Source organism: Schistocerca nitens, chromosome 3, assembly GCF_023898315.1.
Source record: "Schistocerca nitens isolate TAMUIC-IGC-003100 chromosome 3, iqSchNite1.1, whole genome shotgun sequence".
NCBI classification, from domain to species: domain Eukaryota; kingdom Metazoa; phylum Arthropoda; class Insecta; order Orthoptera; family Acrididae; genus Schistocerca; species Schistocerca nitens.
The window spans coordinates 184316063-184460241 of record NC_064616.1 but is presented as its reverse complement, the minus strand read 5'-3'; the positions used below and the strand labels follow the sequence as shown (position 1 = coordinate 184460241).

The 144179-nt window shown below is 43.2% G+C and overlaps 1 protein-coding gene across 1 annotated transcript; it reads right to left on the bottom strand.

The window, feature by feature from the left end:
- Positions 1 to 53793: 53793 nt before the first annotated feature.
- LOC126249138 (uncharacterized) lies at positions 53794 to 110969 on the bottom strand. Its single transcript, XM_049950792.1, has 5 exons — positions 110874 to 110969; positions 75533 to 75575; positions 65457 to 65506; positions 58748 to 58971; positions 53794 to 54197 (listed from the first exon to the last, which is right to left on the bottom strand). The coding sequence occupies exons 1-5, from the start codon at positions 110967 to 110969 to the stop codon at positions 54119 to 54121; spliced, it is 492 nt and encodes a 163-aa protein (XP_049806749.1). The 3' UTR covers positions 53794 to 54118.
- Between the last annotated feature and the right edge of the window lie 33210 nt (positions 110970 to 144179).

The following is a 144179-nucleotide window of genomic DNA, read 5'->3' as shown; positions in this document are numbered from 1 at the left end:
ATCCTGTTACAAATGTGCATAATAACAACTTCTAAATCATTTTCTTGAAAGAAAAGCACCTGGCAACACTATTTATTTTTTCCTTTTTGTGAGAGGTAGAGGGGGCCGTAGCTCCCCTCAACATTGCAGCCAGGTATGAGCGCCTCTGATATATGGCTTTGGTGCCATCTTTATCTGACCAGAAGCACATTAAGTTTGAGGTAGAAACGGGTGCTAAACAGACCTGTATGACCTATAGGAAATCTAAGACAACAGATTGGGACTCATATGGGAAATACCTAAATCACGCCTATCTGAAGTCGGAACTTCAGTATATTTGGTTGTGTATAAATTCGTAGCGTTTTTCCATAAGTTTAATAAATACGACAGATACACGTAACACCAATAATACAGGGTGAGTCAAAAGTCCTTGGATACCTTCATAAGCTGGAAGATTAAAGGGAAAATTGAAACGTGATGTGGGAACATAGGTTTGATGTGGGGCCGCAACTTTTGGAGTGAATGTCATTCATGGCCACCATCTTGAAATCCGCCATTTTGGATTCAAGTCATTTTTTTTAAAAATGGGAAGGTGGTAGTATGACACATCAAATAACACTCGCTTGAGCTCTAGAATTTAGTGGTGTAATTTGTTTTTGTCTATCTTGTACAATTTAGAGGTTATTAATGTTCAAAGTTGGGAAATTACCTTTATGCTGACTGCTACAACACATGTTCTACGTGTTGTCCATCCTGAGACATGAGTCAGTATTAAGGTAACTTCGAACATTAATAACTTCTAAACTGTACAAGATAGACAAAAACAAATTACACCTCTCAATTCCAGAGCTCAAGCGAGAGTTATTTGATGTGTCATACACTCCCCTTCCCATTAAAAAAAAAAAAGGACTTGAATCCAAAATGGCGGATTTCAAGATGGTGGCCATGAATGACATTCACCCCAAAAGTTGCGGCCCCACATCAAACCTATGTTCCCATCATCACATTTCAATTTTCCCTTTAATCTTCCAACTTATGGAGGTGTCCAAGGACTTTTGACTCGCCCTGTATATTCTCCTTCACTATTTACAACAGTCTGCCAACGCTGGGTTAACTTCTCGATTCCGCGATTGTAGAAATCACGTGGTTTTGAGATGAGGAACTCGTCGATTCGATAGACAGCGGCAAAGGTGAAAATCTGAGGGCGCAATATCAAGTGAATAAGGTGGGTGTGAAATGACTTTCAACTCAACTCCTGTATAGCGTCTTTTGTCAGTCTAGTCTAGGTGATTGTACAGAGTACCATCACATCACGCAGTCCTCCTGGTTGCTGTTCTTGGATTTTGCCTACAAGAAACTCAGTTGTCGACAACAAATGTCAGCAGTGAGGGTTACACTTCGGGCAAGCATTTCGTAGTACACCAGACCGTATCTGTTCCAACAGATGCATAACATTATATCTTGTGGGTGTGTGCAGGTCTTTCTACGTCGAGTTGTTTCTTTATTTGGGCTCAACCATTCCATTCTTTTCCATATGTCTGCGTAAAGAAATCATTTCTCGATACAGGATAGGAATGGGCGGTGTTATTCACGAGCCAGTTGGTGACGAGCAAGCGGAGACGCATTTATGGACACCCGCTGATTTTTGTGATTTTTGATTAGAGCGATTTTTGAACCTTCTCTGTTGCACGGATCTGTCGCACAATTTTGGAATGATCACAGTTCATGACATATGCCAGTTCTCGAGTACACTGACGTGGATAATTGTGGATTAATGCGTTTAAACTATCTTCATCGAACCCCGAAGCTTTTCCTGCTCGTGGAGAGTCATTAATGTCAAAATGATACTCTTTAACACGAGAGAACCGTTTTCTTGGCGTGCTCTGTCGAATGTCGTTATCCACATACACGGCGCAAATATTTCTGGTTGCCTCCGCTGCTTGTCACCGCTCTATTGAACTCAAACAGAAGAACATGTCAGAAATGTTCCGATTTCTCCACCTGCCACTCCATTTTCTAACGTCCATAGCGCCATTCACTATCCCCAAATGACAAATGGCAAAATGTAAATAAATTAGTAACAGTGACAAAATGCCGGTCGGAGTGGCCGAGCGGTTCTAGGCGATACAGTCTGGAACCGCGTGACCGCTACGTCGCAGGTTCGAATCCTGCCTCGGGCATGGATGTGTGTGATATCCTTAGGTTAGTTAGGTTTAAGTAGATCTAAGTTCTAGGGGACTGATGACCTCAGAAGTTAAGTCCCATAGTTCTCAGAGTCATTTGACCATTTTTTTTGACAAAATGACAATCGATAAATAAACTCATGGCAACCGTAATATTAACATGCATACCAAAAAGGTTACGAACTTACGCACCAACCTAATAGAATCTAGCAGATCTTGAGCAAATAGCAGACCAAGTGATGTTTGCCGTTATGACCTCGCACTTAGGAAACTGTCCAATTACCAAGATGTGCACAAACAGTAATGTACCTTGTTAAAGCAATAACATGTAATTGCAAAGGAAGCAGGTAAGAAGACTGTTCAACAGAGCAAGAAGTATAGGACAGTAGACAAAGTACTGGAGAACCTTGCCAAATACAACCTTGCGATTAAGCTAGCGAAACTATCACCCTGGAAGGCACTCTGTGAAGAGGTGAAAGGTACAGCTACATATGAGAGACTTCATAAAATCCTCGGTAGAATACCAACCAATCCTGTAGGCACTCTAAGGAAGAAGGATGGTGAGTATACAAGGACAGCATGTGAGATGCTGGATGTGATCCTCAAGACTCACTTTGCTCAATGCAATCTTGCAGATAACGCTTCGATTTACTGGAGGCTAGTTTACCCCAGGGAAGTACTCAGAACTGACCGTGGGAGGAATTGGTTTACAGTAAACCCTGGGAGGAATTGGTTTACAGTAAAATAAAGGGGGAACTGGGATCTGCGGCATAATATGTGAATTTCAAAAAAATCTAGTGAGCTGTGGGAACATTTCAATTGTACAAGTCACCAGGCCCTGATGGTGTCTTTCTGCCTATACTACAACAAGAAAGAGAGGGACAAAACACATTCCTATATATACTGTTGCAAGATGGCAAGAACTATGCCCCTTACATGAAGTCATTAAAGATCACCTAACTCACGTTGAGCGAACAGTAGGGCTGAACAAAAATGACTGACAAGGCACAATGCATCTTGTAGAGGGTATAGTATGGACGTATTGGAATAATTAATGTCGGGTGATGGTTTTAAAGTAATTCACACGACATGAAAACTTTGTGGAAACGCTTCGATTTACTGGAGGCTAGTTTACCCCAGGGAAGTACTCAGAATTGACTGTGACTGCCAGGGGAGCGGTTAAGGGAAGCGACAATAGGCAGCTTAGGGCGGCTCAAGCTCTGAGAAAGCGGTAACGGGGCGCGGGCTCCAGCCGCCTTAAGATGAGTGACAGTGAGTGGGTGGTTGACCCCGACTCCATGCTGGTGTACCGGGAAACACACAGAGAACTTGTACGCCTGTTGATAAATGTCTGTCGTCCCGTTTTCTGTGAAACATGCCAGAAAGCTGCGCAAAGCTACGGTGGAGCGGTCAACAGAGGTCAAAATATGCATGTTCGTGACTATAGCAACTTCATGCAGAATTCACGGTCCTCAGAGTCTGAAGCAAATCAGGTGAAGAGCGACAGAATGAAATACGCCGGCCTCCGATGGGAGCGTAGGACCAAGGAATTTGAAGTACTCTCCTGGGAGTCAGAATTCCGGAAAACTTGGTGTTGTGCAGACGCTAACCTTGATGGGTGGCCTGGGAGGAGATAAGTAACCGAAGTTGAGAGGAAGGGAAATTTTGTGGGAATTTGTTCACTTCCCAGAGCAGGCATTGGTCAGTGCTGGGAAGCGACGCATAATTAACACGACTTGCGCTACAATTGGCGTAAGTGATTTTGCTGGAGGGGAAACCGAGGCGAAGAGTGGACTGTGAGAAGTCTCCGTAGAGGTCTTCTGTTCCCAGCTTGCCTAGAGTGCAGACGTGGCGTTCTTTACTCAGCTTGCCTGAGAAAGAGTGAGCATCTCTGCAGTTTAGGACTTAGCAAATGGAACGATTGAGCTTGGAGATAGGAAGTTTTGGTTCAGCTATGTACTGAGCAAGATAGCTAGGAGTGAATAGACGAGTGCAGCCTCACAGCACCACGAGGCGGGCTGACGTCCGCACAACGACTCCGCTCCGCCATGCTGAATTCGGTGATATTGCGCCCGCTCCGGTCACTGATTAATTTGCTGGATCACGTCGGCAAAGTTTCCACGAGGGTTTCATGGGCCGTGTATTGTAGAATTCTTCTCGCACTTCGCATTACGCTTGGGTCAGTCGATAGGAATTACTTTTGATTTATCGCGCTTTACTCCACACAAACGCAATTTATTACCACTGCCTGTTAGGAGAGTCATGTAATGTGATGATTGAAGATCGTGAGTTAAAATAAATCTGTGCTAATCGACTGCATCTGTTTTCAATCAAGTAGTTGAAATCCCAAATCACTTTCTTAATTAATTTTATGTTCAACACTTGCATCTGGTGTTCAATAGCTGAATATAACATCAATGTGCACCCCTTTTTAATTAAAATGGATCAATTCTGAACCAAGTATGTCAACACTGCCACCGCAGTTCAATCAGGAGTCACAGGGCCTTATTACTTTCTTTGCGTTATCCGACATTGCGGCAGTTTTGCACTCTCTGTTGATCCGTTAGTCAATTACCTGGGGTGAACACACACCAAAACCAGATAAGTGACGAGTGGGGTGTTACACTGTTTAAAGTCGGCCTAGCAGCGGGAGTGATTCCTAATGCTGGAGTACAGCGATGGTTGTTTTTATTTCTCAGTGTCACCTGGCATGGAATGACTGCTATTCAGACACACGCGAATATAGTACATGACTGAGGGCTTACAATATCTGTCGACTTCTGTCAAATAAGGACTGTTGTGAAACTTTTTAACATTTAATAGAATAAAAAGTGAAATAGATCTCACATATAACACCCCATTTCGTCTCACTTTAATTTCCTCTTAGGAACGCCTAAAATGAGAGGTCTTTATCTTATGTAGCAGATTTTGCTGTGAAACATCAGTGCAGCTGAGCTTGTTAACGAAATAGCATCACATCTGCTTTAACTATCTGAAGAATTTCCTTATCACACACTGTATTACCCTATCCCACTTTGTGTTTATAACCTTGTACTGACATGACCATCTAAAAAGTCCGATTCGCATAGTCCAATAAACACAATGATAAATAAGAACGAAATTAGTTTTTTGACATTTGCGTTGGAAATAACAGACATAGAAATGTGCAGAATTACAATTTGGGAACCAGAGTTGCAGACAGGCAGCGCCTATGTTGTTTGTTGCAATAAGCAAGTAAAAAAAATATTCATTTTGAATTCTCGTTGTAGATTTTGTTTCGGCTCGTCATTCTCTAAAAATTCGTGGTGTGATCTCTGCAGAGGCCCAGGTCTTGATCTGTTTCAGAACAAAACTTTTTCCTGGTAACGTTGTTTCGTCATAACGTATTCATGAAACCAGTTCAGTGAGTAACGAGGCTTTGTTTAACTACATAAAAATGAGTTTTGATTAAACTGTAAACTTTTGAAATAAGCCCTTCGTAAGATCCACTTTTCGTTTATTTCACCATGAGCACATACAAAACAATTCTTGAATATAAACGACTTTACACATCGTCGAATTTCAGTAAGCACTTTTTACGCAGTTACAAGTAACACAAGTCCGTGACATGGCTTTCCACGCTAATTACCTCTATAACTTCACACAGTCTCCCTCCAAATCTCTTCCAGAAATTATAAAATAAACAAAGGCGTTACATACTTCATATAGGAAATATTATTCGGAATACAAACATATTTTGTAAAGAATGAATGGCTAGATATTCTCAGATATAATTTCTATAATGGATTTAATAATTTGTGTATTGCCAAAAGTAAGTTTCTTTGCCGATAACTCCTAAAGGAAACATACTGACTTCATTGGACTATTAATGTTTTAGAAGATAAAGCGAAAACATAGAGAGACAGATTTTCAAAATGTGATGGTAAAAACAGTATGATAAATGAAATTTCAAATTATGACCTCCAAACATCATAATAGTCCCGAAAACACTCATAACGAAAATAAGTTTTGCAATTACAAAGAGACATAGTTAGAATAAGATTTGTATCGAATGGTTCATTTGACACAGCTGTATCGTCATCTGCTACTGAACAGACGTAAAAAAAAAGACGGATTCGTTTCAACGCGAAGTCCTGCCTCCTGCTGCGCTTCACTAAATCTAACTTAAAACGAGCCATTTCCCTTTTTAAGTTCGGTAACCTAGTTACCCAATTAAGGAATCCAGCGTTACATGTTCCAGTCTGGACAACGCCAAGGCACTACACTTGTACATCCCGTTCTGGAGCACTGCTGCGCGATGTGGGACCCGAATCAGATAGGACTGACGGACATCGAAGAAATTCGAAGGATGGCAGCTCGTTTTGTGTTATCACGAAATAGGGGAGAGAGTGTTATGGATATGTTATGCGAGTTGGGGTGGCAATCATTAGAACAAAGGCGTCTTCCTTTGCAGCTACATCTTTTCTCCAATTTTCAATCGACAAGTTTCTCCTCCGAATGTGAAAATATTTTGCTCGAACAGTCCACGAGTGTACTACCGGTTCATAGTGTCCAACGGGCACAATATTTCGGCGATCAGACATGTCGCTATCGTCAGGTGCGCTGAGGAACTGAGCTGCTGAGGGCGGGCGGCTGATTTAAATCCCTTCCCCCCGCGGGCTGCTTTCTTCGCCGTCCGCGCCCGCGCGCCGGCGGTCGCGAAGACGTGGGCGTCGGAATCTGTCGTAGCGTCCATGTGCTTGCTACGTCCGCCCTGGTCGCCAGTTCCTACTTCTTGCCCGCCATCAAGAGCTAACTTCGTCAGCGCACCTGACGATGGCGACATGTCTGATTGCCGAAATACTGTGCCCGATGGACACTATGAACCGGCAGTATACCCGTGGACTTTCGAGCAACAAAATGGCTTTGAGCACTATGGGAAAACTTCTAAGGTCATCAGTCCCCTAGAACTTAGAACTACTTAAACCTAACTAACCTAAGATCATCACACACATCCATGCCCGAGGCAGAATTCGAACCTGCAACCGTAGCGGTCGCGCGGTTCCAGACTGTAGCGACTAGAACCGCTCGGCCACCTCGGCCGGCGTTCGAGCAACAAATACGCCGGGAGAAACTGAAGAATCACGTGAAAATATTTTGTTTGCGCTCTCATACATAGGAAGAAGTGATAATCGTAATAAAACAAGAGAACTCATAGCTCGCACGGAAAGATTTAAGTATTCGTTTTTTCAAAGCACTGTTCGAGAGTGGAACTGTAGCTAAATAGCTTGAAGGTGGTGGTTGGATGAACCCTCTTCCAGGCACTTAAGTGTAAATTACAGAATAGTCATCTAGTAGTGGCTGTAGGTGTAGAGTAGTCTTTGTCCAAAGAGCCGAATTGGGTACTATTTTACCTGTCGAATATTTTATCTGAGAGGATGCCATCATCATTTAACCACACAGTAGAGCAACATGCCCTCAGACAAAAAGTCACGGCTGCAGTTTCCCCTACTTTCAACCGGTCGCAGCACCAGCGGAACAAGACCACGTTGGCTAATGTTTCAAGGCGACATAAGTCAATTACAGGGGTGGCTTCCGAGGCAGTGCCGCTGTGTCGTGGCACCACTTGTATGAAAAAGAAAGAAAGCGAGATCTATGCGGATTACGCATAAAACATTGTTTAGGAGTATGTATTCTCTGATTGGGAGAGGCGCATTTCGCCACTCTCGCTCTCGCGGTAGTTTTCTAAAGCTTGGAGCCAACTGCAGTTTGGCGCCGTCTGCCCTCTTTAAGTACCGTGTGAAAGACTCGGCCGTTGGTTTCTGCCAGGATTGCCAACCATAGAACTTCTTTCCTCGTAAATAAACAACTGAAAATCTCGTACTTTGGCTTTCCAACACCGTACATTTATCAAGCAATTAAAGTGTTATAAAACCAAAACTAAGACATATTAAATGAGTGTGAATTTAGCAGGCATTTGTTAATTTAAAAATTTTGAATTAAACAAATATATTGTTACTGTGACCATATTTTCTAGACCCAAATTCTGGATACATTACTCGTCTTGTCTGTTTGCGCGGGGGAGTGTACAGGCGGAGAGATTAGATGTACTGGAATGCGTGAATGCTTAATATCGATTAACAACTATTCTATTATTTTATTTCACTCTCAGAAGTAACAAGGATTCGCTAAAGCGCATTATACATTGAGGTAACGTATGAGTGGCCAAGTAAGTGGTCCTGACAGTCGGGATACCAGTTACTTTGGAATAAGGCTGGGCATCTCGGACATATTCTGAGTCGTGATCACCTTTGTGCTCGGACGGCAAAGACTACCAAATCCACCGGATAGTCCCTCAACCGTTAGGGGTAAAATTCAATGGGACCCGGGGCAAGTAAGGCTAGCAACCTGCTTCCCTGGTACTTTAAATATGATGCTGGCAACAATTAGAGTAAAATGCCTCCGACCTTTGGAGGTGACGGAGTCCCATCTCTAATTGACAAACCAGGGGCCCCTAAGATACGACTCGGTAAACGAATGGTAACGAGATGGGGAGCTATTAATATCAATGGGGGCTACTCTGGGAAGAAGGTAGAGCTGGCAGAGGCTTCAAGTAAGATGGGGTTGGACATTTTAGCTGTTAGTGACATTCAGGTAAGGGGTGAGAAAGAAGAGGAAGTGGGAGAATACAAGGTCTACCTGTCAGGAGTCAAAGCAGGAATAGCACAATGGGGTGTAGGGCTTTACATCAGGAAAGAAATGGAACCCACCGTAGTTACAATAAGGTATGTAAACGAACGACTGATGTGGATAGATTTGACAGTGTCTAGCAAGAAAATTAGGATTGTGTCAGTACATTCGCATTGTGAAGCGACAGATCAAGATAAGATGGATAGTTTTTATGACGCACTCAGTGATGTAGTTGTTAGAGTAAAGGACAAGGACAGTGTTCTGCTCGTGGGTGATTTTAATGCCAGGATTGGAAATCGAACAGAAGAGTATGAAAAGATTATGGGTAAATTTGGAGAGGATATGGAGGCCAACAGGAACGGGAAACAGCTTTTGGATTTCTGTGCCAGTATGGGCTTAGTAATCACAAACTCCTTTTTTAAACATAAGAACATTCACCGGTATACTTGGGAAGGCAGGGGAACCAGATCTGTCATTGACTATATAATAACAGTTCAGGAATTCAGAAAGGCTGTGAGGGACACATGGGTATTCAGGGGATTCTTTGATGACACTGATCACTATTTAATCTGCAGTGAAATTGCTATTGTGAGGCCGAAAGTGCAGGAGGTCAGGTCCATATGTAGGAGGATAAGAGTGCAGAAACTTCAGGATAAGGAATTCAGGCACAAGTACATAATAGTGATCTCAGAAAGGTACCAGTTGGTTGAATGTAGTCAATTACAGTCATTAGAAAAGTGCATGGGGGCTTAATTAAAATAAAATGAAAATAATTTTTAAATTTTTTCAGTCGCTGTATGTCCGATTACGAAGTCTCGTAAACGGTTGGCCCAGACTAGTATTGTTACGCAATCTGACTGCATAGAACAACAACAAAGAATGAAATGAAAATTTTCGTTAATACAATTAATTAATTAAGTCCCCAGCAACTATAAAACCTACGAAACCAAAGCACAAGTGTCACTGTTCTGTGTGTGGAAGTATGACTCAACGTACGCATCTGGCACGGTTCTTCTTCAACAACACAAGAAATTTTAAATATCATTTATACTGAATTAATTAAAGGAAATAGAAATACCATAATTACTCAAGAAAACCAGAATTACACTCTAATACAAGAACACAAGCCAGATGCTTTGTTGACTGAACCTGTAATGACGCATTATTTAAAACATGGAAATAATGAAAAAACACGCAATATTTTACCTTCATATATATTGACGAAAAGCACTCTGATCATTACAGTATTTCCATTCGAACCATCTGCTGTCTATCCCATCAAACAACTGCATAAAACATGGAACAAGCACTCCTTACTACAACATCTCGACAAGCCTTGCCCACTAGCACATCTCAACACGAACTGACTACTACGAGTCCTCGACAAGCACTGCCCACTACGACATCTCAATAATCACTGCCAGTGGAGGCGGCGGAACAATACTCTCTAGCGCCATCTCTGGCGCTGTGGCTCAGTGTAGCCACCTTTCAAAAGGAATGGACAAGGTACAGGGACACAGTACTAGAAGTGGCTAAAGAATGTCTTGGAACAATAGTGTGTAAAGGTAGGATGAAGCAAACAGCTTGGTGGAATGACACAGTCAAGGCAGCCTGCAAAAGGAAAAAGAAGGCGTATCAAAAATGGCTACATACTAGAACTCAGGTAGACAGAGAAAGTTAGATTGAAGAAAGAAACAAAGCCAAACAGATAATTGCAGCATCCAAGAAGAAATCTTGGGAAGACTTTAGAAACAGGTTGGAGACTTTGGGTCAAGCTGCTGGAAAACCATTCTGGAGCGTAATTAGCAGTGTTCGAAAGGGAGGTAAGAAGGAAATGACAAGTATTTTGGACAGGTCAGGAAAACTGCTGGTGAATCCTGTTGATCCCTTGGGCAGATGGAGGGAATATTTTGAAGAATTGCTCAATGTAGGTGAAAATACGATCAGTAATGTTTCAGATTTCTATGTACAATGGGATAGGAATGATGATGGAAATAGGATCACATTTGAGGAAGTGGAGAAAATGGTCAATAGATTGCAGTGCAATAAAGCGGCTGGGGTGGATGAAATTAAGTCGTAACTCATCAAATACAGTGGAATGTCAGGTCTTAAATGGCTACACAGGATAACTGAAATGGCGTGGGAGTCGCGACAGGTTCCATCAGACTGGACGAAAGCAGTAATCACACCCATCTTTAAACATGGAAACAGAAAAGATTGTAACAACTACAGAGGTATCTCTTTAATCAGCGTTGTGGGTAAAATCTTCTCAGGTATTGTTGAAAGGAAACTGCGAGTATTAGTTGAGGACAAATTGGATGAAAATCAGTGTGGGTTTAGGCCTCTTAGAGGTTGTCAGGACCAGATCTTTAGCTTACGGTAAATAATGGAGAAGTGTTACGAGTGGAAAAGGGAATTGTATCTATGCTATATAGATCTAGAAAAGGCATATGACCGGGTTCCTAGGAGGAAGTTATTGTCTGTTCTACGAGATTATAGAATAGGAGGCAAACTTTTGCAAGCAATTAAAGGTCTTTACATAGATAGTCAGGTAGCAGTTAGTTGACGGTAAATTAAGTTCATGGTTCAGAGTAGTTTCAGGGGTAAGACAAGGCTGCAACCTGTCTCCACTGCTGTTCATATTATTTATGGATCATATGTTAAAAACACCAGACTGGCTGGGTGATATTAGGATATGTGAACAGAAAATAAGCAGTCTCGCACATGCGGTTGACTTAGTTGTGGTGGCAGATTCGATTGAAAGTTTGCAAAGTAATATTTCAGAGCTAGATCAGAAATGTAAGGACTATGGTATGAAGATTAGCATCTCCAAAACTAAAGTAATGTCAGTGGGAAAGAGATATAAACGGATTGAGTGCCAAACAGGAGGAACAAAGTTAGAACAGGTGGACGGTTTCAAGTACTTAAGATGCATATTCTCACAGGATGGCAACATAGTGAAAGAACTGGAAGCGAGGTGTAGCAAAGCTAATGCAGTGAGCGCTCAGCTACGATCTACTCTCTTCTGCAAGAAGGAAGTCAGTACCAAGACTAAGTTATCTGTGCACCGTTCAATCTTTCGACCAACTTTGTTGTATGGAAGCGAAAGCTGGGTGCATTCAGATTACTTTATCAGTAAGGTTGAGGTTCCGCATATGAAAGTAGCTAGGATGATTGCAGATGGAAACAATGGCAGTAGGGTGTCCACAACGAGGAAATCAAAGAAAAGCTGGGAATGAACTCTATAGATGTAGCAGTCAGGGCGAACAGGCTTAGATGGTGGGGTCATGTTACACGCATGGGAGAAGCAAGGTTACCCAAGAGACTCATGGGTTTAGCAGTAGAGGGTAGGAGGAGTCGGGGTAGACCAAGGAGAAAGTACCTGGATTCGGTTAAGAATGATTTTGAAGTAACAGGCTTAACATCAGAAGAGGCACCAATGTTAGCACTGAATAGGGGATCATGGAGGAATTTTATAAGGGGGCTATGCGCCAGACTGAACGCTGAAAGGCATAATCAGTCTTAAATGATGATGATGATGATGATGATTCAGCACGGGGTATTACAATTAGGTGATAATTTATTAGTTTATAAAATGACACAGGTACATGATACATTATTATTATTTAGATGATCTTTAAGGCACTTTAGTTAACTGTGTTGTTAACTGACTGGAATATGTCCCCCTCTCATTGGCGGGAAAAACCTCTTCCTTGCTTTGGCAAATCTTTGATGACGTTGAAGCGATTTTCGTTCCCGGTCTGACATTAGAGGTGCGACGTAGGCCGCGACACCGCCACAGATCTCTGAACTGTGGCGCCATCTAACCTACATTTGCATACAACTATGAAATTTTTTGTGGTATTTTCTAGTCTTAGTTTATGTCTCCAAATATAATATAATGTACATCCTCAGCCTCACTGACATCGTTCTTATTTATGTAACCAGATAATTTTTCCCTAGTCATACGGCTATACATGTCTTTTGTCGGTTCAAAATTGACGCAGTTTCCAGTATGTGTCGGGCCTTTTACGCTCTCTGCAGCAAGAAGTGTCCCGTTCACACTTTTCACAGTTAGCCGGTTTCTTATGTCTGTTTTTATCAAATTAACCTTACTGAAAACTCCCTCGCAGTCAGCATTTGCACGAGGTAGGGACAATGGAGTTAGTGCAGAAAGAGCCAGCTCGGAAAAATTTACAGTTTTCAGTAAAAGATCCGAAAACTTATCTGGCTCACTAATTTCATTCAGTCCTTCAGGATACCGAGCTTGTGCGTTTGGCAGCCGTCTCCGTTGATCAATTATTATTTGTTTTTTTGCGTGATCATCTGGTGCAAATATAAGCGGAACCACATCATAAGAGGCATTAGTGTTGGGAAACGTCTCCTGAAATTGTGAGAGAGCGCTGATTCTGGTTTGAAAACTTATCACTTTCCCCAGGGTCCTCCATGTTCTATCGTTTTATTTATTCCTGTGGAAGCAACTTTGTAGAAATTTTTGCAACATGAGAAGAATTGCTCAATATCTGCATGACGTCTGATCACATCTGGATGTTTTAAGAGATCGTACATTTCGACGCCAAGATACAGTTCAGTGTTATGGAGTTGATGTCGCTGATTTTCAGGGTCTATTTCACCTCCGTTTGGCCTCATGGCATATTCGCGTTGTAAATAATACAATAGGATTTCCTGGTAGAGTTCATGTATTTTCTCATGTACGTTTTGAATAACTACTTTCTCGCTTTGAAATTCCAGACTGAATTTATTAAACAAAGGGAGCAATCATTCTAAAAAAAAAGGCTCTCAGCACTATGGGACTTAACATCTGAGGTCATTAGTCACCTAGAACTTAGAACTACTTAAACCTAACTAACCTAAGGACATCACAGACATCCAAGCCCGAGGCAGGATTCGAACCTGCGACCGTAGCAGTCGCTCGGTTCCAGACTGAAGCGCCTAGAACAGCTCGGTCACCGCGGCCGACCCGCAACCAATCAAGGAAACAAAAATAAAGTTTATAGAATGGCTTGCTGAATTTTTCAGAAATAAATTCTGCCCGATTTCGCACATCGACTTTGGCTTTATGTGCACGATTTGTTGTTAAATCGATAAAAAATCGATGTAGGGCTTCCCACTGTTCTAATATTCTTTCAGCCACTGCTGGAAATGAAAGCCATCTTGTCTGAAATGGCTTAAAAATTTTGTAGGGCTCCATTTCAATAAATGACTGGAAGTTACGAAAATAAAACTGGCGTTTATCACTGTGTTTAAAAACGTTATAAATATCACGAGCTAGATGCTCTACACTTTCAGGTAACTGTTTACATGCCTCGCTGGCACACAAATGGACTGAGTGACAAACAAGTAATGGCCACTATCGACAGGGGATCTCAAGCTGATTCCGTATTTCTAGATTTCCGGAAAGGTTTTGACACCGTTCCTCACAAGCGACTTCTAATCAAGCTGCGGGTCTATGGGGTATCGTCTCAGTTGTGCGACTGGATTCGTGATTTCCTGTCAGGAAGGTCGCAGTTCGTATTAATAGACGGCAAATCATCGAGTAAAACTGAAGTGATATCAGGTGTTCTCCAGGGAAGCGTCCTGGGACCTCTGCTGTTCCTGATGTATATAAATGACCTGGGTGACAATCTGAGCAGTTCTCTTAGGTTGTTCGCAGATGATGCTGTAATTTACCGTCTAGTAAGGTCATCCGAAGACCAGTATCAGTTGCAAAGCGATTTAGAAAAGATTGCTGTATGGTGTGGCAGGTGGCAGTTGACGCTAAATAACGAAAAGTGTGAGGTGATCCACATGAGTTCCAAAGGAAATCCTTTGGAATTCGATTACTCGATAAATAGTACAATTCTCAAGTCTGTCAATTCAATTAAGTACCTGGGTGTTAGAATTACGAACAACTTCAGTTGGAAAGACCACATGGATAATATTGTGGGGAAGGCGAGCCAAAGGTTGCGTTTAATTGGCAGAACACTTAGAAGATGCAACAAGTCCACTAAAGAGACAGCTTACGCTACACTCGTTCGTCCTCTGTTAGAATATTGCTGCGCGGTGTGGGATCCTTACCAGGTGGGATTGACGGAGGACATCGAAAGGGTGCAAAAAAGGGCAGCTCGTTTTGTATTATCACGTAATAGGGGAGAGAGTGTGGCAGATATGATACGCGAATTGGGATGGAAGTCATTACAGCAAAGACGTTTTTCGTCGCGGCGAGATCTATTTACGAAATTTCAGTCACCAACTTTCTCTTCCGAATGCGAAAATATTTTGTTGAGCCCAACCTACATAGGTAGGAATGATAATCTAAATAAAATAAGAGAAATCAGAGCTCGAACAGAAAGGTTTAGGTGTTCGTTTTTCCCGCGCGCTGTTCAGGAGTGGAATGGTAGAGAGATAGTATGATTGTGGTTCGATGAACCCTCTGCCAAGCACTTAAATATTAATTGCAGAGTAATCATGTAGATGTAGATGTAGATTATGATTGCTTTAAAATCACGCAGTAATCTAGTTTTTACGGAGTCGTTTTTACCCAACATGATTTAACATCCATCTGAGCCAAAGCCTGTAACATTTTTCAGTGGGACATTATAGCTGATGAATGAATCGATAAAAGATCTATACAAAATCTCGGCACTGGCTGTGGGATTATTATTAGCATCGGTTCTTTCCTTAAAAACTTTGTGCAGTTCCCAAAATGTGCTACATATTTTTTGAGCTTCTTGATCAAAATAGCGTATCACAACGCAAACAGTTTTGACCGTTGAAATGTCGGTTGCCTCGTCCGTCATTACCGAGAATTTATTTTTTCGTAGTTTTTGGGCTAATTCTGCTTTATGACCTTCTCCAAGAACGTTCTTTACCACTGCTGTTACTTAAGTTCGTTTGAGCTCTATTTCCTTCATTAATTTAGAATCCGTCACAGCTTCTTTTAATAAGGGTATCAAATGGTCAGCAACCGAAAATGCAATGTTATGCTCTGCAAAAAAAGCAGCAAGTTTAATTTGTGTGTGTGTGAAATCTTATGGGACTTAACTGCTAAGGCCATCAATCCCTAAGCTTACACACTACTTAACCTAAATCATCCTAAGGACAAACACACACACCCATGCCTGAGGGAGGACTCGAACCTCCGCCGGGACCAGCCGCACAGTCCATGACTGCAGCGCCTTAGATCGCTCGGCTAATCCCGCGCGGCAAGTTTAATTTCTGCACGTGCTCTTTCTTTATTTTGTGGAGTTACACTTTTCTGGTATCCAAGCGATGTTAATATTTGAGTTTTTACACTAGAACCAGGTTTGTTATTTGTATGTTTTTTGGCAATGACGTGAGTTCTCAAATTAGATATTTCAGCTACCATCGATGTTCCTGGGTAAAATGCACTCTTAGCTTTAGATGAATCATTGGTGTCTGGCAAAAGCCAATCCTTAAAATCCGGATCCTTTCACCACTGATGATGTCTAAAATTTTGTGAGCGATGTTGCGAGGATGTGTTACCTTCCCTTTTTCTTGTCCAGCCGCCTTTTTTGGATATTTTTCTTGGTGGAGTAAGAGTACATAAATGGTCACTGTCATCCTCACAATCACTCATAATTATAGGTAAATAGGTAACACAAACAACTACACAAGAGCCGGAATACTGCACGTATGGAACAGAAAAGTAGCTACTACATACGGCGAGGCGGGCTATTTGTCAGTGCCGGAAACGCACCTGCGCTGAACTACTAATGCACTGTGAGTTCAGAGCGCCGTAATATGAATAGGTGAATATGGATTGAGGGTAAGGAATGAAAGAGGAAGCCGCCTGGTAGAATTTTGCACAGAGCATAACTTAATCATAGCTAAGACTTGGTTCAAGAATTGTAAAAGAAGGTTGTATACATGGAAGGAACCTGGAGATACTGACAGGTTTCAGATAGATTATATAATGGTAAGACAGAGATTTAGGAACCAGGTTTTAAATTGTAAGACATTTACAGGGGCGGATGTGGACTCTGACCACAATATATTGGTTATGAACTGTAGATTAAAACTGAAGAAACTGCAAAAAGGTGGGAATTTAAGGAGATGGGACCTAGATAAACTGACTAAACCAGAGGTTGTACGGAGTTTCAGGGAGAGCATAAGGGAACAATTGACAAGAATGGGGGAAAGAAATACAGTAGAAGAAGAATGGGTAGCTTTGAGGGATGAAGTAGTGAAGGCAGCGGAGGATCAAGTAGGTAAAAAGACGAGGGCTAACAGAATCCTTGGGTAACAGAAGAAATATTGAATTTAATTGATGAAAGGAGAAAATATAAAAATGCAGTAAATGAAGCAGGCAAAAAGGAATACAAACGTCTCAAAAATAAGATTGACAGAAAGTGCAAAATGGCTAAGCAGGGATGGGTAGAGGATAAATGTAGGGATGTAGAGGCTTATCTCACTAGGGGTAAGATAGATACTGCCTACAGGAAAATTAAAGAGACGTTTGGAGAAAAGAGAACCACTTGTATGGATATCAAGAGCTCAGATGGAAATCCAGTTCTAAGCAAAGAAGGGAAAGCAGAAAGGTGGAAGGAGTATATAGAGGATCTATACAAGGGCGATATTCTTGAGGGCAATATTATGGAAATGGAAGAGGATGTAGATGAAGATGAAATGGGAGATATGATACTGCGTGAAGAGTTTGACAGAGCACTGAAAGACCTAAGTCGAAACAAGGCCCCGGGAGTAGACAACATCCCATTATAACTACTGACAGCCTTGGGAGAGCCAGTCCTGACAAAACTCTACCATCTGGTGAGCAAAATGTATGAGACAGGCGAAGTACCCTCAGACTTCAAGAAGATTATAATAATTATAATCCCAAAGAAAGCAGGTGTTGACAGATGTGAAAATTACCGAACTATCAGTTTAATAAGTCACGGCTGCAAAATACTGATGATGCTTTTCAGTGAGTAATATATGTCCGTATGTGGTTCAAGTGGTTCAAATGGCTCTGAGCACTATGGGACTTAACATCTATGGTCATCAGTCCCCTAGAACTTAGAACTACTTAAACCTAACTATCCTAAGGACAGCACACAACACCCAGCCATCACGAGGCAGAGAAAATCCCTGACCCCGCCGGGAATCGAACCCGGGAACCCGGGCGTGGGAAGCGAGAACGCTACCGCACGACCACGAGATGCGGGCGTATGTGGTTCAATTTATAGGTTCTGAAGAAGATTCCATTACTGGAATCGAAACCTAGGTAAACGAGTAAAAATTACCTTGCAACTGAAGGCTGAAAAAAATTATTTTCTTAACTATGTTGTCCAAGCTTTCCCGGTGCCATTAGAAACAGCCAGAAGAATTTTGTCCGCGATAGGAACCTTTGTAAGCCAAGGCAACATTTTCAAAGTGACGTTCAATACACTAACACTCCCAACAAGGAAAGGAGGTTAAAACCTCGTTGATGTCAGTTACAGGTCACGAGCGTTATATGTGCGTCGAATGTGCAAGCAATGGAAAACAGATGCCCGACAGCTTAACGGCCCACTTGCTGAATGAAACTACTCCAGCAAGCATGCAGCCGCCAATAGATGTGTAGCATATACCAGCTGGTCTTTGTCACCTAAAAACTTTTCTCGTTGAATACAGTTATATCTCATCGAGGCTCTCAGAACAACAGTTGACGAAAGTAAAGGACATCTATACGTATTTGAGGGAAGCTAAGGAAGGAAATATTATTGAAAGAAAATACCGCAACAACGACTGGTCTGCAATTTGGAAAAATATCCACGATCGGACCTTACTCTCTAAGGTGAAAGCAACTTGGTACAATGCAGTCAACAGGAAAATATCAACTAATTCCAAATTGCATGCTATACATCTCACAAATTCGACCTTGTGCGCGTCATGCAACCTTCTTGACTCTGAAGAACACCGATTCGTGTGTGAAAGAGTAAGAGACATATGGCATATAGTTAAGCAGAAATTAGCGACCGCTAACAGAACATCTCCAACCGTTTTCACCGCCGCAGATTTTCTGGCTCCAGACGCAGAGCCATGTCTTAATACGAGAAGAAATGTTGTTAACTGGCTAAAAGGGCACACGCTGCACTGTATCTTGAAGGCAGAAAATAAAAGCAAAGAAGATTACTGGGTGTATCTAACGACTCAGCACCATCATCTCATGCGGACGAAAGACTACAAAAAAAAAGTTACGCATGCATCCTAAATAGAATCATGGAATAAAATTATACAGAGAACAATAACAGATTAAGATTGGTACGGAATTCAGAGATGTCAGCCTTGCACGATTACAGATAACTGGAACCGGAATGTATTCGATCCTTTCACGAGACACTATAGAAAAGAAATCAAGTCCGTGGCAAGACGCACCGGACTACATCCTCGTGAAGAAATTAAACATCAAATTTTATGTATTTTATTTTTTTAATCATCTTATGCCATACGCAGAGAAGTTTTAAGTTCTAAAAAAACGTTTTACAAGGGGATACAAGATTTTATGTTTTCCTTATGAAGATGAGAGACTTCACGTTTCAGTTTATTTTAATATACTTGTCTTTCCATTAGCAAGAGGAAGTTTCATTTCCTTTAATTAATATTAAGAAGAAATATTTATTCTCGTTTATGTTAGCAAAGGTAATTTAGGCATCCAGCTTACAGAAAAAAGATAGGAAGCCAAAAAAAAAAACAGGTGGCCAAGCACTCGCAAAGAAGTAAGAAAAATGAGGATTTGGCATCAAAAACATAAAAAGTACGTAAAATAAAAAAGTAAAAAAAGTTGGTAGAAGGATGGACTCTTAATAATAATAATAATAATAATAACGACAAAAGCATAGAAGCTAGCCGAAGAAGGCAAAACAAGGTGCGCGTTTGGAAGGGCTGTGAGGGGAGAAGGGAGGCCCTAAAAATAAAAATAAAAAATAAAAAAATAAAAAAGTGGTCAGCGCGACAGAATGTCAATCCTAAGGGCACGGGTTCGATTCCCGGCTGGATCGGAGATTTTCTCCGCTCAGGAACTGGGTGTTGTGTTGTCCTAATCATCATCATTTCATCCCCATCGACGCACAAGTCGCCGAAGTGGCGTCAAATCGAAAGACTTGCACCCGGCGAACGGTGTACGCGACTGGAGGCCATAGCCGCACGACATTATTATTCACACCCACAAATCCATTTATTCTTTCGCTAAATTTGAGGATTGACCTTATAGCATCGACTTTTTGTGTACTACTGCAGATTCAGATCTGGAGTTGCCTACCTAGTGCTTTTATCTGAACTTTTTCACAGAGAGTCCTATTGCTAAACGGCGTTTTTAATGTTGTTGTTGTTGTTGTCGTTGTTGTGGTCTTCAGTCCTGAGACTGGTTTGATGCAGCTCTCCATGCTACTCTATCCTGTGCAAGCTGCTTCATCTCCCAGTACGTACTGTAACCTACATCCTTCTGAATCTGCTTAGTGTATTCATCTCTTGGTCTCCCTCTACGATTTTTACCCTCCACGCTGCCCTCCAATACTAAATTTGTGATCCCTTGATGCCTCAGAACATGTCCTACCAACCGATCCTTTCTTCTAGTCAAGTTGTGCCACAAACTCCTCCCCAATTCTATTCAATACTTCCTCATTAGTTATGTGATCTACCCATCTAATCTTCAGCATTTTTCTGTAGCACCACATTTCAAAAGCTTCTATTCTCTTCTTGTCCAAACTATTTATCGTCCATGTTTCACTTCCATACGGGGCTACACTCCATACAAATACTTTCAGAAACGACTTCCTGACACTTAAATCTATACTCGATGTTAACAAATTTCTCTTCTTCAGAAACGCTTTCCTTGCCATTGCCAGTCTACAATTTATATCCTCTCTACTTCGACCATCATCAATTATTTTACTCCCCAAATAGCAAAACTCCTTTACTACTTTAAGTATCTCATTTCCTAATCTAATTCCCTCAGCATCACCCGACTTAATTCGACTACATTCCATTATCCCCGTTTTGCTTTTGTTGATGTTCATCTTATACTCTCCTTTCAGGACACTGTCCATTCCGTTCAACTGCTCTTCCAAGTCCTTTGCTGTCTCTGACAGAATTACAATGTCATCGGCAAACCTCAAAGTTTTTATTTCTTCTCAATGGATTTTAATACCTAATTCGAACTTTCCTTTTGTTTCCTTTACTGCTTGCTTAATATACAGATTGAATAACATCGGGGAGAGGTTACAACCCTGTCTCACTCCCTTCCCAACCACTGCTTCTCTTTCATGTCCCTCGACTCTTATAATTGCCATCTGGTTTCTGTACAAATTGTAAATAGCCTTTCGCTCCCTGTATTTTACCCCTGCCACCTTCAGAATTTGAAAGAGAGTATTCCAGTCAACATTGTCAAAAGCTTTCACTAAGTCTACAAATGCTAGAAACGTAGGTTTGCCTTTTCTTAACCTAGCTTCTAAGATAAGCCGTAGGGTTAGTATTGCCTCACGTGTTCCAACATTTCTACGGAATCCAGTATAGTGAGACAGGTGTTCAACAAAAAAACACGAAAGAAGACTACCACCCTTTCCAGTTCAGGTACCCACAATCAACACCAGGCAACGTAATACATATCAGTTCCCTTTATAGGTAACATATCCTATAAGGTAGGTCGTTTATTAAAAAACCTAGGGTGTAAAGTTTCATACTCTACCACCAACAACCTCAAAAAGAATTCAGTACATTCTCTGGATAAAGGTACTGATAAATCATCGCTGTCAGGTGTATATAAGATCAGGTGTGCTGAATGTCCTTCTTATTACATTGGCCAGACAGGAAGGGCCCTGTCTGTTAGGTTTAAAGAGCATCTGCCGAAAAAAGCGGTGATGGAACACGAGGATGTACATTTGCTGAACATCTGGTCCAAAAGGCACATGCTCCCAAGCCTCTAAAAGACGCAGAGCTTTTGCATAATGAAGTCAAGGGATGCAGGCTAGACACCCTCGAAGAATTGCAAATTTTTAAACATTTCATTATTGACAGAGACAACTTACTTAATGATCAGTTGCAACTAAAAATAGAAGTTATTTCGAAGGATTTCAACCTTTACTCCAGTGGAGTTGACCCACAGTCCGCTTCGAATGGCCGATGCAGTTTCCCTATCTGCTTTGTCCCTTTATTATAGTGCGGTTGTACATGTGTGTCTTTGTATTTCGTAATATGCTTGGTAATGACACATAGTTGCTAAGGCGTTTTTATGTTAGACATTTATGCTTAGCACGCATGGTTTCGACACTAATTTTGTAGTTACTGTAGCGGGGCTTTGCCCTCTTACTAATATATTTAAATATAAAAAAATTTTATACCTTGGCTTTGTAGTTTGTTCTCAGGTAAATTGTTTAGTGTTGCCATACCAATAGATAGGTTTGTCCATTTGTAAGACGGCTTTCAGTCACATTTGTTTATATGTATATTTGCTCTAGCGCCTGCGCTTGCGCTCGCGCATGCGCTTGGCCGCGGCCGAGCCTTGCCGCGGAACTGCTAGCGACGCCTAGTTTCCGTGCCGCTCACATGTGGTCCTTATTTCTGGCCGGCGTAGCTTCGTCTACGTTCGCCTTAATGGTTTTAATTTTGACAGACATAATCTTATGATTATGCGTCTTTATTGTTTTAATTTTTAATCTGTGACACGGCCAGTGTTTGGCTCTCAAAATAATTTAATTTTTTGTAAGTATCACGATTTCTTTATTATTCAATCATTAGACTGATGATGCATTTCAGTGAGTAATATATGTCCGTATGTGGTTCAATTTATAGGTTCTGAAGAAGATTCCATTACTGGAATCGAAACCTAGGTAAACGAGTAAAAATTACCTTGCAACTGAAGGCTGAAAAAAATTGTTTATTTTCTATACATATACGGTTGCTGACGCGCTGCATAATGTTAAAGATTTGCAACATAGTTAAGTTTGGATGTTATATACACATTTACTAGTGTGGTTTTCTGTATCTCGTCCAGTTGCCTCATACTGTTTCCTTGTACAGATGCTCGTATGCTTGCAAGTAGATTTTTATAATTGACGGCAATAGTGTATTGGATGTTGCTCCTAAATTCAATACCCAAACATTTCAATGTGGATACTTCCGTCAATTGACCCCGATTTTGCATGCATATTCCTCTGCCTAGGTTCATGATGCCTGACTTCCTTTTAATTAGTTTGGCGCCAGAAGCAAGTTCATATGTGTGTGCAATCTGAAGAGCTTTCGCCACTTCATTTATGACCAGGACGCCCACGTCATCTGCGTAGGCGTTGCACACTATTTTCTTGCCGTTTATACACAAACCTTGCAGGTGATGCGTGAGTGTCGCGAGGAGAGGTTCTATTGCTATTGCGAAAAAGGCCATTGACATTGGGCAACCTTGACGTACGGATCCAGTCAATTCAATCTCTCTACTTAGTTGTCCGTTTATCATTATTAGTGCTCCACTGTTTTTCAAAATTTGTTGAATAATCCTCACGAATCGTGGTGGGAATCCCATTACTTCCATGATTCCGAGGAGATATTTATGATCTACTCTGTCAAACGCCTTCTAGAAGTCTAATGACACTAAAGCACATTTTATTCGGCATAAATTTGCGGTTGATATTATATCCCTATATTCGCATATATTCTGATAGATGTTTCTGCCTTTGCCTACACATGTTTGGTACAGGCCAGTTACAGAGCTAATAACCATTTTTACTCTTCTTGCTAATACTCGGGCCATAATTTTGTAATCACTGTTGAGTAGTGTTACTGGGTGAAGGTTTTCAATTGCTTTGCTAAGTGAGTTTTTAGGAATTAAAACTATGATCCCTTCAGGAAATTCTTTGAGAGCGTCAACATTTCCATTCATGAGTTCGTTGTACATGCATAGCAACTTGCTTTTCATTTGTGGCCAGAACACTTGGTAGAATTCCACGGGGATACCATCAGGTCCTGGAGACTTATTTTTAGGACTCTGTGCTATTGCGTCTTTCAATTCGTCCTCTTCTATTTCAGCCGTGAGATTTTCTACTTGCTCTGTACTAATTCGTCCTGATACGTTTCTAACAAGATCACGCCGCGCCTCGTCGACGGCAGGTTTGGTGGACATCATATCTGAGATATATTTATGAACAGCGTTTCGAATTTCATGCTGTTTTGTGTGCCTGGTCCCATCAGGTAACTTAACTTCTGTCAGTATTTTTCTGTTTCCTCTCTTATTCTCACGCATTACATGGTACATAGCTGTTTCTTCTCCTTCTACAATGTTTTGTATTCTCGCTCTGACTTCAAAACCTTCTGACTGTCGCCGCTTCAGTGCTAAAAGTTTTGCTTTAACTTTCTGGATCCGGCTCAAGTTCTTCATTAATCGTGTGTCCAGGGTGTACAGGTCTCTAAGGAAGCTAAAAAAAAATTCAGTCGTCTTTTTAATCCAGAAACTTTTCTGTCGTGAGTAATCGATCAGCATTCTTCTTATTTTAGGCTTAGCACATTGTAACCATCAAGCTATGGCAGAATTGTATAGCGGGAATTGTTTCTCGCATTGTTGCCAGACAGTAGTAAATGCTACGCGACATTCCTCATCTTGTAGATGTGTAATGTTGAGTTTCCATATGCCCCTCGCTCGGTAAGTCTCTTGTTTTTCCAAATTTACTGTGGTGATGTACGCGGCGTGGTCAGAAAACATAGTGGGCCAGACCTCAGACTGGAGTACATGGTTCTTAGGGTTGGACGAGACGTAAATCCTGTCTAGCCTGTTTGCTGAGTGACAGGTAAAATATGTGAAACCGGGCTGTGCGCCGTGGGTATGTTCCCAGGTATCGGTTAACTGCATCTGATGGACTATTCTTTCCAGTTCTAAGGACTTGTTGAAATTCGGTGTCTGGTCTTTCGGGTTAAGTACAGAATTAAAATCTCCGGCTAGGATTATATAATCTTGACGTGTACCGAAGAGATGAACGATTTCACTTTTTAAAAAATGCGCTCTAGCACGCCTGTTATTGTTGCGTGACGGTGCATAAACGTTGATGATGCGGGCGATATTAACAGTCACTGCAACTCCTCTACTGTTTTCAAGTTTTGCTACTTGTGTGACACGGTTGCCTTCTTTCGTGAGAATTGCGGTTCCCAGCTCTTTACCGATACCGGGGTTTATTATGGCGTTGTACCCAGGCATCTTTTCTAGTTTAATATCTGTTACTTCCTGTAACAGTAGTATATCAACGTCAGCTGCGTATAGAAAGTCTTGCAGATGTTGTAAATGCAGGGAGGAGCGTATCTTATTAATGTTCAACATGGCGATTTTGTAGGCTTGTGCTGCGTTCATATTGTCCTATTCATTACCGAAGTCAATATTCGTCATACGAAGTGCTGTCGGACGAAAATCCTTCTTCACATGTATGTTTCGGCAATGATGTATCCATCGTGTTCAGTTGATCGCTTGGGGCAGGAGTCTGTTCCGTTCCTCCAGTTTCATTCAATTCTTCATCTTGATTCATTTCATCCGATTCATCAGCCCAGGTTTTCTGTTAATTAGCTTTCGATGTCTCTTTTTCTGCATTTCTAGTATCAGGGAAAACCTTGTCTGCATCGAAATTTGATAGCAGCTTCAATCTCTCGTGTGACGAATGGTCCGTTGACATGGGGCATGGTGTATTTGGTTTGGCTTGCAAGGGGTCAGGTGCCTGCATACTCAGAACCGGATTACTATGTTGTTCTTCATGCAGTTTGTTGCTAATCTGCTTTGCTTTTTCTCGCAAAGGCGGTGCCAGTTGTTCAGCGCCCTTGTGAGCTAGTCTCCTCTTTTTATGTTTCCTTGGAGGACTGACTCATGGAGAGGTTGCATCGTTTTCCATTACCTCTTGGGTTTCTTGCGCTCGGTCCTGTTCGCTGGCCAGTGATGGGTCGGTTTCCTTGTGGTTTTCTGGAGACTGCTCAATCTGAAGGACTATAACCGGTTCAGGAGTTTGTTCTATTTGAACAGAGATATTTGGTTCTTTTTCTTGACTCTTTGGTTGTGTTGTGACCGTCGAGTCGCTAACTTCCATTATCACTTCATTGTCGCGAGCTGCACCATCCTGAGTAGCGTCCCGAGTAGCGTCAGGAGCGTCGCGCGTGTGGAGTTGTCCAGCGGCTGCCGCTACGTAAGTTAAAGGCAACGTTGACATGGCTGGGGGTCTCACTGCTTCGCCCGCAGGTAGCTGGGCCACTCGGCGTTGCATACACTGCGAGCGGACATGGCCTGTACCGCCGCAAGACGCGCAGGTTCTTGGCTGCCCATCATATATTGCTATAGCCCGATAACCACAAACATTTATACACGAGGGTATGTGCTTGTGTAAATCAACTCGCAGTTGCCTGATACCATTCAAGAAAAAAAAAATGGTTCAAATGGCTCTGAGCAGTATGGGACTTAACATCTATGGTCATCAGTCCCCTAGAACTTAGAACTACTTAAACCTAACTAATCTAAGAACATCACAACAACACTCAGTCATCACGAGGCAGAGAAAATCCCTGACCCCGCCGGGAATCGAACCCGGGAAACCGGGCGTGGGAAGCGAGAACGCTACAGCACGACCACGAGCTGCGGACACTATTCAAGACCGGTAACTTGTGAGTAGCAGACCACTTTTCTGCAAAATTGCTAATTATTCTCCCATAAGGAACTATCACCGAATTGATCTGCTCAGCAGTGATTTCAAATGGTAGCTCAAAGATACGGACAGTCCTTAATCGAAAGCCAGCATGCGTAACACGAACTTCACTAATATTGCCATCGTGATGTTTGAACTTAAATGTTCCGCCACTAGATTCAACAATTTTGTCACACAATTCCATGTTTTTAAGCATGACATATACTATGCTACTCACAATTGAAAGGTGAATACCTATAATATCCCAAACGAAATTTTCACAACTTCCTCTAGCCACGTCTCAATTTCGAACGAATTCGGTCTCTGCCCTTTCTGGTCAAAAACAAATTTCGACGTGTCTCTTCTATTAGGCTGATCCATCTCTCCTTCTAATATGAATCCATCAAGAGTCTGAAATAACGCAGCTAACTACTGCAACAGGCGCTTGACTTACCGAACGGAGCGCAGCAGACCGCAGCGCACAGCACACGCCGGAGGTCCGCACACCACGGCTGCCAAAAGCCGACTGCCCCACTCAGCTACGGGGGGCGGACGTGGGTGTGAAGAAAACAACGCTGTTTTTTGTTTTCCAAGAACTGATATTGGGCATGTATGGTCTAAAATGAAAGTACATGAAATGTTTAAGCGATGCATGAATAATGTACTTAGTCTTTCATCTCTAGGCAAAACCAGCGTTCACCAGAAATTAGATTCGCTATAGAGAGAAACAACTGACAGCCACAACAAACGTGTGGAAAAGAATAGATATATACTGCATTTAATTGTAAACTGTATTCTGTTCTGTGGCGCTTTGGATCCAGCTCTCGGGGTCCACGATGAATCTGATGCCTCTCAAAATAAGGAGGTTTTTTCGTGAGCTAATTCAGTCCAGTGCAGAACTGGATAAAGATCTTCAAGTTCATTTCAGTCAAACATCAGTGTTCAAAGGCACTTCTAAGATTCTTGAGAACGAACTACCGCAACGTATATTGGAAGTGTACCATGATGACGTTCGTAAATAAATAAAACGTGCCGATTATGTTGCAATAATCGCGGATGAAACCACAGACGTGTCTTGCGAATTTCAGTTGGTTATTGTTCTGCAGTAGGTTGTTGAGGGAAAATCTGTTGAATGATTATCGAACTTTGTCAATCCAGAAAGTCAGAATGAAAGTATTGAGTGTTCTGAAAGAAATTTGAGCCATTAATCGAAGGTGACAGAGCAAAACTGATAGCTCAGAGTTGGGACGGTGCAAACGTTATGAATGGCAAGTCGAATCGCATTCAGAAATTAATTAAAGACAAATACGTAAATGCAAACTACATCCATTGTGACACGCATCAGTCCAACCTTATTATATCCACGGCGCCCTCTGTTAATCGCAAAGCTCGCATCTTTTTTGCACATCTTTCAGGTATTTCCTCTTTCTTTCCTAATTTGCCATAGAGATCAAAACTGTTGTATGGTATTATTCAGAAAAGCTTGCCCCGAGTGTGTGTTACGAGATCACGAGATGGAATTGCCATACCCGAGTAGTAAAAGATGTTTATGTAAATAGGGAAGATATAAATCCTGCCGAGAAGCCATGGATTCTTGTTGAATATAAAAAAGGGATGCTTTGAAAGTGTGCGACGCCATCAGTTCTGAAATAAAATTACGTTTTCAGTTCACTGGACACCTCCTTGGAGCCAACTTATTTGACGTAAATCAGTTTGACAAATACGTAAGAAATTTTCCATATAAATACCTTGAAACTGCCGACACATATACATTTCTGGAAAAAAAAGTTGAAGGGTAAGCTTCAAGTCTTCTATGCTAAGCCTGAGAACAGTTTCTGGCGCAGTTCCGTTTTTTTCCTTGTTCTAGAGGAGGCTGTTAAAGTTTTGAAACTGCTAATCTCCATTCCTGTCTCGATATCAGAAGCTGAGTGGTGCTTTTCAATGTTCAAGAGAATTAAAATGTGTCTACAAAACACCATGAAAGAAGAACGACTGAGTGCCTTAGGAGTACTATCCTGTGAAAAGTCATTCGTGTGTAAAATTGAAGATTTCAATTCAAGATTCAATTCAATTCAGATCAATAGATTTATTTGCCAACAAGAAGGAGCGATGAATTTCTTGCTAATTATTTTAAAGCTGTTTTTCAAAAGTCATGGAGTTGCTGCTTTTGCTGTCAAGGGAACCTCCCCATCGCACCCCCCTCAGATTTAGTTATAAGTTGGCACAGTGGATAGGCCTTGAAAAACTGAACACAGATCAATCGAGAAAACAGGACGAAGTTGTGTGGAACTATGAAAAAAATAAGCAAAATATACAAACTGAGTAGTCCATGTGCAGGATATGCAACTTCACGGGACCTGTCTGGTCAGCAGAGCCGTGGTCCTGTGCATAGCGTGAGCAGTTGTGGAACGAGAGGTCCTTGGTTCAAGTCTTCCCTCGAGTGAAATTTTTAATTTTTTGTTTTCAGACAATTATTATCTGTCCGTCCGATGCGATCACTTTTTTGGGAGTGATAATCACATCCACAAGGAAACCTAAATCGGGCAAGGTAGAAGAATCTTTTTACCCATTCGCCAAGTGTACAAGTTAGGTGGGTCGACAACATATTCCTGTCATGTGACGCACATGCTGTCACCAGCATCGTATAGAATACATCACACGTGTTTTCCTGTGGAGGAATCGGTTGACCTATGACCTTGCGATCAAATGTTTTCGGTTCCCACTGGAAAGGCACGTCCTTTCGTCTACTAATCGCACGGTTTTGCGGTGCGGTCGCAAAACACCGACACAGACACAGAGACGTCAATGAACGAACGGACAGATCATAACATTGCGAAAATAAAGAAAGTAAATTTTTCACTCGAGGGTTGACTTGAACCAAGGATCTCTCGTTTCGGAGCTGCTCACGCTAACCACGGGACCACGTCGCCCCTGAACTCCCATTCGTCTAGTTGTTGCCTATGTTACGCAAGGACTACTCAGTTTGTATATTTTGCTTATTTTTTTAGTAGTTCCACACAACTTCTTCCTGTTTTCTCGATTGATCTGTGTTCAGTTTTTCAAGGCCTATCCACTGTTCCAACTTATAGCTAAATCTGAGGGGGGTGTGACAGGGAGGTTCCCTTGTGAGTAGAAAGCTTTTAGTTTTCAATGTTGGTAATTTGATTAAATTTGCTTCCCGAAATCCATGCATACTTTATTATTTCTATTACTGGCACTCATGTTGTACCGGACACTTTTCTGGCAGTCAGCCGCTAACGTAAACAAACGAGGAGTTCTGACTGTCCGGTGGAGAAGAGCGGAGTGGGGGACAAACCACGCCTCCCTCTCACAGGGCTGGCGGCCAACGTCCGTGTTCTGTGCTCCTGGGAGGGCAGAACCGACGTAATAATGGACATATGGATAGCTGGTTCGATCTGATGTTACGAGAGTCGTATTCAAACCCTGTGACAGAGCAATACCGCTCTCTGCACTCATTTCTAAATAAGAAAAGGATACAAACAGCAAGCGCAACTCAATGCAAAGCGGAGTTCACAAATCATTCTGTAATGGCTAGAGCGCAATTGTTTGCTGAAGTTGGCAGTGTCGTTAACGTGGTAGTTCGCACCTGAACTTTACCGGTATATTACGTAACCATTTCGAAACACCCTCTACTTACGACTGCCACGTAGAAGCGTCCGCTCGCACCGTGTGAGCAGTAAAGATGTGTACTGTTGATATGTGTGCGCGAACGTACGTTTGTATGTACGAGAGAGATTTTTGGATTTACGTCTCATGCAGACATGCGAAAAAAACAGCTAAAGCAACCACTTTCTCTCTCTCTCTCTCTCTCTCTCTCTCTATACTGCTTACTATTACATTCTCCAGGAATATATCAAACTCTTAATGTGCGTAAGAAGGGTGCTGTTGTAGTTAGTGTTTATTTCTGTTTCCGTATATGTTTTGTTTGATATAATATCTTGTGAAATATATGAATTATTGACAAAATTTTGTAATACGTTTGATGCTACCAGACAAAGTTGCCTTTTTTTTGGCACCACAAGTGGAATCTCTTAGCGCCCGCCGCTGGCCAATTATGTAAACTGTTCTCCCTGAAACTACTGGAAAGGCTGCAGCCCTAGTTCAGGAACCACGGATTAGTCTGATCTCTTCACATATACTCCGCCGTTGTGGCTGCACCTACGATACGGTTATCTGCAAAGTTTCGTCTGTTAGGCCGTTAGCGAACGGACCGTGCTTTTGAACGTCAACGTTGAGCATGTCGAATTCAACGTGCTGCTGAACGCTCAGAAACGATGCGATATGTGCCTACGGGACGTCTGCCTCAACGTCGTATACACTATCACAGAGCGCTCTCAGCGGCAGTTGTTGGCTATATCTGGCTCGCAAATCACACCGTTTACGAAGTGGACGGGCGTAAAATTCCTATGTTAGCTGTATTAAAACGCACATTTCCTCTCTTGTCCATATGCTAGTCGTTTTATTCTGTCAGTAGTATACATAAATAATATCTTCAATTTCCGTGAACATGTTATAAGGCAAAAAGGAAAGTACAGTACCATGTTCAGTTCAAATGGTTCTGACAAGGGAACCTCCCCATCGCACCCCCCTCAGATTTAGTTATAACTTGGCACATTGGATAGGCCTTGAAAAACTGAACACAGATCAATCGAGAAAACAGGAAGAAGTTGTGTGGAACTATGAAAAAAATAATCAAAATATACAAACCGAGTAGTCCATCCACAAGATACGCAACATCAAGAAGACTGTGTGCTCAGGAGCGCAGTGGTCCCGTGGTTAGCGTGAGCAGCTGCGGAAGAAGAGGGTCTTGGTTCAAGTCTTCACTTAAGCGAAAATTTTACTGTCTTTGTTTTCACAAAGTTATGATCTGTTCGTTTGTTCATTGACGTCTCTGTTCACTGTAATAAGTTTAGTGTCTGTGTTTTGCGACCGCACCGCAGAACCGTGCGATTATTATTGAAGTCGCGAGCTATATTTGCTGGATTCATATTGCCCACGGAATACACCTCACGTATTTAATGCACTCTCGTCCAAAGTAGCGAACAGTTAACTGCCAGCCAGGGAGCCTCGTTAGCAGGAATACTGTCTCTTCCGTGCGCTGTAGTCGAGTGACGTCGTGTGTTTCGATGTTTGTTAAGGTGTAGCGCCCCATACTACGGCGGAGTTATCTCGCATCGCACGGACGGATAATAATTGTCTGAAAATAAAAATTTAAACTTTTCACACTCGAGGAGACTTTTTTTTCTTCATTTTGCTCGTTATATTTCGTTGTATTTCGTCGTAGCGGACGTCACATGACATCCGTTGAACCTCGTTGTCGATCGTTTCACTCAGTTTTTTTTATTACAGAGGCCAGCCAGCTCTCTGACCGAACACGCTGAGCTACCGTGCCGGCATAATATTAAACTTTTCACTCGATGGAAGAGACTTGAACCAAGGACCTCTCGTTCCGTAGTTGCGCACGCTAACCACGGGACCACGGTGCGCCTGGGCTCACGTTTTCCTCGATGTTGCATATCTTTCGCGTGGACTACTCAATTTGTATATTTTGCTTATTTTCTGCAGTTCCACATAACTTCTTCCTGTTTTCTCGATTGATCTGTGTTCAGTTTTTCAAGTCCTATCCACTGTGTCAACTTATAACTAAATCTGAGGGGGGTGCGATGGGGAGGTTCCCTTGTGAGCACTATGCGACTTAACTTCTGTGGTCATCAGTCGCCTAGAACTTAGAACTAATTAAACCTAACTAACCTAAGGACATCACACACATCCATGCCCGAGGCAGGATTCGAACCTGCGACCGTAGCAGTCCCGCGGTTCCGGACTGAGCGCATAGAACCACTAGACCACGGCGGCCGGCACCATGTTCAGTCAGTAGGTACATTGCGTTATGAAAGTTCCATTATAAATAGGGCGATATAAATTTACAACAGTTCTCCTCGTAAGATAGAAATTATTTGATCATTCTCACTTTTTTTGTAGAACTCTAAGGTCATTCTTACTTGATCACTGTTCCTATTCGGTAGCAGGATTTTCACAACATATGAAATACCAAACTTGAAACAAGAGGGTGCGAAGTATCTTATTGCCAAGTAGTCCAAGCTGTCTTATAGGTCAAACCAATAGAACAAACTCATTCCTCAAAAACAGTGCACTTATATTTACATTATACCGAGTACTATAGAATATACTTTTATTAAATTAATAAGAAAGTATCAGAACCTAATAGGAAACGCACATCCAGTGGGACGCGAACAAGCGACACATCAACTGTTACTCCACAGTTCTATGACACTACTATTTGGACTACAACCGAGCGAGGTGCCGCAATGGTTAGCACACTGGACTCGCATTCGGGAGGACTACGGTTAGAACTTGTGTCCGGCTATCCTCATTTAGGTTTTCCGTGATTTCCCTATATCTCTTCAGGTAAATGCCGAGATGGTTCCGTGGAAAGGGCACGGCCGACTTATTTCCGCATCCTTCCCTAATCTGATGGGGTCGATGACCTCGCCGTTTGCCGGCCTCTGTGGCCAAGTGGTTCTAGACGCTTCAATCCGGAACCGCGCGACTCCTACGGTCGCAGGTTCGAATCCTGCCTCGGGAATGGATGTGTGTGATGTCCTTAGGTTAGTTAGGTTTAAGTAGTTCTACGTTCTAGGGGACTGATGACCTCAGATGTTAAGTCCCATAGTGATCAGAGCCATTTGAACCATTTTGCACCTTGTGTGTTGCAGGCTGTGTAATTGACGCAGCGTATTGTAAGCTGCAGAATGATTCAGTATCCCTATCGGAAACAAGCCGAGATGGTGTTTGTGTACGGCCAGCAAATGGAAACGATTGAGAGGCAGCATAGCTACACCAAAACAAGTACCCTCACAGACACCAACCACATCACGCATTTCCAGCCACTTGTGGGCCTTTGTGTGATCATGAGTCCTTTCAGACAGACGAACATGGAGAGCAGCGGCGGAATGCGCGTGCACCAGATTTGGACGGTCGTGCTGCCTCTCAGCCGTTCCATTTACTTGGCCATTCACAAACACTGTCTCGGCTTGTTGCCGACATGAATACCGGACCATTCTGCTGCTTACAGTACGTTGCGTCAATCACACAGTCTGCAGCACAGAAGGAGCACACGGTACGTGTTCAGAGAAACTTCCATTCGTCAACTCCATCTACCTAGGCAACGAAGCATTTCCGGACACATGTTCATAGGACTTTTATTCCTCCATTTTCAATCAGGAATCCGTCTCTATAGTCTGTCGGTTTTATTAATGTTCACCCTGTATAATGTACTTACTTAATCAAGTAATAAAAGTGAACTATATAATCAAAAGTATTCGGACACCAGCCTGAAAATGACTTAAAAGTTCGTGGCGCCCTCCATCGATAATGCTGGAATTCAACATGGTGTTCGCCCACCCTTAGCCTTGAGAACAGCTTCCACTCTCGCAGGCATACGTTCAATCAGGTGTTGGAAGTAATGCACTGGGGAGAGGTATCGATGTCGGACGGTGAGGCCTGGCACAAAATCGGCGTTCCAAAGCATTCCAAAGGTGTTCTATAGGATTCAGGTTAGGACTCCGTGCAGGCCAGTCCATTACAGGGATGTTATTGTTGTGTAACCACTCGCCACAGGCTGTGCATTATGAACAGGTGCTCGATCGTCTTGAAAGATACTATCGCCATCCCCGAATTGCTCTTCAGCAGTGGGAAGAAAGAAAGTGCTTAAAAGATCAATGTAGGTCTGTGCTGCGACAGTACCACGTAAAACAACAAGGGGTGCAAGGCCCCTCCATGGAAAACACGGCCGCGCGGAATTAGCCGAGCGGTCTGGCCGCTGCAGTCATGGACTGTGCGGCTGGTCCCGGCGGAGGTTCGAGTCCTCCCTCCTGCATGGGTGTGTGTGGTTGTCCTTAGGATAATTTAGGTTAAGTAGTGTGTAAGATTAGGGACTGATGACCTTAGCAGTTAAGTCCCATGAGATTTCACACACATTTGAACATTTTTTGGAAAACACGACCATACACTAACAACACCGCCTCCGAATTTTACTTTTGGCACTACACACGCTGGTTGATGACGTTAACCGGGAATTCGCCATACCTACATCCTGCCATCGGATCGCCACATTGTTTACCGTGAGCCGGCCGATGTGGCCGAGCGGTTCTAGGCGCTTCAGTCCAGAACCGCGCTGTTCTTACGGTCACAGGTTAGAATCCTGCCTCGGGCATGGATGTGTGTGATGTCTTTAGGTTAGTTAGGGTTACGTAGTCCTAAGTCCAGGGAACTGATGATATCAGATGTTAAGTCCCATAGTGCTTAGAGCCATTTTAACAATTTGGTTACCCTGATTCGTCAGTTCGCACAACGTTTTTCCACTGTTCAATCGTCCAATGTTTACGCTCTTTACACCAAGAGAGGTGACGTTTGGCATTTACCGGCTTGATGTGTGGCTTATGAGCAGCCGCTCGACCATGAAAGCGAAGTTTTGTCACTTCCCCCCTAAGTGTCACAGTACTTGCAGTGGATCCTGATGCAGTTTGGAATTCCTGTGTGATGGTGTGTATAGATGTCTACCTATTAGACAACTGTTGGCGATCTCTGTCAGTTTACAGACGAGGTCGGCCTGTACGCTTTTGTGCTGTACGTGTCCTTCACTTTTCCACTTCACTATCACATCGGAAACAGTGGACCAAGGGGTGTTTGCAAGTGTGGCAATGTCGCGTACAGACGTCTGATACAAGTGACACCCAAACATCTGACCACATTCGAAATCCTTGAGTTCCGCGGAGCGCCCTATTCTGCTCTCTCACGATGTCTAATGACTATTGAGGTCTCTGTTATGAATTACCTGGAAGTAGGTGGCAGCACAATGCACCTAATATGAAAAACGTATGTTTTTGGAGGTGTCCGGATATATTTGATCACATAGTGTAAATGCTCTGGAGAAAAATGGATGTTGGAAATAGACACCTATGATGGAGGCCTGGATATACAAATATGCTGCCATATTCATCTCTTCGAAGTAGCTGCACTGTGTTGCAAACAAGTCTTTCTGAGTTTCCAGTGCGTGTAGCTTTCAGCATAGGCTATAGCCATTTCGTAACTGCTCGGAAGAGCGTATCTGGGGAGGGAAGAAGAAGCGCTCAGCAGACTTGACCGCGGATTGCTTTATTAGAATTACAGGGAGGGAAAGTGCATAATAAACTCAGTTTTGTTGCTTCTATCAGAGTGCTAAAGAAATTTTGTTTTGCCTCCTGCATAAATCAATTAATCACATGAATCAAACTCCACTCTGCCACTCCTCACTTCAAGCATAGAGAACAACTGCGACTAATATCGGATATGTGGACATACAAAGACCGCTTATTTTATAACTAACTTAATGGTTCTGTGTGGTAACCGAAAAATCTGTTGGAATGTATAATTCTAGCAGTAGTTACAAGGGCACACCAAACAGTAGAGGCAATGCATCGTAGTAAAGTAGAAGGTTCAGAAATATGCTAACTTTCATATGAATGCTTCTTCAAGTTGCAAAACTGGCTGCGCTGTTGCCAGTTTTAAATTGCGAAGCGCTAATATCTGCAGAAAACATAAATAGTCATCTGTATGAATAGTCATGTATACAGGGTGAGGCAGCTAATTCATTACACCCCTTGTATCTCCACAACCGTAATAGAGACAAAGATGCCATTTGGACAGTGAATTGTGGGGACAGGGGCTACTTAAATACATCACATTTCATGTTTGTGCTCTTTTTTTTATTACAGAGATATGAGGTCATCTTTGGTCTTTTTTAAATGGAACCCTATGTTAAATTTTAGCGTAACATGAAGGGCTTAAAAAGACGGTTTCAAATATGTGTGTATCATAATATTTAGGCGAACAGTTTTTGAGACACAAATACGTACCCGTATTCGTCCTTAGAAGCGGCGTTGCCCAATGCGACCTTTCCTGTTGACCACTGAGGAACTTAACAGGGAAGGCGATGTTTTATTGCTTCTCTATAACGCCGCAAGGTGACGCACGAGGTAGCTGGAGAGAAGCGTATGAACGTGCTGCTGGGGTAATGAGACAGTATAAAATAAAAGGTGAAATACGTATGTAAGAAGAAATGCCACTGAGGATGCCACAGATGTGGTGAAACATGTTTGGGTATTAAAGACAAACAATAATTGTATACATTCAAAATGACGGACGCATCGTTAATTCATTGTTATTTTCTGTAATCACAGGAAATGAGCTCAAAATTCCAATATGACGAGTTAAATATGAATTAAACATACGTCTCCCAGATTTACTTGATCGCTATTTTGCGTTGTAGACTCCGTTCCATTCGTTCCTTTAGCTGTCTTTGTAGCTTTTTCGTTACTACCCGCTCAGGAATATACACACTATTGTATCCCTATGTGCGCTGTTCTGTGTGGCTCTAGTGGCGTTCCCCTTGCGGGTGTCTTGAGTCCTGATGGCCACCGCCGAACGTCTACCTCGGTTTATTCCCAGCAGTATCAATAGCTCTATACTGCACATTGCCACTTGTGGCCACTTTTCTCTTAGGCTTTCCTTTGGCTTTGTCGCCGGCTAAGCTACGAGAATATTTCCTCCGCTGACCCTCTTCCCACCTTCACAACTCGCGCGCTGTAATTTCGTTGCATTAGAACTTTCTCCATCGGACTGAGCTCTAGTTCTGGTTCTACCAGTATAACACCTTGTTCAGCAGTCTGTCATATCATCTGTTCTCAATAACAGTTCATCTGCACACTTCCTGAAACAATGAGTCATTGAATGTAACACGCACTCCTCTACTTCCTTCCGAGAAGATTAAACGTTCAGAATTGAGCTGCATGCATGTCTGGAGCTACTACTCTAAAGGAACCATCTAAAAGAGACTCGTGCAATGTATTTTTATGCAGCATTAAAGTGTTGTGAACGTCTGAAGTTTATAACATGCATTATACAGTCTATGGCAGCCACATTCTGAGTCAGCTTTCGATGATGTAAGGGAACTTGAAGTTGACGATTATGAGTTACTATGCCAGTGCGTAAGTGCGTGTAAATGTGCAACTACTGTTATAGGTGTTAATGTCGTAAAAGCTGAAATTTTAGCAGAAGAAACAGTTACTTAAACCTTATTGTGGGATGTAAAGGATAGATGTAAAATGGAAACAAGCAAAAATACCTAATGTTATGGCCTGACAAAACTACAGTCATATGGTCAAAACTGTGGATTCTTTGATTGCTCTGACAGATGGCTGATCGGAACTACAACATATGAAACATTAGTTCACTTCATTACAAGAATGATATAAAGATCACTTGATGCACACTATTACAAACTCTTCTCTTGAAGTATAACTTCAAGTGCAAATTTCATCTGAGACTTGAATAGCACTAGTGTCCTAACTAGATGATGTTTACTGCTTCATTGAAGGGCCAAACTGGGCTGAGAGAGTCCACGCTCGGCTCTATATCGACGTCCATGCGATGGGACTGCGATTCTGAGACAGAGAGCGTGTGTTCAGGAGCGCCTCCCATTCGCCGCTGTGGATTACAGCGAGATATCGCGTGTTCCTATGGTATCGATGCGCGTTGCTGACTTTGGTGTGGCACCAAGATCTTTGAAAGATACCACATTACTCCCCCCAAACCTCCGCATCGCCGGCCACGGTGGTCTAGCGGTTCTAGGCGCTCAGTCCGGAGCCGCGTGACTGCTACGGTCGCAGGTTCGAATCCTGCCTCGGGCATGGATGTGTGTGATGTCTTTAGGTTAGTTAGGTTTAAGTAGTTCTAAGTTCTAGGGGACTGATGACCATAGATGTAAAGTCCCATAGTGCTCAGAGCCATTTGAACCATCTGAGCCTCCGCATCGTCGTCGTGTAGGGCGCACGTGACAAGGGCGGGGCGGGGGGGGAGGGGGGAGGAGGACTGAAACTGGATACAGAAGAGGAGGCAGGGAGGGTAACTAAGGGCACTGGAGCCTCCCTTCTCACACTCCAGTATCCACCACCGGGGAGACCGGGAACGCTGGCCGAAAAATCAGTTGCAGGGTGCACAGGGAAGTCGTACAAACATACCGTCATTTGACCATCACACAGACTCCCATATGGACGACATAGTAATAAGCATCCCTGGCGTAGAGAAACAACGAAAGTTTTGAAAGTATATAAATTACCAGGTCCGAATGGTATCCCAGATCGGTTTTACGAAGAGTACTCTACGGCGCTGGCCCCTTACCTAGCTTGTATTTATCATGAATCTCTCGCCCATCACGAAGCTCCAAGCGACGGGAAAAAGGCGCACGTGACTTCATTATATAAGTAGGGTAAAAGAACAGACCCGCAAAATTATAGGCCAATATCCTTAACTTCTGTTTGCTGCAGAGTCCTTGAAAATATTCTCAGTTCGATTATAATAAACTTTCTTGAGACTGAGATGCTTACGTCCACGAATCAGCAAGGTTTTAGGAAGCATCGTTCGTGCGAAGCTCAGCTTTTCCTTTTGACACATGATATACTGTGAACTATGGACGAAGGGCAACAGGTAAATACCATATTTCTAGATTTCCGGAAAACATTTGACATGGGGCCTCATTGAAGGTTGTTAACGAAGGTACGAGGATATGGAGTAAGTTCACAGATATGTTACTGGCTTGAAGACTTCTTAAATAATAGAACCCAATATGTTGTACTCGACGGCGAGTGTTCATCAGAGACAAGGGTATCGTCAGGAGTGCCCCAGGGAAGTTTGATAGGACCGCTATTGTTCTCTATATACATAAATGATTTGGCGGACAGGATGGACAGGAACCTGCGGCTGTTTGTTGGTGATGTCTCGGTGTACGGTAAGGTGTCGAATTTGAGTGACTGTTGGAAGATACAAGACAACTTAGGCAAAATTTCCAGTCGTTCTGATGAATGGCAGACAACGCTAAACGTGGAAAAATGTAAGTTAATGCGAATGAGTTGAAAGACCAAACCTGTAAATTTCGGATACAGTATTACTAGTGTCCTGCTTGACACAGTCATTTAAATATCTGGGCGTAATGTAGCAAAGAGATGAGATGGAACGAGCATGTGAGAACTGTGGTGAGAAGGCGAATGGTCGACTTCGGTTTATTGGGAGAATTATAGGAAAGAGTGGTTCACCTGTAAAGGAGACTGCATATAGGACGCTGGTGCGATCTACTCTAGAGTACTGCTTGAGTGCTTGGGATCCGTACCAGTTCGGACTGAAGGAAGACATCAAAGCAATTCAGAGGCGGGCTGCTGGTTTTGTTACCGGTATGTTCGAACAACACGTGTTACGGAGATGCTTCAGGAACTTAAATGGAAATCACTGGATGGAAGGTGGCGTTCTTTTGGAGAAACACTATTGAGAAAATTTAAAGAACCAGAATTTGAAGTTGACTGCCTAACCATTCAACTGCCGCCAACATACATTGCGCGGAAGAACAACGAAGATAAGATACGAGAAATTAGGACTCATATCGAGGCATAAAGACAGTGTTTTCCCTAGCGCTGTTTGCGAGTGGAACAGGAAAAAAAAATTGGAAATTTGTGGTGAGGACTATGGGACCAAACTGCTGAGACCATGGGTCCCTAGGCTTACGCACTACTTGTTGTTGTTGTGGTCTTCAGTCCTGAGACTGGTTTGATGCAGCTCTCCATGCTACTCTATCCTGCGCAAGCTTCTTCATCTCCCAGTACCTACTGCAACCTACATCATTCTGAATCTGCTTAGTGTATTCATCTCTTGGTCTCCCTCTACGATTTTTACTCTCCACGCTGCCCTCCAATGCTAAATTAGTGATCCCTTGATGCCTCAAAACATGTCCTACCAACCGATCCCTTCTTCTAGTCAAGTTGTGCCACAAACTTCTCTTCTCCCCAATCCTATTCAATACCTCCTCATTAGTTACGTGATCTACCCACCTTATCTTCAGCATTCTTCTGTAGCACCACATATCGAAAGCTTATATTCTCTTCTTGTCCAAACTATTTATCGTCCATGTTTCACTTCCATACATGGCTACACTCCATACAAATACTTTCAGAAACGACTTCCTGACACTTAAATCTATACTCGATGTTAACAAATTTCTCTTCTTCAGAAACGATTTCCTTGCCATTGCCAGTCAACATTTTATATCCTCTCTACTTCGACCATCATCAGTTATTTTACTCCCTAAATAGCAAAACTCCTTTACTACTTTAAGTGTCTCATTTCCTAATCTAATCCCCTCAGCATCACCCGATTTAATTTGACTACATTCCATTATCCTCGTTTTGCTTTTGTTGATGTTCATCTTATACTCTCCTTTCAGGACACTGTCCATTCCGTTCAACTGCTCTTCCAAGTCCTTTGCTGTCTCTGACAGAATTACAATGTCATCGGCAAACCTCAAAGTTTTTATTTCTTCTCAATGGATTTTAATACCTAATTCGAACTTTTCTTTTGTTTCCTTTACTGCTTGCTCAATATACAGATTGAATAACATCGGGGAGAGGCTACAACCCTGTCTCACTCCTTTCCCAACCACTGCTTCCCTTTCATGCCCCTCGACTCTTATAACTGCCATCTGGTTTCTGTGCAAATCGTAAATAGCCTTTCGCTCCTTGTATTTTACCCCTGCCACCTTCAGAATTTGAAAGAGAGTATTCCAGCTAACGTTGTCAAAAGCTTTCTCTAAGTCTACAAATGCTAGAAACGTAGGTTTGCCTTTTCTTAATCTTTCTTCTAAGATAAGTTGTAATGTTAGTATTGCCTCACGTGTTCCAACATTTCTACGGAATCGAAACTGATCTTCCCCGAGGTCCGCTTCTACCAGCTTTTCCATTCGTCTGTAAAGAATTCGCGTTAGTATTTTGCAGCTGTGACTTATTAAACTGATAGTTCGGTAATTTTCACATCTGTCAACACCTGCTTTCTTTGGGATTGGAATTATTATATTTTTCTTGAAGTCTGTGGGTATTTCGCCTGTCTCATACATCTTGCTCACCAGATGGTAGAGTTTTGTCATGACTGGCTCTCCCAAGGCCATCAGTAGTTCTAATGGAATGTTGTCTACTCCCGTGGCCTTGTTTCGACTCAGGTCTTTCAGTGCTTTGTCAAGCTCTTCACCCAGTATCTTATCTCCCATTTCATCTTCATCTACATCCTCTTCCATTTCCATAATGTTGTCCTCAAGTACTTCGCCCTTGTATAAACCCTCTATATACTCCTTCCACCTTTCTGCCTTCCCTTCTTTGCTTAGAACTGGGTTGCCATCTGAGCTCTTGATATTCATACAAGTGGTTCTCTTCTCTCCAAAGGTCTCTTTAATTTTCCTGTAGGCAGTATCTATCTTACCCCTAGTGAGACAAGCCTCTACATCCTTACATTTGTCCTCTAGCCATCCCTGCTTAGCCATTTTGCACTTCCTGTCGATCTCATTTTTGAGACGTTTGTATTCCTTTTTGCCTGCTTCATTCACTGCATTTTTATAATTTCTCCTTTCATCAATTGAATTCAATATTTCTTCTGTTACCCAAGGATTTCTATTAGCCCTCGTCTTTTTACCTACTTGATCCTCTGCTGCCTTCACTACTTCATCCCTCAAAGCTACCCATTCTTCTTCTACTGTATTTCTTTCCCCCATTCCTGTCAATTGTTCCCTTATGCTCTTCCCGAAACTCTCTACAACCTCTGGTTCTTTCAGTTTATCCAGGTCCCATCTCCTTAAATTCCCACCTTTTTGCAGTTTTTTCAGTTTCAATCTGCAGTTTATAACCAATAGATTGTGGTCAGAATCCACATCTGCCCCTGTAAATGTCTTACAATTTAAAACCTGGTTCCTAAATCTCTGTCTTACCATTATATAATCTATCTGATACCTTTTAGTATCTCCAGGATTCTTCCAGGTATACAACCTTCTTTTATGATTGTTGAACCAAGTGTTAACGCACTACTTAATGTAACTTAAACTAACTTACGCTAAGGACAACACACACACCCATGCCCGAGGGAGGATTTGAACCTCTGACGGGTGGAGCCGCACGAACCGTGACAAGACGCCGTAGACCGCACGGCTACCCCTGGAACAGGAAAGGAAATGACTAGTAGTGGTGCAGGGTACCGGCCGCCAAGCACCGTACGGTTTTGCGGATTATCTATATAGATGTAGATGCCCATATCCAGAGATGCAGACGTTGTGGTCGGGTGGACGGCAAAAGGATCCTCTGGAGCGGCGTAATAACTTGAGGGGCGCGTATCGACGGACATCGGTTGCGGCTGGTGTGTGAGTGCTGGCGCCGGTGACGTCAACGGCGGCGGGGGGCGTCGACCTCCATGCTCACCACAGTGGAAGGTGCCGACCTCGACTGGTGGGGAGAGGGGCGACTGAAGGTGAGGACGCCAATGTCGTGTTGGGTCTGTGGACAAACATTCTGTGGCAGAATCACTGACATACTGGAATGCGCGGCGCAGCTAATTTTGTTGGCGCTCCGGTAGCCCAGCGGAACCCTGGACGACATAAAACGAACGTCTGATTGCTTCGGTAATAGCTCCATGCTCCTCTGTTTCTTTACAGAGACTTTGTAAAAGACGTCATCTTGCGGCTGAAACTTTGTCTGATCTTGCGGAACGAATTGCTCCCACGGTTACCATCGATGATTCAATAGGATGCCGGCGATCTCTCGTCACGTGGCAAGGAGCAATAAGAGAACAGAAAAATTTTCAGTGTCTGCTCCTATGTGTGGGAGGAATGGAGTTTTTCCATGCGGCTCTTGAACTTTTCAACGAATCGTACAGCTTCACCTTTAGACTGTGGGTGAAAAAGGGCAGTGGTCATATGGTGTGTGCCGTTGGCGGCACAAAACTGTTGGAAATCGGCTGACGTGAATTTTGAGCCATTGTCCGAGACAATGACCTCTGCCTGACCTTCAACGCAGGATAGAAGGCAAAGACGTAATTGTACATGCATGTCATGAGAACGGCAAAAGGAAACTAACAGCCGATTAGAAGTGCCGTAGCGCTCGCTGTGCATGGAAAGCGTGTTTGTCTTTGTGTGAATTGCAAAGCGACAGAGGATAGACAGGTCATAGTATGAAGACGAAACGAAAGAAAATTCGGGGTATCTGTAGTTGCTAGTACACCGTACCAGAGCACGTCCCTGGAGGATTGGGGAGTACTCGACAATACCCTACTCACTTCTTGCGTAAGTGATTCATCGAAAGTAGTATCGCTCGTTATCCGTTACTGGAGCTGTAACAACTGAGTGGGCCACTCGGTTCTACTCGAAATAAAAATGGCTGATGGGAAAACAGAGATGTGTGACAAACATTCATGTGTAACTGTGAAGGTCAGAAGATAAAGTAACAGGAGCAGCATCGGCAGGGAGTAAGTGCAGGCAGCCCGCCCGGCTAGCCGCGTGGTCTAAAGCCATCGGCACACGGACCTGCTGTCGAACGTTAACGTTGAGCGTGCGAAGTTCAACTTGCTGCTGAACGCTCAGGAACGATGCGACTTGTGCATACGGTACGTGGGCCCCAACGTGGTATACGCGATCGCAACGCACTCCAGCGGCAGTTGTTTCTAGTAGTTCGTAAATCACACTATTTACTCAACGGGCGTGGGTAAAATTCCCATGTTAGTTCTATTAATACGCACATTTTCTCTATCGTCCACGAAAAGGAAAGTACCATGTCCAATCAATATGGACACAGGCTTATAACAGTTCCATTACAAACAGCGAGGTACAAGTTGGAATACTTCTCTGCATACGATAAACATTATTTAATCATTTCCACATTTTAGTAAAACTCCAGGGTCAGGCTTACTTGATCTCTGTTCCTACCCAGTAGCAGAATCCTTGCAACATGTGAATTACGAAGCGTAAAAGAAAAAGGAACAAAATAACTTTATACAAGCAAGCTGTCCTGTAGATTAAGCCAATCGAACAAAGTCACCCCTCAAAAAAAGGTGAACTTATATTTACATAACATCAAATATTGTAGCGTATACTTATATTAAACTAATAATAAAGTATCAGAACCTAATAATGCGAATGTTAGGAAAAAAAAAATTTGTAGTGTTAAGACGCGAACCACCGCCCCAACAAAAAGGAGCTTCTTAGATAGAGACGCTAGCCATTAAGCTTTCTTTTTTTTTTAATCTCATTTTGTTAGTTATAGTTGTTCATGGCGGACGTCCCCTGAGGGCCGTTGAAGTTCATTATCGATCGAGTCACTCAGTTTTTTTATTACAGAGGGCAGTTAACCCTCTGACCTAAAACGCTGAGCTACCATGGCGGCTATCCTAAACCCCTAACTCCCTTGGCGTACTTAATCATATTGTATTACGGCTTGCTAAAACCGTTAATCGTAGATAATTATGTTAGTAATTGAAATTTAATTATAACAAATTGTACCAAGAACAATGCGTTTTTGGTGGATCTTCAGTGTGTCGCTGCCTTCAAATAGCCTACTCTCTTAAAACGCAGGTTACAATAATTATTTTGCCACGAATACGATGTTCCTCACAATTTTATTGGAACGAATCACACAACTAACAACGGGTTTTTCAGTGATTCTCAATTTGCTGGTGCTAAGAAACGGCATATATACATATAGGTTTGAAAGGAACGCCAATATGGCGCCTCACAACTCTGTACTGATGGGAGACGGCGTGCGTGTGACGTAGGTGGCGCTGTGCCATCTCATTGGTCAACGCTCAGACGCACGCTCAGAATATCTGACATGCCAGATATTGCTCTGCACGTTCGGAAAGACTCCCGAACGTGCTATTCCACGCCATGACGTCAGAAACTCGGCACGCTCAACGCTCAACGTTCGGATGCACGGTCCGTGTGCCGACGGCTTAACGGGCTGCTTCCCGAGCGGGAAGGCACGCCGATCCCCAGCACGAATCCGCCCGGCGGATTAGTGTCGATGTCCGGTGTGTCGGCCAGCCTGTGGATGGTTTTTAAGGCGGTTTTCCATCTGCCTCGGCGAATGTGGGCTGTTTTCCCTTATTCAGCCTCAGTTCCACTATGTCGGCGATTGCTGGGCAAACACTGTCTCCACGTACGCGTACACCATAATTACTCTACCACGCAAACATTTGGGGCTACACTCGTCTGGTATGAGGCGTTCCCGGGAGGGGGGTCCACTGGGGGCCGAACCGCACAATAACCCTGGGTTCGGTGTGGGGCGGCGGTGGGGTGACTGGGCTGCTGTAGCCTGTTGTGGGGTTGTGAACCACTGAGTGCTACGGCGGGGACGAAGCCTCTCCGTCGTTTCTAGGTCCCTGGTTCAATACACACAAGTGCAGGCAAGCGAAAGATGTGTCAGAGGGCTAGGTGGGCCACAATGAAAGGTGTTTTCTCCTTAGAATTACCCAAACACTTACTGATTGATCATCGATACGTTGTTTCGTCCTTCAAAACATCAGTCGTCTACTTGGTTGAGAGACCGAGACGTCGCCCATGCCTCACGGTAAACCAGGGTGAAACTAAGTATGGAATACTGCGGTAAGGGAGGAGCAGTGCCTCGTTGTTTTTGGATAGAAAAGATGAGATAGTTTTGGTACTGTCGGAGTGACTCAGTCCAGATTATCCTGAGCTGCCCCCTCCTCGAGAGAAGAATGAAGTACAGAACGGCGTTGGTAATGTGGCGGCAGGGCTATAAATACAGAGGGAGGACTCAAAAAATGACTGCGGCAGCATCCGGTTACGGATATCCACTTTCATTTGCAGACTGGATACGAGCACAGCGTGCCTCGACAGTAGCGCATAGAACCACGTTGTCAAAAGTTCATTCCACTTCACCTTATGCACTGTAGGAACAAACGAATGTTTCCTGGCATGTCAACGAGCAAGCGCCGCGTCACTGACATTGACAATTCCCTCAGTATCATGCGTTATTATCACTCAGTGATGTTACAGTAGGCTGATGGTCCCAGATGGTGCCTCTAGAGCACTAACGTTATTGAAGGGATTACTCATCGTGCACTTCCCTTGTTACAGTTAACTACTGCCAGTTCTTACAGAAGTAATCTACTCTAACTCGTGCTCGATTAGAAATGTTACCGTAACCCAAATCAGAGAGCAGTGTGGCAATTCGCCTTGGGCTGCTCGTGTTCACTTCAATTCCAACACTCTAACAAGATATGCACTTTGAAAAGGGGGAATAGTAAACCACTGATCCAGTCAGGGGAAGTGATATTGAAGTTAAGGTGAGACTTTTTACCTAACAATGTTATTTATAAACGAACAAATAAGAATTGAAACACTCCTCCTTCTTCTGTCAACACACGTTCTCTCGTATTGAGCAGTAACTAGCTGCATTAAGACAGCTCCTTTCTTTATTTACCAATATACACATGACAAAAAATGCACGTACGTCCATGGCCAAGCTCAAGGGAAGGAGAAAACCGTCACTCTTTACAGAACAAAATCATAAAATCTAACAATACAAATGCAAAAATAGCAAGGCGGAGCTCAGTAACCTTACGCTGATCACAATACACATTATTAGTAGCTAGAGCAGCAGTGGGTGTAGTCTATTCGTGCCATTATTACTTCTGATGTAACTTCCTCGTATCTTTTATTTCTCAAACTCTCGAACTTGTGAAAGTACTTCGAGCATATCTGCCTCATATGAGAGTATTGCTTGACATTATTACATCTCATGTTACTATTGCTTCTTGGGTCTTGTTAGTGAAAAAGAACTGTTTCCTTGTATCTCGTTAGACTGCTACTAGCTCTCTCATATGCTTCACCTCCTATCGTCGTCAATGTTACTGAGCCATGGTGCCTCTTTTCCAAATGTGAATCCTCCTGTGTTTTTGCACTTCAGTTAGTTGCGCTCAGCCCGCCTGCAACTACACTCCTGGAAATGGAAAAAAGAACACATTGACACCGGTGTGTCAGACCCACCATACTTGCTCCGGACACTGCGAGAGGGCTGTACAAGCAATGATCACACGCACGGCACAGCGGACACACCAGGAACCGCGGTGTTGGCCGTCGAATGGCGCTAGCTGCGCAGCATTTGTGCACCGCCGCCATCAGTGTCAGCCAGTTTGCCGTGGCATACGGAGCTCCATCGCAGTCTTTAACACTGGTAGCATGCCGCGACAGCGTGGACGTGAACCGTATGTGCAGTTGACGGACTTTGAGCGAGGGCGTATAGTGGGCATGCGGGAGGCCGGGTGGACGTACCGCCGAATTGCTCAACACGTGGGGCGTGAGGACTCCACAGTACATCGATGTTGTCGCCAGTGGTGCACGTGCACGTCGACCTGGGACCGGACCGCAGCGACGCACGGATGCACGCCAAGACCGTAGGATCCTACGCAGTGCCGTAGGGGACCGCACCGCCACTTCCCAGCAAATTAGGGACACTGTTGCTCCTGGGGTATCGGCGAGGACCATTCGCAACCGTCTCCATGAAGCTGGGCTACGGTCCCGCACACCGTTAGGCCGTCTTCCGCTCACGCCCCAACATCGTGCAGCCCGCCTCCAGTGGTGTCGCGACAGGCGTGAATGGAGGGACGAATGGAGACGTGTCGTCTTCAGCGATGAGAGTCGCTTCTGCCTTGGTGCCAACGATGGTCGTATGCGTGTTTGGCGCCGTGCAGGTGAGCGCCACAATCAGGACTGCATACGACCGAGGCACACAGGGCCAACACCCGGCATCATGGTGTGGGGAGCGATCTCCTACACTGGCCGTACACCACTGGTGATCGTCGAGGGGACACTGAATAGTGCACGGTACATCCAAACCGTCATCGAACCCATCGTTCTACCATTCCTAGACCGGCAAGGGAACTTGCTGTTCCAACAGGACAATGCACGTCCGCATGTATCCCGTGCCACCCAACGTGCTCTAGAAGGTGTAAGTCAACTACCCTGGCCAGCAAGATCTCCGGATCTGTCCCCCATTGAGCATGTTTGGGACTGGATGAAGCGTCGTCTCACGCGGTCTGCACGTCCAGCACGAACGCTGGTCCAACTGAGGCGCCAGGTGGAAATGGCATGGCAAGCCGTTCCACAGGACTACATCCAGCATCTCTACGATTGTCTCCATGGGAGAATAGCAGCCTGCATTGCTGCGAAAGGTGGATATATACTGTACTAGTGCCGACATTGTGCATGCTCTGTTGCCTGTGTCTATGTGCCTGTGGTTCTGTCAGTGTGATCATGTGATGTATCTGACCCCAGGAATGTGTCAATAAAGTTTCCCCTTCCTGGGACAATGAATTCACGGTGTTCTTATTTCAATTTCCAGGAGTGTATAACAATCGGTGCGCTCGATTGACGACTCTAGTAAGCCGCTTCGGCAGTTCTTTTGTGACGAACTTACCTGTGTAGATCGGAATTTTCATACCGATGCGATGAATGATGGGAGCTCAGTAATAAACGTAATGTGCAATGTAGCTTCTTAAAGTAGCACTGGCTTGGTGCGAAATATGTAAGTTGAGTCTGTCTTTAGGCGAATAAATCAAAATAACTTCTCATTCAAGTGTAGAGTGTATCATGGTACCAATAATAAAACTGCATTCAGTTTTTCACTATTGGATTTACGTGTTTTGTTGCAACACGTGATTCACCCTTAGTGCTTGCAGTAGTTACGTAAGCCTTCCGATGTCAAATTGTGCTTTGTAGTAGGACAGAATGTGCAATTGCAGAGAGTTCATCCAGTGTGGTGGATACAGTAGTAATTATCAAAGATTTGTAACAGCTTTGTTACTGTGTTTGATCGCTAATTGTCGAGTTCGTCTGCAAATACGTTATTCCAGTGTGTTGTGCTAGTATTTTTTTGTTTATAAAGTTCGATTTAATTGGGTCACTAGTGCCCTCTACAGCGCAGTTTGTTAGTTATCGGCTCTTGGTATGTGCCATCTCGGCAGGGTTGGGTTGCGCATCTGCCTAGGCGGCTTGCGGCTGTGTGCCGCTGCGGTGTGACAAGCGGCTGCTTCGAAGAATATTCACGGATAGTAGGCGTCAATATTCAATTTTTTTAGGCGGCATCAACACAAATATATTCGCGGTAGACGCAGTTCCTTTGATGCTAATATTGAAAGATATTTAACCAATATTCAGTAATTTCGAAGTTGAGAATCGACAGCCTCAATGACTTCATAGGCCGAATACTCAAAATCTCTTCTGGAAGCTCATAGTTTTAGTATAGGACTAATAAATAAGCAATATATTTTACCTCGATCTGATCGCAAAATAATGGATGGTGGTCGGGAATAAGTATTGTTCGGACTGTAGCTTGAATAAGATTTCATTATAATCGTAATTTTATTTGCAATGCTGGTAAGGGTCAACTGTTTCATACACGGTTCGCGAATTCGTTTGTCTTCCTCGTAGCAGATGAATCAAGAAGATGCACAGAGCAGCAGGGCCCTTGCTAATATCAAAAAATGGTTCAAATGGCTCTGAGCACTATGGGACTTAACATCTATGGTCATCAGTCCCCTAGAACTTACAACTACTTAAACCTAACTAACCTAAGGACAGCACACAACACCCACCCATCACGAGGCAGAGAAAATCCCTGACCCCGCCGGGAATCGAACCCGGGAACCCGGGCGTGGGAAGCGAGAACGCTACCGCACGACCACGGGATGCGGGCCCTTGCTAATATCCTGACCTCCATTAATCACCTAACCCCCTTGACAGATAAGACAGTACAAACCAATTGGGGAAAGGCAATCAGGTGTCTTAGCAGGGCGGACAAAATTATGTTTAGTCAACAACTAAACTGACCACAGTACTAGTTCCTGGGAATTAAACGGTGAAGTCAAATTACATGTGGAAACCAATAAAAGCTTTTCAAAGATCCACAATTAGCGAACATTATTAAGCAAAAAGCTTACAAAAAAGTATCGAAATGAGCCAGGAATAGTTTATTCGGTATATGACGGTGGTAGAAGAAATTAATTTAATGCCAATCTGTCGGCCATTACTCTAAATGTGTGACCAGTTCACCATTATATTTTCGTATTTTACTGTTTCTTTTCCATTATTTTAGATGAAGCACATGTTCCGGTATAACGATAAGTGACGGCACGAAGATGAAGAACGCAAGATCAAAGAAGGCTGTGAGACGACGTCAGCCAATAGCCCACTGACAAGGATCACACCACGACAGGAGCGCCCTATAGCTGAAGAGAATACGAGTATAAGCGCCGCTCTGTCTGCCTCGGCCACACAGAACCAGGCCGGGACTCGCGACCAGCACAGTATTCGCACAGTACTAGACGGCCTAGCGGAGAGCACTGCGATAGCAAATACGTGTGATCAATATCAATTGCTTTCATGGACCTTGTATACAGCAAAGGACTTTGTTTGCATGTCACCCATCGCTTGCGACACCGTTAGAAATTCAAAGTTAAGTATTGTCAGTCTGCTTTATTGAAATAAAAACTATTAATGTAATTTGCTTGAACTGTACACAGCGTCCTTTAGGCACCCTATACGCGACGAGTGGGCAGAACCCCACAGGACATTACTGTACTTGTGCTTTTCAATATGGGTAAAGGGTAGAAATGGCTCCAACTGTGGTTCAAAATTTAACGCAAAACTTTCAGTTTGACTCCACTTCGATGGCTAGCGTGTCTACTTCACGGTTTATTTATTCAAGTAGTTTCTTACTTGGTTTCACGAGACAACGTGGACTCCATTGTAGAACTTCTCATCTTGACGAAATTAGAGTTGGTCTCTTGGAATCAAATGCAGGATCTCGGCATCAGCAGCCACGGAGACTGACCACTTGTCTATAGCGGCAGGGAGCATGGTGCGTCAAATTTGAGAACTTATTTCACAGAATTACTACTGTCGTTACTATAAAAACTTTTAATATCCTTCGAAACGCATTTTTTGTAGAGATGGGGAGTGTGTATGTATGTTAGTGTGTGTGTGTGTGTGTGTGTGTGTGTGTGTGTGTGTGTGTGAGAGAGAGAGAGAGAGAGAGAGAGAGAGAGAGAGGCATGCTCATGAATATTTACAACAACCACATTTACAGTTATTACTTCACAAGTTTGCTGGGTGTTTGGTGTCTGATGACATTCCCTTTGCACTTAATTTTTGTACTCAGTTTTTATTTATTTCGTATCCAGTGATGCAGTCTGCTGTAATAACTTTCCTGTACCATTGCCCCTTACATCCCAGATCTACTTGATAACATCCGAATGTCGCTGGTAGTCCTTCTCGTTTTGTTTTGTAGATCTCTTAGCACGTCGAAAGATAACTCAAGGTGATACCTTCAGTTTACGCTGATTGAGTCAGTTATTTATTTTATCCATGGTTTCACTGAATTTCCGTCCCATATTTGTCTTGAGTTACATTACGTCTGCAGAGTCATTACGAGGTCGTCTTGATACACAACGACAATTCCTGTAGCCTTGTTATCTTGCTGTACTTCTACACCTGGTTATGCAGTCACTTAAGTGTCCTTGCCTAGGACCTTTTACTTTATTTCTTGTTCATTTTATATTATTATGTTTGTTATTATGCATGAGTTGCAGATATTGCATCCCGAAACTATCATGTCAGTAACTCAGGCAAGCACGGAAGGATTACGTGTACTGTCAGAAGTGTCAGTTCTATCAGTTATAACAATTCAGCACGTCGCTGATTATTTACGTCGTGTAATGTGAAACCATATTGCTTTTGTTACCATTACTAAAACCTCCCTACGAATCATTAATCAGCAGTAAAAGAGAGGCTGTTTTACTTTAACAAAACCATAGGCTGATCCGACTTCAGTCCTATTGAGTCTCACCATCTCCTCTCTCAGCTACTGGGTTGTTATAATTAAAGTGCAGCTACACAGAGAGGCCCACTGTGGGCTACAACTGTCGTATGGCAACGAAACTTGGTAGGCGTTCTAAAGCGTTAATGCGAAACTGATTTACGCTGGAAAAAAATTAATTCCAATTTTCGCCACTAGGTGTAAATCTGGCATTATGAATGCAAGAATGGTATATAGGAATAATTCCATGTGTAATGCATTAGGATTGGGACATGGGGAAAAAGGTCAAAGAAGTGAGAAAGGCATAATTTTATTTTTAACCACCGTTTACACAATTTGTTCAGTATGACTAGTCAGAAACGTCTACGAGATGCTGTAAAGTACCAGATTTGCAGTGGGTGGGCAAAATCGGAACTAATTTTTTTCCAGCGTATATCGGTTCTGCATTAAGTTTCGCTACCGTGCAATAACTACGGCCCATACTCGACCTCAGTGAGTAGCTGTACTTTAAGTTCAACCACCCAGTATAACAGCGTCCGTGTCCTTTTATACGGGCAGAACTGTGCCCTTTATGACGTTTCAGAACGGTCCTGAACCAACTGTACCGTGTATTTATATCTCAGGCCTCAGCCCTTTTTAATGAGTCCCAAAGAGTATGACACGAGATCGAACGAGACTGCGTGGTGTGCACTGAAGTAACTTTGACACTGGCTTCAGAATCCTTATACCTATAACATTTTGCAAGAATACACATCAGTGGTTCTAAGAAGCCACTTCCCTTGTACATTTCTCACACTAAAACAAGTTGGGCAGGAGAAAAGAATCGAGCTTGTACACCGGAGGAACAGATCTGAAGTGACTGTAACACATGGTTTCGCTAAACCGCTCGAGATTGTGACGGGTTGGTTACCTCAATAAAGACATGAGTAATTCTTTCTCGTAGTCTTGTCCTGGCAAACTGGTGCACTATCACAAAGGATCGTTGCTGCTCTGCAATTCACACTGGAGAGCCGCAGAGTTCCTGCCCTCTCAGAAGCTCGTTATTGTCCCTGTTGTTGTTGAAAACTAAAGAACAAAAATTAATGACAGTACCCTGAACAATTTGTATACGAGAAGGCTACGACTTGTATTTTCGTTTTGTGTTTAACTCGTTACAGTAATCGTTCGATGTTCCAAATACGTTATTAATTTTTCCCATCGGCGGCAAATGTATTTCCTCATGAAATAAACCCGTAAAATTTCCTTCTTAGCCTCAATATTTCCTTTTACTAAGTTATCTTAATCCAGTTATTAATTTAGTGGCAGATTTAAGTACCATGGCACCAAAGAGACGACTAGACTTTACTAACATATGTAAAGAAAATCATTTCTCCCTATTGAGTATCATACTACGTCCGTCTTATTCTCCTGTTGGATCTATCTTCGGATAGGTACAACAAAAGGCAAATGGAAAATAAAATGGATGGATAACGTAATGTGAAACAAGATACACTCTAGAGTATAAAACACTTACATTTATTAAAATACAGGCAAACATGAATTTATATATAAAAACAGGTATATCACGACATGCTTAAAAATATTTTGAACATGTTTTCTTGATGGCACACAAATTTCATGCTAATATGAGTAAAATTAACACATCTGTCAGCCTTTTGTTGATATTGAACTAAATGCAGAACATTCATTTTAATGCGTTCGTATCTCAGGATAAGTCGTGAAGATGAGATTTTTAGTAGACCTTTGGATTCATAATGTTCTCTGTTTGAGTAATATATACTTTACACAGCTGTTTAGCTCATAAAAATGATAGTTTTTAACACTTTTGTTGCTGACACTTGCGACAATTATGGCTCAGTTAAACAAGCCTTTGGGTGTTCCACTCCTATTGTCCTGCGTTTATGGGCCTTGCGTTCTTGGGCTTTGGTGGATCAGTGACGTATGTCAGTTCGTTAAGATAGTACCTGAAAAATAAGAAAAACAGTCATTAAAATAACTACCTTACTCATTAATTAAATTATAATATACGAATAAAGCTGATACAGCGCATGAATTAATTCGGTGAAATGTGACGGAAGTCCAAAAACTAAGTTATCAGATGTGAACATAACACTTTCATCATAAGCACGACCAAAGTGTGAACGTCTGTTTAAAAAACTTTGGCTAAAATGCAAGAAAGGCGAATCGAATTAACTGGGAGAAACCTTAAAAAGGAACACAGCATATGAAAAGGAAAGCCTAAAAAACCCTGTGGTATAGTTAGCTAAGCCACTGGACATACGTACTAGAGGAACGGTGCTCAAATGTTCGTTCGTCCATTCTGATTCGGATACACATTGTTTCTCGAAATAACTTGACGTGAATGTCACGATGGTTATTCCTTCCCCATAAATCTATCGCTAAGAGCCTATTTTGATCTCATGATCTCGGCATCGTGTTTTCATAGTAACGGGATTACGAATTAAAGCGGGTACTCTATCTCACAAAGCAATATGTTTAATGTGCGTGCAATGTCTGGACGTAAAGGAAGTAGTCGTCTTCAGTAAAAAGGAAAATGGAATTCACTGTTTCCGTTGTAACTGCCAAAGTTTGTGTCGTATTAGTGTTTCGCAACATCAGCGGGACGTATTCGTGAATTCTTTATTTAATTTTACTAGTTGTATAGTAAAGTCACTATCTTCTAAAAATTAATTTCATTGAAAGTTATTCACGGCGTATGGATCTACATTTTAAGACAGTTTTCCTGTTTTAATTAGGCCTTCAAGTACATGTAAATCTTATTAAAGTGTTTTTCTTTTTTTCTTCGGTTTTATCGAGCCCTTATAACGAAGTCGTTAGAGAGAGATTCTCGCAGACCATAGGTAATCCATAGTTACGTTATTAGGAAATATACGCAGCAACATGGGCGTACCCAGCGAGGGGCAACTGCCCCCACCCCCAGAAGATATTCGCAGTTTTTCACTAGTTTACGGTTTTATTTAATAAGAAATGCTGCATGTTTTCTCGGATTGTACAAGTGCATTCTTGTATGTAAAATGTTTATTAAAAGCAGTTTTTCACTGGTTTACTGTTTTATTTAATAAGAAGTGCTGTATTTTGTCTCGAGTCCTTGTTTTCTGAGACTAGTATGACCTGCCCCCCCACCCTAGTTCAGATCCTGGGTACGCCCCTGCGCAGCAATGTTTTCCCTCGGCGCTGGATGTGGCATGGAACACATAACGGACAGTATTTGTTTGGAATCATTCCTCCTATACAGTGTGAAACAAAATTACGAATATCCTTCCAAACAACAAAGTCTGTGATCCTTCGCCGTTCTTTCTGGTTGGACGGTTGTGAGGTAAGGTAATAGACAGCGAGGCAATCAGTCCCTCAGTTGACAGACAGCTCATCAAGAGTTAGTGACATCAGCCAAAAAATTAGATCGAATTATGAAAGTACGAATATGTAGGTGTGGTAAAATCGAGGTCTTCAAGGAAATATTGATGCAATAGCTGTGAAATAACATAACGAGAAGCAGAAGTATAAGGATCGGGCTGGTATGATGGTCAGAACAGAGGAAGGAGTGGTCTCCCAGGCCTCATCTGTGGCGAAAATAAGCCCACCAGAATCTGACTCTTCTCCCTCCCCGACAACCCAATTAAAGGTGCAGACGGTTACAGAATAAAGGATTCCTTAGAGTCGGAAGTAATAGTGAAAATGAGAAGGCTATAAACATGATGGACATCAGTTGGACCGACGATAATAAAATAAGATGACAAAAATGATCAGGTCAGTAGGTGGGTGGGGTCGTGAGAGTTCCCCAGGGCTCTGCAAGCAACGGGACCGTATCTCCCACAGCCGTCCCACACCTGATCCGTTATAGTCAATGTGTTAAAAGGGGAAGTAGCACCCACTATTCATCGGAGTGCTGTCCCTAAATCGGAAAGCAGGGTGCAGCAGAAAAGTAGTTAAAACACAGTTACAGAGATAAGGAACAAGGCAGCTAGCAAAGAAGGTAGGGTCGAAGGTCCCCAGACCCAGCATGTGGCAGTAGAGGCCACAACGCCAGCCACCCTGCCCAAGCTCCGAAAGTATTTTAAAATGTCATATCTGAACATAAAAAGCACTTTCACGGAGTAAAAGGGGAACCAGTTCAACTGCCCGTGAGACGTCCGGCAATATTAGTCCGCAGTCACAACGTGAAATAAAGCTATTGGTTAATCTGGTATGACCGATGCCGAGGCGACATAGGACGGCTGATTCCTTCTGGGAGCAACGAAGGGAGGAGTGCCATGCAGTACTAGTCTCCTTGATAGCGCGGAATTTACTAGAAGGGGTAGTAGTCCAACAGATAGGCCGTGCTGTTTGTTAGCTGCCGCCATGCAATAGTGTTACACAGTATCTGCAGGAGTACTAGTTATTCTTCGTGCTTCACTGTCCCATTTAACATTTATCGTTGAAGTGAATATCGCACTAGACTAGCGTTGAACCGCTCATCCAATGAGCACATACAATTACAGATTTTAAAATGTTTGTCAAGGTACATAAACCGACACTTTCTGCGATTCTGAGCGTCACATGAAACACTTGATGAGAAGTATTGTTTGATGTGAATCCATCTAAAATCGTAGCAACTAAATTTCATATATCGACGGAAACACAACAGAAAACGCGGCGACGCTCAAAAGAGACATCCGGTATACAAAAATGTATTATATCGCTACAAAATTACTCGATATTGTTAAAATTTTAGTCTGCCATTTCAGCTATTTAAAAGTAAAAATAGTGATCCAATGACGAGCTCCGATAGTGTTACAGAACGGACTGAAGGTCTTGATGAACGAACCTTAGAAATCAATCACGCCGCATGTGTACCCTCAAGCTTCAGAGGAAGATCATAAAACCTATAAGGAGCAGTCAAATGAAAACGAGACAGATGGAAAAAGAAAGTAAATCGTTTATTATTTCAAAAGTAATCACCATAACTGTAAACACGTAGGACCCAATGTGATACAAGATGATCAATGCCGAATGAGATTTTCACTCTGCAGCGGAGCGTGCGCTGATATGCAACTTCCTGGCAGGTTAAAACTGTGTACAAGATCGAGACTCGAACTCGGGACCTTTGTCTTTCGCGGGCAAGTGCTCTACCATCTGAGCTACCCATCCACGACTCACACAGCTTCCTCACAGCTTCACTTCTGCCAGTACCTCGTCTCCTATCTTCCAAACTTTACAGAAGCTCTCCTGCGAACATTGCAGAACTAGCACTCCTCAAAGAAAGGATATCGCAGAGACATGGCTTAGCCACAGCCTGGGGATTCGCAGGAGAGCTTCTGTAAAGTTTGGAAGTTAGGAGACGAGGTACTGGCAGAAGTGAAGCTGTGAGGAGGGTGCGTGAGTCGTGCTTGGGTAGCTCAGAACACTTGCCAACTAAAGGCAAAGGTCCAGATTTCGAGTCTCGGTATGGCATACAGTTTTAATCTGCCAGGAAATTTCAAGACGGTCAGTGTTTTCTTGGAAAATTTTTTCCACTTGCCTAGAGAACCACGACTGTACCCAGGCGTGCGCCTACGAAGTAAATCGAAGGTCACGAATGTCTTTCTTCAATGCTCCAAAAATATGGAAATCGCATGGGGGGAAATTGGGGCTGTATGGAGGGTGTGCAAGGGGTTCCCCGGGAAACTTCTGCAATGTTGAAAAGGTTGTTTGGAATACGCTGCAGAAGTTTTGCTGGGAAGCCTTTACACATCCTTTATACAGTCCAGTCTCTCTCCGTGTGATTTCCGTATTTTTGGAGTCCTGAAGAAAGACGCTCGTAGGTGTCGACTTCTTCGGATGAAGAGGTTCACGTCCGCGTACAATCACTGTTCCATAGGAAAACGCAAAAAAATTCAACGATGGCACTGACCATCTTTTCTTGCAGTGTGATAAGTGTATTAACAGTTATGGCAAATACTTTTGAAATAATAAACAGTATACGAAATCTTCCCCATCTGTGTCGTTTTCATTGAACCGCCCTTACACAAGACAGATAGTTAGGTAAATGATCTCTGACTATGTGCACTTAAACGAGAATAATTACAACCAATAATCAGGTAGTGGAAACATGGGCCACCTGAGTAATGGTCAAGAGAAACGAGGCACTAAACAGACATGTGAAGACATGTGAGGACAACAAATGGAAGGTCAAACAAATGAAGTGAACAGTTATATTATTTCGATTATATTTGGTATATCACGTTCGTTTACTGAAACAACACATTTTTAAAACTTATGTCCACCTGTAATTAAATGTAAATTTGTTATAGAATTGCTAGGCTATAAAGATATTATTTTTCTCTATTGAATAAACTCAAAGAACTGAAATATATTTACAATTTTTACTGAGTTTAAGTTGTGTTTCAAAGAGGCAGCAGAGAAAACTTTTCTGACAGTTCTGAAACTGAATCGCAAGTAACAACACGTACACTGTATATATTCGTCATTAATGGAAGGGAGAGAGAAAGACAGAAATGCAACGTGTGCTGCTCACCAGTCCTGTGACTTCTGGCAATCGAAGTTGTACTCCCAGTCGCAGACACGGTACTCCTGGTTGAAGGAAGTGTCGTTGGCGCAGAGGTAGGGGATGCGTCTGCCGTCCTCATCGCACATGTGGAAGATCTGGCAGTGATGCTCCATGTCGGCATAGAAGCCCACGGCGCGGTCCGAGCAGTCAAACGTGAATGTCACGTTCGGAAACTCTTCCCACCTTTTAGCCTGCAATGAGGAGAAAACGAAGTCAGATAGCACCATGTGTCACTTTGTCGCTTCCCCTGTCTCTACCTGTCCAAGAAGCCCACTGTGCTCTCAAGTGTGTCATATGCAGCGTTTTTTTTTTTTTTTTTTTCATGAAACGGTATCAAGATATAGTCTTGATTCAGCCTGAGGTACAGTGCTCAACCGAATATTGAAACTGAGGTCAGAAAAATAAGTATAAAGCTTGGGCGGAGGGCAAGTACCGGAAACGTTATCACCAGTCGGAATAGTCTTACGCAAAAAGTTGTCTACAGAGCAGCATGCAAATCAGTAGTTATTTTACATTGCACTGATGATAAGTGTGTTTTGAGTGCAACTGTACCATATTCTAAGATATTAAAGGCAAAGACGATACTCTATAAAAGTTAGCGAATATTTTAAAGACGGCCACTGTAGTGGAAAACAAGCGAACTGCTTCAAGTAAAATTAAGGGCCGTTTCATTTAACATCGTAGTGATACTAAAGAAAGTTGTGAGAAGTATGCTTCACTGTAACACATATTATAACTTATTTGAAAACACAGTTGCAAACGATATAAAACGAGTCTCTGGTTTTATAAAACATGTTTGGAAAACACGTTGTTTAAATTGCTGCCAATCGTTGGCTTTATAAACCTTGTAAGGGTCGTCAGACGCATTTTCTCTGGTGTTTTTGTAATGTGTAGCTCGAGTCAGCCCAAACAAATACTGCTCGTAACGTATTTCATGCGACGCCCAGTGTCGACGGAAAGCGACAGCTGATTTCCGGTTTTAAAAAGAAAAGTAAAAAAAAATTACAGTGTAACTTTTACATGCTCATTCCGTAGAGCGGTCCCACACTAGTCTAGTGTGATAGTAGGTTTATCGACATGTACACACATCAAAAAAAGTTTTGCGTCACCCCGGTTCCCAGAACTCCTGAAGATAGATGTCGACTGTGGATATTGTATCACAGACACTGTCCCTTTGACTGTTCAGAGATGTCACTAAACCCACCCAAAGATGTAAACAACCATTCACCATGCGGCTATTAGACGGAGGGAGTCCGACAGCCGATCACTTCGAGTCATTCCACCAGGAAGGAGAAACACGGCTGGTGTTGTCTGTAGTTCAACCATGCCTAGACGGTCGATACCGCGGTTCGATCGTGACCGCATTGCTACTTTGTGCCAGGAAGGGCTCTCAACAAGGGAAATGTCCAGGCGTATCGGAGTGAATCAAAGCGATGTTGTTCGGACATGGAGGAGACACAGAGAGACAGAAACTGTCGATGACACGCCTCGCTCAGGCCGCCCAAGGGCTACTGCTGCAGTGGATGACCGCTACCTACGGAGTATGAACTCGGAGGAATCCTGACAGCAACGCACCATGTTGAATAACGCTTTTCGTGCAGCCACAGGAAGTCGTGTTACGATTCAGACTATGCGCAATAGGCTGTATGATGCGCAACTTCACTCCCGACGCCCATGGCGAGGGCCATCTTTGCAACCACGACATCATGCAGCGCAGTACAGATGGGCCCAACAACATGCCGAATGGACTGCTCAGAGGAAGATCAAAAGATTGCAAAGTCATCCACAAACAAAGAGGACAGAGCCTTGGGGGACCCCATTCTCTTGAACATAGCAGTCAGACAAGGCATCGCCACGAGACATCGAAAACTCCGGTCCTCGTGAAAGGGTTGGACAAGAAGTGGCAGGCGTCCACGTAGTCCCCACTCATGAAGTTGGCGAGAGATGTTGTACCTCCAAGAAGTGTCATACGCTTTTTCGAGGTCAAAATACAAAACAAATGGTTCCGACGTAAGAAGAACTCCTGTATCGTTGTCTACGGTAGAATTAAGTTGTTAAGGATGGAACGGTAGCGCATGAAACCGCACTGGGAGCGGCTCAGGTGACCTCGGGATTCGAGTAGCCAGACGAGGCGGCGGTTGACCATACGTTCATGAGTCTTAACCATACAACTGGTAAGGGCTACACTACGGTGTTATGGGTGCGACGGTCCTTACTTGGTTTCCAGAATGGAATTAATATTGCCTCAAGCATGAAGGGATGCAGGTGGTTCTCCAGCTGTCAGCATGTCTTCGATTACAAGCACAGCTCTCAGGGAAGCGCAGGAGAATGTCTCTCATAGCATAATACTGCCCCCACAAGCCTGCGTCCTTGGCGCGCTGCACGTTTCGAGCCACCGTTCACATCGTTGACGGATTTTGTAGAGATGACGATCGACCTAGCGTAGCAGAAATGTGATTCATTCGAAGAGCAGACAGGTTTCCATTGATCGGCGGTCAAATCCCGATGGTCTCGTGTCCGCTGCAATCGTAACTGAGGATGTCGTTGGGTCGACATGTGAACATGTAGGGGTGGTCTGCTGCGGAGCTCCTTGTTCAACAATGCACGATGAACGGTGTGCTCCGAGACACTTGTACATGCACTGGCATTGTGCTCTGTCGGAAGAGATGCCGCAGATCACCATATATCCTACTTTACAGAGCATACGTTCCTCCGAACCTCACGTTCTACGAAGAGTCGTGGACATCCAACCATTTAGCGCTTAGTGGGAGTTCCACTGTCCTTCGCCTTTTCCGAGCTACTCGTTCAAAGACTCTGCATACTAATAATCTGCCCTTTGTCAGACTCGCTTATCTCAATGGATTTCCCCATTTGCATCCCACATCTTCGCTAGGCTGATCCCCCGTCAGTTACTTCTCCGCTTACACACTTTTGTTACCGCGTTACTTGCCCGCAGCTCCACCAGGCGATCAGTGTTTTGGCTTATCAGTGTAGCTCCTGAACAATGTGTCGCACAGTGATATAATTTTGCTGTTACATCTCCTTCTCCTCCCTCTCTCTGCCCATCTCCATTTCTTGCCTACAACATGTAGTAAAGAAGTAATAAATTAAAACGTCATGCTACATGCGGAAGTTTAACTGCATGGACAGCAAAAACTTAGTCAGCGATAAACTCTTTTCCTTTTATCATTTTTTGGAGGTTGTCAGCGAGAAAAAGTTTCTTAAAAGTTTGAAGTTATATGTAAAGTTTACTGCAAGTCAGTAAGTGCCTTCATTTTTAAATATTTTCTGTTTAAAGTAAGAGTATGCGGTATTCACGCGTCGTGGGTAACGCTGTGTTTTGACCTGCACCCCTTCATAGATTGATGGTTCTTACGCCCACAGAGATTCTTTCCAAACAGTAAGTAAAATGTGTACTAAGTTTAGTTGAAATCGGTGCAGTGGTTTAAGAGGAGGTGTGGAATCATATGTGATCCAAAGTATCCGGACACCTGGCTGAAAATGACTTACAAGTTCATGGCCCCCTCCAACGGTAATGCTGGAATTCAGTACGGCGTTGGCCCACTCTTAGCCTCGATGACAGCTTCCACTCCCGCAGGCATACGTTCAGTCAGGTGCTGGAAGCTTTCCTGGGGAATGGCAGCCCATTCTTCACGGAGAGCTGCACTGAGGAGAGGCGTCGATGTCGGTCGGTGAGGCCTGCCACGAAGTCGGCGTTACAAAACATCCCAAAAGCTGTTCTATTGGATTCAGGTCAGGACTCTCTGCAAGCCAGTCCATTACAAGGGTCTTATTGTCGTGTAACCACTCCGCCACAGGGTGTGCATTATGAACAGGTGCTCGATCGTGTTGAAAGATGCAATCGCCATCCTCGAATTGCTGATCAACAGTGGGAAGCAAGAAGGTGCTTAAAACATCAATGTAGGCCTGAGCTGTGATAGTGCCATGCAAAACAACAAGGGGCGCAACAGACGGGGTCGGCGTGTACACTTTTGTGCTGTACGTGTCCGTTCACGTTTCCACTTCACTATGGCATCGGAAACAGTCGACCTAGGGATGTTTAGGAAATCTAGCGTACAGACGTATGACACAAGTGACACCCAATCACCTGACCACGTTCGAAATCCGTGAGTTCCGAAGAGAGCCCCATTCTGCTTTCTCACCATGTCTGATGACTACTGAGGTCGCTGATATGGAGTACCTGGCAGTAGGTCACAGCACAATGCACCTAATAAGAAGAACATATGTTTTTGGGGGTGTCCGGCTACTTTCGATCACATAGTGTACATACATACATACATACATACATACTGTACGTAAATACGTACGTCTATTTTTGTAATATGTATGGATTACGCAGTGTTGAATACATTTACCCGCAGCTAGAGTAACATGATTGTAAGAGAATCCCTTAGAACTAACTATTAGCATTAGGTTTTATGAGTGTATGTGTGCCCGAAATGTTGGAAGCAAAGAATTAGATCACATACGCAGTTAGTGCACTATTTTTAATTTATCGTAACATTGGAAACTTTATGTGGGACGCAGAGGGCGATGTCAGAGGCAGGGAATTATGCCATCCCTTAACATCTCGATGACCTCAACAAAGCTTAAATGGCTCTAATGTTTCTGTCCTATTATTTCCGGACACTACAAACACAGGTTCTCTCAAGCGTTTTATGGGAGTAACAGCAATTAGGGAGCAGGTTCTACAGATCGGGGATTGGTACTACTTATAGGAACACTGAAATCAAAGAAATTATTGAAATTACTTCCTCAACTCAGTCGCACGATACTATATGATGCTGCTCCAACACGTCCTATGAGAGAGCCTTCGGTCAAAGTCTTAGTAAATGAAGGAAATGATCAGCGACGTATGAAGTCCAGGCAGATCCTGAATCTGTTCTCGGATGGCGTAATTGTTTAAAGCGAGTGATTGTGACAAACTGCAGATAATTATAGTATGGCACCAATTTTCGAACTTCCATATAAAAGAATTTAATGGACTGGTTTCTTATTGTTATTGTATTTCGTATAATGTCTCTTCCGATTACAAAAACCACGTTGGCTACATACTGTTAATCGAATCTACCGCTTCAGATATCATAGATTCTACTCGCATAAGCCTTTGGATTATTATCAGATAGAAAATAATCATGATCGGCATGGCTCTGAGCACTATGGGACTCAACTTCTGAGGTCATTAGTTCCCTAGAACTTACAACTACTTAAACCTAACTAACCTAAGGACATCACACACATCCATGCCCGAGGCAGGATTCGAACCTACGACCGTAGCGGTCTCGCGGTTCCAGACTGCAGCGCCTAGAACCGCACGGCCACTTCGGCCGGCCATGATCGGCATCCTAACTCTGTCAAAGTCATAACCAACCGTATAATTAGATAGCAATCGTTGGCCACAACGCAGGAGTGCCACATTGTACTCTTATACAGGATCCAAGTGCATGTAGTATGCTGTCTTCTGTCTTCCTATCTATTATGAAACGTAAAGTGTTTATCTGTATTATGTGGCTGACTATTATGGTTTCTTTTGTAGTGTCGGATCCTATTTATTATGTTATCGATGAAAGGACGGGAGATATGCTGTAATCCGATATGGAGACAGCTGCCTACTTTCGTCGGATAGCACGTAGGGAACCGCATAACTTAGTGTCCCTATAGTACAGACTGACCACCACCAACAGCGTCACATTTCTTACTCAGTGAAACACTTGCAATTTAACACAAAACAATGGAGCCGAATCTGATGATAAAGAACCACCTCTCTTTACCTTCACGGCCAAATAGTGATGAAAATTGTGCGTCCGCTGGGTGAAGGAGCCACAGAGATTCACTGTGTCTCTGACAAAAGTTACAAATATATTCAGCTAACTAATGTAGTAACAATGCACAGTGCCTCTGGTAAGCTACACTAGAAACGGAAAGCATTCACATGTCACATTACACGCCCGGTAACTTATTTCTTTAATAATCAGAATCCCCTTCTTCATAAAAAAATTAGCTAGCATACGGAATTCTTACCACAATAGTTAGTTGGCAATAATTACAGCGAAGTATCCCTCTTTCATCCACTAGACGAAGTACACGTATTATTATTTGTTCCAACAGAATGCAAATAGTACGTCTCTAACGATGTTTTACTATTCACACGACTGTCTTCTCAGACGCTCAACATGTCCTGGTAGTTTCTAAGTGGAATTTGAAAGCTCCATGTAAACACAGACAATCTAGTTTATACTGATCTAGAGAGGCGGTGCAGTGGCTAGCACAGTGAAATCGCATTCAGGACGACTTACGGTTCAGATCCCCATTAGGCAATCCAAATTTTAGTTTTCCATAATTTCCCTAAACCGCTTAAGGCAAACCCCGTGTTGATTCCTTTGAAAGAGCATGACCGATTTCGTTCCCCATTATTCACAAATCCGAGCTTGTGCTTCGTCTCTAATGACCTCGTTGTCGATGGGACATTAAACACTAACCTTCCTACCTTCCTTTCTCTTCGTACTGATTTTTATGAGTTTCACATTTGCGTTTTCTAAAGCCATCTACATTATAAATATGCGTTTATGTGTAAACGCTGAGAATAACTGTTTTAATTTCCAATATTCATATTTTGTAATTATAAAAACAATGAAATAGCTTTGCTGTAACTTACCCGGTGCAGAGGTCGAAGGGAGGCCGGCTTGCAGTGCACGTAAGCCAGCGCTGCAACAGAAATGACGATGTTTAGTTATCGACTTCGTTAACTGACCTAGTTTTTGTTCTGAGAGCACAAACAGCACAGCACAGGGAATTTATGGCTATCAACTATTCGACGATTGCATTCTCTTTGATACTGATTTCCTACTTTTTATCCCTCAGAGCAGAGAATTTAATTTTGTGTAGAAATTAACGCGTTCTGTTAAACTCGAGTCAATATCACACGTAAGTGTTACGAACAACTTCCCACCTTGTTTCCTTCCAAATGTACGTCGCACAAAGAAATAATGACTGCAACCTTGATTCACTCTCTATGTCCATGAGGCTACAATTTCACGAAGATGCCATCAGAAGAGGACACAAAATATGAGGATAAACATAGCACTGAAATCGATACCTATGTCTACAGCAGAATTCTAATACATAATATTATCGCTACTGTGAAGTTCACAAGAGCTCTGTTAACATTCTTCTGGCCTCACCTGATAGGCAGTGATACATACATCGGAAGTTGTCATGTTTTAATTTTTCTCTCCATCTACGATGTCATACCCGTCACCGTAGTCTAATTCGCTAACGCACGCTTGTGCGATGACGTTCGACTCGGAGGTAAGTTGGTTCGAATCCCATTGGTGAAAAATTTTCAGTGTCAGTATTTGGATAGCAAGGAGATGAGAGGTGGTGGCGTAAAGTTCCCGATCATCAGTCTTGGAGTCAATTTTCTGGATTTAATTCCAAATCCTTCCGCAGTGTCTCATTAACTGACGACACGGTGGTTCATCTGTCGAATGGGATGTTAAACTCTGCTGCCAACTTGGTCCTATTCGCGAGGAATGGGCTATGTGTAGGCACCGAGGATTAACCTACTCCCTTCTCTCATCATCATCATTACCATCATCATCATAAATGTACAAATAACACTACGCTATACACGCATACATTACACTTACCTACGCTCCACGAGTGCACATGTGACTTCGCTTTCACATATGACAAGAAAAGGGACTAATGTGCGCGAACATTAGGCAGCGTTGTACCGAAAGAGGGGGAAAGAAGATAAACAGGTACGTTTGAGCGATGGAATAGGGAATGCAACAGAGGATCACATTGGTAAAAAGACAATGCCTCATAGAAATCACTGGATAACACCGAAGATATTAAATGGGATTGACGAAAGGAGAAAATATAAATATACAGAAAGTGAAGCGGGCGAAAGGGAGTAAAAAAATTTAAAAACGAGACCGACAGAAAGTGAAGAATGGCTACGCAAGCATGGCTCGAGAGCAAATGCAACGCTGTAGAGGGGTGCATGCTTAGGTAAGACGCTACCTGCAGGAAAATTAAAGACTCATTTGGAGAAAAAAGAAGCAGCTATATGAATATCAAGAACTCATATTGCTAAGTCAATACTAAGCAAATAAGGGAAGGTTGAAACGTGTAAGGAATATACAGAGGCTCTACCGGGTGATTTTGCCAAGTGGGGCCAAACTGTAGGAAACGATCCCTGGAGGATAATGAGCAAAAAAGGCCATACGGACATATGGCCGAAAATGCGTTCCAGGGGAGTTACACCCATTTGAAGGTGGAGATCTTTGACAGTGTATGTTTTAATGATTGAAAGCACACATGAGAACACACCAGACTAGTAGGAATGTTCTCTTTCTACAACTGTTTTGGCCCCACACTCAAGAGGACAGTGAGCTGCAGCACCATCATGAAATAGCCACTTTACCCTTCGTACCGCCAAAGGCACATCTCCGAGCAAGGGAGGCATGTTCAGCCGCAGGAAGTGCAGATAACTGCTGTGAGGCATTGTGGAAGGGTAACTGGTCCCACGAGGCGGTCGCCAATAATCCCCGCCCAGACACTGAGGTTAAATCGATGCTGGTAGTTCGCTGCCGCCATACCATAGGGATTCCCCGCAGCCCGAGGTGAGTACTGTGACAATTGACTATACGTCCCTCCTAAAGGTAGCTTCATCTGTGAAAAGGATGGATGACAGAACCCTGGTAGACTGTGCGACGAACCACCGCAGATGAAAATCCGAAGGTAATAAGTGCTGCAGGTATTGTAAGTGATCCGGAAGCGGCAGTTCTCGTGGAGAATGGACCACGCAGTCGTCTGGCTTACACCATACTGGCTGGCCTCTTGCCTGGTGCTGATATCGGAATCACTATCAAAGATCTTTTATCTGCGCCTTCAAGCGGGTGTACCTCCCTTGAAACGCCTTTCCGAATAGATGTTCGTATGAACTTTTTTTGTTCTGCATCCTCTCAGGAATCGTTTCCTGCACCTTGACACCGTTCACCAAAATCACCCTGTATATAAGGGAAACGAAGTAGAGGACAATTTTATGGAAAGAGAATTCGAAGTACACTGCTGGCCACCGTAAATGCAACACCAAGAAATACAAGAGGTAGCACAACACAATTTACTTTGTAGATAACATGTTGACCAAGTATCAAATGATTACGTTTACAGACGTCTGTGACATGTGGTTCCTGCCAGAATCAGTAGCCAGAGTAGCCGCCATTGTTGGAGATCACCGCTGCCACACGTCTCGGCATTGAGTCAAAGAGACGTTGGATGTGTTCCTGGGGTACAGCAGCCCAAGCAGCTTCCACACGTTGCCAAAGATCATCTGGTGTGGCAGCTGGGGATGTAATCTGGGTCACTCGTTGACCAACCATGGACCACATGTTTTCTATCGGCGAAAGATCCGGAGAGCGAGCCGGCCAGGGAAGCAATTCAATCTGGTTATTGACGAAGAACCTTTGGACAATGCGTGCCACGTGTGGTCGCGCATTATCCTGTTGAAATATGGCTGTGGCCGAGTCCTGAAGGTAAGGAAGGACAACTGGCTCCAGCACCTCAGATATGTAGCGCCGGCTATTTAAAGTACCGGCAATGCGTACTAGAGGCGTGCGAGAGTAATATCCAATACCGCCCCATACCATAATACCCGGTGCAAGACCAGTGTGGCGGGGCATAATGCAGCTGTCCAGCATCCTCTCTCCACGGTGTCTCCACACTCGAATCCGACCATCGTGGTGCTGCAGACAGAGGCGTGCCTCGTCAGTAAAGACAACGTCATTCCATTCTCCGTCTGTCATCACACCATTGGCGACGGAGATGTCTGTGGTTCTGCGTCAATGGTAGACGAAGCAATGGACGTCTTGCGGACAGACCACTCTGCTGTAAACGGCGTCGAATGGTACGCGCAGACACTGGATGATGCGTTACAGACGCAATGTGCTGTGCTATGGTTCGGGATGTCACTGAGCGATCCGTCACTGCCATGCGCACAATTTGCCTATCAGCACGTGCAGTGGTGCACCGATGTGAATGCGATCGACCACGTCGGTCCGTCGTACCCTCCTGCATCCAACGGTCACATATCCGCATTACAGTTGTTTGGTTTCGTCCAACACGACTAGCGATTTCTCTGTATGATAATCCACAATCTCGGTAAGCCACTATCCTTCCCCTGTCGAACTCGGATACTTGATCAAAAGATGTTTGCTGTTGTCTACGAGGCATAACTGATCGTCTTGTGAAACAACCACAAGGTAAACACACGTGCCGAACGTACACTCGTCGAAATCGCCAAGCCTTAAATGGCGCTATGAGGTGGCGCCACAGGCGCGCGTGATGTGCGTCTGCGCTGAAATTCTAATCAGTTGCATATCTCATCGCTGCAAACTCATGGTGTAAATTTCACTTGATTCGGATGCTTCCTTCAGGGTGTTGCATTTACGGTGGCCAGCAGTGTAGATGAAGATGATACGGAAGATATGATACTGCGAGAAAAAGTTTACAGAGTCTGAAAGACTTAGTGAAAAAAAAAAACCCCTAGGGTAGACAATATTCCCTCAGAAATATTTAGATCTTTGGGAGAGACATCGATGGCAAAATTATTCCATATGTTGTGCACGATATACGAGACAGGCGAAATATCCTCAGACATCAAGAAGAATGAGGTAATTCCAATTCCAAAATAGGCGGTTGCTGATAAGTGTGAATAATACTGAACTATCAGTTTAATAAATCATGGCTGCAGAATAGTGACACGAATTATTTACGATGAATGGAAAAGCTGGTAGAAGCCGGCTTCAGGGAAAATCAGTTTCGGCTCCCGGCACTGGTCCCTAGGGCACCTCCCATTTAACCCTGTCCACTCGGACCCCGCCATTCTCAGTACTGTGGAGAATGACCTTTTGCTGTCTGTTATTACAGAAAGAGGCGAACCAATTTTGAGCTACTCCCCGTATTCCATAATGGTCCAACTTCTGGAGCAATATTTTGTGATCAACACAATCAAACGCCTTAGTTAAATCAAAAAATTGCCTAGCATTCGAAACATTGTGTTTAATCCTTGCACTACCTCACAGAGAAAAGAGTATATAGCATTTTTAGTTGCTAGATCACTTCTAAATCCAAATTGAACATTTGACAGCAAATTGTGTGAAATGAAATAATCAGTTATCCTTATATACACAAGCTTTTCAATAGTTCAGCAAACACTGGTGGTATGGGAATAGATCTAAAATTGTTTACATTATCCCTTTCTCCCTTTTTATAAAGCGGCTTTACTACTGTGTACTTTAATCGTTCAGGAAACTGATCATCCCTAAAGGAAAAATTACAAATATGGCTAAGTATAGTGCTAACAAGTGCAGCGCAGTACTTTAGAATTCTGCTAGATACTCCATCATATTCATGGGAGCCCTTAGTTTCCAGTGATTTAATTATTGAGTGAGTCTCCCCCTTGTCAATATCACAGAGGAGTATTTCAGATGTCAGTCTCGGAAAACCATTTTCCAAGAGAGTTATATGATTCCCTGTAAAAGTTTTTATTTAATTCCCCACCTATGTTCAGAAAGTGACTGTTAAATACTAACAGAAATGTTTTTACTACGTACTGACTTTATATCCTCGATCTTGTGCTGCTGACCAGAAACTTCCTTCACGACTGATCATATAGTTTTAATTTTATTCTGTGAATTAACTAGTCTATTTGCATACCACATACTCTTTGCTTACCTAATAAAATTTTTGAGCACCTTACAGCAGTGTTTGCAAAGAGTTGCTGTAGCTCGATTGTGACTACTTCTAACATTCTGATATAATTCGCACCTTCTTTTACAGGATATCCTTATCCCACTAGTCAGCCACCAAGGCTGCCTTTTACTGCTGTATCCTGTTTAGAACGTTCTAATGGAAATCAACTTGCAAATAGCATAAGAAATGTGCTAAGGCAAGCAATATATTTGTCATTTATGTTATCAGAACTATAAACATCCTGCCACTCTTGTTCCTTAACGAGGTTTGAAAAATTCTCTATCGTCGTTGGATTAGCTTTTCTACCTATTTTGTAATTATATACAACATTAGTTGGATTACAGAAACCTTCTAGTGTTAAAATTTGTGCATTATGGTCTGAAAGGCCATTCACCCTCTAAAACACCCGCCCCCGTAGACTCAGAGGTAAGCCGGCTCGCCTTGTGCGATTGAGGGCTGTAACTGTTTAACGTCCGAACACAGGCAGCTGCCCAGCTGCCCTCTAGATGAGCAACATGTCGAAACGATGGAGCAGTCGATACGCCGCCCTCACGGTGTCGCCTGTTGTAGGTTCTGATGCCGGTATCTCAAATCGTGCCGGTGTCGGTGGCGCACATCGCGACACACCTCTCCCATGAATTGACATTCATTTTCCAATACAGTTATGTGATCTCGGAATTTCCCGAAACACACCCACTGAAGGCAAAAGATGTTTATACCATCCTTCTGCGCGCGACTCCACGTAACCTGATGGAAACCAAGTACCCCCCTGTCCATTGGCCGAGAGTGTGGGAAACAATACACCAACATTTTCTGCCCATCACCAAGCGCGCGACGTGGTATCGATTCACCAACAACAAATATGTGACGAGACACCGGCTCCATGCTATCGGATTATCGGACTTCCCCCTTTTCCCTGACTGCCACCTCCTGGACACCGATGAACATCGCTTAACGTGAGTGTCGTCGTCGGGTGTTTGGTGACTGAGACAGAAGATCTTAGCTTGTCAACTCGGCGTCACACCTTACGTGATTGAACCTTGGGCCCTCGTCTTTCCGAATGTCCGGATGACTATTACTTTCAGATGGTTCAGATGGCTCTGAGCACTATGGGACTTCTGAGATCATCAGTCCCCTAGAACTTAGAACTACTTAAACCTAACTAACCTAAGGACATGACACACATCCATGCCCGAGGCAGGATTCGATCCTGAGACCGTAGTGGTCGCGCGGTTCCAGACTGTAGTGCCTAGAACCACTCGGCCACCAGGGCCGGCGACTATTACTTTCCCTCTGCAAAATACTGTGCGTTCGAGGGAATGGCCATCGAATATGTTTTCGGCGAAGGAAGGAAAGTGGACTTTGATTACTGATAGTACCTGCCAAACTATCACAGCGCCTTCGAACGCACGTCGAGGTACGTACCCTCTCAGTAAGTTATTTACGCAGTTGTTTCGTTAACTCCCTCTTTAGCTGGAGAGTGCCAGGCACAGTCTGACGTTCCGAGCAACATCATATTGAAAACAGAAAGTCTTGAATTGTATGCAGTGAGAAGGAAAAGAGATTGCCTGGTTCGTGGAAGGCTGCATTACCAAGCGAGGTGGCGCAGTGGTTGGAACTCTGGACTTGCATTCCGGAGGATGACAGTTCAAACCCGCGCCCGGTCATCCTGATTTAGATTTCCCTAGATCGCTTCAGGAAAATGTTGGGGTGATTCCTTTGAAAGAGCATTGCCGGCTTCCTTCCCCATCCTTCCATAATACGATGGGACCGATTACCTCGCTGTTTGGTCCCTTCTCCCCAGCCAACCAACCACAGCTGCATTCATAGAGGCATTAGCAAAGCTGAATGAGTCAGTTTTTACACGGCATTGTTGGAGATAAAAACGCCATTGGTAGTGGACAAGAAATATCCAGCTACACAATTTCTTGAAGAAAGATTCTTTTAGCTGAAGTTGCACAAGCAATCTACAACTTTTTTCCTATTGAATAACATTTTTATAGTTTGTGTTCTATAGGATTTTCTTTTGTACATGTTCACTGATTATAATCATGTAAAAAGATCGTGGTGATGGATGAAATTTTCACTGCCAGTATTTGGCCGACAAGGGGAAGAGAGGTGATGGCATGAACTTCCAGTCTTTTCGCCAATGTCTTGGATCAGACTCCAAACCTTTCTGCAGCGTCTCATGAAATGAGGGCATATGACATCGTTGATGGAGATCTGTCCGTCGGGTGGGGACAAACTCGGTGGTCCCCTAGTGCTATTCTAGAGGAGTAGGCTATGCGATGGCACTGCTTTTCATCTTCTCACTTCCCTTCACATATAACAACACATACTGACACTGCACTGTGCAACCACTAACCACGTCATCCATACGACACAAATACGCCCTTGACACTTCATAACAGGTTAGAGGAAGGCAATGGCAATGGCAATGGCATATAACATCCGCTACATCGTTGCCAATAGTGGCGATACAGGATTCCTGAATTTGCTTCCCTATACTCATTCCCTGAGTACAGGACCACTCTGATACGGTATCACACACGCCGTACGCCAGCAAGCGTCACTTGTACAATGCCACCACGAAGTGGCCCAACAGAGGCTCTCTTTCTTGCAGCGTTTGTGCCATCTTTGGCAGGATTATTCATATATTTTACTCAGTTTTATTACCCTATAGCGTTCCAGTCGCTACAAACGTCAATCACCCTACGAGAAGAAATTCGTGAGTGCCATCTGTTCACGACTAGTGTAAACTTTATTTTTATTTATTGATACTTACTTAGTTCGTGTTTTGTGTACCTGAGTCCAAGACGGACCTGTGTAAAGCCTTACCCTGTGCGTAAATGAATTGCGATTTCGTTAAAAGAAAATGAAAACATAATTGTCTAGATTTCTGTGCAGATGTATTTCAAGCAAACGAATCAATAAACTGGCGAACGTTTCTCGCATCAATAGGTGTTTATTATATCTACATAGATTCTGACTTTTTTTTCAAATTTAGGTTCCAGAAAGAAATAATAATGAATCCAGGGGAGAGCTATTTTCTACATCAAAACTTACCGAGCGAGGTGGCGCAGTGGTTAGCACATTGGACTCGCATTCGGGAGGACGACGGTTCAATCCCGTCTCCAGCCATCCTGATTTAGGTTTTCCGTGATTTCCCTAAATCGTTTCAGGCAAATGCCGGGATGGTACCTTTAAAAGGGCACGGCCGATTTCCTTCCCAATCCTTCCCTAACCCGAGCCTGCGCTCCGTCTCTAATGACCTCATTGTCGACGGGACGTTAAACACTAACCACCACCACCACCTACATCAAAACTTAATTTGCAAGATCTGGAACAAAGGTGAGTGAAATCACCAGCATATGGTCTCATGATTTTTTAAAGATATTTCAGTAACATCTTGATGCATATGACTTCACCCGAACTTTACAAATTCGGTTTAAACATTAGCGAAACATAGGAAATCACATGATAAAAATAACATTCGAGAAGACATTCGACAATAAAAATAGCTTCCAGTAAGCAATTCGGAAACGGGTTGGTCACGATCCAGGTTGCTGTTAATACTTTTATGTGGCACTAACTTAAGTTTAAAAGAGCGCATACCTTTCATTTTCTCAAATGTCTGGCAGCTTCATAAATACACTACTGGCCATTAATAAATTTACCCGACAGGAAGAAGAGGCTGTGATATGCAAATGATTAGCTTTTCAGAGCATTCACACAAGGTGGACGCCGGTGGCCACACCTACAACGTGCTGACATGAAGTAAGTTTCCCACCGATTTCTCATACACAAACAGCAGTTGACCGACGTTACCTGGTGAAACGTTGTTTTGATGCCTCGTGTAAGGAGGAGAAATGCATACCATCAAGTTTCCGACTTTGATAAAGGTCGAATTGTAGCGTATCGCGATTGAGGTTTATCGTATCGCGACATTGCTGCTCCCGTTGGTCGAGATCCAATGACTGTTAGCAGAATATGGAATCGGTGGGTTCAGGAGGGTAATACAGAACGCCGTGCTGGATCCCAACGACCTCGTATCACTAGCAGTCGAGATGACAGGCATCTTATCCGCATGGCTGTAACGGATCGTGCAGCCACGTCTCGATTCCTGAGTCAACAGATGGGGACTTTTGCGAGACAACAACCATCTGCACGAACAGTTCGACGACGTTTGCAGCAGCATGGACTATCAGCTCGGAGACCATGACTGCGGTTACCCTTCCTTGACGCTGCATCACAGACAGAAGCGCCTGTGATGGTGTATTCAACGACGAACCTGGGTGCACGAATGGCAAAGCGTCATTTTTTCGGATGAATCCAGGTTCTGTTTACAGCATCATGATGGTCGCATCCGTGTTTGGCGACATCGCGGTGAACGCACTTTGGAAGCGTGTATTCGTGATCGCCATACTGGCGCATCACCTGGCGTGATGGTATGGGGTGCCATTTGTTACACGTCTCAGTCACCTCTTGTCCGCATTGACGGCCTTTTGAACAGTGGACGTTACATTTCAGATGTGTTCCGACCCGTGGCTCTACTCTTCATTCGATCCCTGGGAAACCGTAAATTTCAGCAGGATAATGCAACTGGCTCGTCACAATACGCCAGTCACTACTCTTGATGAACTGTGGTATCGTGTTGAAGCTGCATGGGTAGCTGTACCTGTACACGCCATCCCAGCTCTGTTTGACTCATTTCCCAGGCGTATCAAGGCCGTTATTACGGCCAGAGGTGGTTGTTCTGGGTACTGATTTCTCAGGATCTATGCACCCAAATTGCTTGAAAATGAAATCACATGTCAGTTCTTGTATAATATATTTGCCCAATGAATACTCGTTTATCATCTGCATTTCTTCTTGGTGTAGCATTTTTAATGGCCAGTAGTTTATACTTCATGCTTTACGTATTGTAACATAGGAAAATTCAGTAGTTAAAATGTGATTTTTGTAACTTACCGACAAACAGCACGACGAGAAACACGTGTCGAAGCATGGTAACCTGAAACAAATTCCAAATATTAGTTACGTTTTAAGTAAGACAAATACTGAGTTGGTGCATAAGTTCGTAGCCAGATACACATGACAGGGAATTTAGTCATTAATAATATATTCTCCTTCACTGTCTTCCTCAACATGGGGAGTCACTAATGTCAAAACGATCCTCCTTACAAGGAGAAAACCATTTTCTTGCCGTGCTCTGTCCAATGACATTATACCCATACACGGTGCAAGTATTTATGGCTGCCTCGGCTGCTGTCACGCCTCTATTGAACTCGAACAGAAGATTAAGCCGGAAATGTTCCGATTTCTCCATTTGGCTCTCCATTTCTAGCGTCCAAAGCTCCACTTAATATCTCCACATGACAAAATAACAATATGTAGACTCAAATGGCAACAGTGAACTACAAATAAAAAATGACAATTGATAAAGTAACCCATAACAACTTGAATACCAACACGAAAAGCAAAAGCGCTACGTACTTATGCACCAACCTAATAGATAATTGTGGATCAGACTAATCAGTAAACTGTACTAATGAGCAATTATCATGTTAAGAAACAATGTGGATAAAGTTAGAAATAAGGTGAGCAACACCGTTGAAATATTCATCTCACTTCCTGCATTGGCAGACTCATGTTGAAAATGCCACACTCTGCTGTACCACGAGTGAGCCAAAATGATCAGTTTCCACAAACGAATGTGATTTCTTCCAGAAGCATGCCAGATAATTAGTGGAGTGTAAGCTATCTTTTTTATGTTTGCAGGTTTAACTATATCTTTTTTATATGTTCGGCAAAATTATGGGCTGTTCTTAATATAAGCGTGTAAAATTTTCTTGCACAGCACTGCACAGAATTAGCCCTTAGCTTATTGTCGCTTCTTCTTAATTAAGACATACAGGGCGTCCGAGGAGGAATGGTCAGTATTTAGGGACATGAAAAGAACGATGATTCGAAGCGAAAGAGTCTACTGAGCATGGGCTTTAAAATACATAGCTTAACAGCTATGAATGCTTCTTCATCTTCGATACTGTGAAAAAATTCTCTCCTGCTTTCCATACTTTGAGAGGTGATAGTGCGGACCAAAGCAAGAAAAATATCCAGTAAACACGCACCCTAAAGGGCATACCTTAAGGGCTACGAGGGCTTGCTCATTTTCCGTCTGTGAAAAACATCTCTTCTATAGAACAGTTGCTCACAGCTCTTAAGGTATGGGCTTTAGAGCATATGTTTAGCAGAACTTTTTGCATCGAATGTTCGTTTCTGTCATACCCCTGAATACTGACCACTGCTCCTGGGATATCCTGCATAGCGTAATATTTCCATGTGGCAATGCGTCTGATATATTTATAGGTGTCTAAAACCTTTAGCGCCTTTGAGAGTGGAAAACAGAAACCGTGTATAGATTCTGCAGAGACTGATAAAATGGTCTGCAGGATAGAAACGATTAGTCTGCTTTTATTTCTTCCCTATTTCGAGAGCATATCCCTAGAGAGTCAGTGCTTCGCTAATGATGAAAAGTTTGACTATGTGCAGATCTTTAATAGCTGTTCATGACTTTCAATTCTCTCGTTGTCCGTCAGCAACGGAGTGATACACTTGCACTCTTGCTGAGTTTGGGAACACGAAACTAAACAACAGTAGTTCAGTGTTCAACGCGGTTTGTCAGAGCTTTCTTGAGTTGTCCGCTCTGTACTCATTTTGGGGCTAGTAAGAAGACGCTCATGTATTTGTTCTACGCCATATTATAAGCTGACTACAAAAAATACTTAAATAAAAATTTTCTTCCAGGAGAACACGTCGATCGTAAATTGTAATAAATTGTAAAGGGATGCTATTACCTAGAAGAAAGAGCCGAAATTTTCGAAATAATAATGGAAATACAATACCCTGTAACTAATGCACTACTAACTATCCGTCTGATTTGATACCGTAATCGACTTGGACGTCGTATCAACCGTTTCTCATTTCAGAAGTTTTTTCCTTAAATTGCTGATTACCTTATAAGCTGTGTCTTTGATCCACTGCTTTTAGAGGTCCCGGGTAACGCCTCTTGATATCTGAGATGCTTCTCTCTGCCTGTGAAATATTATACCACGTACACTGCCCTTTATCCCTTCCCTTTGAGGGGTATAGTTGTATTATCATCTGAGCTGATAACTTCTGATTTTATTCGACAAACAGCTTTCAAAATTTTTGTTTTCTTGCTGTAGTCTTTGCAATAATTCACTGTTACATGAATATGGAGATTTATGAGTTTTATATATTAATTTTTATATTAATGTGCTGAAAACTTATACTTTCTTTTTCGTCCACGATGGCGTACAAGGAACCATGACATGCTGACAACGCTGAAGCACCTTAATGAAGGGTGGTCAGAAACAGTCTGAAAAGCATGTAAGGGCGTTGCAGCGTAGGTTGTGCTGAGAAATAATTGTTACGAAAAAAACTGTTACATGCGCCTATTCCGAGTCAATTAGCATTATAGCCAATCAAGCCGTTTCGCACGGATTAATGTGGCCCATAAGATACAATTAATGTATTTTATTCTCATAGTGTAGATGACAGCACGCGAGACTCTTCAACTGTCCCATGTCCAATTTTTGTATCGCTCTCTTGTTCCGTTTTATGAAACCAAACGAAGAACACGTTTGGCAACACTGTCCCTGACGAGCGGCTTGAATTTGCGTGCGAAACTGCCTGATTCGCTAATTTAAGTTCTAATTAACTTGGAAACGACACAACGATCGAATTTTTCTCTTAACAGCTATTTCTTAGAACAATCTACCCTGAAACACCCTTACAAGCTTTCCTGATTGTTTCTGACCATCCTTTATAGGCTACAGTAGAAATTATTTAAGCAAGCACTACTATATTTGGCTGCTACGTTATGTTAGTTCAAGTATTGCTTGGGAATAAAAAATGTCATGGTATTCGACAAACCAAATTCTAAAGTAGGTTGAAAAATAAAATATTCTGAGACGGACTGGATGGTACATCTACATCTACATCTATACTCCGCGAGCCACCTTACGGTGTGTGGCGGAGGGTACTTATTGTACCACTATCTGATCCCCCCTTCCCTGTTCCATTCACGAATTGTGCGTGGGAAGAACGACTGCTTGTAAGTCTCCGTATTTGCTCTAATTTCTCGGATCTTTTCGTTGTGATCATTACGCGAGATATATGTGGGCGGTAGTAATATGTTGCCCATCTCTTCCCGGAATGTGCTCTCTCGTAATTTCGATAATAAACCTCTCCGTATTGCGTAACGCCTTTCTTGAAGTGTCCGCCACTGGAGCTTGTTCAGCATCTCCGTAACGCTCTCGCGCTGACTAAATGTCCCCATGACGAATCGCGCTGCTTTTCGCTGGATCATGTCTATCTCTTCTATTAATCCAACCTGGTAAGGGTCCCATACTGATGAGCAATACTCAAGAATCGGACGAACAAGCGTTTTGTAAGCTACTTCTTTCGTCGATGAGTCACATTTTCTTAGAATTCTTCCTATGAATCTCAACCTGGCGCCTGCTTTTCCCACTATTTGTTTTATGTGATCATTCCACTTCAGATCGCTCCGGATAGTAACTCCTAAGTATTTTACGGTCGTTACCGCTTCCAATGATTTACCACCTATGGCATAATCGTACTGGAATGGATTTCTGCCCCTATGTATGCGCATTATATTACATTTATCTACGTTTAGGGAAAGCTGCCAGCTGTCGCACCATTCATTAATCCTCTGCAGGTCTTCCTGGAGTACGTACGAGTCTTCTGATGTTGCTACTTTCTTGTAGACAACCGTGTCATCTGCAAATAGCCTCACGGAGCTACCGATGTTGTCAACTAAGTCATTTATGTATATTGTAAACAATAAAGGTCCTATCACGCTTCCTTGCGGTACTCCCGAAATTACCTCTACATCTGCAGATTTTGAACCGTTAAGAATGACATGTTGTGTTCTTTCTTCTAGGAAATCCTGAATCCAATCACAAACCTGGTCCGATATTCCGTAAGCACGTATTTTTTTCACTAAACGTAAGTGCGGAACCGTATCAAATGCCTTCCTGAAGTCCAGGAATACGGCATCAATCTGCTCGCCAGTGTCTACGGCACTGTGAATTTCTTGGGCAAATAGGGCGAGCTGGGTTTCACATGATCTCTGTTTGCGGAATCCATGTTGGTTATGATGAAGGAGATTTGTATTATCTAAGAACGTCATAATACGAGAACACAAAACATGTTCCATTATTCTACAACAGATTGACGTAAGTGAAATAGGCCTATAATTATTCGCATCTGATTTATGACCCTTCTTGAAAATGGGAACGACCTGTGCTTTCTTCCAGTCGCTAGGTACTTTACGTTCTTCCAGAGATCTACGATAAATTGCTGATAGAAAGGGGGCAAGTTCTTTAGCATAATCACTGTAGAATCTTAAGGGTATCTCGTCTGGTCCGGATGCTTTTCCGCTACTAAGTGATAGCAGTTGTTTTTCAATTCCGATATCGTTTATTTCAATATTTTCCATTTTGGCGTCCGTGCGACGGCTGAAGTCAGGGACCGTGTTACGATTTTCCGCAGTGAAACAGTTTCGGAACACTGAATTCAGTATTTCTGCCTTTCTTCGGTCGTCCTCTGTTTCGGTGCCATCGTGGTCAACGAGTGACTGAATAGGGGATTTAGATCCGCTTACCGATTTTACATATGACCAAAACTTTTTAGGGTTCTTGTTTAGATTGTTTGCCAATGTTTTATGTTCGAATTCGTTGAATGCTTCTCTCATTGCTCTCTTTACGCTCTTTTTCGCTTCGTTCAGCTTTTCCTTATCAGCTATGATTCGACTACTCTTAAACCTATGGTGAAGCTTTCTTTGTTTCCGTAGTACCTTTCGTACATGATTGTTATACCACGGTGGATCTTTCCCCTCGCTTTGGACCTTAGTCGGTACGAACTTATCTAAGGCGTACTGGACGATGTTTCTGAATTTTTTCCATTTTTGTTCCACATCCTCTTCCTCAGAAATGAACGTTTGATGGTGGTCACTCAGATATTCTGCGATTTGTGCCCTATCACTCTTGTTAAGCAAATAGATTTTCCTTCCTTTCTTGGCATTTCTTATTACACTTGTAGTCATTGATGCAACCACTGACTTATGATCACTGATACCCTCTTCTACATTCACGGAGTCGAAAAGTTCCGGTCTATTTGTTGCTATGAGGTCTAAAACGTTAGCTTCACGAGTTGGTTCTCTAACTATCTGCTCGAAGTAATTCTCGGACAAGGCAGTCAGGATAATGTCACAAGAGTCTCTGTCCCTGGCTCCAGTTCTGATTGTGTGACTATCCCATTCTATACCTGGTAGATTGAAGTCTCCCCCTATTACAATAGTATGATCACGAAACTTCTTCACGACGTTCTGCAGGTTCTCTCTGAGGCGCTCAACTACTACGGTTGCTGATGCAGGTGGCCTATAGAAGCATCCGACTATCATATCTGACCCACCTTTGATACTTAACTTAACCCAGATTATTTCACATTCGCATTCGCTAATAACTTCACTGGATATTATTGAATTCTTTACTGCTATAAATACTCCTCCACCATTGGCGTTTATCCTATCCTTGCGGTACATATTCCATTCTGTGTCTAGGATTTCGTAACTGTTCACTTCCGGTTTTAACCAACTTTCCGTTCCTAATACTATATGCGCACTATTTCCTTCAATAAGAGATACTAATTCAGGAACCTTGCCCTGGATACTCCTGCAGTTTACCAATATTACGTTAACTTTTCCTGTTTTTGGTCTCTGAGGACGGACGTTCTTTATCAACGATGATAATGTTCTCTCTGGTAAGCCGTCAGGTATTTTATCGTTTCGCCCAAGGGGGGGTCCCTCTAACCTAAAAAACCCCCGTGTGCACGCCACACGTACTCTGCTACCCTAGTAGCTGCTTCCGGTGTGTAGTGCACGCCTGACCTGTCTAGGGGGGCCCTACAGTTCTCCACCCAATAACGGAGGTCGATGAATTTGCAACCATTATAGTCGCAGAGTCGTCTGAGCCTCTGGTTTAGACCCTCCACACGGCTCCAAACCAGAGGACCGCGATCGACTCTGGGCACTATGCTGCAGATATTAAGCTCAGCTTGCACTCCGCGTGCGATGCTGGTTGTCTTCACCAAATCAGCCAGCCGCCGGAAGGAACCAAGGATGGCCTCAGAACCCAAGCGGCAGGCGTCATTCGTTCCGACATGTGCTACTATCTGCAGCCGGTCACACCCAGTGCGTTCAATAGCTGCCGGAAGGGCCTCCTCCACATTACGGACGAGACCCCCCGGCAAGCACACCGAGTGCACACTGGCATTCTTCCCCGACCTACCCGCTATTTTCCTGAGGGGCTCCATAACCCGCCTAACGTTGGAGCTCCCTATAACTAATAGGCCCGCCCTCTGTGACTGTCGGGACCTTGCCGGAGAATCGGCCACTGGCCCAACAGGCGAGGCATCCTGTGGTGGCTCGGAAACGATGTCATCACCACTAGGAAGCACCCCGTACCTGTTGGAAAGGGGTAAGGCAGCCGCCACGCGGCCAGATCCCACCTTCGCCTTTCTGCCAGGCACGCGCGAGCCCACCACTGTCCGCCATTCACCCTGGAGTGATGGCTGACCGGTAAGATGCTCACTGCCGGAAGACGCAGCGACATCAGGGGTTCCATGTGATTCCAAGGCCACCGAAGTAGGCATAGGTCTCACCACAGTTGCCCCAACGCCACTACGAGCCGACGCCTGCGCCTCGAGCTCGATGAGCCTAACAGACAAAGCCTCCACCTGTCCCCGAAGAGTGGCCAATTCTCCTTGCGTCCGCTCACAACAACCACAGTCCCTACACATGACTATGTTTACCCTACTCTATACGGTGACAAATTCCCAAGATAATCTTCTGATGAGCTACTCTGATAATCAAGAAACACTCACTGAAATACGAGACGCGAAAACTACGCTAGGTTTTCCCAGAAAAACTATTTAAAAGCTAAGCGCAGCAAATAAGTACAAAAACACTGTTATTGAAATAAAAGGTTCTACCTAGTAAGCACTCGAACACGCAAGAAATTACAAAAATAAACTAGTAATTACACAGATAACTGAAAATAAGTCGCTGCTGTTTGTAAAATATGTAAGAAGCAAACGGTGTACTCGCCTTAGTAGTAGCAGGAGCTAGCGATGCGCTCTCGCTGACGGTCTAACTGACACTCATCCATTACTAAACTTAACTATCGTGTCCCCATTGCCCAGTAAATGTACTAGTTATTTTCAAAGACGAAAATTATGGATCAGAATTTCTCGGTTTCGTTAGGGCTAAGAACAAATCTTTAGCTGAAGAATGATCTCATTTCTATAGATGCGTTTTCTGATAAAATGGATACGTGCAATCTACACTCCTGGAAATGGAAAAAAGAACACATTGACACCGGTGTGTCAGACCCACCATACTTGCTCCGGACACTGCGAGAGGGCTGTACAAGCAATGATCACACGCACGGCACAGCGGACACACCAGGAACCGCGGTGTTGGCCGTCGAATGGCGCTAGCTGCGCAGCATTTGTGCACCGCCGCCGTCAGTGTCAGCCAGTTTGCCGTGGCATACGGAGCTCCATCGCAGTCTTTAACACTGGTAGCATGCCGCGACAGCGTGGACGTGAACCGTATGTGCAGTTGACGGACTTTGAGCGAGGGCGTATAGTGGGCATGCGGGAGGCCGGGTGGACGTACCGCCGAATTGCTCAACACGTGGGGCGTGAGGTCTCCACAGTACATCGATGTTGTCGCCAGTGGTCGGCGGAAGGTGCACGTGCCCGTCGACCTGGGACCGGACCGCAGCGACGCACGGATGCACGCCAAGACCGTAGGATCCTACGCAGTGCCGTAGGGGACCGCACCGCCACTTCCCAGCAAATTAGGGACACTGTTGCTCCTGGGGTATCGGCGAGGACCATTCGCAACCGTCTCCATGAAGCTGGGCTACGGTCCCGCACACCGTTAGGCCGTCTTCCGCTCTCGCCCCAACATCGTGCAGCCCGCCTCCAGTGGTGTCGCGACAGGCGTGAATGGAGGGACGAATGGAGACGTGTCGTCTTCAGCGATGAGAGTCGCTTCTGCCTTGGTGCCAATGATGGTCGTATGCGTGTTTGGCGCCGTGCAGGTGAGCGCCACAATCAGGACTGCATACGACCGAGGCACACAGGGCCAACACCCGGCATCATGGTGTGGGGAGCGATCTCCTACACTGGCCGTACACCACTGGTGATCGTCGAGGGGACACTGAATAGTGCACGGTACATCCAAACCGTCATCGGACCCATCGTTCTACCATTCCTAGACCGGCAAGGGAACTTGCTGTTCCAACAGGACAATGCACGTCCGCATGTATCCCGTGCCACCCAACGTGCTCTAGAAGGTGTAAGTCAACTACCCTGGCCAGCAAGATCTCCGGATCTGTCCCCCATTGAGCATGTTTGGGACTGGATGAAGCGTCGTCTCACGCAGTCTGCACGTCCAGCACGAACGCTGGTCCAACTGAGGCGCCAGGTGGAAATGGCATGGCAAGCCGTTCCACAGGACTACATCCAGCATCTCTACGATCGTCTCCATGGGAGAATAGCAGCCTGCATTGCTGCGAAAGGTGGATATACACTGTACTAGTGCCGACATTGTGCATGCTCTGTTGCCTGTGTCTATGTGCCTGTGGTTCTGTCAGTGTGATCATGTGATGTATCTGACCCCAGGAATGTGTCAATAAAGTTCCCCCTTCCTGGGACAATGAATTCACGGTGTTCTTATTTCAATTTCCAGGAGTGTAGAAACAAATGCACTGGCTACCGTACACTGCACCTACACACAGCTGAATTCTGTTTGAAGCAATTTTTTGCTCGACAAACGAACAAGTGGGCAACACATCTGCAAGTTGGGCACATATACCACAATGTAAGTGATATACTGTGTACGATAGTCGCACGTACTTAAATGCGTCTATGTATGGATATTATTACAAATAATCTGTAGTATTTCGCGCCCGTCTCAAGCAGAATGCCTCTACATTTTTTATAATTTTTTGTGAATTAACATAGTTCAGCGAAAAATAAGAAGTAAAGTAGACGGGTAGGCAAGATGTCTACGGATTATACCGCATTAGGACTGAACATTCCAGCGTCGATCATACCCTAATGAATGCAGTAAAACAATTAACTCATGGGAGCTTCAGTTCAACCCTCTCTAGCAGCGGTCGCGTCTTCTTCGTGAAGAAATCTCCAAACCTGCGGTGCACTCTTTTAGTTTACGCCATTACGTGACCTAGTACGGAAGGAGGCGACTTCCTATCTCATAAAAAACTTGCAGTAACAAAGAAAAGCCAATTGCAGTATTACCTTTTGAAGAATATGACGGGGAACAATGACAATATAACTGAAACGAGAAGCATTTATTAAAAAGCCAACCGTCTGTGCGAAGAACATAGATGTTCAAGAGGATGAAGAAATTGAAGTAATGTGTAGCTCCTTGCTTCGCGTTGGCCTATCGCCAATTCTACGCCTTGCTTGTGAGTTATGCTATTGACGTTTTACTCATACATTTTTTTCATTCATTGGCGAATTTCTACACCAACGAGGCCAGAGATTTGTAAAAAATAACGGTATTGCCATTTGCACAGGATCTCGAACCTATCTTCCATCCCCTTCGTCACTACCCATTAATCGCCTTAAATTTAGCTGCGTGGTAACGTGCTTGCCTCCCATGCAGCGCGCCCGGGTTCGATTCCCAGCCGGGTTGGAGACTTTCCCCCCTCGTGGACTGGGTGATGTTTTGTCCTTATCATCATCATTTCATCCTCATCACCAGCACGCAAGTCGCCCAGTGTGCCGTCGACTGAAATATGACTTTCACGGCGGTCGAATTTCCCCGATTGGGGCCTCCCGGCCGACAATGCCACACGCTCATTTCATTTTTTCACCTTAAATTATCTCACGAAATATTGGTGAGAAAGGGACATTTCTCTTGCAAATTTTAAATCAAAGTCAGTCTTAACTCTGCGGGCAGTCCTCAGACTTCATAATCAACAGAACAAACTATAGGCACACAGCAAGGCTCAAGTTCCAAGTAGTGCGGGTTCTTAGCTGCAGTGCAAAAAGGAATGTGATCCGGAACATGAAATCATGGACAGGTGCGACGGATTGTTAATAACGTCGTGAATTTACTGATGATGAGAAGAGGGCAAAGAGTGGCAGCGCTTGCTAAATGTTGACATTCAGGGCTGGACTTCAAGGTTATCAAAGAAACTATGAAGAATTATTCTTTCTAAAAGGAGAGGGAAGATTGGAGAACAACGTCTCTTCGATGTTGACAGTGGAGTCGGCATCTGTATTGAGTTAGGGACGCACAGAGAAGAAATTCATCGGTTTTATTTGTGAATGAAATCGACCCACAATTTCCTTAAAGTGATTTAGGGAAACGATTGATGGCGGCTCGGTTAACGCAATCCAGGTTTTGCGAATGTGAATGCAGTGTCTTAAACTAAGTACCACCTCGTTGTGTTTATCCTTTAAAGGAGATTCAGATTTTAAAATGTTCGAGCGGTAAAACACAGTTGCAAAGTGAGTAAACCGCATTACATTTTTATGAAAAGTGATATTTTGGAATCCAAATATCTGTTGGTATGTTTATAGGAAATTTGAATTTACACACAAATTACACACCGAATAAATGTGATTAAGCTGATAGTGTGAAAGGATTATTTTTGAACAAAATAGCCGATCAATCCTTTACTGCTGGTAGACGTTTAGTACATGACGCATATATATGTCTCACAAATTCTTGGGCGTGGAAACGACGGTGTTCTCTCTCTGGTTCGGACAACAGTTTAGGTTGTTAAGTAATACCTTTGTAAGGCTTGGCGTTCTAAAGAAATAAACAGTGAAAAATTTCCACTCTGGAGTCAGTCAACGACTTGCTAACCCGAAGATTGAAATGTTTCTGGCAAGACATCAGAAGAAAGCATAATGACCTGGTCCCATACGGGAGAGCTGATGTAACACACCTTTGTATGAAATTATGGAACAGAAACTTCATAAAATGAAGCAACAGACGCTTCACTTATTTACAACTAGCTGAAAAGCGAGTCACTTTTACAATATGTCGGGTTAAGAGATCACTCCAGGGTCCAGGTCAGAACAAACGTGGAAACCACACCCAGAGATCTGAGACCGGACGTCAGAGCTACAACGGCACGCTAAAAAGTTCTTGGACATGAAGTGAAAGACTGTGCTTTTCAGGCCCGTAATGCGCTTATTTTCTGATGGAGACCCTTTCAGGTCAATGCATCTTGCCCATAAATTTTCCACTGAGTGTACTGCATCCCTCAAGTGCTATACCGAGAAGTCTACAAAATACCAACCTACGGATGTCACTATTTTCAGTGCACTAGAAACGTTTTCCAACCTCAAATATCTCCTGTGTTTATGGGTGGAAATCTGACGTAAGCAGTCTGATGAATACGGTGCATGCTACAACGATTCTGATTCCACATAACTCGTCCGTTACCAAATATTTTTTTTGTTTCTTTTCGAATACTACTCCTCCTCTTCACAGCTGACCAATCGAGTTTACGTATTCGTAAGACACTGGACTCGCATTCGGGAGGACGGCGGTTCAGATCCCGTCCGGCCATCCAGATTTAAGTTTTTCGTGGTTTTCCTAAATCGGTTAAGGTGAATGCTGGGATGATTCCTTTGGAAAGGCACGACCGATTTCATTGCCAATCTGAGCTGGTGTTTCGTCTCTAAGGCACTCGTTGCCGACGGGCCTTTAAACCCTAATGTTCCGTCCTTCTTTGCTCTCCACTCCTTTGGTACACACGAACTACTACGTATTATTTGCCCGTTACAAGGAAATATACAAGTAAATTCACAATTTTTTCACAGAACACTGTCCATAATCTTTCCGAGAGACAAAGTACTGTCGCACCAGATTATAATCAATGCTTTGTTTGCCGTTTTTTCCCTTCGTGAAATTTCTCATCCACAGTAATAAAATGACGAAAAAACAATTAGGTACTTATTAATATCGTCCTAACACTGCTAAGAAATCTCTTTTCGCAATCATTTTTAAGAACTTTCAAAAAATGGGGCACAGATCTTTAACTTTTTTAATTTCTCCCGTAAAATAAACCTTAGTCAATTTTCCGACTTGCTCAGAGTGTTACGTATTTCATAAATTAATCACCAATTGCCTAATTCCATATGTTAGAAAAAATTAGGGTAAATATCTCCTCGGAGATGATGGCATCAAAGACTGAGCACAAACTCGGATTGAGAAAGTATGCGGCAGCAAATTGTTTACGTCCTCTTCAAAGGAACTCTTGTGGAGTTTTCTTTTCATCGATTTAGTGGAACCACGGAAAACCAAAATCTGTATGATTTGGTGGAGAACTGAGTTTCAGCCCTCTCGAAAGTGGCTGCAGCGTCTCATCCATTGCACCCCCTCGCCCGGTAATGGCAATGCCATAGTGTATCCCATACTGTGGACTTCGACGCCGATTTCGAATGTAATTGTAGCTTAGGAAAGCCATTGATATTAATGTTATTTAGGTAAGATTAGAGAAATGTGAATTCAGCCGCACAATGTATAGCTGATGAAACTGAATGAGCAGACTGCTTATAAAATTTCAAAAACTTTGGACCAACCACCGTTGGCGATAATCAGCCCAGAACAAATAATTCTGTGACGTCGAAGTATTTCTGTTTATCCATTTGAACGAAACAAGCGCAACGCGACTACCTTAAGATATCACTCTTACGCTTGATTGATATAATTGCGTGGCACATAAAATCGTAACAACATAAAAATTCCCTTAACGTCGAACTCATTTCTGAGCCACTGTGAGATATTTTCATCTTGCCCTGAGTATATCCACCTGGGGATACTCCGACATGAAGTTCCACTTGCGGCGGTGTAGGCACGTGCGTGGGATGTGGCGTCAGCGTGACGAGCGAACTGGCGCTCTGGAGTGGAGGCGTTGGCCAGTGTGTAAGCGCGCGGCTCGATGGTAAGTTAAAGTGTGTCGAGCCGGCAGGCGCATGGCGCATCCGCCTGGGTCAGCCGCATTCCTCATGCTGGACCAAAGGTCGGCACGCTTTCACCCACACTTACGTAAAAGCGCCGCACGCCTTTATGTAAAGGACCGCCGTAAGTTATGGCAGACGCTTTCTACGGGGTTCCTCGTATGACGAATCGCAAACACCGGTCGGCCTGCAACATCGCACGTCGTCAGGAATTTGTCGCCTGTGTAATTTGGCTCAATTATATTGTCGCCGTCTTCCACGAGCCGCTTTCGCAATGAACAGGTTCGACAGCGAAGAGAGTTATTAGCCAGCTGTACACAATGACAGAATGAAGACTGTAAATCTTCCCCACGCGCGCAACTGTTTTCGAACTGCCGTAACAGCGAAACCTGTTCTGTGCTTTCTGCCATAGGCGTGCGGGCAGACTTCACTGTAGAGCAAACCAAAATACTCCATATTTTTAATAACTGCGTGTTTTATTTAAGCCAGATACTACGATCCAATTAAAAAAAATTCCTTGTAGCTCAGTTCTGTTAAAACTTTATCAGGAGATGAACTTCAAATCGTTCTACAAGTAACGCACACAAACCGAATGGATTTATTCTTACTGAGCTCACCAATCCGGTACCAAGCGATACAGGGTCATATCCCCATTTCACTTGAATTTTCAGTGTTTTACCTGAATGCAGGGTAATTATAAGATGCCAGCCTCTGTGGAAATTGGAAGTCGCAAATTCCAGTCGCTATTTTGGTATGCTTATGGACTTTAAATGTGTCGCATGTATATTAGTCTCTTAACACTAATTATTCAGACAATTGTAGACAATGCATTGTGACATGCGTACTTGTTGCTTGTTGACAATTAATGCATCTGCAAAAACATGTTGATCTAGCGGAGTACCTGTTTCCTCTTCTTTTGCGTGTGCCTTTGTCCCTCATCGGCCCAGGTTCGGCATTGTTATTTATGGATTTGGCATGGTTAGTTTAAGGGTTGTCCAGATGCATTTCCTGTAGCCAGCAGGCTTCCCCTGGGACCCCAACTGTGTGCGTGTAGTTTTATCCGTGCGAAAGTGACCGAAAGTTTTCGAAAAGTTTGCGAATCGTTTAACTGAGGCAGGACTGGGGTGCCAGCCTGGTATTCAATTAGTGAGATGTGGGAAACCGCCCAAAACCCTCATCCAGGTTGGCCGGCGGAGCAACCATAAGCGGCACATTAACACGCACGACTGGAATTTTTGCTTAATCGAGCCAATTAAAAATGTCGGTAATTCCGTTCACAAGGTTACTGCCGGTTTCCTTCCCCGTTCTTATCCAAGTGAGCTAGTGTTCGTCGTTACCAGGGGGATGTTCAACTCTAACCTTCCGTCTTCCCTATCATCCTTAGGTATCAGGTGTTTCCAAAATATTCCATGTAACATGGTCTATTCTGATTTTTCTCAAAGGATTCGAGATATCTCAACTATGTTTCCAGCAAATGACACGACATAATGAGTGAAGCAGTTTAACTTATGATAGCAAAATCTTCTAAGTTGTTAGGCTGTGTTATATTTCTCTTCAAACTTCTGGAATACTCTACGTTTCGACCCTCTGATTCTCCATGATTCTTCTGGTGTCCCTGGGTTCCTAAGAACGACCCACCAGAAGGGTCGTAACGTACAGCTTTGTAGAAGACTGACGAGAAATATCACGCGGTAAGAGAACCTGCAGACTTATATATTTCACTGTGTAGTTAATTTTTCTTATCTACTAAGATTTACATATATACATAATTAAAGTAACAATGTAATTTTCTAAACGGCTTCATATAATCCTAAGAAAACAAAATGCATTACTATAACAAACGCCAACGGTTGTAGGAACGTTTCCTGAAAGTAGTTGAGATATTATGCTAAATACGAGGCTGGTTTATTTCACCGAGCACAGTGGCTCTGTATTTATAGTATTATAAAGACGCTGCGTTCAGATCTCCGTCCACCCGTCTAGATTTTGGTTTCCTCCGGTTTCCCTAAGTCATTAAATGAGAATGCTGAAATCTACATTTGAAAATATATCTACCGATTTACTTTTACATCCTCGTCCAGTCCGAGTCTGTGCCCATCATATAAAACCGAGCGAGGTGATGAAGCTGTGAAGATATTGGACTTGCATCCGGGAGAACGGCGGTTCAAATCCCCGTCTAGCCATCCAGATTTAGGTTAACGAGAATACCGGGATGTTGCCCTCTACATGGCACTGTCAATTCCCTTCCCCATCCTTCCCTAGTCGGAGTTAGTGCTCCATCTCTAAATATCTCGTCATCGACGGGACGTTAAACTCTAATCTTCCTTTTTCCCTCTCAGCTTCTAATGATTTAATCGCCGACTAGACGTTAAACACTTATCTGCCTTTTCCAAAATCTGTCGATACAGCTCAATTCTGACTTCATCCCGTAATCAAGAATGGGAGAACAGATTTTAAATTGCAGTGTGCCGACTAATTTTGGCACAGTTTTGCTAATACTGACAAAAGGGCATCGTTTCTGTAAAAAATACTTTTAACATCTCTGTAGACACAAAATTGCGGGCACTGCTCATACGGTAAAATATATTACCCTCTGTCTACGATCCTTGTTGTAAAGTGTAAAAATGGTTCAAATGGCTCTGAGCACTATGGGACTTAACATCTTAGGTCATCAGTCCCCTAGAACTTAGAACTAATTAAACCTAACTAACCTAAGCACATCACACACATCCATGCCCGAGGCAGGATTCGAACCTGCGACCGTAGCAGTCACGCGGTTCCGGACTGAAGCGCCTAGAACCGCACGGCCACCGCGGCCGGCTGTAAAGTGTATAAATATATCATTACGACTGCAAATGAACCTCATCTCATGACGCTTCCAAAGTACCATTAAAAGTCAAATGAGTATCTGAGACAAAGGAACAATCTCACACTGCAGTCCAGCGCCAGGTATTAGTGTCAGGTCTTAGCCGCCGTGTTTCCCGTTACCTTCCTACGACTTTTTACAAAGTGACCTTGTAGATAACATCGGAAGTTCACTGAGGCTTTTTGCGGATGATGCTGTCGTATATCGAGAGGTTGTAACAATGGAAAATTGTACTGAAATGCAGGAGGATCTGCAACAAAATGACGCATGGTGCAGGGAATGGCAATTGAATATCAATGTAGACAAGCGTAATAAGCTGCGAATACACAGAAAGAAAGATCCTTTATCATTTAGCTACAATATAGAAGGTCAGCGTCTGGCAGCAGTTAATTCCATAAATTATCTGGGAGTAGGCATTAGGAGTGATTTAAAATGGAATGATCATATAAAGTTGATCGTCGGTAAAGCAGATGGAAGACTGAGATTAATTGGAAGAATCCTAAGGAAGTAGCTTATAGTACACTTGTTCGCCCACTGCTTGAATATTGCTCACCGGTGTGGGATCCGCACCAGATAGGGTTGATAGAAAAGATAGAGAAGATCCAACGGGGAGCAGCGCGCTTCGTTACAGGATCATTTAGTAATCGCGAAAGCGTTACGGAGATGATAGATAAACTCCAGTGGAAGACTCTGCAGGAGAGACGCTCAGTAGCTCGGTACGGGCTTTTGTTGAAGTTTCGAGAACATACCTTCACCGAGGAGTCAAGCAGTATATTGCTCCCTCCTACGTGTATCTCGCAAAGAGACCATGAGGATAAAATCAGAGAGATTAGAGCCCACACAGAGGCATACCGACAATCTTTCTTTCCACGAACAATACGAGACTGGAATAGAAGGGACAACCGATAGAGGTACTCAAAGTACCCTCTGCCACACACCGTCAGGTGGCTTGCGGAGTATGGATGTAGATGTAGATTCTGTATGAAGTGGATGTCTGTCATGAGGATTTGTACAGTGCAGCTTTGGTTAAAGCTGTTATGGAGAGGCAGGGAATAAAAGGAGAAAGGGGATAAAACTCGATGCCGACATGCAGCTTACTCCTCCCCTTTAGCAAGAAGAGCGTAGCCCAACTTAATGATATCATCACCGCGCAACCGCTACGGTTGCAGGTTCGAATCCTGCCTCGGGCATGGATGTGTGTGGTGTCCTTAGGTTAGTTAGGTTTAAGTAGTTCTACGTTGTAGGGACTGATGACCTCAGAAGTTAAGTTTCATAGTGCTCAGAGCCATTTGAACCATTTTTTTGATATCATCATAGAGACGGATCATCATCAACAGTGACATGTGAATTCTTTGCACGAGAGAGTACCGAGAGCTTCGAGACTGAAACATAAACATTGCTGCTAGGTCCGTTGGTTAGGGATTTCCTTTCCCTCTCTTCTTCACTCGCCAGTAAAATAATGGTAACGGAAATATCTGCCACTATTACTATCAGACAGCTCTCGGCGTTGCGAATGATGCCGCAGATTTGTGCGTTATCGATCTTGGATACGGGGGCAGATGCTACCAACTTAACAGAATAGAAATCCAGCAGACTAGATTGGCTGCGCACTGTACTCAAAAAAATCTGTAGACGAGGTACGAATTTATGGTCATTCTGGATACAGGGCTTGAGATACTGCGGGGAAAGGTTACGTTACTTCTTAAACAAATCAAAAATGAAAGAGTTTCTTCTTATGTGATATTACAAAAAGTCGCAAAGAAAACATTGATGAAAGGTGGTTTCATGGAGTCGCTGTTTTACGGATGATGTTTCCAGTTATTCATGAAGTGGTTCTGATCTGTACCTTTGAAGCCGCTGACTCGTTATTCAGTTTTCGTTGTATGGAATGTTTTCAAAAAATGGCACACAACTGAATTTGGCTGGATGGAAAGGTCAAGTTACGTAAAGCTGTCGTGTCCTCCACTCTGCTCAACATGAGAAACTGACGGACGGGAGATATTTGCGCAGCACTTGACAGTGCGTGGATGTCATGCTGAGGAAATGAGAGAAAGTCAGCTGCCGCTGCTAACGAGCAGGACCAATATCTGATCAGCGGGGATGCAAATGAAGAATCCCGCGCCACAAGCCCACTGAATGCCAGCTAGGAGCTCTGCGTAGGCTCTGGCGGTGGATTACGAGAAAACTATGTGGTAACAAGCGAGAGATAGTGCGAGAGATAGTGATAGTCCGGTTATTAAAAGTTTTTTTAGCTAAAGCGTGAGTTACAAACGGGCGCTGAATTAATTTTCGAAGCGGTTCACGAATGGTGTTTCAGTACGCTCCTCAATTAAATTTCAGTTCCATTGTACAACGTGGTGCTGTATATCTACATCTACATCTACATCTACATACATACTCCGCAATCCACCATACGGTGCGTGGCGGAGGGTTCCTCGTACCACAACTAGCATCTTCTCTCCCTGTTCCACTCCCAAACAGAACGAGCGAAAAATGACTGCCTACATGCCTCTGTACGAGCCCTAATCTCTCTTATCTTATCTTTGTGGTCTTTCCGCGAAATGTAAGTTGGCGGCAGTAAAATGGTACTGCAGTCAGCCTCAAATGCTGGTTCTCTAAATTTCCTCAGTAGCGATTCACGAAAAGAACGCCATCTTTCCTCTAGAGACTTCCTCCCGAGTTCCTGAAGCATTTCCGCAACATTCGCGTGATGATCAAACCTGCCAGTAACAAATCTAGCAGCCCGCCTCTGAATTGCTTCTATGTCCTCCCTCAATCCGACCTGATAGGGATCCCAAACGCTCGAGCAGTACTCAAGAATAGGTCGTATTAGTGTTTTATAAGCGGTCTCCTTTACAGATGAACCACATCTTCCCAAAATTCTATCAATGAACCGAAGACGACTATCCGCCTTCCCCACAACTGCCATTATGTGCTTGTCCCACTTCATATCGCTCTGCAATGTTACGCCCAAATATTTAATCGACGTGACTGTGTCAAGCGCTACACTACTAATGGAGTATTCAGACATTACAGGATTCTTTTCCCTATTCATCTGCATTAATTTACATTTATCTATATTTAGTGTTAGTTGCCATTCTTCACACCAATCACAAATCCTGTCCAAGTCATCTTGTATCCTCCTACAGTCACTCAACGACGACACCTTCCCGTACACCACAGTATCAGCAGCAAACAGCCGCACATTGCTATCCACCCTATCCAAAGGATCATTTATGTAGATAGAAAACAACAGCGGACCTACCACACTTCCCTGGGGCACTCCAGATGATACCCTCACCTCCGATGAACACTCACCATCGAGGACAACGTACTGGGTTCTATTACTTAAGAAGTATTCGAGCCACTCACATACTTGGGAACCAATCCCATATGCTCGTACCTTAGTTAGGAGTCTACAGTGGGGCACCGAGTCAAACGCTTTCCGGAAGTCAAGGAATATGGTATCCGTATGATACCCTTCATCCATGGTTCGCAAGATATCGTGTGAAAAAAGGGCGAGTTGCGTTTCGCAGGAGCGATGCTTTCTGAAGCCGTGCTGATGCATGGACAGCAACTTCTCTGTCTCAAGGTATACAAGGTGTGTCTAGAAAGTCCATTGGATGGACTGAAATATAACCGACAATATCAGTTAAAAATGGATGCATGTAGGTGGAGGAACACTTATGCGAATGCTGTGTACCACATAACACACTTCACTGCAGCGGTTTTGTCTGCTTGGTCAGTCGAACATACAGTGTGTCAAGACTAATGACGTAGTACAATATATCAAAGTAAAGCTTTGTTACATACAGCAACAAACAGTGACGAGACGCATGAGACATGATCCACGTGTACGAGTGTAAGGAGCAGAAGTCATGAGCGTAAAATCTCGTTACGACTAGGTCACATTGTTGATGCGTCGCGTTCAGGTTGAGCGTCGAAGAGCATAACAACAGGCAGCCTCGATCAATTACGACAGTTGATGCCACAAAATCGGTAACAGTCTCTGAGACTGATTCGGAGAAATGGAGAATTAGCACGGACAGCGTTACAGACGTCCTTAACAAATTGCAGAACGATGCACTTTTCACCCAAGAATCGTGATGAGAAGATAAAAGAAATTATAGCTCGTACACGGTAGTTTTCCCCTCGGCCATTTGCCAATGGAATAGGATACATACAGTGGCTTGCGGAATATGTAAGTAGATTGAGATGAAGGTTTTGGTGTCATGGGTGGTATAAAAATAAAAACAGCCATAATTTGCTTATTTTAATTCCATGTCACACGGGATCGGTGTTTTGGTATCTCTGAATAGTGGATCAAATGGCTCTGAGCACTATGGGACTTAACATCTGAGGTCATCAGTCCCCTAGAACTTAGAACTACTTAAACCTAACTAACCTAAGGACATCACACACATCCATGCCAGAGGCAGGATTCGAAGCTGCACCGTAGCAGTCGTGTGGTTCCGGACTGAAGCGCCTAGAACCGCTCGGCCACCGAGCCGGCGGTATCTCTGAAGCCAAGCTAAATTCTTCTGAATACAAATATAATACGAATTGTTTGTGATGTGATCTAAAGAACACTCTGCAGTGACCTATTCAAGGAGCTGGGGATGCTAACTACGGCTCCGGATGTATTTATTCCTTACTGAAATTTTTCATGAATATCTCTCATTAAGACCAACAGGTCAGTTCAGGGAATCAGTCCTAGAAATAAGTGTAATATTCAAAAAGATTTAAAATCACTTAATTTGGTCCTTCAACGTGTCAATTATTCAGGCATACATATTTTCAATAACTTGCAAGCAGCTATAAGAAGTTTAGCTACTAAGGAGTCTGAACTATTTACTGATGTGCAACTCCTACATGATTGTTGAATTTCTTAGTAGAACTAGTTGATATATACACTATTAACAACTTCAAATAATACAAGTGTTATGTAAAATTTGATTCCTGCAGATTTTTAGTGCAGTAACTTGATCAGTCTTAGTAAGTGTTGTAAACTGTTTTCTGTTATATGTTCAAATGTTCAAAAATTCCTAAGGGACCAAACTGCTGAGGTCATCGGTCCCTAGACTTACACACTACTTAAACTAACTTACGCTAAGAACAACACACACACCCATGCCGGAGGGAGGACACGAACCTCCGGCGGGAGAGACCGGGAGCCTCCAATTCTTTCTACAACCATTATGATAAAAATGTATGAAATGGACTCGCTTGCTGTCTGTAGTTGAAAATGGTAATGCAGCTGTCAAGTATTGCAGTCTTGTGTTCGAAAGGAGTAGGCTTCAGATCCGTCGCACTACCGTAACTTAGGTTGTCCATGATCGTCTTAAATCGCTAGAGACCAATTCCACGATCGTTCCTTCCGTATTTATATCTACGTCAATCTTTTGCGAATCACTCTAAAGTGGATATCGTAGAGCACTTTTTAATTTACTGTGTATTAGGTTTCTCCTTTTTCAATTCATTTATGTAGTTGGAGACAATGAGAGCTATTATCATTCCAATTTATCCTGCAATAGGTATGATACTGAAGAATACTCTTAGATTCCGTTTTGAAAACTAGATTCTGGAATTTTCTATGTGAATTTGCGAGAGATATTAGGCGTCTTTATTCGAATCTGCGCTCAATTGAGCATCTCGTTCCATTTTCATAGTCGGCAAACAAGCCTGTGACTATTAACGGTGCCGTTCTGTGTATAAACTTAACGCCCCCTATTTGTTCACCTTTGTATTCCACACACTTCAGGAGTACACCAGTATAGACTGTACAAGTGATTGACAAGTCTCTTCCAGAGATATATTTCAAGTTCCATTTAACCTATTAATAGATGCCGTTTTGCATGTGACACTCTTCATTTATCACAGGATCCAATAGCGAAAGATATTCTACAATATACAGAGTTGCGAAGGGTAATATATTGCAGAGTAGTTTCGAATTTATGAACATAGTCTACTTCATAAGATATTTTTTCCCGCGATGTCTTAAATCACCAAATAGAGGATGACAATTATTGAACTACATGAAAACAAAACGTAAGTTAGCTACAAACTACGGCGTGCACACACTTTATTCAACCTGTAAACGTCACTGCAGATGTTCGGATTTAGGTTATGGCATGTTTGATATGCCTACCATCATTGGCGATGGTGTAGCGCAGATGAATAGCGAAATTCTGCATGATCCGCTGAAGTGTCGGAACGTAGATGCTATCGATGATCTCCTGAATGGCTGGTTTCATCTCAGCAATGGTTTTGGGATTATTGCTGTAGATTCTGTCTTTAATAAATGGTTCAAATGGCTCTGAGCACTATGGGACTTAACATATAAGTCATCAGTCCCCTAGAACTTAGAACTAGTTAAACATAACTAACCTAAGGACATCACACACATCCATGCTCGAGGCAGGATTCGAACCTGCGACCGTAACAGTCGCGCGGTTTCAGACTGAAGCGCCTAGAACCGCTCGGCCACACGGCCGGTTGTCTTTAATACAGCCCCACAAAAAGGATCGCATATGTTCAGATTTGGAGAGTACGGCGGCCAATCGAGGCCCATGCCAGTGGCCTCTGGGTACCCCATAGACAGAATGCTGTCCCCAAAGTGCTCCTCCAGGACATCAACCACACTCCTGCTTCGATGGGGTCGAGCTCCATTTTGCATGAACTACCTCTTGTCAAAATCAGGGTAACTTTGGATAATGGGGAGAAATCATCTTCTAAAACCTTCACGTACCGTTCAGTACTCACTGTGCCATCAAGGAATATCGCACCAATTATTCCGTGACTGGACATTGCACACCATACAGTCATCCGTTTAGGGTGAAGAGACTTCCGATCGCGAAGTGTGGACTCTTAAGTCCCCAAAATGCCCCGATTTTGCTTGTTGACGAACCCATCCAAATGAAAGTGAACCTCGTCGCTAAACCAAACCATGCATGCACAAACTGACTCCCATCATATCCTAGGGTCCACTGTGCATTTTGAACGTCCTAACGCAAACCGTTCAGAAGTTATGACGATTTTATTTCATACAATTCAATAATTGTCACCCTGTAGATTATATTCATTATTTTCGGAATGAAAACAGGTCTCCACTTAAGACGCCACAACAGCACTGTAACATGTTGGGTAATAAACAATAAAATTGTATCTGGCAAAAAGTTGTTCTTCAAATAATTATGAATATAGTTTGTTTCATTTCTCGGTCATTGTCGGATCACTTGCAGTACTCATCTTTTATACACTACGGGCCATTAAAATTGCTATACCAAGAAGAAATGCAGATGATAAACGCTATTAATTGGACAAATATATTATATTAGAACTGACATGTGATTACATTTTCACGCAATTTGGGTGCATAGATCCCGAAAAATCAGTACCCAGATCAACCATATCTGGCCGTAAAAACGGCCTTGATACGCCTGGGCATTGAGTCAAACAGGGCTTGGATGGCGTGTACAGGTACAGCTGCCCATGAAGCTTCAACACGATACCACAGTTATTCAAGAGTAGTGACTGGCGTATTGTGAGGAGACAGTTGCTCGGCCACCATTGACCAGACATTTTCCGTTGGTGAGAGATCTGGAGAACGTGCTGGCCAGGGCAGCAGTCGAACATTTTCTGTATCCAGAAAGGCCCGTACAGGACCTGCAACATGCGGTCGTGCATTATCCTGCTGAAATGTACGGTTTTGCAAGGATCGAATGAAGGGTAGAGGCACGGGGCGTAACAAATCTGAAATGTAACGTCCACTGTTCAAAGTGCCATCAATGCGAACAAGAGGTGACCGAGACGTGTAACCAATGGCACCCCATACCATCACTCCGGGTGATACGCCAGTATGGCGATGACGAATACACGCTTCCAATGTGCGTTCACCGCGATGTCACCAAACACGGTTGCGACCATCATGATGCTGTAAACAGAAACTGGATTCATCGGGAAAAATGACGTTTTGCCATTCGTGCACCCAGGTACGTCGTTGAGTACATCATAGCAGGCGCTCCTGTCTGTGATGCAGCGTCAAGGGTAACCGCAGCCATGGTCTCCGAGCTGATAGTCCATGCTGCTGCAAACTGTTCGTGCAGATGGTTGTTGTCTTGCAAAAGTCCCCATCTGTTGACTCAGGGATCGAGACGTGGCTGCACAGCCATGCGGATAAGATGCCTGTCATCTCGAGTGCTAGTGATACGAGGTCGTTGGGATGCAGCACGGCGTTCCGTATTACCCTCCTGAACCCATAGATATTCTGCTAACCGTCATTGGATCTCGACCAACGCGAGCAACAATGTCGCGATACGATAAACCGCAATCGCGATAGGCTACAGTCCGACCTTTCTGCAAGTCGGAAACGTGATGGTACGCATTTCTCCTCCTTACACGAGGCCTCACAACAACGTTTTACCAGGCAACGCTGGTCAACTGCTGTTTGTGTATGAGAAATCGGTTGGAAGCTTTCCTCATGTCAGCATGTTGTAGGTGTTACCACCGGCGCGAATCTTGTGTGAACGCTCTGAAAAGCTAATCATTTACATATCACAGCATCTTCTTCCTGTCGGTTAAATTTCTCGTCTGTAGCACGTCATCTTCGTGGTGTAGCTATTTTACTGGCCAGTAGTGTATGAGTGCCAATTCTGAATGGTTTCCAAATATTTCCAGGAAACGGTGAATTCCAGTTCCTGTGGGAACCAGTCTGGCTGAAACACTTATTATTCTTTGCTAATGCCTTTATAAGACTGTGTCGGAGCGAAGTAGCGCTATTAAACGAGGCTCGCAGAGGGCTGGGAGCTTCACGACTGGCAGATGGCAGCTGGAAGATATATCTGAGCCGCTACTGCGTCGCCTTTCACAGTAGTTGGCGGGTATAACTCTCCTGGCCCTTTGTGGGAGCGGGCGCTCCGCTACGCCAGCTAAACGACCTGCAGCCTTCTCCGTAAATTATGTTTACGCGTCCTTTCGCTAAATATCTGCGGTAACGTGGAGGACCTGGAGAACGAGTTTCTTCGGTAGGTCGTGTTTGTTTCTAGGAAGGCTGAATAAGGTCAAAGAAAGCATGTTTCTTTTGAAGCAGGACATTATTCCACGAGGCGGCGTTTAAAATTTTTATTTAGTCTCTCGTTTCTCAAATGGATCTAAAAAATATAACAACACACCATAAAAAAGAGACCTAAAACATGAAAGTCACGTATCTCATTGGATTTAGCCTTAAACAAGCGTAGTAGTCACCTATAGTAACAGATGTGTATACTTCGCAGTCGCTTCGTTAAGAAAAAGCCTGGTTGAATAGTGAATAATATCCTTCTTCAGATTTATTGAGGCTGTGGGGTCCATCCAAAAAGAAATGGCCAAAATATATTTCATCTAAGAGCTAACTTTGTAGACCTTTTTACAGATAGCGAAATAGCTCCAGGCAGTATAAAGAATGTACTCACAAGGGAACCTCCCCATCGCACCCCCCTCAGATTTAGTTATAAGTTGGCACAGTGGATAGGCCTTGAAAAACTAAACACAGATCAATCGAGAAAACAGGAAGAAGTTGTGTGGAACTATGAAAAAAATTAGTAAAATATACAAACTGAGTAGTCCATGCGAAGATATGCAACATCAATGAGTATAGGACTCAAGGAGCGCCGTGGTCCTGTGGTTAGCGTGAGTAGCTGCTAAATGAGAGGTCGTATGTTCAAGTCTTCCCTCGACTGAAAATTTTAGTATCTTTATTTTCGCAAAGTTATGATCTGTCCGTTCGTTCATTGATGTCTCTGTTCACTGTAATAAGTTTAGTGTCTGTGTTTTGCGACCGTACCGCAAAACCGTGCGATTAGTAGACGAAAGGACGTGCCTCTCCAATGGGAACTGAAAACATTTGATCGCAAGGTTATAGGTCAACCAATTCCTCCACAGGAAAACACGTCTGATATATTCTATACGACACTGGTGACGGCATGTGTGTCACATGACATGAATATGTTGTCTACCCACCTAACTTGTACACTTGGCGAATGGCTAAAAAGATTCTTCTACCTTGCCCGATTTAGATTTTCTTGTGGATTTGATAATCACTCCCAAAAATTGATGAAAATATAAGCGTTTGTTACATAAACTGAAAATAATAAGTTAAACTTTTCACCCAAGGTTAGGTTTGAACCAAGGACCTTTCGATCCGCAGCTGCTTACGCTAACCACGGGACCACGGCGCTCCTGGGCTCACGTGCGCCTTGTTGTATATCATACGTATGGACTACTCAGTTGGTATATTTTGCTTATTTTTTCATAGTTCCACACAACTTCTTCCTGTTTTCTCGATTGATCTGTGTTCCGTTTTCAAGGCCTATCCACTGTGCCAACTTATAACTAAATCTGAGGGGGGTGCGATGGGGAGGTTCCCTTGTCAGATATAGATTCAAAAAATGACTCTGAGCACTATGGGACTTAACATCCATGGTCATCAGTCCCCTAGAACTGAGAACTACTTAAACCTAACTAACCTAAGGACAGCACACAACACCCAGTCATCAAGAGGCAGAGAAAATCCCTGACCCCGCCGGGAATCGAACTCGGGAACCCGGGCGTGGGTAGTGAGAACGCTACCGCACGACCACGAGCTGCGGACAGTAAAGTATGGAAATCATTTAAGACAGTCTCCAATGGACAACAAATGAGGGCTCCAAGTGCATCTGAAAGATTACTGGCAGTGAGTTTCGAGTTCTAATTAGGAGCATATTCCAGCGCGTTGCTTCATTAGATTTTAGCTCATTCAGAATAAACGTGGTTGATACTGCAAATGATTTAGCAAACAGCAAATGTCATCGATGGGAGAGGGGACATTACTTTTAACAGCACAAGCAATACAGAAAACGTTAGGATTCTAGATGTCTGTATAAGTACTATCCGAGACCCGGTTATCTTTATAAACTTCAGTTATTAATATGCAAGGGCTTCAAAAGCAAGTTACACATGTCGTCCGACGGTACCAACTTTGAGCAGAAAGAGTGGCGCATTGACAGAAGAGAGTAGATATTCCGAGATTCCTTCATATAGTGTTGCTGCGGTACAGGCGCTTTACAGTGTGCCACGGAAATGGCGCGACAACTAGAAACTTACTCCAAAATTGCTGTAAGCGGGACGGTGAGATTTTCGTAGCGAAAACGTCTAATATGCGCAAATATTCACCGTGGAATCCTAGCGCTATATGGACCAATACCGAAGTCACGTCCAGCCGCAGTGGAAGGGTGCCAATAATTTGACCAAGACCGCACAAACGTAGGTGATGGTGATCAGAAAATCCAGATTATAAACTGTACTATTTCCAACTTCACTGTAAACTGAAAGAACATCGAGGTGGAATGAGATTTTGCAACGACGAGGACGTTCACTCAGCGATTATCGAATGGCTCTGTGACCAAGGAGCGGGATTCTATAGTAGAGGGACTGAACGAATGGTAGAACATTCCGACCGTTGTTCACAGAACACTGGTGACTGTGATGTGAAACAGTGTCACGCTTCTGTGCCACATGAAAGAATAGTGCAGCATTTAATAAAAGGTACTTGGCCTGCCATGATATTGTGTAACTTACTTTTAGAAATCCACTCGTAACAGAGAAATAACTTGAAGGTGGTTCGATGAACCCTTTCACTTAACTATGAGTTGCAAGAAAGTCATGTAGTTGTAGATGTAAGAACTAAAGTTCTTTGGGGATAAGATCAGCAAAGCAGAGCACCAGTGGGTTTATTTTATTTATTGCAAAAGGGAAATTATGTGAGAAATAAGAAGATGTACATGATCAGAGGCTGTCCTACACAGGTGCTGGTTCCAAGGGGGCGCTGAATTTGACGGCACGATTCATGACTAAGCCCTCGCACCCCAGCGACAGAGGGGATAGTGCCGCCTCAGGATATGGCTACTGTCTGAACCTCACTGTAACTTTTACAAAATTCTTCTGTGAAGTTTGGAAGGTAGGAGACGAGGTACTGCCAGAATTGAAGCTGTGAGGACGGGTCGTGAGTCGTGTTCGGATAGCTCAGATGGAGCCGGCACGGTAGCTCAGCGTGTTCGGTCAGAGGGTTAGCTGCCCTCTGTAATTTAAAAAAAAAAACTGAGTTAATGGAACAACGACGAACTGAATCGGGTGCCTTGCGACGTCCGCCCCGAGCACATACAACGAACGAAAACGAACAAAATGAGAAAAAAAAGATGGCAAAGCACTTGCCCGCGAAGGCAAAGGTCCCGAGTTCGAGTCTCGATCCGGCACACAGTTTAAATTTGCCAGCAAGTTTTTTGCAAATTAGTTATATTGGTTCCTCATTTAATTGTTTTCTGAGTTCTCTGACTTCAGGTAAAAATTCGAGTTTTCTCAAAATTCCAGCTGCAATTAATTAAGCATGTAAAGGAAACGGGCTGAACAACCCAAGGCAGGTAGCTAAACTAACTGTTATATGTGGTGCTAAAGCATCTACTTTATAAAATCTCACAATAACATTGGTGATCGTTTCCATATTTACGTGTATTTATTATTCAGTACATATCCCCTTTAAACGACCTGATGGTGATGGAGGAATAGAAACCAAACAGATTCTGTTTAAGACAAAAGCAATATAACTGCGTTTTCTTCAAAGCAGCATTCTCAGTCTACTTTATTGTCATGCAAGCACGCTCGTGGGTATCGACCTCCAAAGAAATCACCAGATGATTTACAAGAAGGTCAAGAGTAAAAGCACAGTCGACACCCACGGAGCACTGTTCAGCCAGAGAATAGAGCGGTAGATTTAACAGTTTGTTTCTAAGGAAACGTCCCAAAATTCAACTGAAGTAGTTTTCTCCAATGATGACCCGCTTGGTTTTTAGCCCTGTTCCACTGGAATGAAAATTGTGTGTTCTAAAATTTGCTTCAGTCCGATCGCTCATATTATTAATAGTATGCTATTAAAAACACATTATATTCAGTTGCAATCTTACTCTTCTTGAAATACATGTAAGAATTTAAGTATTTTGTTTTCCAAGAAGCAGCATATTCTTCACAGTTCAATATAGGCATTCACCTTGAGGAAGTATTAGATTTATTGGTATTACGATGTAGTTACAGTCTCCACATAAAACAATCACTATTTATAGGCTCTAAGAGACACTGTTATGATTCTAGCTCTTACATAAAAATAGAATTGTTTCTACAAGGTTTCTTCAGAAAAGCCATGACGTATTCTCGTTTGTACTCTTTTCAGTTCAACCACATTTGGGAAAAAGGAAGACAATTCTCAGATAATAAGAGTCGAGGATACCTTCCCCACTCCGATTCCCTTACCCCGCCTTCAACGTGGTCATAGCGTGGTGGCTGAATATATCATTCGGTTAGAGAGATGGAAAACAGTCCTTTATCAGTCTTTGTCTTATTTCCATCAGAAACCTTTCGCATAAAAATAGTCTTTCAATTAATAGTTTAGGCCTACTTCTTTAATAAATCGTTCTAGAAATCTAAAAATCCTGCGTTCGAATCTCGCTCGAATCCCAGTTTATTTTTTCTCGTGTGTTATATGAAAAGCATTGTGAGCATCAATCCACACTACTGTTCCATTCCACAAGAAATTGTAGGTTCGCAAGTAAGTGATAAAGTGAGTTATTTCTCAGGTTCCAGGAAGACGAGCGCAGATCACCTCAAAAGGAGTAGGTCTAGCAGTGCGATACTCAAAGTAATCTTCGATTTGGTGACAGCTTCTTTCTTCAAGTTGTTACAGAGTGGTATTTCGTTGACCAAAACAAATCGTCAGTCGAAGAATGTCATGGGTGATTGATATTGAACTATGATCCTCCGCCGGCCGGGGTGGCCGAGCGGTTCGAGGCGCTACAGTCTGGAACCGCGCGACCGCTACTGTCGCAGGTTCGAATCCTGCCTCGGGCATGGATGTGTGTGATGTCCTTAGGTTAGTTAGCTTTAATTAGTTCTGAGTTCTAGGGGACTGATGACCTCAGATGTTAAGTTCCATAGTGGTCAGAGCCAATTGAACCATTTTATGATCCTCCTCAACTGAAATTATGGAAATTCAACTTCAACAGGCAAAGAATCGGGCAGGAAGTAATGCAAAAAGAAGGATCATAAGAACAAAATACAGCCGACGTTAACGCTGATAAAACGACGTGCAAACATTCGTCGAATTTTTTTATATAGGAATTAATGAATTGTAAGTAATACCTGCCGTGGTCTTAAGGTAAATCTGTGACAAAGACTGAGCATCGAAACTTACATGTATAGATGTGTCCAGCCTACCTTCTTCAAAAACTGCGTACGTGGCATGCATAACATACTCTTTTCAAAAATGAAATATGCGTCATCCAAGTCCCGGCGTATGGGAGATAACTTTCATTTTATCTGAAACCTATTACGAAGCTTAAATCCTAACATTTATAGTTCATCTAAATTGGAACCCATTACATACGTGCGTGCGCAGCGACCGATGAGGATTTCAGAATTAACAAGAGAACGGCAGTTAGCCACAAACGACAGATTTTTGCCACTGACTGCTGACATTTTCCTAACATTTATAGTATTACTTTAACATCGCTTATCAGTTGCTTCGATTCATGGTGCGAATAATATCCACAAATATTCACAAAACTCTCAATAATCAACTTCTGAAGACCTGCATAAGATAATATCCAGTTATGAGGATGCTATGAAGCCCCAAATAAAATATCAGGAAAGCTGTAGGTATTCACCACACATTGTGTTATTACTTATAAAGAGGTTATTCGACTTACGGAATCGTTCTTTGCTAGACTTCGTGTTGGTAGCTCCAATGTGTAAATATCTGTGACATTTCTATGTTGGCTGCCATGCAGCGCGTGGATCTTGCTGGATATTGCAGCTCATGCATATGGAAAGAAAACCCAGGAGGTCATCCGCATAAATGTCAGTAACAATTCTCTTTCCCTCGGAAATACCGCTGTATCGCCATGTATGTTTATTTTAAAAGCTCTTGAAACAAGATACACGCCATGACATTATGCATTTGTCATATCTCTTAAGGATTTAAGCACTTTTTCCAGAAATATTAGAAATATCTCGCATTTAATTCTTTTAAATTGCGAAGAGTGGATTTAGTACTAATACATTTCGTAGTTTGCTTGAAGTTGTTGAAGATATATGTACTTCTGCATTGCTGTCATCCTATGATGAAACTGTTCTTTTTAGCGGTGAGTATTAACACTTATAGAAAAATATTCCTGCAACTTACACACTGTTGGTTGCTGAAGTAAGTAATGAATTACAGACTTAAGCATAGAAGACGGATACCATAAACGATTTTTTTTTCTCTTAACTGTGGCGTAAAGTTAATATTATGAAACGTGTTTCACTGGCTACTTGCTTTAAAAAACATTAAGCTGTCAGACCTCAGGAGAATACAGTGAACTTTTAGTTTATCTCCTGCATTTATACGAGTTACTTTTTGGTGCTCAATATCCGGAATAAATTCCGGGCCAATTTTCCAAATAACATTGAAATATATTGAAAATTATAATGCTCGAATAAACTGTTGAAATACGAACTTATTTTGCAATGCTGAAAAAATAATTTATCGCTTTAGTGCTTCCAAATAAAACGAGGTTTACTTTAGGCATTCCTTCAAAACCATTGCTAATTAAAAAAAAAAACCGTATGGAATTTAAGGTATCTGAGGTGCTGTTGTGAAGCAATGGTAGTCAACCTTTTTTACTCACCGTCCACGTTTCTATCTCTGTTAGTAATAACATTTTCTAGCCGCCCATCGGTTCCACAGTACTGGTGATTTATAAAGTAGAGAAGTAACTATACTTAAAAAAATTTATAAAGCGGAGCTGCAGCAAGTTAAAGGATATAGTAATAAATAAGTACCAAATACTTTACATCAAAATTTCATGAAAACCCAAGAGAAATATTTTGCCAACTCGTACGGCCTACCACCGCCCATGAAAGCTATAACGCCCAATAGTGGGCGGAAGGGACCAGGCTGACTGTTACTGTAGTAATGTATTTGATAAAATTTCTCGTTAATATTGCGCATATTGTTCTGTAAGTGGGCGAAAAGGCGGGTGTTTTTAAATTGCATAAACGAAAATTTCCTGTGTTCTTTGCATTTGCAAATTTATCTTTAGCTTTAGGTCGCGACGACGCTATGTACAGCTAGGAGCGTGACATGCAAGTGAATGGTTCAACAGAAATCAAAGTTGCTTATTTGCCACATAAAATACCACAAATCTAACTACCAATCGTAATCTTGTTTCAATAACTTTTATATTGCAGTATGTGGTACAAAAGAAAGTCATTCGCGGTGACTTCAACCAATATTCAGCATAATTAAAAAGCAAGGGCTTCGAAATAGTTGTACGCCTGCACACAGAATTTCTCCTGTCATGCAACGCAATATATGCGTCATAAAAAGCACATTCAGGTATCGTATACTCAAACGGAAACTACATAAAAAATTAAGAATGGAACTATCTCCAATGCAAATATTTTCATTTCTAAAATAAGCTTGATACTAATACTTTTGAAGGCTGCTGTTGTTATAAACTTCATAGCAACATAAAACTTTGTGCTGGAAAGAGACAAGAACCATGAATCTTGCATGTCGCGAGCAATGTTTTTACCAGCTTAGCTGTCTAGTTACGACTCGAAAGCAACTAGGACGTCTCTGTTCCCGGGTTCCCGGGTTCGATTCCCGGCGGGGTCAGGGATTTTCTCTGCCTCGTGATGGCTGGGTGTTGTGTGATGTCCTTAGGTTAGTTAGGTTTAAGTAGTTCTAAGTTCTAGGGGACTGATGACCATAGATGTTAAGTCCCATAAAAAAAAGTCTCTGTTCAAAAAATGGCTCTGAGCACTATGGGACTTAACATCTGAGCTCATCAGTCCCCTAGAACTTAGAACTACTTAAACCGAACTAACATAAGGGAATCACACACATCCATGCCCGAGGCAGGATTCGAACCTGCAACCGTAGCGGTCGCGCGGTTCTAGACTGAAGTGTCTAGAACCGGTCGGTCACAAAAGCCGGCGACGTCTCTGTAGTTTCTCAAACTTTATATTTCTCGAAAACATATGCGGAGTAAATAAAAGGTAAAGCTATGACCGTCCAGATGAAAAGGAAGTACTATTATTACGAAATATATCTGTGTCACTAAAGCCTAGCTAATTTAACGGATGAAAACCACTAATGAATACCAAAATGGAAATCAATATTAGTAGTTAATAAACGTAATACTGTTACTCTGTACTGTAATTTAACAAAAATAGGACGAAGGAATAAAGCTATATGTGAAAGAACTCACAGAGCGTAAGAATGGCTACCGAAATTCAGATTAATGTTAGAAAACTAAAGTAGATGATTCTATGGTGTTGTTGATTGTAATTAAATTAATTTTCTGTATTCTAAAGATTTCTTTCTTCTACTGACAGAAGACACATTTCTAGGTATGAGAATTTCATTTCCTGTAGCATATTGCGACGAGTGACACAATCGATTTCATCAGGCACTGCTAACATCTTAAACATTTCGTTGCTGTCAAGATAGAAGGAATGTTGAAGATCAGTGTTACCAACACATGAGGAGGAGCAGATCAGTCGTTGAAATGTTGATCAGGAAAATGGGATCATCGACGCTTTGCGACGCACGGAACTATATCTTGGGCAGGAAGTTTAGTTTATTAGTTAATTTCAAGTCAGAAGACCACAGCAACGACCTGCTCCTGTAGCTTAATGTACAGCTCGTTAGCTTGAGACCAGAATCGGATCAAATCCATGTGGTGTAATAATGGCGTCGGTCCCACACACCGACCAGACTGAGTCTGGCTTTTAGGCGTCTTTCCACACTCATTTAGGAAAATGTTGGTCTGGTCTCCAGTCTCTGCTTCGGAAAATCCGATACATAAACAGTTGAATGCAAAAACACACAGGACAAAGTTTACACGATGCACAGACGGCGCACACGACTTGTTTCCCTTAGGTTACCTAATGACTGTGATGACTCTAAGGGCAACCGGCCACGAAGTTAAATAAAATAAATTTACCGAAATGGAAACTGTGGACCGCATACGACGGGATAAACGCTAGTAGAGAGAGAGAGTAGATTAAAAATGCAGTTAACAGTTATATGCCCTAATGTCACTAGAAATCTACTCTCTGAGTTTCGATTTATTGTCCAACACAAAACATAAACGAGGCATTCATCCACATCTGCATCAACATGATTACGCTGCAATTCACTATTAAGTGCCTGTCAGAGGGTTCATCGAACCACCTTCAAGCTATTTCTCTACCTTCACACTCTTCCGTGTGAACTCTGATTTCTCTTATTTTATTATGATCATCAGCCCTCCCTATGTAGGTAGGCGCCAAACAAATATTTTCACACTGTGAGGACAAAATTGGTGATTGAAATTTCATGAGAAGATCCTGTCGCAACGAGACTCGCCTATGCTTTAATGATGTCCACCCCAATTCGCGTATCATATCCGTGACACTCTCTCCCTTCTTTCGCGATAGTTCAAAACGAGTTGGCCTTCTTTGAACTTCTCCGATTCCTCTCCCATCTGAAGCGGTTATTACAATTTGCCTGAATTTGTTGGCATTGGTTGTGTGAAATATGGTCTTTTGTGGAGGTTGTTCTAGTGGGAGAGATACAACGGACGTCAGAAGACTGTTTCGGCACCGGCTGAGTGGCCGAGCGGTTCTAGGCGCTACTGTCTGGAACCGCGCGACCGCTACGGTCGCAGGTTCGAATCCTGCCTCGGGCATGGATGTGTGTGATGTCCTTAGGTTAGTTAGGTTTAAGTAGTTCTAAGTTCTAGGGGACTGATGACCTCAGAAGTTAAATCCCATAGTGCTCAGAGCCATTTGAACCATTTGAACTGTTTCGGCATGAGCAGTTGGGCGAACCGGTAGTACACAACCTGCTAAAGGCGGAGGTCGTAGTTCTGGTGCAGGACACCGTTTTAGACTGTCATCATGTTTTTTTTCTTTATTTATTTTTATTTGTTGGCTTTCGGGACTTGCCCATACGGCCGTCTCAGTAGTGAAATGTCAATTATGACGACAGGGAAGTAAGGTCAACACAACGCCCAGAGACAGAGCGGAGAAAATCTCCAATCCGGCCAAGAATCGAACCCGGGCCCCTTCGGTTATCAATCTGCCGCGCTATCAGCGCAGCAACCGAGGCGGACGTCACAATGGTTCATTACAGATATCACCCCGCTGTGAGTTGAAGACTCCAGCGTTCCCGTAGCTGGAACAGTCGGAGAACTGGAGAGACGCGTGCGTGCGTGAGCCGCGGTTGCGTACCTGGAGTGCGGCAGTCCGGTCTCGGGTCTGGAGCAGCTGCGACGGCGGCGGAGGCGGAGGCTGCGTGTGGCTGCGCTTCTGCCTGTTATATAGCATCCCCCCCTCGACCGGCGCTGCCCCCCCAGCTCGTCTGTGGAGCAGCGCGCGGGCTCGATGGGCACACGCGTCATTATCTTACGACACACGCCATTGTTACCTCTGCTCGTCGGCCATTATATAAGGCCGCGCCATTGTTGCCACCGGCGGAGAGGCGTCAAGACGCCTGGCGTCCACCCCACCTCGGCGCCGGGCGTCCTTAACACCCATCCTTCACTTACATAAACGTCGGGGATTCCAGTGCGCCGTACGTACCAGATCCGTCGGGACACGGTTGAGAGGTGCAGCCTCTCGTGCACTGAATAAGACCTTGCGACAGGAACCGACTCTCTCGGTGGCTGAGAGTGCTCACCTGCGGCACTCATCTAAATATTTTAAGAAATACAGCAATCGATCACTTTTTTTGAAGCTTTAATTATGCCAAGTTCCGTATTGACTTTCGCCCGTTTTCAATAATACATTTACATATTCATCATTTTGGTTTGCAGCTCCTTGTATTAGTCGTGTTTGCAGTTAAAATTGTTGAATGTGAGGTCCGCCAGTTATGCAAAACACTGTTTCTCAATATACAAACATGTTGAGGCACCACTGTGCCATCATCAGTGAGTTTTCGTTTTCATTTATTCTGCAATGTGAACATTTTTGTTAAATGATTATAAAATTATGTGCATTTTTAGTTCAAACAACAGATCGTTTCTTTTTGTAAATACCTGTACATTTGGAGAGCATGAATTTTCTGGATCACTTTTGTGTTAATTACTACAGGTAGCTTGTCATCTGCAACCAAACGATGTTGATGAGAGAGTTTTTTGCTGGCAGTTAACCTATCTTCTAGAATGTAATTTAGTTTTTCGCGATGTTTTCGCGCTTATCTTCGAATATAAAGGAATTTACAAAAAGAAACGATCTTTTGTTTGAATTAAATGTGCACATAATTTTATAATCATTTAACAAAAATGTTCACATTGCTGTGGCACAGTGGTGCCGAAACATGTTTGGGTACTGAGAAAAACGGTGTTTTGCATAAATGGCGGACCTCACATCCTACAATTTTACATATTCATCAACACAGTGTTTTTGTCGACTGCTTTCTGAGAGTTATAGATTCCCTGTGCATGATAACAATCAGTGTACAGGATGTTTCCGTAAGTGTGTGCAAAAATATAACAGGACGTATAGAATGCCCCACTGAACAATTTGAGATAGTCAACCTGAGGTCGGAGAATCCGGCTTAAGGAGATTTGGAAGTAAACTTGTCTACCGCTTTGTCTAGCATTACTGATTTCGAGCTTATTTACAACTTGCATGAGTACATGTGTACACGTACTGTGCTGTTCATTTACATGTGCATTCTTTGTCTGCAAGGAAACAAGGAGGACGAACCTGACTACTTCTTTACTTACTTGTCCATAAGGCGGCTCTGTTGTGTCGTATTTACAATGACCCATGACAGAACGTGCTATGAATTAACGACATACTCATTCATCGCCGCCCGTTGTGGCCGAGCGGTTCTAGGCGCTTCAGTCCGGAACCGCGCTGATTCTACGGTCGCAGGTTCGAATCCTGCCTCGGGCATGGATGTGTGTGATGTCCTTAGGTTAGTTATGTTTAAGTAGTTCTAAGCCTAGGGGACATGGTTCAAATGGCTCTGAGCACTATGGGACTCAACTGCTGTGGTCATAAGTCCCCTAGAACTTAGAACTACTTAAACCTAACTAACCTAAGGACAGCACACAACACCCAGCTATCACGAGGCAGAGAAAATCCCTGACCCCGCCGGGAATCGAACCCGGGAACCCGGGCGTGGGAAGCGAGAACGCTACCGCACGACCACGAGAATCGGGCTCTAGGGGACATGACCTCAGATGTTAAGTCCCATAGTGCTTAGTGCCATTTGAACCATTTTTTGAACTCATTCATCACTCAGTGCTGTTCAGAGACGAACAGCACAATACGATTGAGCAATACCGGTGCAGTGTACCTGAACCCCACTTGATTATTTCCTATGGGGATATCTAAAGTCACTTGTGTATGAGACCCCAGTGGATACGGAGATGCAATTAGTTGCCATAATTGTAGCTGCCTGTGATGTGATTCGAAACACACCAGGGATATTTGTCAGGGTGCGTCAGAATCTTGTTCACCGATGTCATGCTTGCAGTGAGGTTGATTGCCCTCAGTTTCAGCACAGTTTGTAAGGTACAGTACAAATCGTACGTGTGTGTCGTCCTTAGGTTAGTTAGGTTTAAGTGGTTCTAAGTTCTAGGGGATTGATGACCTCAGATGTTAAGTCGCATAGTGCTCAGAGCCATTTGAACCTGTTTGGACGGAGTTTGTTTCGTACAGTAAACAGACACGCTATGTTATCTAACGAATAGTCTTCCCAGATTAACGAAATAAAATGACAGTATTAGCAATTAACCATTAATGACGAATGCTAACACAGTCATTCGATGACGGTCATCTGAAAAAAGAGGTTATGCATTATCCAAATCTGCGTCAACTCTGCCCCATCGATATGCTTATATACAGATGGAAGAATATCGCGTATACGAGGTATAAAACGGCAGTGCATTGTCGGAGCTGTTATTTGTACTCAGGTGATTGATGTGAAAAGGTTTCAAACGTGATTCTGGCCGCACGACGGAAATTAACAGACCTTAAGCGCGGAATGGTAGTTGAAGCTAGACGCATGGGAAATTCCATTTCGGAAATCGTTAGGAAATTCGATATTCTGAGATCCACAGCGTGAGGAGTGTGCCGAGATTACCAAATTTCGGGCATTACGTCTCACCACGGACAAGGCAGTGGCCAACGGCCTTTACTTAACGACCTAGAACAGCGGTGTTTGCGAAGAGTTGTCGGTGTTAACAGACACGCAAACCTGCGTGAAATAACCGCAGAAATTAATGTGGGACATACGAGGAACGTATCCGTTAGGACAGTGCGGCGGAATTTGGTGTTAACGGACTTTTATAACAGAAAACTTACGAGAATGTTTTTGCTAACAGCAAAACGTCTCACCGCCTCTCCTGGACTCGTGACCATCGGTTGGACCGTAAACGAAATGAAAAGCATGGACTGGTCAGATAAGTCCCGATTCCAGCTGGTAAGAGCTGATGGTAGGGTTCACGTCTGCTGCAGACTCCACAAAGCTGCGCACCCATGATGTCAACGAGTCACTGTGCAAGCTGGTGGTGCCTCAATAATGGTGTGGGTTATGTTTACGACTGAACCGATCATTGACTGGAAATAGCTATGTTCGGCTACTTTGAGACCATTTGTAGCCATTCATGTACTTGAAGCTCCCAAACAACGATGGCATTTCTATGGATGACAATGCACCATGTCAATGCACCACGGCTGTTAGCGATTGGTTTCAAGATTATTCTGGAGAGTTCGAGCAAATGATTTGGCCACCCAGATCACACTACCTGAGTCCCATCGAACATTTACAGACGTAATCGAGAGGTCAGTTCGTACGCAAAATCATGCAATGGCAACACTTTCGAATTATGGACAGCTATAGATGTTGTGACTTGGCAAGACAGCCAAGCCACTATGAGAGGAAGCCGAAAGGCACGCGTTTAAGCTCACGCAGGATGGCGTGAGGTCTGGAACAGGATAAGTAATGAAGACTAGCAAATAAAGTACGTAGCTTCTGGAATACTTAACTTTAATCCATAATTGGTGAATATCGGTCTGACGGTACATGCATCACAAGATAAATAGCAAATGATAATGGCGCCTTGCTAGGTCGTAGCAAATGACGTAGCTGAAGGCTATGCTAACTATCGTCTCGGCAATTGAGAGCGTAATTTGTCAGTGAACCATCGCTAGCAAAGTCGGCTGTACAACTGGGGCGAGTGCTAGTAAGTGTCTCTAGACCTGCCGTGTGGCGGCGCTCGGTCTGCAATCACTGATAGTGGCGACACACGGGTCCGACGTATACTAACGGACCGCGGCCGATTTAAAGGCTACCACCTAGCAAGTGTGGTGTCTGGCGGTGACACCACAATAGAGACGCCATATTTCAGTGTTTCTCCAGGGCGCTTCCAACGACTTGTAGAGTCCTCGTCACGTCGAGTTGTTGCACTACGCTGGGCAGGAGAAGGACTGCCAGGATCTACATCTACATCTACATCTACGAGGGCAGTTCAATAAGTAATGCAACACATTTTTTTTCTCGGCCAATTTTGGTTGAAAAAACCGGAAATTTCTTGTGGAATATTTTCAAACATTCCCGCTTCGTCTCGTATAGTTTCATTGACTTCCGACAGGTGGCAGCGCTGTACGGAGCTGTTAAAATGGCGTCTGTAACGGATGTGCGTTGCAAACAACGGGCAGTGATCGAGTTTCTTTTGGCGGAAAACCAGGGCATCTCAGATATTCATAGGCGCTTGCAGAATGTCTACGGTGATCTGGCAGTGGACAAAAGCACGGTGAGTCGTTGGGCAAAGCGTGTGTCATCATCGCCGCAAGGTCAAGCAAGACTGTCTGATCTCCCGCGTGCGGGCCGGCCGTGCACAGCTATGACTCCTGCAATGGCGGAGCGTGAGAACACACTCGTTCGAGATGATCGACGGATCACCATCAAACAACTCAGTGCTCAACTTGACATCTCTGTTGGTAGTGCTGTCACAATCGTTCACCAGTTGGGATATTCAAAGGTTTGTTCCCGCTGGGTCCCTCGTTGTCCAACCGAACACCATAAAGAGCAAAGGAGAACCATCTGTGCGGAATTGCTTGCTCGTCATGTGGCTGAGGGTGACAATTTCTTGTCAAAGATTGTTACAGGCGATGAAACATGGGTTCATCACTTCGAACCTGAAACAAAACGGCAATCAATGGAGTGGCGTCACACCCACTCCCCTACCAAGAAAAAGTTTAATGCCATACCCTCAGCCGGTAAAGTCATGGTTACAGTCTTCTGGGACGCTGAAGGGGTTATTCTGTTCGATGTCCTTCCCCATGGTCAAACGATCAACTCTGAAGTGTATTGTGCTACTCTTCAGAAATTGAAGAAACGACTTCAGCATGTTCGTAGGCACAAAAATCTGAACGAACTTCTCCTTCTTCATGACAACGCAAGACCTCACACAAGTTTTCGCACCCGAGAGGAGCTCACAAAACTTCAGTGGACTGTTCTTCCTCATGCACCCTACAGCCCCGATCTCGCACCGTCGGATTTCCATATGTTTGGCCCAATGAAGGACGCAATCCGTGGGAGGCACTACGCGGATGATGAAGAAGTTATTGATGCAGTACGACGTTGGCTCCGACATCGACCAGTGGAATGGTACCCTGCAGGCATACAGGCCCTCATTTCAAGGTGGCGTAAGGCCGTAGCAATGAATGGAGATTACGTTGAAAAATAGTGTTGTGTAGCTAAAAGATTGGGGAATAACCTGGTGTATTTCAATGCTGAATAAAACAACCCCTGTTTCAGAAAAAAAATGTGTTGCATTACTTATTGAACTGCCCTCGTACATTCATACTCTGCAAATCACACTTAAGTGCCTGTCGGAGGATTTATCAGACCACCTTCACAATAATTCTCCATTATCCAATTCTCGTCCGTCCCCGGTAGCTGAGTGGTGCCGGCACGGTAGCTCAGCGTGTTCGGTCAGAGAGCTGGTTGGTCTCTGTAATACAAAACTGAGTGAAATGATGAACAACGAACTTGAGCGGATGTCATGTGACGTCCGCAACGACCAACCACAACGATCAACAACGAACAAAATGAAAAAGAAAATAAAAAATAAAAAAGTGGTCAACGCAACGGAATGTCAATCCTAAGCGCCCGGGTTCGATTCCCGGCTGGTTCGGAGATTTTTCTCCGCTCAGGGACTGGGTGTTGTGTTGTCCTAATCATCATCATTTCATTCCCAGCGCAAGTCGCAGAAGTGGCGTCAAATCGAAAGACTTGCACCCGGCGAACCGTCTACCCGACGGCAGGCCCTAGTCACACGACATTTACTCTACTGGCCATTAAAATTCCTACACCAAGAAGAAATGAAGATGATAAACGGGTATTCATTGGACAAAAATATTATACTAAAACTGACATGTGATTACATTTTCACGCAATTTGGGTACATAGATCCTGAGAAATCAGTACCCAGAACAACCACCTCTGGCCGTAATAACGGCCTTAATACGAATGGGCATTGAGTCAAACAGAGCTTGGATGGCGTGTACAGGTACAGCTACCCATGCAGCTTCAACGCAATACCACAGTTCATCAAGAGTAGTGACTGGCGTATTGTGTCGAGCCAGTTGCTCGGTCACCATTAGCCAGACGTTTTTAATTGGTGAGAGATCTAGAGAATGTGCTGGCCAGGGCAACAGTCGAAAATTTTCTGTATCCGGAAAGACACGTACAGGACCTGCAACATGCGGTCGTGCATTATCCTGCTGAAATGTAGGGTTTCGCAGGGATCGAATGAAGGCTACATCCACGGGTCGTAACACATTTTAAATGTAACGTCCGCTGTTCAAAGTGCCGTCAATGCGAACAAGAGGTGACCGAGACGTGTAACCAATGGCACCCCATACCATCGCGCCGGGTGATACGCCAGTATGGCGATGACGAATACACGCTTCCAATGTGCGTTCACAACGGTGTCGCCAAACACGGATGCGACCATGATGATGCTGGAAACAGAACCTGTATTCATCCGAAGAAATGACGTTTTGCCATTCGTGCACCCAGGTTCGTCGTCGAGTACACCATCGCAGGCGCTCCTGTCTGTGATGCAGCGTCAAGGGTAACTGCAGCCATGGTCTCCGAGCTGATAGACCATGCTGCTGCAAACGTCGTCGAACTGTTCGTGCAGATGGTTGTTGTCTTGCAAACGTCCCCATCTGTTGACTAAGGGATCGAGACGTGGCTGCACGATCCGTTGCAGCCATGTGGATAAGATGCCTGTCATCTCTACTGCTAGTGATACGAGGCCGTTGGGATCCAGCACAGCGTTCCGTAGTACCCTCCTGAACCCACCGATTCCATATTCTGCTAACAGTTATTGGATCTCGACCAACGCGAGCAGCAATGTCGCGATACGATAAACCGCAATCGCGATAGTGTACAATCCGACCTTTATCAAAGTCGGAAACGTGATGGTACGTATTTCTCCTCCTTACACGAGGCATCACTACAACGTTTCACTAGGCAACGCCGGTCAACTGCTGTTTGTGTATGAGAAATCGGTTGGAAACTTTCCTCATGTCAGCACGTTGTAGGTGTCGCCACCGGCGCCAACCTCGTGTGAATGCTATGAAAAGCTAATCATTTGCATATCACAGCATCTTCTTCTTGTCGGTTAAATTTCGCGTCTGTAGCACGTCATCTTCGTGGTGTAGCAATTTTAATGGCCAGTAGTGTATTTATTTATCCCATTCTCGAACAGCGCGCAGAAAAACATACACCTATGTCTTTCCGTGCGAGTTATGATTTCTCTTGTGTTATTATGATGATTATTTCTTCCTAAGTAGTTTGGCGTCAACAAAATATTTTCCTATTGGAAGGAGAAAGTTTATGATCGAAATTTCGTGTGAAGGACCCGCCGCAACGAGAAAAACCTTCGTTTTATTGAGGTCCTGACCCTGTATCATGTCCATGAGACTCTCTCCCCTGCTTCTCGATAATACGAAACGTGTTGCTCTTCTTTGATCTTTCTTGATGCATTCCGCTAATCCTATCTGGTAAGGATCCCACACCGTGCAGCAGTTGTCTAAAAGGGGACGGACACTCGTTGTGTAGGCATTCTCTTTAGTAGATCTGTCGCATCCTTCAAGTATTCTGCCAATAAATGACTGTCTTTGGTTCACCTTCCTCACAACATTTTCTATGTGTTCTTTCCAAATTACGTTGTTTCTAATCGTAATTCCTAGGTTTTTAGTTGAATTTACGGCCTTTAGATTCTATTGATTTATCGTGTAACCGAAGATTAATGCATTTATTTTAGCACACATGTGGATGACCTCACACGTTTCATTATATAGAGTCAATTTCCAATCTTCACATCATAAATATGCCTTATCTAATTCGTTTTGCAATTTGTTTTGATCTCCTGATGACTTTAATAGACGATAAACGACAGCATCATGAGCAAACAACCTACGATGTCTGCTCAGATTTTCTCTTAAATCATTCATATTGATAAGGAACAGCAGAGGGCCTATAACACTACCTTTGAGAACGCCAGAAATCACTTCTGTTTTACTCGATGACTTTTTGTCAATTACTACGAGCTGTGACGTCTCTGACAGAAAATCACGAATCCACTCGCATAACTGAGACGATATTCCATAAGCACGCAATTTGATTACAAGCCGCTTGTGGGGTACAGTGTGAAAAGCCTCCTGGAAATCTAGGATTTGTAATCCCTTGTCAATAGCACTGAACACTTCGTGTGAATAAAGACTTAGTAGTGTTCCAAAAGAACGATGTTTTCTAAATCCGTGTTGAATGCGTGTCAATAGACCGTTCTCTTCAAGGTAATTCATAATGTTCGAACACAGTGTACGTTACAAAATCCTGCTGCATATCGACGTTAACTATATAGGCCTGTAATTCAGTGGATTACTCCAATTGCCTTTCTTGAATATTGGTTTACCTGTGGAACTTCAGGACGTTTCCCATGACTTTTGTCACCGTACTGTTAAGTACAAGCTACGACTGCAGATCATCAGCCCTCCGTCTTGGAAATAATTGGCGTAATTGTAATTTGGCATGGTAGCCTTCTGGCCTGAGGATTTGCACACGCAGTGAGTAATATGGATAAAGCGACTGACAGTGCAGGATTTACCACCCTAGAACGCGGTTCTAAATTCAGCAGCTCCAATCTGTCGCCCGCTTGTTTGAGTATCGTTTTCTACTCGTCACAACACTCGTTCTTCCAGATCAAGTGTATTGACTGTGAGAGGCCTACTGCGATGTCTGTCTACAAGTCGCTGTGACTATCTGCCGAACATTTTTTTTCTGGCACTGATGATATCGTTCGGCGTACATGGCAGGAGCCTGTCGATAAGCGCTGATGGCTAAATCATACCAAAGTACCTCGTCTGTCATTCTTTTACGTGAAAAAATAGGTGCCCATTTCACTTTTCACGTTATTCATAACCCACAGAATCGCTTAACTTGTTCTGATGACAGCGCACATTTAAATCGATATGTGTAGAGGAGCTGATATACGAGACAGTTGTAAGAGTCGGGCAACAGTATCACAGCCAGAGGAATAAGTACAGAGACAAACGCAGCCAATAAGAAATGAACAATGAACGTCAACAGGAAGACTGTTCCATTGACAATTGGAGGGCCTCAGACACGGCCAGCCGATTCGGCTCATATCTGGCAGGTCACTTCTGTACAACCCAAAATGAGAGACTTAGATATTTTGGCTCCACAACACTCCGTTGAGAAAACTACCCCTAAAGTTCGTGACGCGCAGTCCTCTCATAATTTGCGGGATCGACAGATAAATGAAAACTGAACATTTTTCATCAACACGTATGTGGTCCACATACGGAGGTGTTCCTAGAAAAATGAAAAGATACTTTTGGACTGCAATTTATGAAACCGTAAGGTAAACACTTTTCAATCAAAGCGCCGCAGCGACCAAGGCGTTTGGCTGCGGAACTGAAAATCTTCATTCATATTTTTTTCGTTTTTAAATTGATAGGCACATGAGGGCTAAGAAGATACGTAAAGCAGCAAGGAATAATAACAAGATAGGCAAATGAATTTCTTAGTTGACTTGTATTAGAAAAGAATTAAAAATTTGATCGTGATGGCATTACAATGGCAGTTGCATTCACTCCGTTACAAGTACTCAGTTTCCTTCGAACAACTAGTGCTAGACGGCTGGTATCTGTCGTATAAAAATTCGAAGCAAATATACTCATGGCACCAAGAAAATCTAATTAATGCAATCTTCGAGCAACAACATCATTCCTTCAGAAGAATCGGAGAAAAACAAACATGGTTTACATTTTAAAATATTTATTTTTTGGAATTAATTTTGATGCATACCACGTATACGACTACATAGTCTGAAAAATCGGTGCTGAAGTTAATTCGCCGCGCGGCAGTTCTCGGAAGGGATCCGACTAAGAGCACGCATTCCAGGTGATGTTGCCAAATAAGCCACAATAAATGATGATGATGATGATAAAACGATATGACTACATCTCATAGCCTTCAGTCAAGTGACCTTACTTTTTACGCTTCGTTCAAACGAAAGCGATGTTACTGTGCCCGTCCCATCAACTGTTTCCTGTGACTTATGGTCACAAAGCCGCGTGTATAGGATGGTGACCTGTGGACCCATCGAACGATATGGCTACTTTCCGGTTATTGTCGTTCAGCATCGAATTGGATAGTGGTTTGCTGCAGTATGTCTCGTACGAGAGTACTTCAAAAAGTAAGATAAGCATTATTATGGCGGGCCAAGTACCTTTCATTCAGTGTTGAACTAGACTTCAATGTGATACAGATACGCGACACTATTTTTCTACATAATCTCTGCAAACAATGGTCGGAACGTTCTACCAATCGTTAAATTCCTCGACGTTAGAAACTCACTCGTTCGGCACGGTGCCATTCGAGAGCCGCTGTGTTAACGTCATCGTCTTCGATTGCTAACAAGGGAACCTCCCCATCGCACCTCCCTCAGATTTAGTTATAAGTTGGCACAGTGGATAGGCCTTGAGAAACTGAACACAGATCAATCGAGAAAACAGGAAGAAGTTATGTGGAACTATGAAAAAAATTAGTAAAATATACAAACTGAGTAGTCCATGCCAAGATAGGCAACATCTTGGAGACTATAAGTCTAGGAGCGCCGTGGTCCAGTGGTTAGCTAGAGCAGATGCGGAACGAGAGGTCCTAGGTTCAAGTCTTCCCTCGAGTGAAAAAATTTAATTTTTTATTTTCAGTTTATGTGACAAACTCTTATGTTTTCATCACTTTTTTGGGAGTGATTATCACATCCACAAGGAAACCTAAATCGGGCAAGGTAGAAGAATCTTTTTACCCAGTCGCTAAGTGTACAAGTTTGGTGGGTCGACAACATATTCCTGTCATGTGACGCACATGCCGTCACCAGTGTTGTATAGAATATATCAGATGTGTTTCCCTGTGGAGGAATCGGTTGACCTATGACCTTGCGATCAAATGTTTTCGGTTCCCATTGGAGAGGCACGTCCTTTCATCTACTAATCGCACGGTTTTACGGTGCGGTCGCAAAACACAGATACTAAACTTATTACAGTGAACAGAGACGTTAATGAACGAACGGACAGATTATAATTTTGCGAAAATAAAGAAAGTAAAATTTTCAGTCGAGGGAAGACTTGAACCAAGGACCTTTTGTTTCGCAGCTACTCACGCTAACCACGGGACCACGGCACTCCTCAGCTCATCTTGTCCTTGATGTTGCATATGTTGCGCATGGACTACTCAGTTTGTATATTTTACGAATGTTTTTCATAGTTCCACACAACTTCTTCCTGTTTTCTCGATTGATCTGTGTTCAGTTTTTCAAGGCCTATCCACTGTGCCAACTTATAACTACATCTGAGGGGGGTGCGATGGGGAGGTTCCCTTGTAAGAATCGGTTCCTCGACTGCCTGGACAGTGTCGTCAGTGGTCGATGTCAGTGGCTTTCGTTCCCGACCAGCATCAATCATGTTTGTTCGGCCTTGGTCAAATATTTGGTACCATTGAACTGCGGCTGGATGTGACACTGCATTTGATTCGTATACCGCCAGAATTTCACCACGAATATGTGTGTAATTTAGACGTTTTACCCACAAGAATCGACCGTCCCGCGGATTTCAGTACGTTTCCAGTTGCCACGCCATTCCACTCCCTCACTGTGATGAACCTGTCATCTGTATCGCGGCAGAGTTCTGCATGAAACCCACAACATGTGCTCTTCTGACAACGCTGCGCTCTTTATGGCGCGACTGGTCTTACAGTGTGACGACGTGTGTAACTTCCTTTCTGACGTGCCATCGTATGTCCACTGGTACACTGGGTGATATACGACAGCGCTCCATGCAAAAATAAATATCTTGCACTTACGGCAATGAACTTTAGTGACGGCGGTTCTCCTGCACCCTTAACACAGCAACATAGGAGAAGCCCAGAGTCTGCGCTGTATTGATCTGACGTCCACAATCTGGCAGCACCTCTAGCGCTTCTTCTCTATCCTGACAGTCACGCTGATTGCCATCATCCTACTCGGGTACACGTAGAACTGTTTTTCTCCACGGTGACAGGAGTGCTATCTCAACAACACACAACTATCTTTATTGTTTCTAATTGTATGTTCCATAATTCTGTTGTTGTCACATATCACATGCCCCAACTACTTGACTGCATGGAGTAGGTCAAGATTCCCCACTGATGCTTGATCTCCGTTGCTGTTTATGGTTGGTATTTGATAGAGGAGCTCCTACATGGTGACAATCATTGAACTATACGAAAAGAAACGGTAATTAGTTACAAACTACAGCGTGCACACACCTTATTCAACGTGTAACCGACACTACAGATATTCGGATTGAGGTTATGACGTTTTCGATACTCCTACCTTCACCGGTGATGATGTGCCGCAGACGAATAGCAAAATTCTGCATGACCGCAGAAGTATCGGAGCATCGAAGCTGACCATGACCTCGTGAATGGTTATTTACAGCTCAACAACTGTTTTGGGGTTATTGCTGTACACCTTGTCTTCAATATAGCCCCACAAAAAGGAGTCGCATGGGTTCAGATCGGGAGAATATGGCGGCCAATACAGGCCCATGCCAGTGGCCTCTAGCTCCCCCAGAGCCAGAATGCGGTCCCCAAAGTGCTCCTCCAGGACATCGAACACTCTCCTGCTTCAGTGAGGTCGAGTTCCGTCTTGCATGAACCACATCTTGTCGAACTCAGGGTCGCTTTGGATAATGGGGATGAAATCATCTTACAAAACCTACACGTACCATTCGGTAGTCACCGTGCCATCAAGGAATATCGCACCGATCAATCGTAACTGGACACTGCACACCACATGGTCACCCGTTGAGGAAGAAGAGACTTCTCGATCGCGAAATGCGGATTCTCAGTCACCAAGATTCATCAATTTTGCTTATTGACGAGCCCATCCAAATGAAAGTGGGCTTCGTCGCTAAACTATGCATGAATGCGCATACTAACACCCATCGCGCCCCGCGGCCAACCGTGCACTTTGAAAAAAATGGTTCAAATGGTTCTGAGCACTATGGGACTTAACATCTGAGGTCATCAGTCCCCTAGAACTTAGAAATACTTAAACCTAACTAACCTAAGAACATCGCACACATCCATGCCCGAGGCAGGATTCGAACCTGCGACCGTAGCGGTCGCGCGGTTCCAGACTGAAGCGCCTAGAACCGCTCGGCCACACCGGCCGGCGCACTTTGAAAGTCTTAACTCAATCCGTTCAGAATTTATGACGATTTTATTTCGTATAGTTCAGTAACTGTCACCATGTTGTAACTTTTCTGCTTATGAATCCTCACGGAAATGATCTACAAGGTGTTTCAAAAAATTTCATTGTGATTTGTCCATTATATTTTCTACATGAATGAAGACAGAAACTTAAGGCGAATTTTAAGTAACGCACCGAAACTGAAAGCTTACCTTAGCTCCGATTGTAATTGCGATCGTGTGTTTGCCGAAAGTGTCTTCCTGATACAGCTGGCTTTCTCGCTCTGTCGTTCTCCGCCCAGATTTCGTCGACAAGAGATGGCGAAAACACAGCAACAAATGGTGTTTGGCTCTTTCTTTTTCAATAGATGCAGTTCAGTTACAACAGTGCCTTGTGATTTTCGTCGAGTGTACAGCAGTGCACTTTCTACGGCCGTAAGTAGCCTACGGATCTCGCGTTTCACCATTGACCTCCAATGTCACCTCGTCACATGGCATATCTACATCTACATCTACATCCATACTCCGCAAGCCACCTGACGGTGTGTGGCGGAGGGTACCCTAACTACCTCTATCGGTTCTCCCTTCCATTCCAGTCTCGTATTGTTCGTGGAAAGAAGGATTGTCTGTATGCTTCTGTGTGGGCTCTAATCTCTCCCGCGTCCGGCCATCCTGATTTAGGTTTTCCGTGATTTCCCTAAATCGCTCCAGGCAAATGCCGAGATGGTTCCTTTCAAAGGGCACGGCCGACTTCCTTCCCTAATCCGATGAGACCGATGACCTCGCTGTCTGGTCTCCTTCCCCAAAACCAACCAACCATCTAATCTCTCTGATTTTATCCTCATGGTCTCTTCCCGAGATATACGTAGGAGGGAGCAATATACTGCTGGACTCTTCGGTGAAGGTATGTTCTCGAAACTTTAACAAAAGCCCGTACCGAGCTACTGAGCGTCTCTCCTACAGAGTCTTCCACTGGAGTTTATCTATCATCTATCATCTATCTATCATCTCCGATTATTTTGTGGTGCATGCCCGCAGAGGTATGGAATGAATGTGCAGAAAATTTTATAGTCAATGTAGCGTTAAAAACTGTTTTCTATTGGCCGGTTTCGACTGGTAAGACTACTGGTTTTGGATCTTTAAAAACTTCTTTGTTTGTACGTCATGTTACACTGTGCATTCATTACTCACGCCGTGTTAACATTTTAGTGAGGAGTATACTGCATGAGTGATGAATGCACAAAGGATCAGGACGTACAACCAAAAATGTTTTTAAAGATCAAATGATGACTATCTTGCCTATCAAAACCGGTCAATAGAAAACAATATCGAAGGCGATCTTGGCTATAAAAAATTCTTGAAAGTACACAGACGTCGCTCCTTCCCATTTCTCATTATGAGGAACTTCAATTGGAACGAGGTTCAGTATTGTGTGGATGTTTGTCGTGTGTTCGGTGAAGAGCACCCTGAACGATTTGGAAGATAAATGGAAAATTTTATCCTAAATGCAATTATAAAATTTACCCGAAAGTTGTGTGTGCATGCATGTAAAATTTACCTCCTTTTACCATTGGATAGTTCTTGTGAGGAAATAAAAACAAAAAACCCTTTTAAACCCTACGCAGAAATCAAAATTTACCCAAAACTCCTATCTGCATCAATGTAAAAAAATATGGTCCTCTGAAATCGGAGGAATCTTCTTTAAAAACGCTGTATTTCAGCAGATCAACACTCGAACTAGTATCTCCACACTCTGAAAACCATGTCTTACAGCTGTGGATTTTCTACGATGGCGAGAGGGAATGTAAGATCTATCTTCAGTCGAAGATGTGTGGGGTTTTACTGTGGGTGCTGTCAGGTAACTCACCAGCGAAAATTTTTCAATTTTTCTTGCAGATAAATTCTGCAAGATACTTTTGGTAACTTTTGCAGCTTCAGCCCATGACTTACGGAAGATTACTTTCATAATATAGTTGCCCAAAGTGAAACTAAAATAGACTCTCTTTATCTGTGTGAATTAACATAGAGTGTTCCTATAAATGTCTGATTGTATTCGATTTTTTGTTTTTACGAAACTGTCACACATTATCATCTACTCTTGCTCCTCACGGGTACACCTACTGGTATGAAGATGAGTGAACAGTATTACATCTCTTTTGCCTGAAACCAGACATCTGAGGTAGTTAGCAGATACTTGCGTTAATCAGTGTTCACTGATCTAAATTACTACCCACGAAGTTTGGTATTCTGCTAGAGGAAAATACTAACGGAAAATCGGCAAGTAAAGTGGTAAAACATCCAATTTTTAATTATGTCTTACAAACTCGATTGAATTTCAGAAAACATCATGCTACGATTGTGAGTTCACGAGTTAGCCATACCCATTTTTTGGAATTCATTTATAAAGTCTTCCACAGCAGGATACGAAAAATCAGAAAACGTATATGAACAGCAAAAACCTAATACCTATTAACTAATTAAATTTGGCCATGTTGGCTGATTTCAGGCACCGCGACTGTGAGGAACAATTATTTATTTTTTCTGCTACCAGTTGCAGAAATAATTACCTTGTTCCAAGAGAAGGTCGAACGATGATCTACAATGTAATTTGACTCAATACAGAGTGAGTTTGGGGTTTGAAATATATTGCACTGGACATGTGATACTTGTTACAGAAACTCGAGCCAATAGTAGCTCTCGGCAAGGAAAGGAACTCATAAACTCATATTCATCAAAGCTGGCACGATTACATGCTACACAGGGTGTTCCATTTGTCCTGACCATCCTAAATAACTGTTTGTCCAGATGCAAATTAGAACTTGTTTCGAGCAAATGTTCTTTAGCCGTCAGGGGGACATCAATCAGCATGATTTACTTCGTTGTAGCTTTGATTTTTACAAAGATATAAACAGCGGTGTGATTTTTTTAAACGGCACCCTGTATTTTTTATACGGTAATTCATTTCCTCTCCCAAAGACCCGTTCAAAAATGTATCACAGTGTAACATTCACTGAAACACAACGTTATTAATTACATAACACAACACTGACGTTGGCGCTCCCAGCGCTTAGTGCCGGTACTCGGGTAATGGAACACATCCACGTGCTTACGTTGACAGAAGCCAAATTTAAACATAAGTAGAACGCACACTCGTCATTCCGTCAACCATCGCCAGTTGAAAAGTTGTGTGGGTAGAATGTACACCAACGAAGAGAAGGTAGAAATGATACTCATCTGTGGGGAATGTAAGTTAGCAGAACAGTAATTCCAATACTGTTTTCTTATGTATGGGTACATTTAGTAGAGTAGTATAGTCCTTTGAAATAATGTTGTGTAGAGTAGGCATATAGTAAAGGCTGTTCTTCTTACAAGCTGCATCGACATAACGTTCCTTTTATTGTTGTTGGTGATGGTAGGCGAAATGCTACGCAGGCAGCGGAACTGCACAGAGAGAGATATCCTGACAAGAACCCACCTTCCCGACGGATGTTTTCTCGTCTTGCTGCGACGTTTCGGGAAACGGGAAGTTTCAACCCACTACAACGCAATCGTCGTAGCACTTGCACAGACGAAATTGCCGAAGTTCCTGTTCTCGCTTCCGTTGCTATGAACCCACATGTGAGCACACGATAGCTTGAACACGAGATTGGCATTCTTAAAACCAGTGTACATCGTATTCTTACACGTCACTGTTTCCATCCTTACCAAGTACGCCTACATAAAGAATTGCATGGGAATGATTTCCAGAATCGTGTACGGTTCTGTCAGTGGGCACAGCAGCAAATCCTCGCCAAGCCGAACTTCTTCTCGAATGTTCTATTTACCGATGAATGTTCCTTCTCAAACAAAGGACAGGCAAATACAAGAAACATGCATTATTGGTCGAGCGACAACCCACGATGACTTAGACAGGTGGAACATCAGCGTCAATGGAGAGTTAACATGTGGTGTGGGATGCTTGGTACTACCATTATTGGCCCTTATTTCATCAATGGTAGTCTAAACGGCACAGCGTATGCCAGCTTCCTCAGACGAATTCTTCCTCCTCTTCTGGATGAAGTGGTGCTAAGAACTAGAATGCTTATGTGGTATCAACACGATGGATGTCCAGCACATAAAGCCTTGCGTGCACGTCGTGTTCTGAACTGAAGGTATCCTGCCAGATGGATTGGTCAAGGAGGAACAGTTACTTGGCCTGCTAGGTCTCCTGATTTAAATCCTCTGGATTTTTTTCTTTGGGGACGCATTAAAGACGTTGTGTATCGCGATGTTCCAACAACTCCAGAGGACATGCAAGAGGGTATCGTGCATGTTTGTAATTCTCTTCAGCAGGCAACACTCGAAGCAGTAAATAATTATTTCATTCAACGAGTGCACCAGTGTATCGGTGTCCAGTGTCACCACTTTGAGCACCTTTGAATGTTCTACTCCTGGGCAATGGTACAGGAGAGTCAAAGTCAATTTTGTGTTATGTTTTTATTTGGTTTTCATTTGTTTTCTGACAACTCCAGCAAGTGGACGAGTTTGTGATCCCGGGCTCAAAGTCAATGTTGTGTTATGTAATTAATAACGTTATGTTTCAGTGAATGGCACACTGTGATACATTTTTGAATAGGTCTTTAGGAGAGGAAATGAATTTCCGAATAAAACATACAGAGTGCCATTTCAAAAAGTCATACCGCTGTTCCCATCTTTGTAATAAACAAAGCTACAACGAGGGCAATGATGCTGATTGATGTCCCCCTGACGGCTAAAGAACATTTAGTTGAAACATTTTGTAATTTGCATGTGAACAAAAATGTTCAAATGTGTGTGAAATCTTATAGGACTTAACTGCTAAGGTCATCAGTCCCTAAGCTTACACACTACTTAACCTGAATTATCCAAAGAACAAACACACACACCCATGCCCGAGGGAGGACTCGAACCTCGGCCGGGACCAGCCGCACAGTCCATGACCGCAGCGCCTTAGACCGCTCGGTGCATGTGGACAAACAGTTATTTAGGGTGGTCAAGATAAATGGGGCACCCTGTATATTCCCTGTGAGATACTAACGCAATAAAACCACTTTCGTAAAATATGAAATACCGTAGACTGAAAGTATTTATGATAAATGCACATTTAAAAAATGGTTCAAATGGCTCTGAGCACTATGGGACTTGACATCTATGGTCATCAGTCCCCTAGAACTTAGAACTACTTAAACCTAACTAACCTAAGGACATCACACAACACCCTGTAATCACGAAATGCACATTTCGTTGCAGAACAGTGAAACGAAACTTCACTTCCGTTAGCCACTCTAGACCACTTCAGATCTTTTCTCTTTATTTATTAATCGATTCCACTGAAAAGAAAAGTATTTCTCAGAATTAACTGATTCATGTGTTTTGAAGAACGTCCATTATTTTCTTTCGTATAGAAAGCAAGTGTTCTAAGCCCGGGTGGCCTTTCGTATTAACATTTTCCGTGTTTATTCTAAGTCATTCATGGCTAACGGCAGAACAGTTCCTTTAATGAGGCCACATCCGAATTATTCCCTCATCATTGTGGAACTGAACTAGTGCTATCTGTCTAAGGACGTGACGTCGATGGAACGTTCATATCTAACATTTGTTCCGCCTTCCTCCCGATAAATGATCCTTAATCGTAATTTTGTTACTATACAAAGTCTACATTAGCCATATAATAGCCGTTCTCCATAACTCGTCACGAAAATGTCATAACGCATGAATGTGACTGGACAGTATATCAGAATGTTAAGAACGAATCTCTCCGTGATGCCCAATATCTTTATTATAATGCCTCCTGCTGGAGTTCGATGATAACCTCTGCGACGTTCTCACGCATATTGTAGAAATCGAGACGAAACGAGTTGTTTTTCTTTGAATTTACTCTGTCTCTTCCATTGCTTTTACCTAATAATTGTCCGAGATCGACGACCATTGTTAGTGGCGTTTTTATGAAGCAGACACATCAGGGAGAAAAGTCACCGCTCTGACAGGGGCTTCTGAAAACAAAAATTTATTATATAAGGATATGCTCGTCAGCTGTTACAAACGATTTCCTCCTTGCTCGTTACTGAGAGGTTCCAACAGGAGGTCGGACGTATTTTTGCATCCGCACTGAAGAACGTGGATTCATTGCACGTCAGCTAAAAAGCTCATTAACAGAATAACCCATCGCTAATGAAAAGAGCGTTGTTGGTTGGTAGATTTGGGCGAGGGGCCAAACAGCGAAGTCGCCGGTCCCATCTGATTAGGGAAGGATGGGGAAGGAAGTCGGCCTCGCTGTTTCAAAGGAACCATCCCGGCATAAGAACGCTGTTTTCTTTGTAGTGGTACGCTCAGCAACCAGTGACAACAAGTGCGTATGAGCGATCTCGCTGAAGTTTGCGAATGGTAATCCCGTGTCCGAAACCGTCAGCTAACGAGGTAACAGAGCATCGCATTCATGGGAGACTAGGCCTTTCTACACAACAACGGCCCCCCATCTTCTCCACTGGCGATAGTGGAAGTCAGTGGCGATCACTGAATAATAAACAACTTTGTGAGTCATTTCGCCTATGGTTCGTCAGCGAACAAAGTTATATGTAAATTAAAGGAGGAAGGAGGGCCGGCCGTTTTAGCCGAGCGGTTCTAGGCGCTACAGTCCGGAACCGCGTGACTGCTACGGTCGCAGGGTCGAATCCTGCCTCGGGCATGGATGTGTGTGATGTCCTTAGGTTAGTTAAGTTTAAGTAGTTCTAAGTTCTAGGGGACTGATGACCACAGATGTTAAGTCCCATAGTGCTCAGAGTCATTTGAACCATTTTTTTTCTTGTTTGTTTATATTCTCATTATGGTTTTTAACTTTTCTGTAGGCTGTAGAGCAGCATATTACACTGCTGCCAGACCGCCCCCCCCCCCCCCCTCTGGGGGAAAGGGGGGGGGGAAATCAAAATGCGATAAAGGAAAAAAAATAGCGTCGTTGAATGACGTTACCGGACACAGATTTCTATCCTCGATTTGTTCTTTAAGATTCCCCCTACAACTCCTCCAAGTTTGTCGCAACATTGCTGGGACACCCTGCATGTGGGCAGCAAATACATGCAGCATATGAAGGCTGACATTTAAATTATTTGATGTTTTCACTAAGTATAATTTTTACATGAAACTGGAGATGATTTTTCAACGGTTATGTTAAGTAAATGAGGAAAAATTTATTACAGAAATTTTCACCTGACATTGGGCTAATTTTATGATAACCATTACAAAATATCAAGACCATTAAACCAAATACACAGCCGGCGGTAACAATTGTAATACCGTTATGAAACAAATATCAAATTGGTATGACATGACATCTCTACATGCTTGGATAAGGAAAAGGACAACCGCGCAAATAACGCCATCTACATTCTCTATACAGGGAAAGATGACGAAGCAGGTTTCTCATTCAGAAGTCGTACTTGAATGTTGGTTATTTGATAGATCATCGTGATGTGCCCCGTTTATGAAGGAAGAAGAAGAAGAAGAGGAAACATGTACCATCACGTGTCGGAATTGGACAACATTAGGACTAATGTTGATGGTGTTAGGACAGCAACCAGCCACAAATTTACTTTGAGTTGCTTTATTCAAAGGAAACCGTTGCCGGTTTCGAATCGTTGTGATTCATCATCAGACGATTTACATGCTTTCATTCTGACATTTGGTGTGTTATTATAGATTAATTGTCGTAAAATATAAATAAAACATAATTATAAACACGCCACACACAGATGGTTGCGTTACAGATTTTCGTTGCATGCGACTTACGTGAAACGTCGGTTTCGAGTGTTTGTTTTCATAACGTTCGTCCAATCGATGTAAATGCATTCCCACTGCATCCTCGTTGTTGCACACATAATAGTTCTCACTGTACACTTTAGATTTGTCGTTGAGATCATTTCAACCACGCACCACATGTTTTGATACATACAAAGAGCTTACAAACATATGAGTATCACAGATGCTATGATATATCGTAACTTTTGACGATGATGTCCTATGTTTAGAAAGGATCATATATTCTTTTACAAAACTGTAATGCCTTTTACATTAGTACAGAGAGATTGAATTTTTTTTAGCTGATATTGCTAATTTAATTATAAAGTTTTTTATGTATATTTAGAACTGTATAGGTAAAATAGTATATTATTTTATTACATTTGGCAGCATGAGAATTATAGTAACATATAAATTTGCTACTTGATCTGCAGATAGGTGTATTAATATTATTTGCTTTGGAGGCTGTAAAGTAATTTTTGGAAATTTTTCCAGGAAAGGGGTGTTACCTAACTCTGTTTGTTCGTTAAGGATATAGTCTGGGGTGCTGTTTTTGTGTGTGTGTATTTCTAATTCTTCTAATATATTCATAGTGGCTCCTTACTCTGTTAGATGCAAAATTTTTAAGTTGTCCTCAATGTTTCCCACTGAATGGTTTTCTTCAGCAATATGGGCTGCAAATGCTGATTTGTTAAAGTTACCAAGTCAATAGAACTGTTACGCAATATTACTGTTCGAACTAGTCATAATTCCACGACTCTCAACCGTCTTCAGTTTTCTATATTCTCTTGGTTGGTGAGGACTGGGCACAAATTAGGCTGCTATCAGCCGAGGGACACTTGTAGCGCCACTCAAGACGTCACGAGTGGCGCCACTAGCTGCCAGAGGTTTTATGAACAAGGCTACCTGTGGCTCCACTTTTTAATAACGGCTCAATTCTCATCGGGAAATAGCCAGGTGAGAGAATGATGTCGTTTGAGGAACTGGATCTCCTCACTTTCCTATTAAAAAAGAAAAGCCAAAGTGCAGGAACATGAGAAAACATCAATTCATATTGCTCAATTGACCAGAGCGCCATATTACTGAAAACAGGAGACTGAATGACCGATGTGCATTTCGTTTGTTTTTACATTTCTTTACTGTCAACTTCAACAAGTGGAAGATTTACGTTATCAAAAATGGCTTTGAGCACTATGGGACTTAACATCTATGGTCATCAGTCCCCTAGAACTTAGAACTACTTAAAAATAACTAACCTAAGGACATCACACAACGCCCAGCCATCACGAGGCAGAGAAATTCCCTGACCCAGCCGGGAATCGAACCCGGGAACCCGGGCGTGGGAAGCTAGAACGCTACCGCACGACCACGAGATGCGGGCCTTTACATTATCGCGGATACTATCGCTACCTGGTATCAAAGTAAATTTTGAGCTGCATTTTCAATCATAGAGTACTATACCCTAGTACGATTTATGATTTTTGTTGGTACCAATTCGCGATTCCTGCCAAATCGATATTACCACTATCGGGTGTAAAACAGGACATTTTGTTCATACTTTGTGTGTGACATACCATTGGAGACCTTACAACTGGAACTAACTAGTCCATAAACTACACAGACTGAAAAAAATGGTAATATCGAGAAGGAAGTGTGCGACATAAGGGAAGTTGGTAGGCATTTCTGCATCTGAAAGATGATTTCAGATTTCACGCAAGTCGCATATGTGTGGCGCTAGCAACGCCACTATGAGGATGCAACACAAGCTTACTTTAAATGCACGCAGTACCGGGCGTGAGCGTTAGTTATCTTTGAGACTGGACGCCGCGCGGGAATAGCCGAGCGGTCTCAGGCGCTGCATTCATGGGCTGTGCGGCTGGTCCCGGCTGAGGTTCGAGTCCTCCCTCGGGCATGGTTGTGTGTGTTTGTCCTTAGGATGATTTAGGTTAAGTAGTGTGTAAGCTTTGGGACTGATGACCTTAGCAGTTAAGTCCCATAAGATAAAAAAATAAAAAATAAAAAAAAATTGCGACTGGACGTGCTGAGTTGATGTTAGTGAAGAAGGCCTTTAAAGCGACAAATACGCCATTATAAACACCTCACTGAGTTTTAATGAAGTCATGTAATAGAGCTACGAGCAGATGGATGTTCCTTCTACGATACTGCAGAAGATCTTGACGGGAATGTAGCCGTTGTACTGGAACCGCGCGACCGCTACTGTCGCAGGTTCGAATTCTGCCCCGGGCATGGATGTGTGTGATTGTCCTTAGGTTAGTCAGGTTCAAGTAGTTCTAAGTTCTAGGGAACTGATGACCGCAGATGTTAAGTCCCATAGTGCTCAGAGCCATTTAACCATTTTTGAACTATCAAGAGCAACCACCGTCTGAAATAGATATAGCAGCTGTGCGAGATAAAAGTAACTCATTCGATTGATAGTAGTGTCGATGGTGACTCTCACAGTTGTTGGAAGGGTCATTTCTTCCTTTGAATATACACTCCTGGAAATTGAAATAAGAACACCGTGAATTCATTGTCCCAGGAAGGGGAAACTTTATTGACACATTCCTGGGGTCAGATACATCACATGATCACACTGACAGAACCACAGGCACATAGACACAGGCAACAGAGCATGCACAATGTCGGCACTAGTACAGTGTATATCCACCTTTCGCAGCAATGAAGGCTGCTATTCTCCCATGGAGACGATCGTAGAGATGCTGGATGTAGTCCTGTGGAACGGCTTGCCATGCCATTTCCACCTGGCGCCTCAGTTGGACCAGCGTTCGTGCTGGACGTGCAGACCGCGTGAGACGACGCTTCATCCAGTCCCAACATGCTCAATGGGGGACAGATCCGGAGATCTTGCTGGCCAGGGTAGTTGACTTACACCTTCTAGAGCACGTTGGGTGGCACGGGATACATGCGGACGTGCATTGTCCTGTTGGAACAGCAAGTTCCCTTGCCGGTCTAGGAATGGTAGAACGATGGGTTCGATGACGGTTTGGATGTACCGTGCACTATTCAGTGTCCCCTCGACGATCACCAGTGGTGTACGGCCAGTGTAGGAGATCGCTCCCCACACCATGATGCCGGGTGTTGGCCCTGTGTGCCTCGGTCGTATGCAGTCCTGATTGTGGCGCTCACCTGCACGGCGCCAAACACGCATACGACCATCATTGGCACCAAGGCAGAAGCGACTCTCATCGCTGAAGACGACACGTCTCCATTCGTCCCTCCATTCACGCCTGTCGCGACACCACTGGAGGCGGGCTGCACGATGTTGGGGCGTGAGCGGAAGACGGCCTAACGGTGTGCGGGACCGTAGCCCAGCTTCATGGAGACGGTTGCGAATGGTCCTCGCCGATACCCCAGGAGCAACAGTGTCCCTGATTTGCTGGGAAGTGGCGGTGCGGTCCCCTACGGCACTGCGTAGGATCCTACGGTCTTGGCGTGCATCCGTGCGTCGCTGCGGTCCGGTCCCAGGTCGACGGGCACGTGCACCTTCCGCCGACTACTGGCGACAACATCGATGTACTGTGGAGACCTCACGCCCCACGTGTTGAGCAATTCGGCGGTACGTCCACCCGGCCTCCCGCATGCCCACTATACGCCCTCGCTCAAAGTCCGTCAACTGCACATACGGTTCACGTCCACGCTGTCGCGGCATGCTACCAGTGTTAAAGACTGCGATGGAGCTCCGTATGCCACGGCAAACTGGCTGACACTGACGGCGGCGGTGCACAAATGCTGCGCAGCTAGCGCCATTCGACGGCCAACACCGCGGTTCCTGGTGTGTCCGCTGTGCCGTGCGTGTGATCATTGCTTGTACAGCCCTCTCGCAGTGTCCGGAGCAAGTATGGTGGGTCTGACACACCGGTGTCAATGTGTTCTTTTTTCCATTTCCAGGAGTGTACATTGCTCCACTGGGCAGAAAATTTTCACATACGATTGACTGATGGGTAACGAAACTAGTGTAACATTTTTTTTTCACATAAATAAAAGGTCTTAACGTATGACTCTGGGCCAAACTACTGCTAATGTCGCTATGCGTTCTTCCCACGTGGCTGCGGCTGTTTGTCCACCAACATGTTTTTGGCCGTTCTATTGGCAAGAGGTTCGCCCGTTCTACTGATACGAGAAAGCTACATTGGAGAAAGCTGAACCTGATGCATCTCTTGCAGTAATCTGCCTCTCTCGTAGCTCTATTCGGAATAGGGTATACTCAGCTGTTGTGGTAGGCACGATTCTCATCTTCTCTGGTTTATTTCGTCGGTGAGGGATTTCGTTGAGTTTTGGTCATCGTCGTTAGAAATTTGCTGCTCATTGTGCACCCATGACATCCCTAGTTGCTGCCAATAGGCCTGTATTTATTCAGCTCTAATTTGCGTAAGGACTAAAATGCCTTCATTTTCGTTACAGGCACTCCACCTTGTTGGACAATAAAACCTCCTGTCTCATAATTCCTGTGGGTTTTATTCTCATAAGTTGGTCATTTACATCATCCTGTGTTGTCTGCATGCATATTTCGCCTCCGTGTTCGTGTCTGACACTAGCTTTGTTGCCCATATTTCACTTGGAACGTAACACATTTTGCAGGATCGAGCAGATACTTTTTAATACTGCTTTACTTGCACCCATGAGAATTTTTTGAGCTTTTTCAGTTTCTTATTGTCTGAAAGTGACTTAGTTCAACTGAACAATACTTACGTGGTGATAGAAATGTTTCGATTGTTCCACGATATTATTAGAGAGCTGCCAGATGAAGGTATCTTCCTGCCACGATATTTCATAGCATATGATTCTGGAAATCTCTAGGTGTATAATGCAGAAGATGATCAGAAGACTCAGCGTCGAAATGTCATGGCAAGAAGTTACCGACACACGACAGTTCGAAATTTCATGGAACATTCTATACGCCGGGATAGCCTTAAATCTACATCTACATGATCTCACACGTTTCTGTTACCCAATAGAAGGCATTTTAATAAATCAAATTTGTATCTAAATTAGGTTCCCAAAATCGTCAATTGGGTTTTAAAACATTTTTCAGACTTTAATTAACAGAGTACTGAAGTTCCTAACGTACCAGGACTAGAAAGTTTTGTTGATAGAGACATTATTGCATATCGTATCTACCATATGGCAGAACTTGCAAATCCAACAGGCTCAAATCTAAGTCAGATTCCAATTCCGGCACACAAGTTTAATCCTATGGAAAATAGCTTTGCCCACAGAGCAGTCGAGAAAAGGACTATTATCCTCTTTCTCGCTTGTTTCATAGTTTTAAAATTTTGTTTGTCTTCAAGATTAGGGAAATTACTCGGCATTGTTTTCCTTACTGAGTTCTGTGCGTTTTACTTCGGGTTTAACCATCGGTATTCTTCCCAAAGGAAAATATTTCAGAGTTATTTCTTATAGTGGTGATGTAACCATAGTTAAAGTGAAAAGTCACGAACACCACACCTGTCTTCTAAATCTAATTAGTCGGATGAGTTCTCACAACAGAGTCGCGAACCTGCGTTGCAGGGTTGGTACGTAGTAAGAAGCAAGTTTTTTACAACGCGGTTCTTTCTGAAAGTGGTGTTTGTGACACTCACGTGCGTCCTTTATAGCATATTCCCGCAAATGGGTGGCATGTTGGAGGAGGAGATAATGAAAACTGCCTCGTAACACTTGCGGGACCAGTCTGACACCTTATACTGAAATAAGTGTAGGGGAAAAATCCTGTACTAGCAGATGCGCCTTTCAAGATAAAGGTCTACGTCAACTTCTGTTTTCGTCCCGACAGAGTTATACGCACTCATGCACACACCTCTCCGTGTTGCGTAGCTTTGCGAAACTCAGGTAAATTGCGCAAGTATTCTCATTAGCTTGACTCGTATTCGCGAAATATCAGAAGAAGTACACATTTCATTTCCCTTATGCTCTGCGACATTGGACACTCTACAAAGATTGCGCTGGAATTTCTTCAAACATCTGATAACACAAAAACGAATATGCCTCCATCGGCACCTCTGTAGAGTTCACTACGTGTGATAAAGAAATTTCTCATTTTGACCGCGTTATTCAGCCAAACTCTGTTATTTAGGGTACTGGACAGGTATGATATGGGGGTCGGAAACAGTAGCCAGACAAAATACTTATTTGCGTGTTGGCTTTGTGACACCAATGGTCACTATATTACAGCCACCTTAAAATTTCGTTTCTCCATATTTTTTATTATATGGAAATGTTCCACAGGTAGGTACTTCATTATTCACGTATCCGATGGTGTGTAAAACTGAGTTAACGTTTTTTTAAAAATTACTTATGGTAATTATAAATCTTGTAACATATTTGTAACACTTACAAATCTGAAGATGGCAATATAACTTTGCCGAAACTAGTAATCGGGACATGTATCAACTGCTGTCTGGGCAATTAAACTTCCTATTTTGGAACCTTTTTTACATTGGCATAGAGATCGCTCTCCTTTTGATAATTTTGAGGTAATTATAATAAAGGTTACATCAGTTAAGCAGCTTATGATGTTTCTAGAATGAAGCTCATTCAGTATCTTGAAGTTGTGAAGCTTTCCTTAAATAAAAGCGTTTGTTGCCTCAAAGAAAAATCTAAGAGAAACGATTTTCTCACACTTGAAGACCTAAAAGTGACCATTACGACAGGAATGAATAGAGAAGTGTCTTAAAACATGTAGAAAGTAGTTACGCTCACATATATACGAATTAAGATACGTTGGTACAGTTTTCACACTTTCGCCTGCATCCAACCCTGTAATAGGAGTGTAGTATATTTTCTTATTTCCTTTTTCAATAATGGCTGTCAATTTTTACGTTGTGCAGTCTTTTTCTAAAATTACGAAAGTTACGATCGAAAATTAAGGTTCTTCCAAACGTGAAAACATGTTCCAAGGTACAAAATATTGTATTCTATTTAAATTCAAAAGCGTGTATTTAATAGTCTTTACCTTATTGCTCTACTACTCACCAATAATTTGTGAGTGAAACCAAATCAAGAAGTATTGTCAAAAACCGGTTACAAGTTAAACTAATTTTTAAATTACAGCTATTGGAAACTAATACAGATTTCCATTTTCAAGACTGCTTAAAAGTTAATAAATTAAAGAAACTCTGTTCATTTTCAATAATCACATTTTCCACGGTAAAAGACCTTCAGTTTAAAGGTACAAGATGTCCACAAGTTATAGAAACAGTTCTAAAACTATATAGCATTTTACTAACCATAAAATTCTGTAACTAAAGAATTAACAACATATCCTAAAAGATTTAATATATGGCACAGCACTTTACTATGTAGAAAGCGAAATATTATCAAGCGGTGAACAAAACACAACCCCATGTCTAACAACAACAAAACACTTGAAAAACGGCAGAAACTCCTAATGGAGGTCTCTACTGATTATTCCTTCATATGATTCTAAAATCAGTCACTAAACTGAAATATATATAAAAAAAGTGTCCCTAGGTACACTATCCTCTACGTACAACACACTTTTCTACTGTATAGAGAATTACTGTGACAGTGTGACGTTCAAGTGTGTGTATGTACGAAAATCATGCATTGCACCATTACTTGCTTTCCATGATGTGAAAATTTCTCGACCGCCCTGTTCATCTCCTCAGAATACATGTGATAGGTAAATATAAAGCTAAGATCTTATGTACCGTCAGAAGTAAATGACTCGTCAGAGTAAAATTTACAGATATGGAACTGAAATATTGCTCTCTACAGCAACTACTTTGTGTATCTGTTAGCGCTGGACTAATAAACAACGGGAACCAACTAATTTCGCAGCTACTTCGCCATGGGTATTGTGATGCATATATGAAGAAGATATGTATTACTTACATACGAATAATCTTCGACCTTTTACAAATAGTTAATTCACAAAGCAAATAATTAATTCATAAACATTTGGCAATTGGAAAGCAACACCTGCAAAAAGTGTTGTCATTTTGTAAACGACCTACAGACAACTTAATTGACATGTTACAAACTGCAGTCACTATCATAACAGTCAGAACATAGGTAACATTCACGTACGAAATATGATGAAATGTGTAAGGTAATGTTGCCTTCCCATAACAGATTACCTGTTGAGCAAACATTGCGCCCCACATGAGCACATTTAACACCCTTGCAGCTGCTCAGACAGGAATGCTTGTTAAGCTCTCCGGTTTCAGAGGATAAAGGTGGTGTCAGCTTAATGTGGTTAGACAACTCTAACTGCATTACGCACATTCTTTCTACCCATCAAGCGGATACTGCACATGCTCTCTGTTTGCACTACGTACACACATTTAATGACCGCAATAACAAAGCTGAACATCATCGAGCTTTTCGTAGAGACATTTTAATATTACTGTGACCGTCATCAAGAAACCAGAATAGTGTAGTGAGTCTGTATGTGTTTAAATTCGGTTGAACATTCACATTTCAAGTTGCTGTATCCACTGCTAATGTCATAGATAGGAAACTAACGGCGATCGTAAATTGAAGCGATTTAATTTGCATACTTAGAGTACTTTACATTTATGTAATAAAGTTCTTAAAGCTCGATTAAAGGCAGTTGGAACGACTTCCAAGTAACATAAGATCTTATCTGCAACAAAGTAACACAATTAAAGTACTTCAATAATGTTACGTATATGTGGCTACAGTTTCAGAACCTAGTTATATGACAGTAATAAATGTCGTAACCAGAGGAAAAGGTAGTAAAATAACCGACGCAGCGAACAACTCACTACATGCGAACCGTACAATAAATATATTTGCTTACTTGTGCAGACTAAGAAATATTCTGAAGCTTCTCATTTATCTACTCTGATCACAGGTACACCACCTGACAAAAAAAGTGAACCACCCAGAAGACATGGCCGGATGTCAATGTAACTTCGTACACGAACACACCAAGGCGGGTTTTTAAATGACTAGAGTTTGTAATCTTTCCCTCCGACACATCACCATAAAATTTCTCTTAGTCTCTTCATTATTTTCAAAAGCTTCGAGAGGCGGTAGGTATACGAAAGAAAAACTTTTTACTTATCTACATTTTTTCTTCTTGTTGTTGGCTACACTTCTTGTGTCTAGGGGTACATTCTCGCGGCTGAAATTTTGATTTAACGTTGTGGGTTCCTGATGACTAATTAACTAATGAAGATTTACCTGTATTGTTCATGAAATTTATTCTTTGTCACATTTTTCCATATCACACCGTCTTTAGAATTTCCATTTAATATTCCAAATTTTATTGTTAGAGAAGATCTATAAATATCTTTGTCTCCATCAGAGGCTTGCCCACTACTACTAACATTCTGCGATACTGACAATATTCCCAAGAGTTTACAAAGCGAAAGAGTTTACATACTTCCTTGACAAAAGAAGAATCATCACCAAGTTATAAAATTAATTTTATAAATGAATCCAGAAATAAATTTAATAACTAGCGTTAGATTGTGCAATTAATAATATGAATTTTAAGTATGCCAGATATTTCGTAATTTCAAATTTTTTACGAGAAGAATAATTTTAGATCTGTCGATTCTAACAACTTAATTTCTTTTTATATATTTTAGCCTGAAATATAATACATCGTATACAAAATCAAATGAAATTCTTTCAGGGAAATAGCCAAGAATGTTGACCAATACAAGACTCGATAGTACAAATGGTATCGGCTACTTCTATAAAAAAAGGTTATGTCAGAAAAGGGTGTCCCATTACAAGCTGCAGTTCTCTTTGAGATGTAGAACGGCTACTAATGTTGGTCGTTGACTGTTAACAGGAATGATAGGGTATATAAGCGGCGTGAACAGCGTCACATGATCAATGTTCACTGTGAAGATCACGAAGATGTGTACTCGTCTGAGACAGCGTGATCAGCACCTGACAGAGTTTGAAAGTGTTTCGAGGTGACCATTTGGCCGGATGGTCGAATTGTGCGGCATCTAGATTTGTGGGACATTCGAATGTGACAGTGGGCCGAAGTTGGACAGAATGGGAACGTGTCGTCGTCGTCGTGGTTTCAGTCGACTACGCATGGCCATTACAAGGGAGGAGCGCCATATTGTAACCCCTTTCACATCTACGTCTGCCGTCCGAAAACAAGTAACGAACTCCTTGCGACTTTGTGTGTCATCCCAAACCACCGATCGAAGACTATCAGCAGTATTAGGGAATTACTGTCCCATTCGTAGGCTGCCATTAATGCCAGAACATAAACGGCCCCAGTTGGAGTTATGCTGTGACCGGGAAGCATGGATGCTAATGAATGGCGTTGTGTTGTGTTCAGCGACGAATCGCGGTTCCGCACCATCCCGAGTGACCATCGTCTTCGAGTACAGCGGCGACCTGGGAAGCTGTGCCTTTCTTCCAGTGTTTTGGAGAGGCACATCGATGTTACTCCTGCGGTCGTGCCGTGGATTGCCTTCGAGTGTGACTTCAGGTCACGACTAATTATGACTGAGGGAAACCTGATGGCACAACGGTACATCACGGACATCCTGCGTCTTCACGTGTTACTTTTCACCTGATAATATCGTGGTGCCGTTGTTCAACAGGACAATGCTCGTCCACATATGGTACCTATCTCCGTGGACTGCCTGTGTGATGTTGGTGTGCTCCTGAGGCCAGCAAGATCGTCAGATCTGTTCTCGATAGAAAATGTGTGAAACCTATTCTTAAGTCACTTCCGTTCCAGGTTCAAAAAATGGTTCAAATGGCTCTGAGCACTATGGGACTTAACATCTGAGGTCATCAGTCCCCTAGAACTTAGAATTACTTAAACCTAAGTAACCTAAGGACATCACACACATCCATACCCGAGGCAGGATTCGAATCTGCGACCGTAGCAGTGGCACGGTTCCGGACTGAAACACCTAGAACCGCTAGGCCACAGCGGCCGGCCCGTCCCAGGTTATGTGTCCTTCACAGAACATGTGTGGATGTATGGGGCCAGCTCGAAAGTGAGATACCTGAATGTCTGTGGACGAAAGATAGCCCGTTCTGCCTCAAAAGCGGAGACCAGAGAAGTTAGTTATGATGGGCGCTGGGATCTGGAGCGAAATCGAAGTTCTAACTCATCAAACAGGTGTTCCAGGTTAGAATCCTGCCTCACGGATGGATGTGTGTGATGTCCTTAGGTTAGTTAGGTTTAAGTAGTTCTAAGTTATAGGGGACTGATGACCACAGATGTTAAGTCCCATAGTACTCAGAGCCATTTGAACCATTTTGAACCAGTCAATTTCAGGAATGTTGTTGCCCACAAATCATTGCCTCACGGATGCTGCAATACGTAAGCGTGCATTGTTATCCTGATACAAACAATCATTGTCTCTTAACTGTTCCTCTACTTTACGCAGTACATGACGCTGTAAAATATGTTCATATTGGTCTATGTTTCACGTACTCTAACAAGGGAACCTCCCCATCGCACCCCCCTCTGATTTAGTTATGAGTTGGCTCAGTGGATAGGCCTTGAAAAACTGAACACAGATCAATCGAGAAAACAGGAAGAAGTTGTGTGGAACTATGAAACAAATAAGCAAAATATGCAAACTGAGTAGTACATGCACAAGATAGGCAACATCAAGGATGACGCGAGCTCAGGAGCGCCGTAGTCTCGTGGTCAGCGTGAGCAGCTCCGGATCGAGAGGTCGTTGGTTCAAGTCTTCCCTCGAGTGAAAAGTTTAATTTTTTATATTCAGACAATTATTTTGCGAAGCTCCACAGGTTCCCAGAGCAGTATTGTTTACGTGATCGTGTGTCAATTATCAAAGTTCAGGCACTCACACATAATCAACTTCGCTCTCCAAAATTCCAGGACATGTTCAGATTTGCTTGGACATATGCAGGATTTGACGGTCTACACACGGAAAAATTTGAAACCGTTAAAAACATATGTTTTGACAGAGCAC

Coding starts and splice junctions, on each gene's coding strand:
- LOC126249138 (XM_049950792.1), bottom strand. CDS start 110,969: ATGCTATATAACAGGCAGAAGCGCAGCCACACGCAGCCTCCGCCTCCG. Junction 75,576..110,873: donor ACCGGACTGCCGCACTCCAG/GTACGCAACCGC, acceptor AATTTGTTTCAG/GTTACCATGCTTCGACACGT. Junction 58,972..65,456: donor CCCTTCGACCTCTGCACCGG/GTAAGTTACAGC, acceptor TCCTCATTGCAG/GCTAAAAGGTGGGAAGAGTT.